Genomic DNA, 127,226 nt, shown 5'->3' on the forward strand with positions numbered 1-127,226 from the left:
TAGTGCTGAGCGATTAACCGTCATAAAAAACGAGTTATTAAACAAATAATTGACTGACCTCGGTTCAATTACTTGAATTCTATTTTGTTTTTTGTTTTTTGTGAGCCCAACACGCCATTTTTCTAGAGAGAAATCAAATGATTCACAAGATAAATCAACGCAAGAACTATGCTGGGCTGAAAGGAGTTTTCACTTAGCAAATATTCAACCTAGTTCAGTGCAGAAACATGGTAATTAACTACAATGGCCATAATCCATTGCTGCTGTTTTTCCGTCTCAGGCAGAGATGGAAACACTTTTACTCCTGCTATGTTAGTTTCGATATATACAGACTGCATAGAACATATGACAGAGGAATGTACACAACACAAAGACCAGAGAGAGGGATAGAGGCAGTTGGTGAAACTATGCCTTATCTTCTTTGAATAACTAATAAAAAGATAACATCAGACAGCTCTGCAGCTAGGCTAGCTAAATAGGATGACTAAAGACAGAACAGTATGGGGAGTACAGAGATAACGTTGTCTGGCTGTTTGGCTGCTACTGCCTGAGCAGAGACGAGATGATGACTTTAAGGAATGAAAAAGAATAAAGACATCAAATAAAAACCTAAGTAATATACACAACTGAAACATTGTATTATTTCATAGTAATTTTCTATTTTTCTATTGATGTCTACCCAATGTGGACCTGACAGAGACAATGGAATGTTTTGGCAATTGAATGTTCATTATTTTTGGCTTCGGCATTTCTATTAAGAAGCTCAAAAATAATTTTTATGTCATTATTTCCTAATGCATTTAACGTTAAAAAAAAAATATATATAATATATATATATATATATATATATATATATATTGAAACCAAAATCGAAAACCGTGATAATTTTTGAATAATCGAACCGAAACTGAACCGACCTAGAAAAGCACTAATGGATATCACTGCTGTAAAAAAATTCACTGTTTGGAAACAAATTAGGGAAACAGTCAAGGATGATAGTTTCTTTAGTATTTAAAAATGGATATTTTAAGAAATGTTAAACAAAAATGGGAATGCATAGACATGGACAAAGAAGTGTTATCAGTTTTTTTGTGTGCTTTTGAATGTTTTTTAGCAGCATTTGCTACCAGTTCTTTCACATTGCATTAATATACAGTGGGGAGAACAAGTATTTGATACACTGCCAATTTTGCAGGTTTTCCTACTTACAAAGCATGTAGAGGTCTGTAATTTCTATCATAGGTACACTTCAACTGTGAGAGACGGAATCTAAAATAAAAATCCAGAAAATCACATTGTATGATTTTTAAGTAATTAATTTGCATTTTATTGCATGACATAAGTATTTGATACATCAGAAAAGCAGAACTTAATATTTGGTACAGAAACCTTTGTTTGCAATTACAGAGATCATACGTTTCATGTAGGTCTTGACCAGGTTTGCACACACTGCAGCAGGGATTTTGGCCCACTCCTCCATACAGACCTTCTCCAGATCCTTCAGGTTTCGGGGCTGTCGCTGGGCAATACGGACTTTCAGCTCCCTCCAAAGATGTTCTATTGGGTTCAGGTCTGGAGACTGGCTAGGCCACTCCAGGACCTTGAGATGCTTCTTACGGAGCCACTCCTTAGTTGCCCTGGCTGTGTGTTTCGGGTCGTTGTCATGCTGGAAGACCCAGCCACGACCCATCTTCAATGCTCTTACTGAGGGAAGGAGGTTGTTGGCCAAGATCTCGCGATACATGGCCCCATCCATCCTCCCCTCAATACGGTGCAGTCGTCCTGTCCCCTTTGCAGAAAAGCATCCCAAAAGAATGATGTTTCCACCTCCATGCTTCACGGTTGAGATGGTGTTCTTGGGGTTGTACTCATCCTTCTTCTTCCTCCAAACACGGCAAGTGGAGTTTAGACCAAAAAGCTATATTTTTGTCTCATCAGACCACATGACCTTCTCCCATTCCTCCTCTGGATCATCCAGATGGTCATTGGCAAACTTCAGACGGGCCTGGACATGCGCTGGCTTGAGCAGGGGGGTGCGCTGCAGGATTTTAATCCATGACGCCGTAGTGTGTTACTAATGGTTTTCTTTGAGGCTGTGGTCCCAGCTCTCTTCAGGTCAATGACCAGGTCCTGACGTGTAGTTCTGGGCTGATCCCTCACCTTCCTCATGATCATTGATGCTCCACGAGGTGAGATCTTGCATGGAGCCCCAGACCGAGGGTGATTGACCGTCATCTTGAACTTCTTCCATTTTCTAATAATTGCGCCAACAGTTGTTGCCTTCTCACCAAGCTGCTTGCCTATTGTCCTGTAGCCCATCCCAGCCTTGTGCAGGTCTACAATTTTATCCCTGATCTCCTTACACAGCTCTCTGGTCTTGGCCATTGTGGAGAGGTTGGAGTCTGTTTGATTGAGTGTGTGGACAGGTGTCTTTTATACAGGTAACGAGTTCAAACAGGTGCAGTTAATACAGGTAATGAGTGGAGAACAGGAGGGCTTCTTAAAGAAAAACGAACAGGTCTGTGAGAGCCGGAATTCTTACTAGTTGGTAGGTGATCAAATACTTATGTCATGCAATAAAATGCAAATTAATTACTTAAGAATCATACAATTTGATTTTCTGGATTTTTGTTTTAGATTCCGTCTCTCACAGTTGAAGTGTACCTATGATAAAAATTACAGACCTCTACATGCTTTGTAAGTAGGAAAACCTGCAAAATCGGCAGTGTATCAAATACTTGTTCTCCCCACTGTATATGGCCTAATTTTATTATTTAACAGTACCATTAGCTAGGCTATAATTGAATTGAATACTTAGGTTTTTAATGTCCATGTTTTGGGATATTTCAACAAGGCACACTTTCGGTTTGGTTAAAATTCTCTGTATTTATTTTTGTGTAAGTGTTGCTCACTATCCTTTACGGCAAATCTATGCAAACAGCACCATATACTTTTATAAGCTTCACAATGCAACATTAGTTGGAATTTATGTAATAAAGTGTGTCCAATTCCTTTGGCGCTGGCCATTCGTTTGTCGGTTTTAAGAACATACCGGTATTTGTTGCTGAGAACATTCATATTTGCAACAACGGCCTGGGGAATGTAGTGGATGGGAGAGGGGTTTGTAGTGAACTGGGGATTATAGGGCCATGATCATGTGAAGAGCCAAGGGTGGGAATTTGGCCAGGACACCGGATGAACCTACACTTGCCACAAGTGCTCTAGTCTAGGATCTAGTGACTGACCACAGAGAAGACCTTGGATAATCACCTCCTCTGAACAACAGCAGCCTTTGCAGGACACTGTTCCCATCATTGCCCTGGCCTTGGGCCAAAGAGATTACTGGTCTAGGGTTTGGAATCTCCTTCATCAGACCAACGAGTGCCCCCTACTGGCCTTCACACAAAGGGGTCTGGAAGCAGCCAGAAGCCTACTGTACTGCCTGGACTCTGGCACGGGCGGACTGGCCATCTGGCATTTTGGGCAAATGCTGGATGGGCCGGTCCATTTTTAGCCCATTTGGCTAATAATGGGGCCTCATGAAAGAAAATGGACCAGTGTGGTAGAAATGCCAGGGCTAATTTCTGGTCCCAGTCTGCCCCTGGACTCTGGACAGATGCATTGACAGGTGTATGCTAATACAAGGTCGACTTGCAGAGCACAATTTGTTGAAGTTTTAGAAAAGCGAAACCCCTCTCGCTACAGGTGTATTCTGGAAATATTATATTAGTCTCACAGACTGTGATTGTGGTGGCTTAGTAAAACTTTGAATCAACATAGCCACCCACCAGTAGCCTGCTTCTTCCCCAATGCAAATCTGTGGTCATGCGCAGCCTATAATAAATTAATCTTTCCAAGCTATCCCAGAGGGGTATATGACAAAGCAGGATAAATGAGTCAGCCAGCTAACTTGCCTAAATATTCTGAAATCACTTTTGATTTTTTAGAAAGATACGCTTAAAATGGGTATGGTCTAATTGACTCAACAACAAAAAAACACATACTGTATCTAAGTTTAGCGTTCAGAAAATTGATACTTAATTCTGTTTGTTTATCAAAGTTAACTGGCTAACTCATTGATCCAGCTTTGTAAAATATCCAGTGGTGGAAAAAGTACTCAATTGTCATATTCATAAAAGTAAAGATACCTTAATAGAAAATGACTCATGTAAAAGTAAAAGTCACCCAGTAAAATACGACTTGAGTAAAAGTCAAAAAGTATTTGGTTTTAAATATACTTAAGTATAAAAAGTAAATGGAATTGCTAAAATATACTTAAGTATTAAAAGTAAAATAATAAACAATTTCAAATTCCTTATATTAAGCAAACCAGACGGCAAATTTTTTCATTTTTTATTTACGGATATCCAGGAGCACACTCCAACACTCACACACAATTTACAAACAAATCATTTGTGTTAAGTTAGTCCGCCAGGTCAGAGGCAGTAGGGTTGACCAGAGACGTTCTCTTGATAAGAGTGTGAATTGGACAATTTCCTGTCAAAATGTAACGAGTACTTTTGAGTGTCAGGGAAAATGTATGGAGTAAAAAGTACATTATTTTCTTTAGGAATGTAGTGAAGTAAAAGTTGGCAAAAATATAAATAGTAAAGTAAAGTACAGATACCCCAAAAAGTCCTGTAGCAACTAGCTAGCTACTCTTCTAATTTCAACCAAATTGTAGCCTAGCTGCTGTGGTGACTGGATAAACAAATCAATGTTACACCTTCAATCAACTGAGTGAGTATACTGCGAAATTTAGTTTTCGTGGTACGTCGGGTGACATTCATTGTTGGTAAGATGGGCTAACTAACTTAGGCTGCGTTTAGACAGGCAGCCCAGTTCTGATCTTTTTTTGATGTGATTTGTCTAAAGACCAATTAGTGGAAAAAATATCAGAATTGGGCTGCCTGTGTGAACAGATTTTTCAAACCAATGGCACGTTCAGAAGGAAGTAACATTTTGGAACGTTCAGATAGAAATGTGCTAGCCATGTAGAACAAACATCCCTCTCTGGCATGTAGAATAAGGAATCACGTCTGCTCTATTCATGCTATTTCTATCTGCAACATTCAAGAACATTTGGAAACTGAACATGGCCAAAGTTTTGACTGCTAGCTAGAGCCAATGAAGACTAATGTTAGCTGTCCCGCTCTGCAAATGCGAAAGTGGTTATATTTTGATACGAAGTAACAGTAAACCAATAAAGTAATGTTAAAGTTAATTTAACATGACATACTCTTTTTGGCAAGGCAGCATCTGACACATTGGCTGCAGATCTGAGACAGAGGGGCGCTGTTTCGCTCGCTCGGATGCTTTTTCCGGTGAGATAGATTCAGCCACTCTTATTAAACATTTTTTCATAGTTTATTTTTCACATTTTGGGGGAAGCATGTTTTCCCTTGGCACCCATGAATACACCCATGAATACACCCACTGTAGTACACCTAATGACAATCGCCGAATGTTGGTAACAGATGTTTCATTCAATTAATCAAATAGTTTGGATGCTGGAATTATTTTGGAGTGGATGAAAGTGCCACAGGTAGCCTACTTTTTGAAGTGATTTGTTTGACAATCAGATGAAAATATCATGACTGGTTGTGTTCATGCCACATTAAAATGTAATACATTGCTACCGTTAAATGACATGTCTTTACTATTAGGCCCATAAAAATATTGGTGCACCCAATAGGGGCTTTCCCGAATGTCACGGAACAATTCGCACTCTGCTAACATCCTTTTATTAAGGGCACATATACACTAATGTACACACATCCCTTTCAGTATCGGACGGATTTGTAAACACGTGGAATCTGTGCACATGTTTTTAGAAAAGCTAACCATCTCTTGCTACAGTGTTTTGGAGGGAAGTGGTGCAGTATTTGCATCCTTCTCACATACTGCACCTTGTTTCACTTGTGCAAGGTTTATGAGACAGGTGTGCAATTCCTAGTGCTAAGCTATTAACCGAAATGTCGGTTATTTTTATTTTTTAAACAACTAATTGACCAACAACAGTTCATTATTTGAATTCCATTTCATCAGGTTTTTTCTGTGAGCTCAATGAGCTGCAGTTTCTTTAGAGATTAATCAGATCATGCCCAAACTGTACGATGTAGTAGGGAATTGTAGTTTCCAACAAGCCAATGTTCTACATAGTTTAGCACAGAAAACATGATAATGAACTACAATAACCGTAATCCATTGTGCGGCTACTTGTCCGGTCTGTGTTTATTTTATGCCTGCTATATAAGAGACAGAAGAATGCGTGATCAAGAGGGGATACATAGAGAGCAGTTGCTTTGCAAGGTATTGGTATTCAGCTGTCATAAAAGTATACCTTATATACTTTGAAGAACTACTAAAATTGTGATTTTGTCAAACAGCATAGGCTGCAGCTCTATAGAAATGAGATGATGACATGGTTGGAATAAAATAATAAAGTCATCAAATAAAACAAATGTAACATACAAAACAACTGAAATATTTTAGTAAAGTAATGTGAATAAACTGATGGTTAATTAGTGATAAGGAGTCATGGGCAGTCACTACCATCATGGGACTTTTATGAATTGTTTTATACAGCATTCAACCCCCATAATGCATAGTGCATTTCATGTTTAAAAAAACATTGAAACTGAATATCGTGATAATTTTTTATAATCGAACCGAAACCGAACTGACCTCAAAAAGCACTAATCGCTCAGCACTAGCAATTCCAAAAGGAGGAAGGATATGGAAGTGTAAATGTTGGGAGAAGGTCACAGGTAGGTCCTCTTTTTATTGCCAAACTGTACTCTTCTCTTGCTCTGACCGGGATACATTCATCAATAGCCATTGGAGGAGGACTCCCAGCTAGCACATTTGGTTCCTTGGAAGTTGTGGGAACATACGTTTTTGGTTTCCCATTGGTTCTGGGAACAAAGCCATACGTTTCCTGACCGGTAAAACTGAAAGTTTTTTAAACGTCCTGAGAACGAAAGTGAACGTTTCGCCTGTTCTGGGACCGTACATTTCTAGGTTGCAGGGAGGTTCTGAGAACGTTTTACTGTGTATGGTTCCCTGAAAGTGTTCCTGGTAGGTTTTACTAACATTCTGAGAACAGAAATTATACTTTATTTTAAGGTAATTAAATAACGTTCTGAGAACAGGTTTCAATAAGACTTTTAATAGCACTTAGTTTGTTTTAACTGCTTTGAACTCAAAGCACAGATAGGACACGTGGAAATTAATTTGCTTAAACCAGTGTTTCCCAACTCGTCGAGTACCCCCAACAGTGCACATTTTGGTTGTTGCCCTGGACAAACTCACCTGATTCAACTCATTGAGGGCTTGATGATTAGTTGACAAGTTGAAAAAAGCTACAACAAAAATGTGTACTGTTGGGGGTACTTGAGGACTGTAGTTGGGAAACACTGGCTTAGGCATTTATCATGCAAACACTTAGAATATTTTATTGTTGTTGTTTATGTTGCTTTGAACGTTACTAATGTTTACTTGTGGTTCTTATGGAAAGTTTTCTTAATGCTCTGAGAACACGACTTTAAATAGAACCATGAGGAAACCTGCAGAAAATATCATAATGAAGTACTGAAATTCCCACAGAAGAACGTTGATTCTTAAAATTCTCTGAACAATTTGACAACATTACTTTAAATAGAACCATGAGGAAACCGGAAGGAGACGTTATGCTGAAGTACTGAAATTCCCACCTAAGATTCTCAGAATGTTGTGGGAAGGTTGTTTGCAAAATAACCATAGGACAACCACACTCTCACCAAGCTCTAAGAAACATATGGTTCTGAATCCCTCCACAGCCTCATAGAGGATCTAGATACATTTTCTAACCTCTCTGGATTACAACCAAATTATGACAAATGTACTATATTACGTATTGGATCACTAAAAAATACAATGTTTACATTACCATGTAGTTTACCAATAAAATGGTCTGATGGTGATGTGGATATACTCGGAATACATATCCCAAAGGAAATAAATGATCTCACTTCAATACATTTTAATAGAAAGTTAGCAAAAATAGATAAGATCTTACTACCATGGAAAGGAAAATACCTGTCAATTTGTGGAAAAATCACCCTGATTAACTCTTTAGTATTATCCCAGTTTACCTATTTGCTTATGGTCTTGCCTACGCCTAGCGAACAGTTTTTTAAATTATATGAGAAAAAAATATTCAATTTTATTTGGAACGGCAAGCCAGACAAAATTAAAAGAGCATATTTATATAATGAATATGAATTCGGAGGACATAAATGATTAAATATTAAAGCATTAGACCTATCACTAAAAGCTTCAGTCATACAAAAGTTATACTTAAATCCGAACTGGTTCTCAAGCAAATTAGTAAGATTGTCTCACCCAATGTTCAAGAAAGGCCTTTTTCCCTTTATTCAGATTACAACCTCTCATTTTCAGTTATTTGAAAAGGAAATAATCTCCTAAATGTCACTATTTCTAAAACAAGCCATAGAAAGTTGGTTGCAATTTCAATTTAATCCTCCAGAAACGACAGAACAAATAATGCAACAAATATTGTGGTTAAATTCAAATATACTAATTGACAAAAAACCTTTATTTTTTGACAGAATGTTTAAAAAAGGTATAATCTTCGTAAATGATATAATCGGTAGGACTGGTGGAGTTATGTCACACATGCAGCTAACAAAAACATATGGAAATGTCTGCTCTACCCAAAATTACAACCAAATAATTGCAGCATTACCGCAAAAGTGGAAGAGGAAAGTGGAAGGGGGAGAAAGTAAGGAACTTGTCTGTCGGCCTTGCATTAAAGAACATCATTGGTTAAGGAAAACTGTGATAAATAAAAAAGTATATCAGTTTCACTTAAGGACCAAAGGATTGACAGCCGTCCCATATAGATTGCAAAATAGTTGGGAAGAGATCTTTGACGTACCGATCCCATGGCATAGTGTTTATGAACTGACACGCAAAACGACACCGGATTCAAAAATTAGAATCTTTCAATTTAAATTATTATATAAAATTCTTGCTACCAATATAATGTTATTTATATGGGGGATACAGTCTTCCCAGCTCTGCAGGTTTTGCTGTGAAGAGACAGAATCGTTAGATCATTTGTTTTGGTTCTGTCCATTTGTAGCTTGTTTTTGGACACAGGTCCAGGAATGGCTAAAGGATTGCAATATTTACCTGGAACTAACCTTGCAGATAGCATTACTGGGTGATCTGAAAAGTCATAGTCAATCAATCAATAATATAATAATACTTTTAGCAAAAATGTTTATTTTTAATTCACAATCTGTAGAAGCAATGAGAATAGAAAGGTTCAGAATTTTTGTAAAACATCACAGTACGGTTGAAATATATATGGCAAATAGAAATCCTATATGGATGGTGTTAAGAGATAGATGGGAGGTATTGAATAGAGTTGAAGGATGGGACTAATAACAAATAACAACAAATAATAACAAAGATAGCTAATAATGTAAGCATACTGTGTCCATAATAAGTATATAGGTTGTATGTTGGGAGCTTTTGAAAAGGAGCACAGTTAGAAAGATATGCCATATAGAAGCAAACCGGATGGACACCATGAAAATGATCGGAGAGGTTGAGAGTAGAAGAAGTTCAGGAGCAAAAAAAAAATACAAAAAAAATAAATATATATATATATATATAATAGAATTATTGTAAAATTAACTCTGTCCATAAGGTGTAGATAGTAAGTATAGACCGGAAGTAGAGGCCTGGGCATTGTTGTTCACTAATTTACTCCAAGTAGGGAAAGGATGGTGGGGTTGAAAAGTAATAAAGGGGAGTATATATATATAAAAAAAAAAACATGGGGGATTGGAAGTGATGCAGACAATTACATTGATAGAAGATACAATCTATCTGCAATATTAAGCTGATCCATTCCCCCCCCCCCAAAAAAAAAAAAAAAAAACATATGGTTCTCAGAACGTTATATAAGCTAGCTGGGCTGTGTATTTTGTTTTGCAGAGGGTTGGTGTAGCAGAAGGAAACAAACACTGATCCAAGAATACATCGAGAGCCTTTCTGGACATCTGAGTAAGTCCCACAGCAGTTCTCCATCAACACATCTTTATTAACCAATGCCAGTCAATTCTTCCTCCTTACCGTGCTTATCTCATGTCACATGGGTAGAGGTGTTTGTAGTGGCTCTGTTCGTGTACAATGAGGTTCATTTCCTTTTCAGATATGGATGGTTTGACACTTTGATACTTTCCGACCAACTCCACCTCCCATATCACCTACAAGCCATCTGCAGCAGGGATGATTCTTTCTTTGTAGCTGCCTAGGTCTTTGTGTGTTGGCTTTTCTCTAGTCAACATTCTGTTCAACTTCAATTTGTCCCGTTGAGATACAGGTGTTGTCATTGTAAACCTGGCTCACGTTCTGCCGTTTACGTTATTTTCAGGAATCCACAATTGCATACTCAATATGTTAGTCAACTAACTGCCATACTTGGTAATACTGGTGCAAAGCCAGAGCTCTTGATTTTGCAAAATAAAAAAGACCAGTGTAAAGGGCAGATCGTTTGGACATCATGTGATGATATAGGAGTACAGATGCTAACACAGACAGTAAGCCCACATGTTCAAATGAGATTACACATGTTTACTACAATGTTGCCTTGTTTGCTACTATGTGATCGTTGCAAAGGAGGTTGGTGGCATCTTAATTGGGGAGGACGGGCTTGTGGTAATGGCTGGAGCAGAATAGGTGGAATGGTATCAAATACATCAAAACATGGTTTGATGCCATTCCATTTGCTCCGTTCCAGCCATTATTATGAGCTGTTCTCCCCTCAGCAGCCTCCACTTGTCGTTGGCTATAACATGATCATGTGTGTTTGCATAGAATGTCAGTATTAAATCTCCCACATCACTCTTATTCCAACCCGTAAAGACCGATAACAACAATAGTGTCTTTCACCCTCTCGCAGGTGATCATGCTTCCAAAAGGAGGGACCCAATGAGAGAATTGAAATACCGGAGTTCACTGCGCTTGGTACTGGATTTGTTCCCCTCAGGAGAGACCAGCAGAAAGTATTTGATCCCCTGCTGATTTTGTACGTTTGCCCACTGACAAAGAAATGATCAGTTTATAATTTTAATGGTAGGTTTATTTGAACAGTGAGAGACAGAATAACAACAAAAAGATCCAGAAAAACGCATGTCAAAAATGTTATAAATTGACTTGCATTTTAATGAGGGAAATAAGTATTTGACTTGGTGGCAAAACCCTTGTTGGCAATCACAGAGGTCAGACGTTTCTTGTAGTTGGCCACCAGGTTTGCACACATCTCAGGAGGGATTTTGTCCCACTCCTCTTTGCAGATCTTCTCCAAGTCATTAAGGTTTAGAGGCTGACATTTGGCAACTCGAACATTCAGCTCCCTCTACAGATTTTCTATGGGATTAAGGTCTGGAGACTGGCTGGGCCACTCCAGGACCTTAATGTGCTTCTTCTTGAGCCACTCCTTTGTTGCCTTGGCCGTGTGTTTTGGGTCATTGTCATGCTGGAATACCCATCCACGACCCATTTTCAATGCCCTGGCTGAGGGAAGGAGGTTCTCACCCAAGATTTGACGGTACATGGCCCCGTCCATCATCCCTTTGATGTGGTGAAGTTGTCCTGTCCCCTTAGCAAACACCCCAAAGCATAATGTTTCCACCTCCATGTTTGACGGTGGGGATGGTGTTCTTGGGGTCATAGGCAGCATTCCTCCTCCTCCAAACACCGCGAGTTGAGTTGATGCCAAAGAGCTCCATTTTGGTCTCATCTGACCACAACACTCACCCAGTTCTCCTCTGAATCATTCAGATGTTCATTAGCAAACTTCAGACAGCCCTGTATATGTACTTTCTTGAGCAGGGGGACCTTGCGGGCGCTGCAGGATTTCAGTCCTTCATGGCGTAGTGTGTTACCAATTGTTTTCTTGGTGATTATGGTCCCAGCTGCCTTGAGATCATTGACAAGATCCTCCCGTGTAGTTCTGGGCTGATTCCTCACCGTTCTCATGATCATTGCAACTCCACTAGGTGAGATCTTTCATGGAGCCCCAGGCCGAGGGAGATTGACAGTTCTTTTGTGTTTCTTCCATTTGCGAATAATCACACCAACTGTTGTCACCTTCTCACCAAGCTGCTTGGCGATGGTCTTGTAGCCCATTCCAGCCTTGAGTAGGTCTACAATCTTGTCCCTGACATCCTTGGAGAGCTCTTTGGTCTTGGCCATGGTGGAGAGTTTGGAATCTGATTGATTGCTTCTGTGGACAGGTGTCTTTTATACAGGTAACAAGCTGAGATTAGGAGCACTCCCTTTAAGAGTGTGCTCCTAATCTCAGCTCGTTACCTGTATAAAAGACACCTGGGAGCCAGAAATCTTTCTGATTGAGAGGGGGTCAAATACTTATTTCCCTCATTAAAACGCAAATCAATTTATAACATTTTTGACATGCGTTTTTCTGGATTATTTTGTTGTTATTCTGTCTCTCACTGTTCAAATAAACCTACCATTAAAATTATAGACTGATCATTTCTTTGTCAGTGGGCAAACGTACAAAATCAGCAGGGGATCAAATACTTTTTTCCCTCACTGTACATTTTATGGACACAGTCAATATTTACAATAGTTCTATTTTGTTTGTTTTTACTCCTGAACTTCCTCTGCCCTCAACCTCTCCGATCATTTTCATGATGTCCATCCGGTTTGCTTCTATCTGCCATATCTTTCAAACTGTGCTCTTTCACAAAAGCTCTCAACCTATAACCTATATACTTATTATGGACACAGTATGTTTTAAATTAGTTATCTTGTTGTTATTAGTCCCAACCTTCAGCTCCATTCAACCCCTCCCATCTACAGTGGGGAAAAAAAGTATTTAGTCAGCCACCAATTGTGCAAGTTCTCCCACTTAAAAAGATGAGAGAGGCCTGTAATTTTCATCATAGGTACACGTCAACTATGACAGACAAAATGAGAATTTTTTTCTCCAGAAAATCACATTGTAGGATTTTTTATAAATGTATTTGCAAATTATGGTGGAAAATAAGTAAGAAACTGGAGCTTGTGAATCCAGAAATTAGACTTTATTATTGCGTAATAAAGCCGAGCTTGCTCCATGGAGCAACTGCTTGCCCTGACTCGGAGCTCTCCTTTTATACAGACACAAATGCATAGTCATGCTTATACAACACACATAGTTACTCCTCTCTATGTGAATGAATAACATATTTCAGTATCACATGTTGGCTACTCACGAGGCTACATGCATTTCTCTAAGTGGAACTTCTGTCTCTTATTAGTGGCGTGACTCAAAAAAGTATATACATACAGTGGGGAAAAAAGTATTTAGTCAGCCACCAATTGTGCAAGTTCTCCAACTTAAAAAGATGAGAGAGGCCTGTAATTTTCATCATAGGTACACGTCAACTATGACAGACAAAATGAGGGAAAAAAATCCAGAAAATCACATTGTAGGATTTTTAATGAATTTATTTGCAAATTATGGTGGAAAATAAGTATTTAGTCAATAACAAAAGTTTCTCAATACTTTGTTATATACCCTTTGTTGGCAATGACACAGGTCAAACGTTTTCTGTAAGTCTTCACAAGGTTTTCACACACTGTTGCTGGTATTTTGGCCCATTCCTCCATGCAGATCTCCTCTAGAGCAGTGATGTTTTGGGGCTGTCGCTGGGCAACACAGACTTTCAACTCCCTCCAAAGATTTTCTATGGGGTTGAGATCTGGAGACTGGCTAGGCCACTCCAGGACCTTGAAATGCTTCTTACGAAGCCACTCCTTCGTTGCCCGGGCGGTGTGTTTGGGATCATTGTCATGCTGAAAGACCCAGCCACGTTTCATCTTCAATGCCCTTGCTGATGGAAGGAGGTTTTCACTCAAAATCTCACGATACATGGCCCCATTCATTCTTTCCTTTACACGGATCAGTCGTCCTGGTCCCTTTGCAGAAAAACAGCCCCAAAGCATGATGTTTCCACCCCCATGCTTCACAGTAGGTATGGTGTTCTTTGAATGCAACTCAGCATTCTTTGTCCTCCAAACACGACGAGTTGAGTTTTTACCAAAAAGTTCTATTTTGGTTTCATCTGACCATATGACATTCTCCCAATCCTCTTCTGGATCATCCAAATGCACTCTAGCAAACTTCAGACGCGCCTGGACATGTACTGGCTTAAGCAGGGGGACACGTCTGGCACTGCAGGATTTGAGACCCTGGCGGCGTAGTGTGTTATTGATGGTAGGCTTTGTTACTTTGGTCCCAGCTCTCTGCAGGTCATTCACTAGGTCCCCCCGTGTGGTTCTTGGATTTTTGTTTACCGTTCTTGTGATCATTTTGACCCCACGGGGTGAGATCTTGCGTGGAGCCCCAGATCGAGGGAGATTATCAGTGGTCTTGTATGTCTTCCATTTCCTAATAATTGCTCCCACCGTTGATTTCTTCAAACCAAGCTGCTTACCTATTGCAGATTCAGGCTTACCAGCCTGGTGCAGGTCTACAATTTTGTTTCTGGTGTCCTTTGACAGCTCTTTGGTCTTGGCCATGGTGGAGTTTGGAGTGTGACTGTTTGAGGTTGTGGACAGGTGTCTTTTATACTGATAACAAGTTCAAACAGGTGCCATTAATACAGGAAACGAGTGGAGGACAGAGGAGACTCTTAAAGAAGAAGTTACAGGTCTGTGAGAGCCAGACATCTTGCTTGTTTGTAGGTGACCAAATACTTATTTTCCACCATAATTTGCAAATAAATTCATAAAAAATCCTACAATGTGATTTTCTGGATTTTTTTTCTCATTTTGTCTGTCATAGTTGATGTGTACCTATGATGAAAATTACAGGCCTTTACAGGCCTCTTTAATGCAGGGCCAACAGACAAGTTCCTTACTTTTTCCCCCTTCCACATTCCTCTTCCATTTCTGCAGTAATGCTGCAATTATTTGGTTGTAATTTTGGGTAGAGCAGACATTTCCATATGTTTTTGTTAGCTGTATGTGCAACATTACTCCACCAGTCCTACCTATGATATAATTTACGAAGATTATACCTTTTTAAAAACTCTCTCCAAAAATAATGGATTTTTATAAATTAGTATATTTGAGTTTAACCACAATATTTGTTGCATTATTTGTTCTGTAGTTTCTGGAGGATTAAATTGAAATTACAGCCAACTTTCTATGTTTGTTTTAGAAATAGTGATATTTGGGAGATGATTTCCTTTTCAAATAACTGAAAGTGAGCGGTTGTAATCTGAATAAATGGAAAAAGGCCATTCTTGAACATGGGGTGAGACAATCTTACTAATTTGCTAGAGAACCAGTTCGGATTTAAGTATAACTTTTGTATGAGTGAAGCTTTTAGTGATAGATCTAATGCTTTAATATTTAATCATTTCTGTCCTACGAATTCATATTAATTACATAAATAGGCCCATTTAATTTTGTCTGGCTTGACATTCCAAATAAAATTGAATATTTTTTTCTCATAGAATTTAAATACTGTTCGCTAGGCGTAGGCAAGACCATAAACAAATAGGTAAGGTATTTACCTTTCCATGGTAGCAAGATCTTATCTATTTTTGACAACTTTCTATGAAAATGTATTGGAGTGAGATCATTTATTTCTTTTGGGATATGTATACCGAGTATATCCACATCACCATCAGACCATTTTATTGGTAAACTACATGGTAATGTACATTTTTATTTTTTTGTGATCCAATACGTAAAATAGTATATTTATCATAATTTCGTTGTAAAATTTATCTAGATCCTCTATGAAGCTGTGGAGGGAGCGTAGGGGTTGTTAATGTTCACTAGTTATGCCGTGATTGGCTCAGTGTTCTGTCACTCATGGAGGCATTATGCCACCGCAAAGTCTATGGGGAGAGCTAGAAAATTCAAGCCCCTTGGGTGTTGCCATAGAGTTACATTAGAAGTGCCTATCCAAGAAGGCTCAAGGTCATTGGCCACAGATAAAAACGTCAAATCACGTTATATCTATCGTAGCTTTGATTGGACTGATCGTATCAACATCATACTTTCAAAATCTTAGCTAGCAAGCTAGACAAGCAGTCATCATCATCAATCAAGTCGACAATCTACAAATCCTTTTCAGTACTTGTTAAATGAAGAGAAATTATATATAAAATGTATCGGTGCTCATCGGCCATTGGACATAAACATTACACAACAAATTGGAAATCGCAAATTCAACAATGAGTGGTTTGGAAGGAATCAGTGGCTAACTGCAAGCGCTGCAAAACAATCACTAGCCTGCTATTCAGTGGAGTGGGTGTGTGGTCCAAGTCTGGGTTTAAGGGTCTCTTTTCCCAGCTTAAAAAGGATAAACATTCAACACCATGGGCCAGAAAAGGTTGAATACATTGGCCATGCTGTCAATCCAGCATGACTTCTGCCGCGTTCAAAACAACTAGAAACTCAGAACTGGGAAATCTCAGACTTCAGTGAGTTCAAGACAACTGTGAACTCGAAAGAAAAGAGCTCCGACTGGGAAAATACGTTTTGAACAGTCATCCCTCGGAATTCTATGTCGGGAACTCGGGCCTCTTTCTAGAGCTCCGACCTGAAGATCACCGATGTCATGATTCGACCCTGTTTTTTTCCCGAGTTACCAGTTGTCTTGAAAGCACCATAAATTCAGAGAATGCCGGACTTTGATGACAAAGTTTGATGACAAGATTTGCCCACAAGAAGGACCGCCGTGCCACCTTCCTGTTCAAGTGAGCACAGCACAACAAGGTGAATTGTATGCTGCTGCATAAATGATATAATATGCCAGGGAGATATGTATACTGTAGCTAAGAAAGTCATACTAAGCGTATGTTGTGTAGTAAGCTGTTAGTAGCACATGTGCCTCACCCTAATAATTTGGTCCCTTTCCCCTTCATAACTTAGCCTACTGTTCTGACTTCATGTTGCACATGTAGCCTATAGCCTGTTTTAGAGAAATGTATTAATCAAATATTGTAAGGGCTTTCATTGTCTGCTTACAGTATATTCGGAAAGTATTCAGTCCCCTTGACTTTTTCCACATTTTGTTAAGTTACAGCCTTATTCTAAAATTGATTAAAATATTTTTTTCCCTCATAAATCTAAATTCCATACCCCATAAAGACAAAGCGGAAACAGGTTTTTAGAAATTATTGCAAATGTATAAAAATATACATATATAAGTATTCATACCCTTTGCTATGAGACTTTGAGCTCAGGTGCATCCTGTTTCCATTGATCATCCTTGAGATGTTTCTACAACTTGATTGGAGTCCACCTGTGGTAAATTCAATTGATTGAACATGATTTGGAAAGGCACACACCTATCTATAGATGTTCCCACAGTAGACAGTGCATGTCAGAGCAAAAGCCAAGCCATGAGGTCGAAGGAATTGTCCGTAGAGCTCCGAGACAGGATTGTGTCGAGGCACAGATCTGGGAAAGGGTACCAAAACATTTCTGCAGCATTGAAGGTCCCCAAGAACACATTGGCTTCCATCATTCTTAAATGGAAGAAGTTTGGAACCACCAAGACTCTTCCTAGAGCTGGCCGCCCGGGCCAAACAGAGCAATCTGGGGAGAAGGGGCTTGGTCAGGGAGGTGACCAAGAACCCGATGGTCCCTCTAAAATAGCTCCAGGGTTCCTCTGTGGAGATGGGAGAACTTTCCAGAAGGACAAACTTCTCTGCAGCACTCCACCAATCAGGCCTTTATGGTAGAGTGGCCAGACGGAAGCCACTCCTCAGTAAAAGGCACATGACAGCCCACTTGGAGTTTACCAAAAGGCACCAAAAGGACTCTCAGACCATGAGAAACAAGATTCTCTGGTCTGATGAAACCAAGATTGAACTCTTCGGACTGAATGCCAAGTGTCACGTCTGGAGGAAACCTGGCACCATCCCTACGGTGAAGCATGGTGGTGGCAGCATCATGCTGTGGGGATGTTTTTCAGTGGCAGGGACTGGGAGACTAGTCAGGGTTGAGGGAAAGGTGAATGGAGCAAAGTACAGAGAGGTCCTTGATGAAAACCTACTCCAGAGCGCTCAGGACCTCAGACTGGGGCGAAGGTTCACCTTCCAACTGGACAACGACCCTAAGCACACAGCCAAGACAATGCAGGAGTGACTTCGTGACAAGTCTCTGAATGTCCTTGAGTGGCCCAGACAGAGCTCGGACTTGAACCCGATCGAACATCTCTGGAGAGACCTGAAAATAGCTGTGCAGCGACGCTCCCCATTCAACCTGACAGAGCTTGAGAGGATCTGCAGAGAAGAATGGGAGAAACTGCCCTAATACATGTGTGCCAAGCTTGTAGCATCATACCCAAGAAGACTCGAGGCTGTAATTCTGCCAAAGGTGCTTCAACGAAGTACTGAGTAAAGGATCTGAATACTTATGTAAATATTATATTATATATTTTTATTTTTTATAAATTAGCAGCAATTTCTAAAAACCTGTTTTTGCTTTGTCATTCTGGGGTATTATGTGTAGATTGATGAGGAAAATATTATTTTTTACATCCATTTTAGAATAAGGCTGTAAAGTAACAAAATGTGGAAAAAGTCAAGGGGTCTGAATACTTTCAGAATGCACTATATATGCCCCCTTTATTTATCCTACGGTTCTGATAGGGAAAATATTGTAAGAACAGCCAAAGGTCTGAAATCTGTCGCTGTACATTTGAAAAGTGCCGAACAAATAATTATATTGACTACATCCATCCTAACTCGCTCAATAATGTCTTAATGGAAATTACGGATTGCCTCTTATCCGCTCGTCGTCCCCTTATGCCGTAGTTTGTACATCTCAATTGTCAGTACAAACCACATTTGTTTAAGGAAGTCAGCCACATCAGCTACACTACCGGTCAAAAGTTTTAGAACACCTACTCATTCAAGGGTTGTTCTTTATTTTTACTATTTTCAACATTGTATAATAATAGTGAAGACATCAAAACTATGAAATAGCACATGTGGAATCATGTAGTAACCAAAACAGTGTTAAACAAATCAAAATATATTTTATATTTGAGATTCTTCAAATAGCCACCCTTTGCCTTGATGACAGCTTTGCACACTCTTGGCATTCTTTCAACCAGCTTCACCTGGAATGCTTTTCCAACAGTCTTGAAGGAGTTCCCATATATGCTGAGCACTTGTTGGCTGCTTTTCCTTCACTCTGCCGCCCGACTCATCCCAAACCATCTCAATTTGGTTGAGGTCGGGGGATTGTGGAGGCCAGGTCATCTGATGCAGCCCTCCATCACTCTCCTTCTTGGTAAAATAGCCCTTATACATCCTGGAGGTGTGTTGGGTCATTGTCCTGCTGAAAAACAAATGATAGTCCCACTAAGCCCAAAACAGATGGGATGGCGTATCGCTGCAGAATGCTGTGGTAGCCATGCTGGTTAAGTGTGCCTTGAATTTGAAATAAATCACAGACAGTGTCACCAGCAAAGCACCCCCACACCATAACACCACCTCCATGCTTTACGGTGGGAACTACACATGCGTAGATCATCCGTTCACCCACACCGCATCTCACAAAGACACGGTGGTTGGAACCATAAATCTCACATTTGGACCCCAGACCAAAGCACAAATTTCCACCGGTCTAATGTCCATTGCTTGTGTCTCTTGGCCCAAGCAAATCTCTTCTTATTTTTGGTGTCCTTTAGTAGTGGTTTCTTTGCAGCAAAATCGACCATGAATGCCTGATTCACACAGTCTCCTCTGAACAGTTGATATTGAGATGTGTCTGTTACTTGAACTCTGTGAAGCATTTATTTGGGCTGCATTTTCTGAGGCCGGTAACTCTAATGAATTTATCCTCTGCAGCAGAGGTAACTCTGGGTCTTCCTTTCCTGTGGCGGTCCTCATGAGAGCCAGTTTCATCATTTAAAATGTTTTGGTTCCATAGGTGTTATTTCATAGTTTTGATGTCTTCACTATTATTCTACAACGTAGAAAATAGTAAAAATAAAGAAAAACCCTTGAATGAGTAGGTGTGTCCAAACTTTTGTCTCGTACTGTAGGTCTAGATTATTTATGGATTGATCATATAGAAATATCAAAATAAATATTTTAACAACTCCAAAGCAATTGCATGTGGTGCAGGATCCACTGACTCGCTGCATTTTTCTATTATCAAGACACCTGCTGGCAACTCTTAACTGTGGTGTAGTGGCTTTGCTGGCATGCATCAAAAAATGTAGGCATCTTTTTAACAACGTGATATTTTGAGGTAGAGTATCTCATGATAAGCTGTAGACCACACTAGTTACGAAGAGAGTTTTCATCTATATTTTTGGTAGCTGTCTTTACCACCACAAACCAATGCTGGCACTAAGACCGCACTCAATGAGCTGTATAAGGCCGTAAGCAAACAGGAAAACGCTCATCCAGAGGCGGCGCTCCTAGAGGCCGGGAAACTTAAATCCATTTTACTTAATTTCTACCAGCATGTTAAATGTGCAACCAGAGGGAAAAAAAACTCTAGACCACCTTTACTCCACACATGCTGTCCCACGCCCTCCATTTGGCAAATCTGACCGTAATTCTATCCTCGTGATTCCTGCTTGCAAGCAAAAACTAAAGCAGGAAGCACCAGTGACTCGGTCAATAAAGAAGTGGTCAGATGACGCAGATGCTAAGCTACAGGACTGTTTTGCTAGCACAGACTGGAATATGTTCCGGGATTCTTCCGATGGCATTGAGGAGTACACAGTCACTGGCTTCATCAATAAGTGCATTGATGACATCGTCCCCACAGTGACTGTACGTACATACCCCAACCAGAAGCCATGGATTACAGGCAACATCCGCACTGAGTTAAAGGGTAGAGCTGCCGCTTTTAAGGAGCGGGTCTCTAACCCGGACGCTTATAAGAAATCCCGCTATGCCCTCCGACGAACCATCAAACAGTCAAAGCGTCAATACAGGACTAAGATTGAATCGTACTACACCGGCTCCGACGCTCATCGGATGTGGCAGGGCTTGCAAACTATTACAGACTACAAAGGGAAGCACTGCTGCGAGCTGCCCAGTGACAAGAGCCTACCAGACGAGCTAAATCACTTCTATGCTCGCTTCGAGGCAAGCAACACTGAAGCATCCATGAGAGTATCAGCTGTTCCGGACGACTGTGTGATCACGCTCTCCGTAGCCGATGTGAGTAAGACCTTTAAACAGGTCAACATTCACAAGGCCGCAGGGCCAGACGGATTACCAGGACATGTACTCCGATCATGCGCTGACCAACTGGCAAGTGTCTTCACTGACATTTTCAACCTGTCCCTGAGTCTGTAATATCAACATGTTTCAAGCAGACCACCATAGTCCCTGTGCCCAATAACACTAAGATAACCTGCCTAAATGTCTACTGACCGTTGCACTCACGTCAGTAGCCATGAAGTGCTTTGAAAGGCTGGTCATGGCTCACATCAACACCATTATCCCAGAAACCCTAGACCCACTCCAATTTGCATACCACCCCAACATATCCACAGATGATGCAATCTCCACACTGCCATTTCCCTCCTGGACAAAAGGAACACCTACATGAGAATGCTATTCTTTGACTGCAGCTCAGCGTTCAACAGCATAGTGCCCTCAAAGCTCATCACTAAGCTAAGGACCCTGGGACTAAACACCTCCCTCTGCAACTGGATCCTGGACTTCCTGACAGGCCGCCCCCAGGTGGTAAGGGTAGGCAACAACACATCTGCCACGCTGATCCTCAACATGGGGGCCCCTCAGGGGTGCGTGCTTAGTCCCCTCCTGTACTCCCTGTTCACCCATGACTGCATGGCCAGGCACGACTCCAACACCATCATTAAGTTTGCCGACGACACAACAGTGGTAGGCCTGATCATCGACAACGATGAGACAGCCTATAGGGAGGAGGTCAGAGACCTGGCCGTGTGGTGCCAGGATAACAACTCTCCCTCAACGTGATCAAGACAATGGAGATGATTGTGGACTACAGGAAAAGAAGGACAGAGCACGCCCCCATTCTCATCGACGGGGCTGTAGTGGAGCAGGTTGAGAGCTTCAAGTTCCTAGGTGTCCACATCACCAACACACTATCATGGTCCACACACACCAAGACAGTCGTGAAGAGGGCACGACAAAGCCTATTCCCCCTCAGGAGACTGAAAAGATTTGACATGGGTCCCCAGATCCTCAAAACATTCTACAGCTGCACCATCGAGAGCATCCTGACTGGTTGCATCACTGCCTGGTATGGCAACTGCTCATTCTCTGACCGCAAGGCACTACAGAGGGTAGTGCGTACGGCCCAGTACCTCTATACCAGGCAGTGTCAGAAGAAGGCCCTAAAAATGGTCAACGATTCCAGCCACCCTAGTCATAGACTGTTCTCTCTGCTACCGCACGGCAAGCTGTATTTTGCAGCTCTTTCAGAACATCAGCTGTCTGAATTTGGGTGAAGGAGAAGGGGGGGGGGGGCATGGGCAAGTTGCAGCGGAGGGTGCAGAGCTGGTGGCCGGGATAGGGGTAGCCAAGGTGAAAGTATGGCCAGCCGTAGCAAAATGCTTGTTGAAATTCTCGATTATCATAGATTTATCGGGGATGACAGTGTTTCCTAGCCTCAGTGCAGTGGGTAGCTGGGAGGAGGTGCTCTTATTCTCCATGGACTTTACAGTGTCCCAAAACTTTTTAGAGCTAGTTCTATAGGATGCAAATTTCTGTTTGAAAAAGCTAGCCTTTGCTTTCCTAACTGATTGTGTATATTGGTCCCTGACTTCTCTGAAAAGTTGCATATCGCAGGGGCTGTTCGATGCTAATGCAGTACACCACAGGATGTTTTTGTGCTGTCAAGTCTGGGCAGTCAAGTCTGGGGTGAACCAGGGGCTATTTCTGTTCTTAGTTCTGCATTTTTTGAATGGGGCATGCTTATTTAAGGCCTGCTCGCTAGTGTTTTAGGGAGCGTTTGACAGTGATGAGGGGTGATCGTATGACCGCGGACCCATTATGGACGAAGGCAATGAGGCAGTGATCGCTTAGTTCCTGGTTGAAGACAGCGGAGGTGTATTTAGAGGGTGATATCTATGAGGGTACCCATGTTTACGGATTTAGGGTTGTACCTGGTAGGTTCCTTGATAATTTGTGTGAGATTGAGGGCATCTAGTTTAGATTGTAGGACGGCTGGGGTGTTAATGTAACAGGTCAAAGAATTACAGATTTTTGCAACCGTTCATTTTCTATTTTTTATTTTATTTTGTGAGTTGATTTCACCAAAATATTGTATTGTTCAGCATTTCGTGTAGTCTACAGATATTGGGAGAGTTAGTTGTGTAAGTGCGCCCTCTAGAGTGTTGGTTTGGTTATATGCGGAGGGGTGTCATGCTTTTCTCAGTCTGCATTGTACTCGACTGAGAGAGGTATGTGTTCACTTCGGCGTGACATAAACTTGATATACCTGTTAAAACTAAAACGTTTCAGTGCACATAGTAACTTGTATGTATATTATATGATGAGTGTACGTACATTTAATCAAGCTGTGTCGTGAATTTAGCCATTTTTGAGAGTTGAGAAATTGCTAATTAGCTAACCTCGTGTTCTGTTTAGCTGTAAGTTAGCAATCGTCATTCTATCCTCTTGTGTTGAAGCCCACGTTGTTCTTTTTATGTTAGGCGGATTCTGGTCGAGGGTAGAGTTTTGAACATTTTCTCTCCTTGATGTTGAACAGGTATGTATTCCCTATATCAGGTTAAAAATATGTGTTCATTTAAAATGTTTTCATGTATTGATTAGTGTTTAATGGCACTGAAAAGCTCAAATGTGAAGGATTACATGTTGCTTCGTGCATATTACTGTATGTATTACCTATTTGAAAGATGGTTTATGTCATGTTGCACAGTATTAATGTAAAGGCTAAAAGCTCAGAGTTTTTGGCAGAGATAACATGCAATATGACACATACATAAGATATACTCCAGATGTGATGTTTATTTTCCAATTATGTTGTATTTTATTCCTTGTATTTTTGAATGTGATTATACTCAGTCTGCATTGTACTCGACTGAGAGAGGCGGATTCTGGTCGAAGGTAGAGTTTTGAACATTTTCTCTCCTTGATGTTGAACAGATTGAGAGAGTTGTACACAATAAAGTGCCTTCAAGTACGCCAGTGTCTTGTCTTCAGTGCACCGGAACACAACGCAGTAGTCGGCAACGAGCAGACCGCGCCGGCTACATTAAGCATTTCCCAGTTTAGGTCACCAAGCAGTACGAACTCTGAGGATAGATGGGGGCAATCAATTCACATATGGTGTCCAGGGCACAGCTTGGGGCTGAGGGGGGTCTGTAGCAAGCGGCAACAGTGAGAGACTTATTTCTGGAAAGGTGGATTTTTAGAAGTAGAAGCTCAAACTGTTTGGGCACAGACCTGGATAGTATGATAGAGCTCTGCATGCTATCTCTACAGTAGATTGCAACTCTGCCCCCTTTGGCAGTTCTATCTAGACGGAAAATGTTGTAATTGGGGATGGACATTTCTGAATTTTTGGTGGCCTTCCTAAGCCAGGATTCAGACACTGCTAGAAAATCAGGGTTGGCGGAATGTGCTAACACAGTAAATAACTCAAACTTAGGGAGGAGGCTTCTGATGTTAACATGCAAGAAACCAAGGCTTTTATCAACTGCAAAGTGCAAACAGAGAGGAAATCTGAGAAAATAAGCACTGTTGTGAGTGTGGCTGAGCGTTTTTTGGGACAGGAATATTACAGCAAAGACATTACAAGGAATCCTGTTGATGAATGCGCCGTCCTCATAGGCACCTGACCCTGTGTAGGGATGTGATTTGAACTGTGATTGAAGGAGTGGGATGGTTTTTAGATTTTATGTATTTTGTATGATGTCGGGTAGGAGCAAATTATGAGCATTTCCAGTCCATAGAGAGGAAAGTTCCAGTCCCTAGAGAGGGAAACTTAGGACAGAGAAATAATAGCAAAATAATATTCAGTGCTGTCTAATTTATAATGAAGCCAGTTTCTTTGTAATGTTTTTTGTCCTCAGATATGTAAAGCTGTGAAAGCCTGTCTGCAGATGAAGAGGTCTCAATGAATGTCCCAAGAGACTAAGGGTATATTCTATATGCCATGGGTTATATGTGTACATATGTTAGCAAATGTCGTATATAGAAATACAGTTCAACATCAAACACAAACAAATGGAGCAGCCAACCCTGCTCCTGGAGGTATGCTGGCTTCTGTTCCAGCCCAGTAATAACACACTTGATTAAATGTATCAAACCTAATGAGTTGATAATCAAGTGTGCTATTGCTGGGCTGGAACAGAAGTTTGCTCACCCAATAGATCAGTGGAGCAAGGTTAGCCACCACTGGTATAGACTTTTTTTGTTCACCTGAAGTGATGCTTTAGTAATAATAGCCTACTTGTTAATAGTCAATTATCAATTGTTGTTTAGACTAAGATGTCTAACCTTTACATACAAGTTAGCTTATTTGTACATATTTGTAAACAATTGATGAAGTGTTGGTTCTTTGAAGTGAAGTGTTTACACTTGTTTTAATTGTTAAACTATTATTCAAAATGAACTAGTGTCAATGTTGATTAATCACAGATCACAATCCTGCAATAACGAGGGGATAGGGTACGGTCTCTGTGTTGTATTCTCAAATGAACATTTCCTTTTGTTTAGTTGTAATATCTCCAATCTGTTTTATTTGATTGTCACTCTCTCAGTATATCAGCCATGTGAACCCATTTTGCAGCTTATCATATGTTATCATATGGCATACATTGGCAATGTAGCCATAGGCCTAGAGCAGGGATGGGAAACTTTGTTGGGAGTGGGGACAACAAAAAATCGGAACTCATCATAAGCAAACCCACATCCATATCCACACATGCAGTCAGAGCCGGTCCTAGCCTTTTTGGGGCTGTAAGCAACCTTTTGTGACTAACAAAATCAATGGGGGCCCCCCGGTCAGTAATTCAACCATGATTACTACAAGATTAGATAGCTGGCCACTAGACTAATTTACCATCTAAAAAAATGTGAAATGCAAAACTGTTATTGCACAACCAAATTTTGAAATTTCACCTTGTGTATTCTACTATTCAAATCAAATCAAATGTTATTTGTCACATGCGCTGAATACAACAGGTGTAGACCTTACCGTGAAATGCTTACTTACAAGCCCTTAACCAACAATGCAGTTCAAGAAATAGAGTTAAGAAAATATTTACTAAATAAACAAAAGTATATATATTTGTTTAAATCAATAAGTAACACAATAAAATTACATAACAGTAACGAGGCTACATACAGGGGGTACCGGTACCGAGTCAATGTGCGGGGGTATAGGTTAGTCGAGGTAATTTGTAAAGTGACTATGCATAGATAATAAACAGTGAGTAGCAGCAGGGGGGGGTGTCAATGTAAATGGTCCGGGTGACCATTTGACTGATTGTTCAGCAGTCTTATGGCTTGGGGGTAGAAGCTGTTAAGGAGCCTTTTGGTCCTAGACTTGGCACTCTGGTACCGCTTGCCGTGCGGTAGCAGAGAGAACAGTTTATGACTTGGGTGACTGGAGTCTTTGACAATTTTTTGGGCCTTCCTGACACCGCCTAGTATATAGGTCCTGGATGTCAGGAAGCTTGGCCCCAGTGATGTACTGGGCCGTACGCACTACCCTCTGTCGCGCCTTACGGTCAAATGCTGAGCAGTTGCCATACCAGGCGATGATGCAACCGGTCAGGATGCTCTCAATGGTGTAGCTGTAGAACTTTTTGAGGATCTGGGAACCCATGCCAAATAATTTCAGTCTCCAGAGGGGGAAAATGGGTTTTCGTGTCCACTTCACAACTGTCTTGGTGTGTTTGGACCATGATAGTTTGTTGATGATGGGGACACCAAGGAACTTGAAACTCTCGACCCGCTCCACTTCAGCCCCGTCGATGTTAATGGGGGCCTGTTCGGCCCTCCTTTTCCTATAGTCCACGATCATCTCCTTTGTATTGCTCACATTGAGGGAGAGGTTGTTGTCCTGGCACCACACTGCCAGGTCTCTGACCTCCTCCCTATAGGCTGTCTCATCATTGTCGGTGGTCAGGCCTACCACTGTTGTGTTGTCAGCAAACTTAATGATGGTGTTGGAGTCGTACTTGGCCACACAGTCGTGGGTGAACAGGGAGTACAGGAGGGGACTAAGCAGGCACCCCTGAGGGGACCCAGTGTTGAGGATCAGCATGGCAGATGTGTTGTTGCCTACCCTTACCAAATCAAATCAAATCAAAATCACATTTTATTTATCACATACACGTGTTTAGCAGATGTTATAGCGGGATTAGCTAAATGCTTTTGCTTCTATCTCTGACAGTGCAGTAATATCTAACAAGTAATATCTAACAATTTCACAACATATACCCAATACACACAAAACTAGTAAGGAATGGAATTTAAGAATATATACATATATGGACAAGCAATGACAGAGCGGCATGGACTAAGTTACAGTAGAATATTATAGAATAGAATACAGTATATACATATGAGATGAGTAGTGCAAGATACGTAAACATTATTAAAGTGACTAGTGTTCCATTTCTTAAAGTGGCCAGTGATTTCAATAGGCAGCAGCAGCCTCTAATGTGCTAGTGATGGCTATTTAACAGTCTGATGGCCTTGAGATAGAAGCTGTTTTTCATTCTCTCTGTCCCAGCTTTGATGCACCTGTACTGACCTCGCCTTCTGGATGATAGCGGGGTGAACAGGCAGTGGCTCGGGTGGTTGATGTCCATGATGATCTTTTTGGCCTTCCTGTGACATCTGGTGCTCTAGGTGTCCTGGAGGGCGGGTAGTTTGCCCCCGGTAATGCGTTTGGCAGACCACACCACCCTCTGGAGAGCCCTGCGGTTGCAGGCGGTGCAGTTGCCGTACCAGGCGGTGATACAGCCCGACAGGATGCTTTCAATTGTGCATCTGTAAAAGTTTGTGAGGGTTTTAGGTGCCAAGCCGAATTTCTTCAGCCTTCTGAGGTTGAAGAGGCTCTGTTGCTCCTTCTTCACCACACTGTCTGCGTGGGTGGACCATTTCAGTTTGTCGGTGATGTGTACGCCATGGAACTTGAAGCTTTCCACCTTCTCCACTGCGGTCCCATCGATGTGGATAGGGGGGTGCACCCTCTGCTGTTTCCTGAAGTCCACGATCATCTCCTTTGTTTTGTTGACGTTGAGTGAGAGGTTATTTTCCTGGCACCACACTCCCAGAGCCCTCACCTCCTCCCTGTAGGCGGTCTCGTCATTGTTGGTAATCAAGCCTGCTACTGTTGTGTCGTCTGCAAACTTGATGATTGAGTTGGAGGCGTGCTTGGCCAAGCAGTCATGGGTGAACAGAGAGTACAGGAGGGGGCTGAGCACGCACCCTTGTGGGGCCCCAGTGTTGAGGATCAGCGAAGTGGAGATGTTGTTTCCTACCTTCACCACCTGGGGGCGGCCCTTCAGGAAGTCCAGGACCCAGTTGCACAGGGCGGTGTTCAGACCCAGGGCCTCGAGCTTAATGATGAGCTTGGAGGGTACAATGGTGCTGAACGCTGAACGCTGAGCTGTAGTCAATGAACAGCATTCTCACATAGGTGTTCCTTTTGTCTAGGTGGGAAAGGGCAGTGTGGAGTGCGATTGAGATTGCGTCATCTGTGGATCTGTTGAGCGGTATGCGAATTGGAGTCAGTCTAGGGTTTCCGGCATGATGGTGTTGATGTGAGCCATGACCAGCCTTTCAAAGCACTTCATGGTTACCGACGTGAGTGCTACGGGACGGTAATAATTTAGGCAGGTTACCTTTGCTTTCTTGGGCACAGGGACTATGGTGGTCTGTTTGAAACATGTAGCTATTACAGACTCGGTCAGGGAGAGGTTGATAATGTCAGTGAAGGCACTTGCCAGTTGGTCCTCGCATGCTTTGAGTACACTTCCTGGTAATCCGTCTGGCCCTGCGGCTTTGTGAATTTTGACCTGTTTAAAGGTCTTGCTCACATCGGCTACGGCGAGCGTGATCACACAGTCGTCCGGAACAGCTGATGCTCTCATGCATGATTCAGTGTTGCTTGCCTCAAAGCGAGCATAAAATACATTTAGCTCGTCTGGTAGGCTCGCGTCACAGGGCAGCTCGCGGCTGGGTTTGCCTTTGTAGTCTGTAATAGTTTTCAAGCCCTGCCACATCTGACGAGCATCAGAGCCGGTGTAGTAGGATTCAATCTTAGTCCTGTATTGACACTTTGCCTGTTTGATGGTTCGTCTGAGGGCATAGCGAGATTTCTAACTCTCACCAGTAAGTTGAGACCCGACTGAGTTCCCCAAAGAATAATTTAGTTGGGGCCTCCCGCGGGTCTACAAAAGGGGGAATGCGGGCCACATTGTGGGCCGCCAATTGTCCATCCCTGGCCTAGAGTATGATGGCATTACTGGCTTATTATGTGCAATGCAAACCTTGTCATCTGAAGCAGAGAATAGCTAAACTCACACATTGTTTACATATTGTTGAGCTAGGCCCAGGGGTTAAATTGGACCGGGTCCCACCGGGTCTGAGAACCCGGCACCAGGCGGAGCTGAGACCCGGTACTTTTGGTTATTTGAATTATCTAATGAAAAATAGTTGTCCACATTTTATTTTCCACAGCCAACAACATAAGTAACAACAAAATTAGACAACCTCATAGTACAATAGTTTACCTATTCAATTGTTCTGCCTGTCGCATTATATGTAAGAAAATAATATTCCTCTCGAGTCGCATTGAAATTGCAAGTGCCTCACAGGAAGAGAAATATGCATGCCCAGTCATTGTACAACATTCTTAATGCAGTTGGAGGAAAACACACCTTTGAAAGCAGTTTTGATGGCCACTGTTAAAAGAGGAGGATCCCGGAGCTTTCTAGTGTTACTAGGCTACACTTATTTCTTAAATCCAAGAAATGAGTCAAATGCACAATTCTAGAACCAGAGTTTTTAGCAGGGGCATAAGTGTTAGGGCTTGCCAATGGCGTTGAATACATAGGGAAGACCGGGGCTACATGTAACACGGGTAGGCCTACATTATATTCCAGTAAATGATCCTTGGTTGCCTGAGTGCCAGTGCAATGTTTTTTCGGGGGACATTCAAGTCATCAATATGTTGCTAACTAGCAATGTTTAGACATGAGTTTGTGATCTAGCTAATGATTAGCCCAATGGGTTAAATGCAGATGGGCAATCCTCAGCCTATTTATTTATAGCCACTTTGTTGCATCAGGTGGGCTGCATCAGCTGATAATGCTTATTGCTAAATAGCACACCTCTCTGATAATATTGTCCAATATGTTATAGGGCTCATTTCTGGAGGGGAAAATTATATTTTAGATGTCAAGCATAATTTTATTTTCATTCATTTTGGAGTAGAATGTCCTTTTAAAAAGTCACCAGAACTGACCTTCTCACAGTCATTTCCCCCCCTAAAATTATAGGTCCCTCCACGACTTGTAGTATGCTGTGATATGTGCTTTTGTCAGTATATATTGTTTAGGTATATTATATCTGGTCTGGTCTGCTTGGTGTGTTTCGCAAGCGTTCCCGGAAGTCTCGCGATGTTGCTCCTCTGGGTTTAGAAACTCTTTGTCTAACTTTACCAACTTTATGGCCTACAATTCCCAGAGTCCATAGCTTCGATCAGGACATTACGTACTGCGCATGCGTCCATTCTCTTCACTTTCAAAACAACACGCGCTCTCTTCCAAGATGTCAGCGCCTATGGAAATAGTTGTATGTGCCGATTCGGCTGGACAACTATGGAACTGTGCCGTTCTCGAACTCCATTCTGGTACAAATCTCTTGGCCTATCGAGGTGGCAATACTTCTTCGAGGTCCCTAACAGTTTTGAATGGAGAGTACATCCTCGGAGCCCAACTCGGGAAAAACTTCATCAACGTGTGGGAAATCCAGAGAAAGGTAGCTAGCTAGCTAACTTGCCAACGTTTAAAAACTGGCTAGCTTGCTCGCGGCGCGTGCGCTGTTCATATCTATCTGGAGATAATGAACTGAAAGGTCTTTGGACATAGCTACGTTAGAACAAGAGATTCACTAAAAACACGCCACTTCGATACAGCTACGACCGAAAGTGACTTTTTCTTAGCAGGTTAGGATATTTAAGTTAAAGTTAGTTAAAGCTACTCCCGAGTGGCGCAGTGGTCTAAGGCACTGCATGGCAGTGCTAGCTGTGCCACTAGAGAATCCAGGCTCTGTCGTAGCCGGCCGCGACCGGGAGACCCATGGGGCGGCGCACAATTGGCCCAGCGTCGTCCAGGGTAGGGGAGGGAATGGCTGGCAGGGATGTAGCTCAGTTGGTAGATGGTGTTTGCAACGCCAGGGTTGTGGGTTCGATTCCCACGGGGGGGCAGTATGAAAATAAATAAATAAAATAATGTATGCACTCACTAACTGTAAGTCGCGCTGGATAAGAGCGTCTGCTAAATGACTAAAATGTAAAGGGGTTAGGGTTAATGAAAATGCTCTCCTAACCTACGAAAAGTCACTTCCGGTTGTAGATGTATCGAAGTGACGTGTTTTTAGGGAGTCACAGTTAAGCAACGCGGCTTCTATGTGTAAATGTCGTTAGTTGGATACTGGATAGAAGAATATCGATTGTTACTGTTACACATGGGATGAATGCCCTAATATAGGGTTTTGATGAAAGATACACATGAAAGATACACAATAACAAATGTTATTGGTCGTGTACACATTTTGCATATGTTGTGTAGCGAAATGCTTATGTTCCTAGCTCCAACAGAATAAATAAAGCAAACTTGTTTTTCTGGCAATAGTCAAAGGTTGCCTGTCTATAGAATTAAAAGCTAATATTAGCTATAAAGTCAATATAACTAGATATCCTATTCTGAATCAGGACAGCAGGAATCAACAATATTCATATTTTTTACAGGATCAGTTGCAGCAGAAAATCGTGTGTCCTGGGATTGTGACATGCCTGACTACTTCCCCCAATGGCCTGTACTTGGTGGCAGGCATTGCTGAGGCCATCTACTTCTGGGAGGTGAGACAGATATAGAACGTCAGCAGAAGGGATGTCATAGCTGTGTGTATGGGATGACTACAGGCCATCGTTCTATAGCTGACATGCATAATAGGGATGTGCGTCTTTCGCTTTCAAGACGATTCCATATGTATCTAGATACATGGGCTCCAATTAGGGGTGTGAACATTTTAAAGGGAAAAACTAAAATTAAACAAATACCTTATGCAACAATGTAACATTACTAGGAGGAGAAATGAATCTTTCAAATGATTTGCCACGGATATAGGTGCTCCACACGTCATCTTCATTAACAGTTGGAAAAAGACCAGAGAGTGAGACAGGGAAGCGACAGCAGCGAAGTCCTGTATGGCAATAGGCTACTTTGAGTGATGAAATGCAAACTTTGCGAGGTGGAATTGAGCTACAATGAAAAATCACAGCGCTGATTACAGAAATGATTATAGTTGATATGCAGCCATTGTCTTTGGTAGAGGATTCAGTACCCTAAGGGCATATCTAGAACAAGACTACAAGATGCCATGTTGAAAAACCGGGACGGCCCTGATTGTTGTCATACATCACTGCAACGAGTCATCACATTGATGAGATGTGGGACATTAAGTACGTATTGACAACATGGAGGAGAGGCACACAACAGAACCTAAAACGGCATTAATACTATTGTTGCTGAGTGGGTGGGGGACAGCAGTAAGGTGAGCCGCCGTCTGGTAGGGTTTCCACTAGTTACTACAGCCACAAAGTCCAAATTTGCTATATCGTAAAAATTCATGAAAACAACATTTATTAATTTAAGATTAGAGTTAGGCATAAGGTTAACTGTTTGGTTAAGGTTAGGTTTAAAATTGCATTAAAAAAACTTTAAATTGTAGAAATAGGCGGGCTTTGTGGCTGTTGTAACTAATAATGGCCGGAAGGTCGGTAGCCAGGGCTGTTGTAGATTGAACTGCATTGCCCCCCAGCGGTCATACGCAGAACCACATCTGAATTGTGAATTCACATCATTTTATAAAATACAAAAATAAGTTTAAAACGATAACAAAATTGCAGTTTAAATGTTTAGATATTTTTAATTTGTTTAAATTATATTGCTTTTCTCCTCATCATTCTACACACAATACCCCATAATGACAAAGAAAAAACAGGTTGTTAGAAATGTTTGCAAATGTATTTAAAAAAAAACGTAAACACATTTACATAAGTATTCAGACCCTTTACTCAGTACTTTGTTGAAGAACCTTTGGCAGCGATTACAGCCTCAAGTCTTCTTGGGTATGACGCTACAAGCTTGGCACACCTGTATTTGGGGAGTTTCTCCCATTCTTCTCTGCAGATCCTCTTAAACTATTTTAATGTTGGATGCACAGCTATTTTTAGGTCTCTCTAGAGATGTTCGATCGGGTTCAAGTCCGGGCTCTGGCTGGGCCACTCAAGGACATTCAGAGACTTGTCCCGAAGCCACTCCTGCGTTGTCTTGGCTGTGTGCTTAGGGTCGTTGTCCTGTTGGAAGGTGAACCTTCGCCCCAGTCTGAGGTCCTGAGCGCTCTAGAGCAGGTTTTCATCAAGGATCTCTCTGTACTTTGCTCCATTCATCTTTCCCTCAATCCTGACTAGTGTCCCAGTCCCTGCCGCTGAAAAACATCCCCACAGCATGATGCTGCCACCACCATGCTTCACCGTAGGGATGGTGCCAGGTTTCCTCCAGACGTGGCGCTTGGCATTCAGGCCAAAGAGTTCAATCTTGGTTTCAACAGACCAGAGAATCTTGTTTCTCATGGTCTGAGAGTCCTTTTGGTGCCTTTTGGCAATCTCCAAAGCAGGCTGTCATGTGCCTTTTATTGAGGAGTGGCTTCCGTCTGGCCACTCTACCATAAAGGCCTGATTGGTGGAGTGCTGCAGAGATGGTTGTCCCATCTCCACAGAGGAACTCTGGAGCTCTGTCAGAGTGACCATCGGGTTCTTGGTCACCTCCCTGACAAAGGCCCTTCTCCCCCGATTGCTTAGTTTGGCCAGGCGGCCAGCTCTAGGAAGAGTCTTGGTGGTTCCAAACTTCTTCCATTTAAGATTGATGGAGGCCACTGTGTTCTTGGGACCTTCAATGCTGCAGACATTTTTTTGGTACCCTTCCCCTGATCTGTGCCTCGACACAATCCTGTCTCAGAACTCTACGGACAATTCCTTCGACCTCTTGGTTTTTGCTTTGACATGCACTGTCAACTGTGGGACCTTATATAGACAGGTGTGTGCCTTTCCAAATCATGTCCAATCAATTGAATTTACCACAGGTGGACTCCAATTAAGTTGTAGAAACATCTCAAGGATGATCAATGGAAACAGGATGCACCTGAGCTCAAATTCGAGTCTCATAGCAAAGGGTCTGAATACTTATGTAAATGGTTTATTTAAAAAATGTCTACAAAACGGTTTTTGCTTTGTGATTATGGAATATTGTGTGTTGATTGATGAGGAAAAAGTTTCATTTAATCCATTTTAGAATAAGGCTGTAACATAACGTGGAAAAAGTCAAGGGGTCTGAATACTTTCTGAATTCACTGATAACAGTTTGACTAGGCTACTGATATTGCCTGGTGTTGTTTGGCATGCAAAATTACTTGTAGATCAATGACTGTCAACACAATTACATGCTTAGTTCGACACTGAAGGAGAGGATTCAGTGGTCATAAAATATGAGAGGTATCTTTAGAAGGTAGAAAGAAAGTAATTTGAGCAAAACATTTTGGTGAACCGGCGATTCGTAACATTTGAATATAATTTCTGACCGATGCATGCTACATTTTGGATCGGTTTGGGGTCCCACAGACGATACCATCAAATGTTTAAGATAGGAGTGTATCGGTAAATGTTACATCCTTAATGCATAATCTTCTCCTAAATGCCTCAGTACTACTTTAAGGATAGCAGTATCGGTCCTAGACTTGAGTTGTCAGGAAGGTACAGTTGGGCCTAACGTTTGATCTTAGAGCAATTCCACGGTAACAGAAAGATGCTGAGACTCAGATTTATTACTTTAAAATGTATGTCAAACTGCAATCATTGGTTTTTGTTTGGCATACATTTTAAAGTGAAAAATCAGAGTCTCAGCATCATTCTATTACCGTGGAATTGCCTTTTAGTAGCTGCTGTTGATGCTGTTAGGCAGCATATCGGCAATCAGGACATCTTTGTCTCACCAGTTTCAAGCAGCTTTTGTTTATGCCCTCATTATGGCCTGATTTAATTTTTTATGATGAGATGTGAGAAGATTACTCTCATGAAATGTAATTTTATTCACATATTTAATGACTGCGAAAATTCTTAATTTTCTGTTTGATTTCCTCGCCATCTCTGTTTTACACATCAATAAACAAACAACACAAGTTATGTTCAGCAAAGTAGCTTTCTTTTCTTCAGATTTCCTAAGTGAATGTGGGGTTTCACTTTTTTTCAAAAAATGATATTGTAACAGCATGACTTTAAGGCGATACTCCATTAGTCAGTGAAATACATGGTCTTACAGTGATAAAATGAACTTGTCATCTACTCTAGACTAAGTGGCAGCGTTTGATGTTAATGTAATTATTGTCATTCTAGGTTTCCACTGGGAATTTGCTAGCCATCTTGAATCGCCATTACCAAGACCTGACCTGCCTTCGCTTTACTGACGACAGCAGCCATTTTATCTCAGGAGGCAAAGACAACCTGGCACTGGTCTGGAGTCTAGCCAGGTACAAACAGCTTTTACACTGGATTCTGCCCACTGTAACACAGAGTATTTGCTAACATTGTACTTCAACCCTCAGTGATAGGGTCTACATAACAGATGTCATAACTTGTCATGGCAGCTGATGTCAGTTTATGGCAACTGAGTTGGCAAGCCATTTAGGTCCGCTAATTAACTAGCTAGTTTATGTAGGTCTTAAGATGGAAAGTTCAACTAAAGTGCTACAGAATATTGTCCTTATTAATCAGAATTTGAGTTAGAAGTTTCAGTTAGACGTTAATGCAAATATGTTACATTTTGTTTCATTTAGACTTTATCAGGATTATTTTAGTTTTTTTACTAGTGGAGGGACTTTGGCATGAAGGTTTAAAATCAGCTGCCAGAAATGCTTTCAAACCTCTGCCAGAATTGGTGTCTTTAGGCATAGTGAACGCTTGTCATCAAGTGGTCCTCTGTAGCTCAGCTGGTAGAGCACGGCGCTTGTAACGCCAAGGTAGTGGGTTCGATCCCTGGGACCACCCATACACACAAAACATTTTTTATGCACGCATGACTGTAAGTCGCTTTTTGATAAAAGCGTCTGCTAAATGGCATATTATTTATATTATAAGTTACTGTGGGCAAATGGAATTGTTCTCTCAATATAGTAATTACATTACTAGTATTTAATCAAGAAGACGTGTAGAGCTATGAAACACTGACATCTACTCCTCTTCCGAGTTAGATTTTTGGAATGGATTGTCATCATCGGAGGAATACAAGGCTTCTTAACTATTCTGAGAGAACAGATTGGATGTGAGTTGAACTGTGCAAAAAATATGACTGATGGTCGGCCTCTTTCAATTGATTATCAACTTATTTCAATTAATTTGGAAGTAAGGATAGCGTTGAATGATGATCATCAAACTGTGGACAGAGAATGGATAGGCCTTTTCCATTAAATTCAAGCTCTGTATCAATGTCCAACCTTTGTTTCTGGCCGTGTTGGATCTACAAATCACATCGCATCCTAAAAAACAACTAATTATGATTTGTTGATCAGTCCGTTTGCCAACTCAGTGATTCACTGTTTTGATTCGATTTCCTCTGGGCTGAATGATAGTGAAGTAACTCTTCTCCAATAGGTGGCAATGTGAGACTTCCATTGCTAGTGCTTGTCAGCACTGAAGGGGAATGGAAATGTACAGATTGTGGTAAGCAAGATAGTTTAGAAAATGTAAACCTGTTCTCATATTTTTTTAATTTCCCTCAGAAATGAGGTTAGCTAATTGAAATGGAATTGGTAAGATTTAGACTGTTGATAGGCAGTCTTCCTCAGTGCTTCTACCTGCCAGTGAAAACGTTATGTTGAGGCTTCGGATTGACTATGAATGTATACGACTGGCTGCTTTCCAAAGTAATCCATTCTTCTATTTTTCTAGTAGAGCATGTTATGTTGCCAATGAACCTGTCATGGTACTACCATCAGCCAGGCTTTCTGCTACATGGTCCATGTCTGCCAGGCCTTGACTTAGATGATGAAATGATGATAAGATTCAGCAACAGATGTTCAATATCCTGAAGGGAGGCAGAAAGGAAGTACTCAATTCTACTAATGAAATGGTGTCAACCGTATGGCCCAGTATACAGTTTGAAATGGGACTTGCCTGTATCAGCAGTCAACATCAGGGAGAGAGCGAGACATCTCTTAACTCCAATATAGCGTTTGATGTATCAAAGTTCTTGCTGTGGGATTATTTAAGATCGTCTTTGAAGAGGTAGGGTTTCAAATGTTTTTGGAAGATGGGCAGGGACTCTGCTGTCCTAGCTTCAGGGGGAAGCTGGTTGCACCATTGGGGTGCCATGACAAAGAAGAGCTTGGACTGGGCTGAGCAGGATCTGCCCTCCCGTAGGGGTGGGAGGCCAAGAGACCAGAGGTGGCAGAACGGAGTGCTCGGGTTGGGGTGTAGGGTTTGAGCATAGCCTGAAGGTAGGGAGGGGCAGTTCCTCTTGCTTCTCCGTAAGCAAGTTCCATGGTCTGGTAGTGGATGCGAGCTTCGACTGGAAGCCAGTGGAGTGTGCAGAGGAGCGGGGTGACATGGGAGAACTTGGGAAGGTTGAACACCAGGCGAGCTGCAGCGTTCTGGATAAGTTGCAGGGGTTTGATGGCACAAGCGGGGATCCCAGCCAACAGCTAGTTGCAGTAGTCCAGACGGGAGATGACAAGTGCCTGGATTAGGACCTGCGCCGCTTCCTGTGTGAGGTAGGGTCGTACTCTATGGATGTTGTACAGAATGAACCTGCAGGAGTGAGTCACTGCTTTGATGTTTGCAGAGAACGAGAGGGTGTTGTCAAGGGTCACGCCAAGGTTATTTGCACTCTGGGAGGGGGACACTGTGGCGTTGTGAACCGAGGTTGAGAGGTCTTGGAGCGGGCAGGCCTTCCCTGGGAGGAAGAGCAGCTCCGTCTTGTAGATGTTGAGCTTGAGGTGGTGGGCTGAGATATCTCCCAGGCACGCAGAGATGCGTGTCACCACCTGGGTGTCAGAAGGGGGATAGGAGAAAAGTAGTTGAGTGTCATCCGCATAGCAATGACAGGAGAGACCATGTGAGGATATGACGGAGACGAGTGACTTGGTGTATAGAGAGAAGAGGAGAGGGCCTAGAACCAAGCCCTGGGGGAAACCAGTAGTGAGAGCACGTGGTGCAGACACCGATCCTCTCCACGTCACCTGGTAGGAGCGGCCTGCAAGGTAGGATGCAATCCAAGAGTGTGGATAGCCTGAGATGCCCAGCCCTGAGAGGGTGGAGAGGAGGACCTTATTGACATGACTGAAGCTATGACTATATATAAGGGCGGCAGGTAGCCTAGTGGTTAGAGCGTTGGGCCAGTAACTGAAAGGTTGCTGGTTCGAATACCCGTGGCGACAAGGTGATAAAATCTATGAACGCTTATTGATGTCACTTGTTAAATCCACTTCAATCATTGAAGATGAAGGGGAGGAGAGAGGTTAAAGAAGGATGGTGTATGTGTGCCATTCAGAGGGTGAATGAGCAAGACAAAATATTTAAGTGCCTTTGAACGGGGTATGGTAGTAGGTGCCAGGCGCACTGGTTTGTGTGTCAAGAACTGCAATGCTGCTGGGTTTTTCACACTCAACAGTTTCCCGTGTGTATCAAGAATGGTCCACCACCCAAAGGACATCCAGCCAACTTGACACAACTGTGGGAAACGTTGGAGTCAACATGGGCCAGCATCCTTGTGGAACGCTTTTGACACCTTGTAGTCCATGCCCTGATGAATTGAGGCTGTTCTGTGGACAAAAGGGGTTCCACACAGTGTATATATCACAAACACATCCACTCTCTTTGTCAGACTCTGACTTTAATTCCCAATTCAAGTTTGAAGAACACCACAGTCCAGTGTTTGCTACTTTCTCTGACCTTCCCCTTTGAAGGGGAAATGTGAAACTCAGTGTAGCATAAAGAGGAGCGGGATTGCTACGGGTCTGAGAGGAATTTTAAATGGCCACCGGCCTGCATCGGGTAATGCATCTTTCACCTGTGAAGAAATGCCTGGGTCGGGCCCACGCACCGACCAATAAGTGGTTTGCATCGACCTCTTCCCAGTGGGATGTAATGAGTGGACGTGTCCCCAGTAATATCTCTGCAATACACCCTGAGCAACTTTGAGGCGAAATTGGCTCCAAAAGGGAATATTGCAACTGGAAGTCTGTTAGGGGTTCGATTTTCCTCAGAATACCCCAGGCTTCTTCTCTCCTCCCTTTTTGCGAGCACATGCCAGAGCAGAAGCCCATGCTGCGGTGTGTTCCTGTATGGGTGATACTTGTCACAGATGTTGCTGCAGACAGGTTGTCCCTGAGATCCTGCCAAGGAGCGCCTCTCGCTGCCGAGCTGACAGAATGGGGCCTGGGTCCTGCTCAGATAATCAGCAGGCTTTCTATCCTCCCCCTATCTTTTCCTCTGTCTCTCTGCTCATCCACCTATATGCCTCCCTCTCTCCTTTTCTCCTGTCCTGCTCTGGCAAGATGTCTCGATTGAGCCAGAAACAGTGAAGCTCAGCGCTATATGTGCTCAGGAAGCTGTAATTGCATTTTGGCCCAAATGCTCTGACTATAAGAATACAGGAAAAAATAATATTTGTTTTTTCCCACAAATTCTTGATAAAATAATAGTGAGATTCTAGTTTTTAAATGGTCAAACCATAGCAAATATGAAGGCAATACGTTTTTGTTTTACCTTCACATGCTTGAGGTAGAAATATTTAATAAGTATTGTAATGGAATTGTATTGGTGTTCTGAGGTTAGTGTGTGATCAATGCTAGTCACCTTCACTACTTAATGTGAAATCCCACCATCATTTTTTATACATCTGAAAATAAATAACCACACCCTCCCTCTGTGTTGCAGTGTAGTGCAGCTGGACCCGTCACACACCCCTGAGCCTCGCCATGTCCTGTGCCGTCACTCTCTCCCCATCACTGACATCCACTGTGGCCTGATGGGACCCCAGGCTCGAATAGCGACTGCATCCTTGGACCAGACAGTCAAGGTGAGCTTTCTCTTAACTTCCTCACTGAGCCCATCTTAAGGGGGAATTGGTGTGAACTGCCTCTGAGGCTGTCTGTATGAAATTTGGACTAGTCTATTTTATGTAGCTTGTAGCGCAAAGAGAATGAAATGAATGAAAAATAGTCTTTCCATGCCTCAAGCTGTTGTTTTGAGGTGGAAGAGGACACTACAATCTGAAGTTTGACTGCGATTGTGAGCTTACAAATGCATATTTATGTTGTCTTCCAACTGTCTTTTTATTATTCACAACATTTTAATTGATAGACCTCTAATCGAACAGAGTTCTGGTATGCGCTCTAGCTTTATGATTTATCTGTATTCTGAAACGATACCTACGGCCTACCAATGTCTGTTTTTATTAGGTTTTCTTCACGAGGACACATTTTATACCAGTGTAATGTTAATTAAAATCCTCAATAATAATAATATTATTATTATTATTATACTGAACAAAAATATAAACATGTAAAGTGTTGGTCCTATGTTTCATGAGCTGAAATAAAAGATCCCAGAAATTTTCCATACGCACAAAAAGCTTATTTCTCTAAAATGTTGTGCATAAATTTGTTTACATCCCTGTTAGTGAGTATTTCTCATTTGCCAAGATAAACCATCCACCTGACTGGTGTGGCATATCAAGAAGCTGATTAAACAGCATGATCATTACACAGGTGCACCTTGTGGTGGGGACAATAAAAGTTTTGTGTCACAACACAATGCCACAGATGTCTCAAGTTTTGAGGGAGCGTGCAATTTGCTTGCTGACTGCAGGAATGTCCAACAGAGATGTTGCCAGAGAATTCAATGTTAATTTCTCTACCATAAGCCACCTCCAATGTAATTTTAGAGAATTTGGCAGTATGTCAAACCGGCCTCACAACCGCAGACCACATGTAACCACGCCATCCCAGGACCTCCACAACCTATGGCTTCTTCACCTGCGGGATCGTCTGAGGAGGGGGGGCCTGTCTCCCCAGTGGGTGGGCCCCTGCCCACCCATGGCTGCGCCCCTGCCCAGTCATGTGAAATCCATCAATTAGTGCCTAATTTATTTCAATTGACTGATTTCCTTCTATGAACTGTAATTCAGTAAAACATTTGAGATTGTTGCATGTTGCCTTTATATTTTAGTTCACTATAGTTTTAGCAAACATCTTTAATACACTCTGTTTCCATTCAAGTAATACTATTAGGCCATTGCCTCAAAGCATAGTATTACTGTCTTGCAATAGTATTTTATGTCCTAAATTAGCCTTAGCGTTGTTGGCATTTGTGTTTACTGGAACTGTGGGAGGAGGTAGCCTAGTTTTCAGGTCATTTGCATGCAGACATATCGACCAGTCAGAATATTGAAGCAAAAGTGTGTTAGTCCACGCAAGCAATGTTCGAAAAACACATGAATATTAATGAAAGGATACGTCGGAGACGTGAAGATGTTGGGTCTTAAGTATAATTTTATTTGTTACTCATTTAATTTGCTAACAAGCCTTAATGTTTTGTGGCTCAAGTCCCAGAATAGGAAAACAGATGTCTCTCTAATCGCATGAAAATACACAAAACAAGATCTGCAGTTTTTGACATGCAGAAGCTTTGCCAACTGTAAATCACTATCCCATTGGTATTAGTTAAAGAGAATTACTATTTACTGTTGCACTTTCACATGGATGGTTTTGTCCATTAATTTAAAACAAAGAAGATTGATCTTGTATTTGGGCCTCAAGTTATTTGATGACATTTCCTCATTTATGTCAAGTATTTTTTAAGGCCCCTGTTGAAACCATTGAACAGACCATGATCATATTTTAAATATGAAATGAGGCAAGGAGTCTCCAAATGGAATCCGTAGGTACAGTACAATCTTATTTGGAGTGTAATTGAAGGTGACCCCAGAACAATCTATGCCTCCCTGCCGAAATTGGATTACAAAAATCAGTCTGTGTGGTTATGCAAAGTAGAGCAGCTGTTTCTCCTGTTGAGTATTCAGGCCACTTTGAATTCATTGAGAGGAGTAGCCCTCGGATCAATACCCAGTCAGTGGGATGAGTGTTCTTGATCGTCGGTGGGCGGTGTGGCTCCTGTTGTGGCCCTCCCCTGTGAGACTAGAGAAAATAAATGATGAATGGTTTAAATATTGTATTGACTATGACATTTAGTTCAGTCTCTTGATGTACCTATGCACAATTTCAGACTTGTGGTAGGCTACCCATAGTGCTGGCTACACAGGTAGGTCCACATCACATTATCTAAACCAGTGGTTCCCAAACTGTGGGCGGGGCGCGAGGGACTCAGTCTGGCTTTCAGCTTACTGTTGAACGTGGTAATAGTAGAATGCACAAGGTGCAATTTCGAAATTAGGTAGTGCATCATCAGTTTTCCTCAGTCAGTCATTGCATACCTTTTTAGAGAGCTTTTTATAACTTTTCAGAAATGCCCAGATCAACTAGCCTATGTTGGCGAAAATGTTTTTGCTAGGTTTTCTAGCCCATAGATTTTGTAATGTTTGCGTCACTCAAATATCACAAGAATAAACATTAGACATGGCAAAATGTATAGAGTTGCAAGAAAAAGAGCTTTAAAACTGCAAATTGTTGTCTGCACCCCATGACAAAATGTGTAGAATTGCAGGAAATAAGCTTTAAACCTGTAAAATGTTCTCTCCGTCAACAAGAGGGGGGTGAACAGTGCTTGTGCCCATAGAAATAGACGTGGCATGCTCGCTCGCGGGGGTGGGAGGGGATGTTATCCAATTTTGGAAGGGGGGCCTGAGTGAAAAAGTAGAACAAAGAAACAAAAGTAGAATGATTTACAGTGTTTGGGTAGAACAGATTCCATGTATTGTATTGTACATTTATCACCTCCATATGGTAAATATACTGAACAGAAATATAAAGGTAACATGGAACAATTTCAACGAATTTGCTGCGTTACAGTTCATATAAGGAAATAAGTCAGTTGAAATAAATAAATTAAGCCCTAATCTATGGATTTCACATGACTGGGCAGGGGAGCAGCCATGGGGGGCTCAGACGATCCCGCAGGTGAAGAAGCCGGATGTGGAGGTCCTGGGCTGGCGTGGTTACACGTGGTCGGGTTGTGAGGCCGGTTGGACGTACAGCCAAATTCTCTAAAATGACATTGGAGGTGGTTTATGGTAAAGAAATTAACATTAAATTCTCTGGCAACAGTTCTGTTAGATATTCTTGCAGTCAGCATGACAATTGCACGCTCCCTCAACTTGAGACATCTGTGGCATTGTGTTGTGTGGCAAAACTACACATTTTAGTGGCCTTTTATTGTCAATAGCATAAGGTGCACCTGTGTAATAATCATGCTGTTTAATCAGCTTCTTGATATGCCACACCTGTCACATGGATGGATTATCTTGGCAAAGGAGAAATGCTCACTAACATGGATGTAAACTAATTTGTTCACAACATTTGAGAGAATTAAGCTTTTTGTGCTTATTGTAAATTTCTGGGATCTTTCATTTCAGCTCATGAAACATGGGACCAACACTTTACATATTGCGTTTATATTTTTGTTCAGTATAATAATAACACATATTACCAGAAGGGAACCTGCATGAGGTTGTAGCCTCCATATCTTCCCTCCTTTATTCCGTTCAACTGAAGAACAAAATCAATTCCATGCTGACAGGTTGTTAAAAGTGTTTAGCTGTGTTTGGAGGCCACAGCACTGTTGCACAAAGATTATCCAAAGATGAATAACACCTGACTGCCTGGATTCAACGTCAATAAACCCCCATATCAGTCATTGATGCTCCTGCCATTGCTTCATTTCCTCCAAACAATTCTGCCAGTCTTGGTCAAACACTGAACATGTAACTTTTTGAACAACACGATTCTAACATCATATTTTTTGGGGTAAGCCTGCGGAAAGACAGGAGCAACACTTCAATGACGCATACCAAAGTGCGTTGGACTTCATGCTCTTTGTCATTGACTTTGCACTGGCAGGATTTGTTTAAAGTAATCAGGCGTGTCAAATGAGAACGGAGGCAAACAAACGCCACAAGCCCTTGGATCTGTCATGCTGGCGAGCTCTTAGGGGACGGGATTGGATTAGCTGACGTGTGACAAGCCAATCAAACAAGGGAGCCATAGGTGTTGGAGGTCTGTGACGTGACGGACCATGTGAGCTCAATGTCACTCCGCTTGGACTCCTCAACCTCTGTGGACCCTGGAGGCCCCACCCCCCGGGGCTCCTCAGCTGACATGTTAGATAGTGCTGGTTGGGGGAGGAAAGCCTGATGGTGCTTTACTGATGAGTTGGGTGAGGGGTTGTTGAGTGCAGTAATTTCAAGGGGGTAGACATGACATGACCAAACGGGATGTCAACCTTATTGTCCTTGTCCAACACGCTGGAATCCACTCAAGTTTTGCACGATTAGTTTGGGGATGTTTTTTGAGGGGTCAAAAGTTTAGGGGTAGTTTAGTTTAGAGCAGGGCTGTTCAATGTCGGTCCTGGAATTCCTAAACACTTCTGGTTTTCATCCTCTCCTTATAAGGGACTAATTCAGACCTGGGATACCAGGTGAGTGCAATTAACTACCAGGTAGAAACAAAAACCAGGACCGTAATTGAACAGCCCTGGTTTAGAGAGTTTCTTTATTAAAGGGGAGTATGCATCACATTTGCATCACAGCTGTCAATAACGTATTCTTTATTACATCACACTCTGGTCCTGTTGAGGAATCCTGCCATTATGTTGTCACAAATCCTAACTCCTCACAGCATGCCTTCATGCTAATCCATATTGTTATCAACTTTATTGAACCCCCATAGGGTTTAATGTATAATCTGTTTTGTTTGGCTTTGGTTGATCGATGACTTCCTGTGACATGTCTGTGGGGAACCCATTCCCACCTCTTTGCACCAGTAAAGCACAGGTCTCTCCTGGCTTCATTGTCACTGGGCAGACTGTGTTGTCACTTGTTTCTCCTCTTTTTCGTCTGTCATTCATGGCTGCCCAGCTTAAAGTAAGTTTGATTATACACAAAGAACATTTATCTTCTATGCAAACAATTATTCCTATAGTTTTTCTCCATATAAATGTGTATTAATATATTTTGAGAGAACCTATGGCACTTTCTGTCACCTCAGTTTTAATTTGTTTTTGACAAATGGGCATCCTTTCCCCAGAAGTTTTTTCCATGCCAACCTTTTCCAGTTTGCCCCTGTAGTAAAGGCATTCCAGTCTGCCTGTAAATATTAATTGATGAACTGAAGCGGTGTGAAGGGAGGGAGGAAGCCCAGGTCCTGGTGCTCCATGTGTTTGATGTCGGTCTCTCTCCCTTCATCCCCCAGCGTGTGGATGAGCTACTGGAGCGTGTGTGTTCTCAACGCAGGGCCTCAACCAGTCTGATTTAGCTTTTTGACTACTGTGCCGAGTGACTGACTGAGAACAACCAGCGGCTAAGAGAGGATCACTCCCAGGCTTTTATTTAGCCAGCCAGCCAGTGTTTCTATTGATTTATAACGGCATGCCATCTTGCTCTGATATGAAAAAATAGAAAATCATAATTTTGTAGAGGTCAAATGGAATGTGCCTAGACAATATATTGCATTGGAGCTTTACTGTAAATAAGTCAACTTCTTGAGGCTTCTGACGTTAAAATGGGTAGGAATGCCATGGAGTACGGTATAGCTGCAGCTGAAATCAAGCTGTTAAAGTGAATAAAAGGATCAGCCAGGTAGAGCCGGAATTCTTACTGGTTGGTAGGTGATCAAATACTTATGTCATGCAATAAAATGCAAATTAATTACTTAAAAATCATACAATGTGATTTTCTGGATTTTTGTTTTTGTTTGTCTCTCACAGTTGAAGTGTACCTATGATAAAAATTACAGACCTCTACATGCTTTGTAAGTAGGAAAACCTGCAAAATCGGCAGTGTATCAAATACTTGTTCTCCCCACTGTATATTGGTGTATTATCAAGCCTTTTTTATCTTTACATAATCAATAGAATGATAACTGATAATCATTTCTAATGCACCTCTCTAGTTACGGGGTTTTGGGGTCTATTTTTTGGCCAAAAGTAAGAACAGTTGAGTTGGCAAATCTCCTCAAAGTTATGTTGAATATAAAACATTTGCATTCTCACCCTGCAGCCTGGAAGAAAGCCAAGAGCTAGTGCTTTGGTTGACCAAAACATTGATTGGCCTTTTGCACCGACTTCACCCGCTATAGGTGTAATAGGGATTCCAGTTATGTTGGTGCTGCACTGTTCCGTTACACTGCCTTGCACTAACAAGTCATATTTTTCAAGGTAAGTAAGTTGCAGTTGTTATTATTGCATGGGGACTTGGTTGTGAATCATGTATTCTCATCTCTGGAATGCAATCCAGTTAATCAGGAAACAACACTCAAAATCCAATTAAGATAATGTACATTCAATACAAAAGAGAAATGTATACAATAGAGGACCTCATTATTTTAAGCCACACACAACACTGTCAAATCGTAATCTGGGGTGCTTTGAGTCACTACAGAATGGATATTGAGTTTATTACTATTATTTTCAGACACAGTGTGTCAACTAACTAATATTTACCTGCTTGTAAGCTATTTCTTCTGACTGAACCCCCCTCATTCATGCAAAAAGTAGTGGTATCCAAATATACCTATGAGATCCTAATATACTGATAGGTGTACAGAGTTCACATAGTCCAGGCTGTTCTACAATGTCGTGACGTGACTTTCATTAATATGATGACTGTTATTTATCGAACGAACTAATACCCGATTTTAAATTAATCTTGTAACAATTAACTCATTACGATTTGGGGCACCACGGAAGAAGTTGTTTATAAAGTTACCATCTCCCGAATTAAACTCTTAAGGTCTTTACCTATCAATACGTATAAAACAGTCAACGTATTAATCATTACCTCTTATCAGTCTCATTCTGAACGGTCGTAGCCTTCTTGGATCTGCAAGAACCCCAGCTTCATTTATGATTCTGCACTACACAATTTGGTTGAATTATTTATTTACTAGCTAACTAAATAATAACACAGAATAACATACACACTTAATACATGAGAAAAAGTCCCTAGCGGACTAACAACAGCATGACTGCTTGGTTACCAAAAGAGGGAGGGGTAGAGAGGGAGAGAGAGAAAGAGAGACACTTATTAATCATAATACTTTGCTCACGAACCACCGCCCGTTTGGAGTAAGAAATCATGAATGTATTTACTTGTCTTTGTTCGTCGTCTAACTCTGGTGAAACCAAGCCTTCTTCTTAGTGGGTTTTGGTAGTGTCCTGTGTCAGTGTAAGGCTCTGGTTGTCAACCAGAGGTCACAATGTCCTTCTTCTTAGTTGTCTTGGTTTGGAGTGGAGTCTTTCTTCAGAGCAGATACTCAGCTGTAGAAGTGATTGTCTGAGAGGGGATTTTGTCCTTCCCACCTTGTGTGGTTAGTCAGAGTTTGAACCAATTTACACGCACAGCTGCATCCTGGCAATGTTCGTGTCTAGTCTGGGAGGTGATCTTCTTCACCTCGTGTTGAGGTTCAACGTTCCAACAATTTTCACGTCTTTCTGGTCTGATGTTAATTTGTCTTTCAAGCCTCTGAGCTCACTCGGCACGTGGCTACTTAATGGTGCAAAGCATCATCAAAAACTATAATCTCGGTAGGAATGTGATTTTAGTTTTCTATCTTAACAAAACTACTCTTATAATTTTCCATATTATATACACAAAGTATTGGATGAAAACTTGTATACTTTTTAAGTTACAACATTTTCTTGATACAATTCTTAATGACGTCACAAAATAATAAACAACATGACATGATTATTCTTTAGGTCCCCACTGACCATTCCCCATATTCTTATCTTAGAAATATTGTTCCAGTGTTTACTTTTTGGACGTTAGAGTTTTGGCAGCAAAAGTCTTCTGGAGACAAAGGGACATTCCAATCACCAATACTGGAGGCGTAGCAAGAGATTCCCCTCCTGCCTAATTTACGACCGGGTGTGAGGTGTCAAAACCAGCCCAGTCCCCCTTCCCCTCTTCAGTGGGTGAGAGAGGATCTGGTTATTGCCAGCCATTGCCAAGCTGATCTGAGGCCTTAGATCCTCACACAGGACAGTCATGACAACAATTTAACACAAATATAAACGCAGTATGCAACAATTTCATAGATTTTACTGAGTTACAGTTCATATAAGGAAATCAGTTAATTGAAATAAATTCATTAGGCCCTAATCAATGGATGTCACATGACTGGGAATACAGATATCATCTGTTTGTCACAGATACAGTGAGGGGAAAAAAGTATTTGATCCCCTGCTGATTTTGTACGTTTGCCCACTGACAAAGAAATGATCAGTCTATAATTTTAATGGTAGGTTTATTTGAACAGTGATAGACAGAATAACAACAACAAAATCCAGAAAAACGCATGTCAAAAATGTTTTAAATTGATTTGCATTTTAATGAAGGAAATAAGTATTTGACCCCTCTGCAAAACATGACTTAGTACTTGGTGGCAAAACCCTTGTTGGCAATCACAGAGGTCAGACGTTTCTTGTAGTTGGCCACCAGGTTTGCACACATCTCAGGAGGGATTTTGTTCCACTCCTCTTTGCAGATCTTCTCCAAGTCATTAAGGTTTTGAGGCTGACGTTTGGCAACTCGAACCTTCAGCTCCCTCCACAGATTTTCTATGGGATTAAGGTCTGGAGACTGGCTAGGCCACTCCAGGACCTTAATGTGCTTCTTCTTGAGCCACTCCTTTGTTGCCTTGGCCGTGTGTTTTGGGTCATTGTCATGCTGGAATACCCATCCACGACCCATTTTCAATGCCCTGAATGAGGAAAGGAGGTTCTCACCCAAGATTTGACGGTACATGGCCCCGTCCATCATCCCTTTGATGCGGTGAAGTTGTCCTGTCCCCTTAGCAGAAAAACACCCCCAAAGCATAATGTTTCCACCTCCATGTTTGACGGTGGGGATGGTGTTCTTGGGGTCATAGGCAGCATTCCTCCTCCTCCAAACACGGCGAGTTGAGTTGATGCCAAAGAGCTCAATTTTTGGTCTCATCTGACCACAACACTTTCACGCAGTTCTCCTCTGAATCATTCAGATGTTCATTGGCAAACTTCAGACGGGCATGTACAGTGGGGAGAACTAGTATTTGATACACTGCCGATTTTGCAGGTTTTCCTACTTACAAAGCATGTAGAGGTCTGTAATTTTTATCATAGGTACACTTCAACTGTGTCCAGAAAATCACATTGTATGATTTTTAAGTAATTAATTTGCATTTTATTGAAGTTTTAGAAAAGCGAAACCCCTCTCGCTACAGGTGTATTCTGGAAATGTTATATTAGTCTCACAGACTGTGATTGTGGTGGCTTAGTAAAACTTTGAATCAACATAGCCACCCACCAGTAGCCTGCTTCTTCCCCAATGCAAATCTGTGGTCATGCGCAGCCTATAATAAATTAATCTTTCCAAGCTATCCCAGAGGGGTATATGACAAAGCAGGATAAATGAGTCAGCCAGCTAACTTGCCTAAATATTCTGAAATCACTTTAGATTTTTTAGAAAGATACGCTTAAAATGGGTATGGTCTAATTTCAACTGTGAGAGACGGAATCTAAAATAAAAATCCAGAAAATCACATTGTATGATTTTTAAGTAATTCATTTGCATTTTATTGCATGACATAAGTATTTGATACATCAGAAAAGCAGAACTTAATATTTGGTACAGAAACCTTTGTTTGCAATTACAGAGATCATACGTTTCCTGTAGGTCTTGACCCGGTTTGCACACACTGCAGCAGGGATTTTGGCCCACTCTTCCATACAGACCTTCTCCAGATCCTTCAGGTTTCGGGGCTGTCGCTGGGCAATACGGACTTTCAGCTCCCTCCAAAGATTTTCTATTGGGTTCAGGTCTGGAGACTGGCTAGGCCACTCCAGGACCTTGAGATGCTTCTTACGGAGCCACTCCTTAGTTGCCCTGGCTGTGTTTTTCGGGTCGTTGTCATGCTGGAAGACCCAGCTACTTACTGAGGGAAGGAGGTTGTTGGTGTTGTGGTGTTCTTGGGGTTGTACTCATCCTTCTTCCTCCAAACACGGCGAGTGGAATTTAGACCAAAAAGCTCTATTTTTGTCTCATCAGACCACATGACCTTCTCCCATTCCTCCTCTGGATCATCCAGATGGTCATTGGCAAACTTCAGACGGGCCTGGACATGCGCTGGCTTGAGCAGGGGGACCTTGCGTGCGCTGCAGGATTTTAATCCATGACTTTAATCCATGACGGCATAGTGTGTTACTAATGGTTTTCTTTGAGACTGTGGTCCCAGCTCTCTTCAGGTCATTGACCAGGTCCTGCCGTGTAGTTCTGGGCTGATCCCTCACCTTCCTCATGATCATTGATGCCCCACGAGGTGAGATCTTGCATGGAGCCCCAGACCGAGGGTGATTGACCATCATCTTGAATTAATAATAATAATAATTGCGCCAACAGTTGTTGCCTTCTCACCAAGCTGCTTGCCTATTGTCCTGTAGCCCATCCCAGCCTTGTGCAGGTCTACAATTTTATCCCTGATGTCCTTACACAGCTCTCTGGTCTTGGCCATTGTGGAGAGGTTGGAGTCTGTTTGATTGAGTGTGTGGACAGGTGTCTTTTATACAGGTAGCGAGTTCAAACAGGTGCAGTTAATATAGGTAATGAGTGGAGAACAGGAGGGCTTCTTAAAGAAAAACTAACAGGTCTGTGAGAGCCGGAATTCTTACTGGTTGGTAGGTGATCAAATACTTATGTCATGCAATAAAATGCAAATTAATTACAAAAAAATTATACAATGTGAATGGGATTTTTGTTTTAGATTCCGTCTCTCACAGTTGAAGTGTACCTAATATAAAAATTACAGACCTCTACATGCTTTGTAATTAGGCAAACCTCGGCAGTGTATCAAATACTTGTTCTCCCCACTGTATATGTGCTTTCTTGAGCAGGGGGACCTTGCGGGCGCTGCAGGATTTCAGTCCTTCACGGCATAGTGTGTTACCAATTGTTTTCTTGGTGACTATGGTCCCAGCTGCCTTGAGATCATTGACAAGATCCTCCCGTGTAGTTCTGGGCTGATTCCTCGCCGTTCTCATGATCATTGCAATTCCACTAGGTGAGATCTTTCATGGAGCCCCAGGCCGAGGGAGATTGACAGTTCTTTTGTGTTTCTTCCATTTGCGAATAATAGAACCAACTGTTGTCACCTTCTCACCAAGCTGCTTGGCGATGGTTTTGTAGCCCATTCCAGCCTTGTGTAGGTCTACAATCTTGTCCCTGACATCCTTGGAGAGCTCTTTGGTCTTGGCCATGGTGGAGAGTTTGGAATCTGATTGATTGATTGCTTCTGTGGACAGGTGTCTTTTATACAGGTAACAAGCTGAGATTAGGAGCACTCCCTTTAAGAGTGTGCTCCTAATCTCAGCTCGTTACCTGTATAAAAGACACCTGGGAGTCAGAAATGTTTCTGATTGAGAGGGGGTCAAATACTTATTTCCTTCAATATAATGCAAATCAATTTTTAAAAAAAATTGACATGCGTTTTTCTGGATTTTGTTGTTGTTATTCTGTCTCTCACTGTTCAAATAAATCTACCATTAAAATTATAGACTGATCATTTCTTTGTCAGTGGGCAAACGTACAAAATCAGCAGGGGATCAAATACTTTTTTCCCTCACCGTACCTTAAAAAAGTGGATCGTAAAACCAGTCAGTATCTGGTGTGACCACCATTGCCTCATGCAGTGCGACACATACCCTTCACATAGAGTTGATCGGGCTGTCGATTGTGGAATGTTGTCCCACTCTTCAATGGCTGTGCGAAGTTGCTGGATATTGGCAGGAACTGGAGCACGATCCAGAGCATCTCAAACCTGCTCAATGGTTGACATGTCTGGTGATTATGCAGGCCATGGAAGAACTGGGACATTTTCAGCATCCAGGAATTTTGTACAGATCCTTGCGACATGGAGCCGTTTGTTGTCATGCTGAAACATGAGGTGATGGCGGCAGATGAATGGCACGACAATGGGCCTCAGGATCTCGTCATGGTAGCTCTTTGCATTCAAATTGCCATCGATAAAATGCAATTGTGTTCATTGTCCGAAGCTTATGCCTGCCCGTACCATAACCCCACTGCCACCATGGGGCACTCTTTTCACAACATTGACAACAGCAAACTTCTCGCCCACACGATGCCATAGATGCGGTCTGCCATCTGCCCGGTACAGTTGAAACCGGGATTAATCCGTGAAGAGCACACTTCTCCAGCGTGACAGTGGCCATCGAAGGTGAGCATTTGCCCACTGAAGTCGGTTACAACGCCCAGCACAAGATGCACCTGTGTAATGATCATGCTGTTTAATCAGCTTCTTGATATGCCACCATCCAGGTGGATGGATTATCTTGGCAAAGGATAAATGCTCACTAACAGGGATGTAAACACATTTATTTATAACATTTTGAAAGAAATAAGCTTTTTGTGCATATGCACCATTTCTGGGATCTTTATTTCAGATCATGAAACATGGGACCAACACTTAACATGTTGCGTTTATATTTTTGTTCAGCGTATCTCCAAGACGAAGAGTCTAATTACAAATGATCTGTGAACAACATCGGGCGCCTGCTCTGAGCTGGAAATTACTTTTGAACAGTGTCCCTGTCCATGAATTGTTCATGGAGTAGTTTTACAGGATGTATTTTATTCAGCAGTTCGGTCACATGTAATCTAAGTACAGTGGGGGGAAAAAAGTATTTAGTCAGCCACCAATTGTGCAAGTTCTCCCACTTAAAAAGATGAGAGAGGCCTGTAACTTTCATCATAGGTACACGTCAACTATGACAGACAAATTTGAGATTTTTTTCTCCAGAAAATCACATTGTAGGATTTTTTTATGAATTTATTTGCAAATTATGGTGGAAAATAAGTATTTGGTTACCTAGAAACAAGCAAGATTTCTGGCTCTCACAGACCTGTAACTTCTTCTTTAAGAGGCTCCTCTGTCCTCCACTCGTTACCTGTATTAATGGAACCTGTTTGAACTTGTTATCAGTGTAAAAGACACCTGTCCACAACCTCAAACAGTCACACTCCAAACTCCACTATGGCCAAGACCAAAGAGCTGTCAAAGGACACCAGAAACAAAATTGTAGACCAGCACCAGGCTGGGAAGGCTGAATCTGCAATAGGTAAGCAGCTTGGTTTGAAGAAATCAACTGTGGGAGCAATTATTAGGAAATGGAAGACATACAAGACCACTGATAATCTCCCTCGATCTGGGAGAGATCTCACCCCGTGGGGTCAAAATGATCACAAGAACGGTGAGCAAAAATCCCAGAACCACACGGGGGGACCTAGTGAATGACCTGCAGAGAGCTGGGACCAAAGTAACAAAGCCTATCATCAGTAACACACTACGTCGCCAGGGACTCAAATCCTGCAGTGCCAGACGTGTCCCCCTGCTTAAGCCAGTACATGTCCAGGCCCATCTGAGTGCATTTGGATGATCCAGAAGAGGATTGGGAGAATGTCATATGGTCAGATGAAACCAAAATAGAACTTTTTGGTAAAAACTCAACTCGTCGTGTTTGGAGGACAAAGAATGCTGAGTTGCATCCAAAGAACACCATACCTACTGTGAAGCATGGGGGTGGAAACATCATGCTTTGGGGCTGTTTTTCTGCAAAGGGACCAGGACGACTGATCCGTGTAAAGGAAAGAATGAATGGGGCCATGTATCGTGAGATTTTGAGTGAAAACCTCCTTCCATCAGCAAGGGCATTGAAGATGAATCGTGGCTGGGTCTTTCTGCATGACAATGATCCCAAACACACCGCCCGGGCAACGAAGAAGTGGCTTTGTAAGAAGCATTTCAAGGTCCTGGAGTGGCCTAGCCAGTCTCCAGATCTCAACCCCATAGAAAATCTTTGGAGGGAGTTGAAAGTCTGTTGCCCAGCGACAGCCCCAAAACATCACTGCTCTAGAGGAGATCTGCATGGAGGAATGGGCCAAAATACCAGCAACAGTGTGTGAAAACCTGACTTACAGAAAACGTTTGACCTGTGTCATTGCCAACAAAGGGTATATAACAAAGTATTGAGAAACTTTTGTTATTGACCAAATACTTATTTTCCACCATAATTTGCAAATAAATTCATTAAAAATCCTACAATGTGATTTTGTGGATTTTTTTTCCTCATTTTGTCTGTCATAGTTGACGTGTACCTATGATGAAAATTACAGGCCTCTCTCATCTTTTTAAGTGGGAGAACTTGCACAATTGGTGGCTGACTAAAAACTTTTTTCCCCCACTGTAAATGCTTGTGGCACATATCCGATAGCCACACCAGGAAAAAAAATAAAATGGAAACACTACCTCCTTCAGATGTTTTTTAGGGGGACCAATTGCAACTGTTTTTTAACAAAGCATCATGGTAGTTAAAAATAAATACATGCGTATAGACTACTGATTAGGCAAATAATGTATTATCTTTGAAATGAATTACATTCTCCAATGAAGTCTCTCTCTTTTTTTATTATGATCAATCCATTATATTCCATATTTTGAAAGGGATTGGTGTGAAGTGATTCAGCCCATATTGTATAGATATTGCCATAGTTGGATATTATTGCAGAGTGGAACTCTGATAATTCTGACTCACCCTTTCCCCCAGGGGTTGGTATTTAATTGACAGTCGCGGGTTGTCTTTTCCATCTCACTCTGCCTCTCTCATCTTGAAAATCGCATCTCATCTCCCCTGTGGCAGGAGGAGTAGCCCACCAACTTCAAAACATTTTTAAGATGTAGGCTAACATATTTTTTTGTTAGGCTAATATATTAGACTTTACATTTAGGTTCACCAAACATCTGTATAACATCCTCAATAATTCTATAACGTTTTATTTTATTGTAGCATGTTTTGTCTCAATCAATAGCGTGCCTTTATGATGAATAGTTGGCAAGCTATTTCCATTTATAACAAATGCAAAAGTAAACTGTAAATGCAGAACATATTAAGGACATTCAACTTTTGTCTCCACTTACTCATGTGCTAAGCTTTACAGTTCTTCCTACACCATCCATTGGGTTATTTAATTCCAATGATGGACTGCTTTTCATAAAATCGTCACCATTTGCAGTAAATTCATTTAGCACAAGAAACAACTTATAAAAACCTCAAGGTTTTAAGCCTCACTACAGATGAGAATATCCGTCATTAAAATATATAACTCAATTTTAGTCTCATCTGACTTGAGTACCTTCTTCCATATGTTTGGGGATTCTCCCACATGCCTTTTGGCGAACACCAAACATGTTTGCTTATTTCTTTCTTTAAGCAATGGCTTTTTTCTGCCCACTCTTCTGTAAAGCCCAGATCTGTGGAGTGTACGGCTTAAAGTGGTCCTATGGACAGATACTCCAATCTCCGCTGTGGAGCTTTGCAGCTCCTTCAGGGTTATCTTTGGTCTCTTTGTTGCCTCTCTGATTAATGCCATCCTTGCCTGGTCCGTGAGTTTTGGTAGGCGGCCCTCTCTTGTCAGATTTGTTGTGGTGCCATATTCTTTCAATTTTTTTATAATGGATTTAATGGTGCTCCATGGGATGTTCAAAGTTTCTAATATTTTTTTATAACCCTGCCCCTGACCTGTTTGGAGAGCTCCTAGGTCTTCATGGTGCCGCTTGCTTGGTGGTGCCCCTTGCTTAGTGGTGTTGCAGACTCTGGGGCCTTTCAGAAAAGGTGTGTATATATACTGAGATCATGTGACAGATCATGTGACACTTAGATTGCACACAGGTGGACTTTATCTAACTAATTATGTGGCTTCTAAAGTTAATTGGTTGCACCAGATCTTATTTAGGGGCTTCATAGCAAAAGGGGTGAATACATATGCACACACCACTTTTCCTTTATTTAATTTGTAGAATTTTTTAAAACAAGTTAATTTTTTTATTTCACTTCACCAATTTGGACTATTTTGTGTATGTCCATTACATGAAATCCAAATAAAAATCAATTTAAATTACAGGTTGTAATGCAACAAAATAGGAAAATCGCCAAGGGGGATGAATACTTGTGCAAGGCACTGTATTCATATGGGTAAAAATAAAAGCTATGCATAAATAGGGCTGTGGTGATCATGAAATGTTGTCAGCCGGTAACTGTCATGCAAATAACTGCTGGTCTCATGGTAACTGACCGTTAATGAACATAGCCTACAAGCGACTCATGCGGACCTTTTGGAACATCTACATTTTAAAAAGTTGAATAAATCCATTAATATAGCCTACACCATCACAATAAATCAATGTATTTAGTTTAGGCAGATCTAAAGAAATAGGCTACATTTTCTTCATATCATATTTCAGAAAAGCAGAATAGCATTTTCTGAGTCGTCTGTAGAGCAGCTGTCTATGCCATATGGCTGTGGGCTACACTAGTACATTTAGCAGACACGATTCTTATAATTCCTGTGGCATTATTTTATGTTATTTATAGTAAGAAGAATACAATTGAACATAGCTGAATATAATAGAAAGGATATTTTTCTGAAACAATTTCTGAGGGAGTGAGCGGTTAACAAAGTGATAATTTGAAACAGGTCCTCCTATATGCTTAATTTAGAATTATTTATGCAACTTTAGTTGCGATACAAACCGGAGGCTATATGTTTTGATTTCTAATACATTACATGGCTGCATGATGCGACTAATGATGATTTGAAAAAAGTAGCATGAATGCTATGTTTCTTGCGCAGGCTGCACAATCTTCATCAGTCTCTCATTCACAATTTGACAAGCACTTGATAATATTCTCACTCATCAGACTATTCTCAATATAATCGGGTCTTTACATATAGCCTACTAATATACAGTACCAGTCAAAAGTTTGGACACACCTACTCATTCAAGGGTTTTTATTTTTATTTTTACTATTATCTACATTGTAGAATAATAGTGAAGACATCAAAACTATGAAATAACACATGGAATCATTTAGTAACCAAAAAAGTGTTAAACAAATCAAAATATATTTGTGATTCTTCAAAGTAGGCACCCTTTGCCTTGATGACAGCTTTGCACACTCTTGGCATTCTCTCAACCAGCTTCACCTGGAATGCTTTTCCAACAGTCTTGAAGGAGTTCCCACATATACTGAGCACCTGTTAGCTGCTTTTCCTTCTCTCTGCGGTCCAACTCATCCCAAACCATCTCAATTGGGTTGAGGTCGGGGGATTGTGGAGGCCAGGTCATCTGATGCAGCACTCCATCACTCTCCTTCTTGGTCAAATAGCCCTTAAACAGTCTGGAGGTGTGTTTTGGGTCATTGTCCTGTTGAAAAACAAATGATAGTCCCACTAAGCGCAAACCAGATGGGATGGTGTATCGCTGCAGAAAGCTGTGGTAGCCATGCTGGTTAAGTGTGCCTTGAATTGTAAATAAATTACAGACGGTGTCACCAGCAAAGCACCATCACACCACCTCCTCCATGCTTCACGGTGGGAACCACACATGCGGAGATCATCCGTTCACCTACTCTGCGTCTCACAAAGACACGGCGGTTGCAACCAAAAATCTCAAATTTGGACTCAGACCAAAGGACAGATTTCCACTGGTCTAATGTCCATTGCTCATGTTTCTTGGCCCAAGCAAGTCTCCTTTGGTACTGGTTTCTTTGCAGCAATTCGACCATGAAGGCCTTAGTCACGTGGTCTCCTCTGGACAGTTGTTGTTGAGATGTTTCTGTTACTTGAACTCTGTGAAGCATTTATTTGGGCTGCAATCTGAGGTGCAGTTAACTCTAATGAACTTATCCTCTGCAGCAAAGGTAACTCTGGGTCTTCCTTTCCTGTGGCGGTCCTCATGAGAGCCAGTTTCATCATAGCGCTTGATGGTTTTTGCGACTGCACTTGAAGAAACGTGCAAAGTTCTTGAAATGCTCTGGATTGACCGACGCTTTTCCCGCGGTTCATTTTCATGCCAGCCAGGTAAGCTACTCTTATAGAAAGCTGATGAGTTCCTCCTCTTTTTAATAGAGGCCATCAAAACTCTGTTTTCTCACGCTGTTGAATAGCATAGCCTGTATAAATGTTGCGCAACATGGGCTTATAGGAACGTTGTTAAAAAATATGCCAAATTTTGCCATGCCTATATACGTTGGGCAATTGACAGTATCAAGGGCCTATGTGTTCGGTGATTAATTACATTTCAAACGTTTTATGCGACATTATTGGCAAGTAACTTTATGCCTACTGTGTCAAAAGCGATTTATAGTTGTTGAACAGGAGTGAAGACAAGTGTATAACGGTAATATTATAAAAAAATGACCCTTTTAACAACCATTATACTGTATTATTCAGTGCATTAGCGGTATGCCTACCACATTTTTAAAGAAAATGTCAGGCAACAATTATATCAAACGTTTTACCATTGCAACAGTTTATGTACAGTCACATTCACCATGGTTGTCTGAAGCAGCTGGAGATGCCTCATCACGATTGGTTATTCCCCATAATTTACAACAATGTCAATGAGCGTCATCACCATCTTTCCTTTGCGGTACCTCAAACTGTCATGATTACCAGCTGAGAAACTTTTATGAGTTGATTTTACTCCTGGCTCGGAGTTTGTCTGAGCAGTGTCCTAACATCACCCTAAAACCTACTCTGAGCTGGGAGTCATATTTTAGTCTTAAGGTTTTAACAGGATTCCTAGGACCTTTTCTGAGATGCTTTGTAGATAGGGGCCCATGGTTGTTAGCACGAGGCAGGTTGGGCTATAGTCACCTTTCAGTAGCCTCCCCACCCCTATGACAGACTCTAAATGGATGAGCCCCTCCATTCCCTCTAATAAACACTCAGACTCGGCAGTGTAGTGTCTTGGAGCAGAGGTGGACGGATGGGAGGGGGTGTTCTGAATGATTTCATATCAAATTACATTTTATTGGTCACATATCAGTACATTTTGCATAATCCAAAACCCCAGAATTGTTTTATCTTTATATTTTCACTCTTATCATTTGGTGTTTTTATGTTTGGTGTAGTCATTTTTTTGTCATTCCGTGACTGGGTTGTGTAGTTGGCTTTGTTCAGACCTTCTGGCTCTCAAGTTGTTTTTCTCGCCCAAGACCACCAGGGTTTTGCTTCAAGCCGTTAACAATGTTTTCTTTTGATAAATGGTGCGATGAAAATCAATTTGATTAGAGTTCTACCAAACTGAGCGCATATATTTTTTATGTCATCATTAATCTGGCTTTTTCATCACTTTATTTTACTGGGCTTTAATTGAGTCTGCTAGAGTTCTCTTTTCTTTGGGGGGGGGGGGGACAAGAAAAATTGGCTATATGGTCACATATGTTGTGATCATGCATCCATCCATCCACATCAGAACTAAATTATATTCTTCTGTGATGTACAATAACACTTAGTACACACTTGTGATTCAAACATTGGGAATTTATGACAATGATGGCTTTATTTTGAATTTTTATCTGTTTAAATTACCATTCGCCTTCACCAAATGTTTGCAGGATCCCATTGCGATAATGTTTCAGTGCTGTGACCCTGATGTTCAAAAACTCAAACACTTATATTGTCTCACGCTTTCATCCGGTTTCTGAGATGTTTTCTACGAGTTTGACTTCCGTTGCAACAGTTGCAGTCCCTGATGTCATGGTTCTCAATTTTCAAATCAGAGACAAACTGTTTAAGTACAGTTGCCAAAAGGAACATTCTGTCATAAATGAACTGTGTTTGTACACTGGAACAGACCAAGGAATAAATATAAACAATAATGCTATCTTAACGGTTGTTCAAGAATGCACAAGGTCTTAGTGTTTACACTTGAATAAAAGGATCAGGTGGGAAGTAATGGACTTAAGAGCCTGGAACATTGTACACCATATATAGATAGTATGCTTCCATAAAGCCAATTGTAGACTATTTCCATATCCCTTGACTTCAGCATTTTTGTTTTATGATAGGGTTGTGGACATTGATCGAGTTCAATTATGGGCGGAATTCCAACGTTATTTTATGGTCAGCTTGTTTTATATCCTAAAGGAACATCAATCAGGTGGGATTTAACTAGGAAGGGGACAATGCAGAGGTGATGCTGAAGCTGTCCATCAGGCCAGTTTTACTGCTTTCTGAAGGATGCTCAACTCGCATAAGCCAAATGGCCACACATGGGTATAGTCGTCCATCTTATACAGAACTTGTCGAGGTTATGTAGCCCACTTCCACCATGAGATTTTTAAACAATTTTTTTGTAAACTGCCAGTTGGTTGGCATGGTCATATAGCACCAGCTGTGTCCAACACTGGACGAATATTGAGGTATTATGCCTAAACTTTTTGCACACACTGAGAAGACAGCCCTTTGGGCCATCCTATTAGAGAAGTAATTAGTGCAATATAAAGTAGCTGATCACAAGTCACCAAACCTACACCCCTTTACGTAACATACTTTCCACTTCCAAAATGTGTTCCTCAGCAGTTTTTTCCCCTCCTTACTCAATGAATTGCCTTCAGGATCTTGGCTAAAAATGTTAAGTGTCATAGCCACTAAATGATTTGATCTATCCAAGTCATTAAGTCGAGGTTGGAACAGAAATGTGCAGACGTTCTGCAGACTAAGATGTATTTTAGTGCTCTGCACTCTGAAACGGCCCACTCCTCTCAGACAGACAGACAGGGTCAGGCAAACAGCCCTGCAGTGTGAGCTCACAAACCATTATCTTTGTTCTCTCGCTCTTGCTCTCTCTCTTTCTTGGTCTCCCTCACTCTTTTTGTCATAGAGAGCATGAGCTAGGGTTGGGCGGTATCCAGATTTCCATACAGTTTCTGTACCATACCGGGGTATATCGTATTACCGAATGTGCACTGTGCTATTTAAAAACAAAAAACTATGTAGGCACCAGGGATCTTGATCCAGGAGGGGATTGAATGTCTACTGTAACCAATAAGCTTGATCTTGACATCTAGCCACTTAGCTAGCAAGTTATCAAACCAAATCATAGCTGTAGCCCTGAGCTGGATATAATTTATTTGACACATCTTACATTTCTTATAGTTATACTTAACTTATAGTTATTTATAAGCAGTGGTGTAGCACGCACCCCCGCTGCCCTTGCGATGCGGGGGTGGGGCCCTTATACATACATACAGTATCTCACAAAAGTGAGTACACCCCTCACATTTTTGTAAATATTTGAGTATATCTTTTCATGTGACAACACTGAAGAAATGACACTTTGCTACAATGTAAAGTAGTGAGTGTACAGCTTGTATAACAGCGTAAATTTGCTGTCCCCTCAAAATAACTCAACACACAGCCATTAATGTCTAAACCGCTGGCAACAAAAGTGAGTACACCCCTAAGTGAAAATGTCCAAATTGGGCCCAATTAGCCATTTTCCTTCCCCGGTGTCATGTGACTTGTTAGTGTTACAAGGTCTCAGGTGTGAATGGGGAGCAGGTGTGTTAAATTTGGTGTCATCGCTCTCACACTCCCTCATACTGGTCACTGGAAGTTCAACATGGCACATCATGGCAAAGAACTCTCTGAGGATCTGAAAAAAATAATTGTTGCTCTACATAAAGATGGCCTGAGCTATAAGAAGATTGCCAAGATCCTGAAACTGAGCTGCAGCACGGTGGCCAAGACCATACAGCGGTTTAACAGGATACGTTCCACTCAGAACATGCCTTGCCATGGTCGACCAAAGAAGTTGAGTGCACATGCTCAGTGTCATATCCAGAGGTTGTCTTTGGGAAATAGACGTATGAGTGCTGCCAGCATTGCTGCAGAGGTTGAAGGGGTGGGGGGGTCAGCCTGTTGGTGCTCAGACTATACGCCGCACACTGCATCAAATTGGTCTGCATGGCTGTCGTCCCAGAAGGAAGCCTCTTCTAAAGATGATGCACAAGAAAGCCCGCAAACAGTTTGCTGAAGACAAGCAGACTAAGGACATGGATTACTGGAACCATGTCCTGTGGTCTGATGAGACCAAGATGAACTTATTTGGTTCAGATGGTGTCAAGCGTGTGTGGCGGCAACCAGGTGAGGAGTACAAAGACAAGTGTGTCTTGCCTACAGTCAAGCATGGTGGTGGGAGTGTCATGGTCTGGGGCTGCTTTAGTGCTGCCGGCACTGGGGAGCTACAGTTCATTGAGGGAACCATGAATGCCAACATGTACTGTGACATACTGAAGCAGAGCATGATTCCCTCCCTTCCGAGACTGGGCCGCAGGGCAGTATTCCAACATGATACGACCCCAAACACACCTCCAAGACGACCACTGCCTTGCTAAAGAAGCTGAGGGTAAAGGTGATGGACTGGCCAAGCATGTCTCCAGACCTAAACCCTATTGAGCGTCTGTGGGGCATCCTCAAACGGAAGGTGGAGGAGTGCAAGGTCTCTAATATCCACCAGCTCCGTGATGTCATCATGGAGGAGTGGAAGAGGACTCCAGTGGCAACCTATGAAGCTCTGGTGAACTCCATACCCAAGAGGGTTAAGGCAGTGCTGGAAAATGATGGTGGCCACACAAAATATTGACACTTTGGGCCCAATTTGGACATTTTCACTTAGAGGTGTACTCACTTTTTTGTTGCCAGCGGTTTAGACATTAATGGCTGTGTGTTGTGTTATTTTGAGGGGACAGCAAATTTACACTGTTATACAAGCTGTACACTCACTACTTTACATTGTAGCAAAGTGTCATTTCTTCAGTGTTGCCACATGAAATGAAATACTCAAATATTTACAAAAATGTGAGGGGTGTACTCACTTTTGTGAGATACTGTACATACAGTACCAGTCAAAAGTTTGGACACCTACTAATTCCAGGGTTTTTCTTTATTTTTTACTATTTTCTACATTGTAGAATAATAGTGAAGACACCAAAACTATGAAATAACACATATGGGATCATGTAGTAACCAAAAAAGTGTTAAACAAATCAAAATATATTTTGAATTTGAGATTCTTCAAAGTAGCCACCCTTTGCCTTGATTACAGCTTTGCACACTCTTGGCATTCTCTCAACCAGCTTCATGAGATAGTCACCTGGAATACATTTAAATTAACAGGTGTGCCTTGTTAAAAGTTAATTTGTGGAATTTCTTTCCTTCTTAATGCGTTTGAGCCAATCAGTTGTGTTGTGACAGGTAGGGGTGGTATACAGTAGATGCCGTATTTGGTAAAAGACCCAAGTCCATATTATGGCAAGAACAGCTCAAATAAACAACAGTCCATCATTACTTTAAGACATAAAGGTCAGTCAATATGGAAAATGTCAAGAACTTTGTACGTTTCTTCAAGTGCAGTCACAAAAACCATCAATCGCAGTGATGAAGCTGGCTCTCATGAGGACCGCCAAAGGAAAGGATGACCCAGAGTTACCTCTGCTGCAGAGAATAAGTTCATTTGAGTTACCACCATCAGAAATTGCAGCCCAAATAAATGCTTCACAGAGTTCAAGTAACAGACACATGTCAACATCAACTGTTCAGAGGAGACTGCGTGAATCAGGCCTTCATGGTCGAATTGCTGCAAAGAAAACACTACTAAAGGACACCAATAAAAAGAAGAGACTTGCTTGGGCCAGGAAACACGAGCAATGGACATTAGACCGGTGGAAATCTGTCCTTTGGTCTGATGAGTACAAATTTGAGATTTTTGGTTCCAACCACCGTGTCTTTGTGAGACGCAGAGTAGGTGAACGGATGATCTCCGCATGTGTGGTTCCCACTGTGAAGCATGGAGGAGGAGGTGTGATGGTGTGTGGGTGCTTTGCTAGTGACACTGTCTGTGATTTATTTAGAATTCAAGGCACACTTAACCAGCATGGCTACCACAGCATTCTGCAGCGATATGCCATCCCATCTGGTTTGCCCTTTGTCCCACTATCATTTGTTTTTCAACAGGACAATGACCCAAAACACACCCCAGGCTGTGTAAGGGCTATTTGACCAAGGAGAGTGATGGAGTGCTGCATCAGATGACCTGGCCTCCACAATCACCCGACCTCAACCAAATTGAGATGGTTTGGGATTAGTTGGACCGCAGAGTGAAGGAAAAGCAGCCAACAAGTGCTCAGCATATGTACTCCTTCAAGACTGTTGGAAAAGCATTCCTCATGAAGCTGGTTGAGAGAATGCCAAGAGTGTGCAAAGCTGTCATCAATGCAAAGGGTGACTACTTTGAAGAATCTAAAATCTAAATATATTCTGATTTGTTTAACACTTTTGGTTACTACATGATTCCATGTGTGTTATTTCATAGTTTTGATGTCTTCACTATTGTTCTACAATGTAGATAATAGTAAAAATAAACCTTTGAATGAATAGGTGTTTCCAAACTATTGACTGGTACTGTACAAACATGCAAACATACATACACATTTGTATCTTTTTTTTTTTAGATATTGAAAGTTATACCGTCAGTATTTTGAAATGCAACGGTAAAGGATATACAGTTGAAGTCGGAAGTTTACATACACTTTAGCCAAATACATTTAAACTCAGTTTTTCACAATTCTTGACATTTAATCCTAGTAAAAAATCAGCTTTAGGTCAGTTAGGATCACCACTTTATTTTAAGAATGTCAAATGTCAGAATAATAGTAGAGATAATTATTTATTTCAGCTTTTAGTTCATTCATCACATTCCTAGTGGGTCAGAAGTTTACATACACTCAATTAGTATTTGGTAGCATTGCCTTTAAATTGTTTAACTTGGGTCATATGTTTCGGCTAGCATTCCACAAGCTTCCCAAAATAAATTGGGTGAATTTTGGCCCATTCCTCCTGACAGAGCTGGTGTAACTGAGTCAGGTTTGTAGGCCTCCTTGCTCGCACACACTTTTTCAGTTCTGCCAACACATTTACTATAGGATTGAGGTCAGGGCTTTGTGATGGCCACTCTTTGTTGTCCTTAAGCCATTTTGCCACAACTTTGGAAGTATGCTTGGGGTCATTGTCCATTTGGAAGACCCATTTGCGAACAAGCTTTAACTTCCTGACTTATGTCTTGAGATGTTGCTTCAAGATATCCTCATAATTTTCCTTCCTCATGATGCCATCTATTTTGTGAAGTGCACCAGTCCCTCCTGCAGCAAAGCACCCCCACAGCATGATGCTGCCACCCCCGTGCTTCACGGTTGGGATGGTGTTCTTCGGCTTGCAAGCGACCCCCTTTTTCCTCCAAACATAACGATGGTCATTATGGCCAAACAGTTATATTTTTGTTTCATTAGACCAGAGGACATTTCTCCAAAAAGTATGATCTTTGTCTCCATGTGCAGTTGCAAACATTTTACATTTTTTTTTACATTTTAGTCATTTAGCAGACGCTCTTATCCAGAGCGACTTACAGGAGCATTTAGGGTTAAGTGCCTTGCTTAAGGGCACATCGACAGATTTTTCACCTAGTCGGCTCGGGGATTAGAACCAGCGACCTTTCGGTTACTGGCACAACGCTCTTACCCACTAAGCTACCTGCCGCCCAAACTGGAGTCTGGCTTTTTTATGGCGGTTTTGGAGCAGTGGCTTCTTCCTTGCTGAGTGGCCTTTCAGGTTATGTCGATATAGGACTTGTTTTACTGTGGATATAGATACTTGTGTACCTGTTTCCTCCAGCATCTTCACAAGGTCCTTTGCTGTTGTTCTGGGATTGATTTGCACTTTTGGCACCAAAGTACGTTCATCTCTAGGAGACAGAACGCGTGTCCTTCCTGAGCGGTATGACGGCTGCGTGATCCCATGGTGTTTATACTTGCGTACTATTGTTTGTACAGATGAACGTGGTACCTTCAGGCGTTTGGAAATTGCTCCCAAGGATGAACCAGACTTGTGGAGGTCTACTATTTTCTTTTCTGAGGTCTTGGCTGATTTCTTTTGATTTTCCCATGATGTCATGCAAAGAGGCACTGAGTTTGAAGGTAGGCCTTGAAATACATCCACAGGTACTCCTCCAATTGACTCATGATGTCAATTAGCCTATCAGAAGCTTCTAAAGCCATGACATCATTTTCTGGAATTTTCCAAGCTGTTTAAAGGCACAGTCAACTTAGTGTATGTAAACTTCTGACCCACTGGAATTGTGATACAGTGAATTGTAAGTGAAATAATCTGTCTGTAAACAATTGTTGGAAAAATTAATTGTGTCATGCACAAAGTAGATGTCCTAACCAACTTGCCAAAACTATAGTTTGTTAACAGACATTTGTGGTGTGGTTGTAAAAAGAGTTTTAATGACTCCAACCTAAGTGTATGTAAACTTCCAACTTCAACTGTATCGCCCAAGCCTAACGTGAGCCCTTAAAATGTTAGCAGTGTATTATGTTAGCAGCCCTTAAAATGTATTTCCTGAAGCTGAAATTAACCAATGTCCTCAATTTAACCATGCGTTCCTCTCCCTCTTTATCTCTCTCACTCTCTGTCTCTCCCTCTCTCCTCTCTTCTCTCAACATCTCTCTAGCTATGGGAGCTATCCTCAGGTGAGATCCTCCTGTCTGTTCTCTTTGACGTGGGCATCATGTCAGTGACCCTTGACCCCTGCGAGTACTACCTCTTCTGTGGCGGCAGCGACGGCGGTATATTCCAGGTGTCCCTCTGCAGCCAGGTTAGATTTTTTTCTGTCTTCACCACTTTAGCCTTTCACCGTTTACCCCTGAGTGTTCCTCGATTAACATCTCAATGGCTTTGATTCACAAACTGTGGGTCTACGTTAATCGAGCATCCATCAAGCGCAACCTTGCCCACTCTGACATGTTTTTTTTTGTTTCATAACATCCAAGGTTTCATCAATGGCCTCCCTGTACATTATAAACAGGTTGCCCAACCATAAATAACCAACCCGTTGTGGATATTGCCCACGGAGAGAAGTGTCTGGACAGGGGTGAGCTCAGACAGATGACAGCAAATTGGAAAGCAGATATACAGCGGGTACTTTAGGCCACAGTCTGGCGATACACCAAGGGAAAGTGACATAACTAGGAGAGACTTTGAACTGGCGAATCCATCTCTAAAATGGAGTTTGCATGTCATATAACTTTGTATTCAGTACGTATTGTGCGCTGAGATGTTTTATTTTATTTCAGAGTCGGACGGGACAACTAGGGCTAGGCGATATGAGCAAAATATAATGTCACAGTATTTTTTTAAATAAAATGACTGTTTGACTGTGTTTATTTTTTTTTATAATAAAAGTTTGCTTTATGAGTATTGCGTGACCCTAGGGTGGCAACACATACAGTGTATTAAGAAAGTATTCAGACCCTTCACTTTTTGTTAAGTTACAGCCTTATTCTAAAATTGATTTATTTTTAAATCCCCTCATTAATCTACACCCAATACCCCATAATGACAAAGCAAAAACAGATTTTTATAAATGTTTGCAAATGTATAATAAAAAAGAACTGAAATATCACATAAGTATATCATAAGTATTCAGACCCTTTGCTCAGTACTTTGTTGAAGCACCTTTGGCAGCGATTACAGTCTTGAGTCTTCTTGGGTATGACTACAAGCTTGGCACACCTGTGTTTGGGGAGTTTCTCCCATTCTTTTCTGCAGATCCTCTGAAGCTCTGTCAATTGTAGCTCAATTGGTAGAGCATGGCACTTGTAACGCCAGGGTAGTGGGTTCGATCCCCGGGACCACCCATACGTAAAAATATATGCACACATGACTTTAAGTCGCTTTGGATAAAAGTGTCTGCTAAATGGCATATTTTTATATTATTATAGGTTGGATGGGGAGCATCGCTGCACAGCTATTTTCAGGTCTCTCCAGAGATGTTCAATCTGGTTCAAATCCGGGCTCTCGCTGGGCCACTCGAGGACATTGAGAGACTTGTCCCGAAGCTACTCCTGCGTTGTCTTGGCTGTGTGCTTAGGGTCGTTGTCCTGTTGGAAGGTGAACCTTCGCCCCAGTCTGAGGTCCTGAGCGCTCTGGAGCAGGTTTTCATCAAGGATCTCTCTGTACTTTGCTCTGTTCATCTTTCCCTCGATCCTGACTAGTCTCCCAGTCCCTGCTGCTGAAAAACATCCCCACAGCATGATGCTGCCACCACCATGCTTCACCGTAGGGATGGTGCCAGGTTTCTTCTAGACGTGACGCCAAAGAGTTCAATCTTTGTTTCATCAGACCAGAGGATCTTGTTTCTCATGGTCTGAGAGTCCTTTAGGTGCCTTTTGGCAAACTCCAAGCGGGCTGTCATGTGCCTTTTACTGAGGAGTGGCTTCCGTCTGGCCACTATACCATAAAGGCCTGATTGGTGGAGTGCTGCAGAGATGGTTGTCCTTCTGGAAGGTTCTCCGATCTCCACAGAGGAACTCTGAAGCTCTGTCAGAGTGACCATCGGGTTCATTGCTCAGTTTGGCCGGGCGGCCAGCTCTAGGAAGAGTCTTGGTGGTTCCAAACTTCTTCCATTTATGATGGAGTCCACTGCGTTCTTGGGGAACTTCAATGGTGCAGAATTTTTTTGGTACCCTTCCCCAGATCTGTGCCTCGACACAATCCTGTCTTGGAGCTCTACTGACAATTCCGTCGACCTCATGGCTTGGTTTTTGCTCTGACATGCACTGTCAACTGTGGGACCTTAGACAGGTGTGTACCTTTCTAAATCATATCCAATCAATTGAATTTACCACAGGTGGACTCCTATCAAGTTGTAGAAACCTCTCAAGGGTGATCAATGGAAACAGGATGCACCTGAGCTCAATTTCGAGTCTCATAACAAAGGGTCTGAATACTTATGTAAATAAGGTATTTCTGTTTTTTATACATTTGCACATTTTAAATGATTTCAATGTCTTTATCCATTCTTATTGTTTTATACTCTTCAACTTCAACCAAAAATCTTTTTCTGGATTTTCATGAGTTTCTGCATTTCCTGCACTAATTTGAGATCATTTCCACACTGCCACATAGGGCTGCACGATATGGGCAAACAATCTAGGCCTTAATTTTAATCAAATGTTACAATTGCGATTTGACTGCGATTTAGAGCAAAACACTTGAGTGAACTGTTGGAATCATGGAAAGTTGGAAGACATGGAAGAGTTATTGTGACAGGATAGGAACCAAAGTGTTTATAAGTGTTTCCTAGGGGACCCTATAATCTTTGGCTACATTGAATGCTTTCTCTTAGCAACTTCATGTAGCTAACATATTCTTGCTTTGTGCATTCCTCTTTGATTTAGAAGATACTGTTGCACAAAACACATGCAGATTTAGGTCTACACCATCACTGGTATTATCAGGCTGTATAGCTAATTAAGTTTGCTCTGACTCAGTATATTTATTAGCTAGCTAGCGATTAGCGATAATCAAATCAAATCAAATCAAATTTTATTGGCCGCATGCGCCGAATACAACAGGTGCAGACATTACAGTGAAATGCTTACTTACAGCCCTTAACCAACAGTGCATTTATTTTTTAGTAAAAATTTAGAATAAAACAACAAAAAAGTGTTGAGAAAAAAGAGCAGAAGTAAAATAAAATAACAGTAGGGAGGCTATATATACAGGGGGGTACCGGTGCAGAGTCAATGTGCGGGGGCACCGGCTAGTTGAGGTAGTTGAAGGAATATGTACATGTGGGTAGAGTTAAAGTGACTATGCATAAATAATGAACAGAGTAGCAGCAGCGTAAAAAGATGGGGTGGGGGGGGCAGTGCAAATAGGCCGGGTAGCCATGATTAGCTGTTCAGGAGTCTTATGGCTTGGGGGTAGAAGCTGTTGAGAAGTCTTTTGGACCTAGACTTGGCACTCCGGTACCGCTTGCCATGCGGTAGCAGAGAGAACAGTCTATGACTAGGGTGGCTGGAGTCTTTGACAATTTTGAGGGCCTTCCTCTGACACCGCCTGGTATAGAGGTCCTGGATGGCAGGAAGCTTGGCCCCAGGGATGTACTGGGCCGTACGCACTACCCTCTGTATTGCCTTGCGGTCGGAGGCCAAGCAGTTGCCATACCAGGCGGTGATGCAACCAGTCAGGATGCTCTCGATGGTGCAGCTGTAGAATTCTTTGAGGATCTGAGGACCCATGCCAAATCTTTTCAGTCTCCTTAGGGGGAATAGGCTTTGTCGTGCCCTCTTCACGACTGTCTTGGTGTGTTTGGACCATGATAGTTTGTTGGTGATGTGGAAACCAAGGAACTTGAAGCTCTCAACCTGTTCCACTACAGCCCCGTTGATGAGAATGGGGGCGTGCTCAGTCCTCTTTTTTTTCCTGTAGTCCACAATCATCTCCTTTGTCTTGGTCACGTTGAGGGAGAGGTTGTTATGCTGGCACCACACAGCCAGGTCTCTGACCTCCTCCCTATAGGCTGTCTCATCATTGTCGGTGATCAGGCCTACAACTGTTGTGTCGTCTGCAAACTTAATGATGGTGTTGGAGTCGTGCCTGGCCATGCAGTCATGGAAGTACAGGAGGGGACTGAGCATGCACCCCTGAGGGGCCCCCGTGTTGAGTATCAGTGTGACAGATGTGTTGTTACCTACCCTTACCACCTGGGGGCATGAAGTCCAGGATCCAGTTGCAGAGGGAGGTGTTTAGTCCCAGGATCCTTAGCTTAGTGATGAGCTTTGAGGGCACTATGGTGTTGAATGCTGAGCTGTAGTAAATGAATACCATTCTCACGTAGGTGTTCCTCTTGTCCAGGTGGAAAAGGGCCATGTGGAGCGCAATAGAGATTGCATCATCTGTGGATCTGTTGAGGCGGTATGCAAATTGGAGTGGGTCTAGGGTTTCTGGGATAATGGTGTTGATGTGAGCCATGACCAGCCTTTCAAAGCACTTCATGGCTACAGACGTCAGTGCTACGGGTCGGTAGTCATTTAGGCAGGTTATCTTAGAGTCCTTGGGCACGGGGACTATGGTGGTCTGCTTGAAACATGTTGGTATTACAGACTCCGTCAGGGACATGTTGAAAATGTCAGTTAAGACACTTGCCAGTTGGTCAGCACATGCTCGGAGTACACGTCCTGGTAATCCGTCCGACCATGCGGCCTTGTGAATGTTGACCTGCTTAAAAGTCTTACTCACATCGGCTACGGAGAGCGTGATCACATAGTCATCCGGAACATCTGGTGCTCTCATGCATGCTTCAGTGTTGCTTGCCTCGAAGCGAGCATAGAAGTGGTTTAGCTCGTCTGGAAGTCTTGTGTCACTGGGCAGCTCGCAGTTGTGCTTCCCTTTGTAGTCTGTAATCGTTTTCAAGCCCTGCCACATCCGACGAGCGTCAGAGCCGGTGTAGTACGATTCAATCTTAGTCCTGTATTGACACTTTGCCTGTTTGATGGTTCGTCGGAGGGCATAGCGGGATTTCTTATAAGCGTCCGGGTTAGAGTCCCGCTCCTTGAAAGCGGCAGCTCTACCCTTTAGCTCAGTGCGGATGTTTCCTGTAATCCATGGCTTCTGGTTGGGGTATGTACGTACGGTCACTGTGGGGACGACATCATCGATGCACTTATTGATGAAGCCAGTGACTGATGTGGTGTACTCCTCAATGCTATCTGAAGAATCCCGGAACATGTTCCAGTCTGTGCTAGCAAAACAGTCCTGTAGCTTAGCATCTGCGTCATCTGACCACTTTTTTATTAACCGAGTTACTGGTGCTTCCTGCTTTAGTTTTTGCTTATAAGCAGGAATCAGGAGGATAGAGTTATGGTCAGATTTGCCATAACCAAATGGAGGTTGAGGGAGAGCTTTGTATGCGTCTCTGTGTGTGGAGTAAAGGTGGTCTAGAGTTGTTTTTCCTCTGGTTGCACATTTAACATGCTGGTAGAAATTAGGTAGAACGGATTTAAGTTTCCCTGCATTAAAGTCCCCGGCCACTAGGAGCGCTGCCTCTGGATGAGCGTTTTCCTGTTGACTTATAACCTTATACAGTTCATTCAGTGCAATCTTAATGCCAGCATTGGTTTGTGGTGGTAAATAGACAGCTATGAAAAATATAGATGAAAACTCTCTTGGTAAATAGTGTTGTCTACAGCTTATCATAAGATACTCTACCTCAGGCGAGCAAAACCTAGAGACTTCCTTAGTATTTGATTTTGTGCACCAGCTGTTGTTTACAAATATACACAGACCGCCACCCCTTGTCTTACCGGAGTCAGCCGTTCTATCCTGCCGATGTAGCGTATAGCCCGCTAGCTGTATGTTGTCCATGTCGTCGTTCAACCACGACTCTGTGAAACATAAGATATTACAGTTTTTAATGTCCCGTTGGTAGGATAACCGTAATCTTAGGTCATCCAATTTATTCTCAAATGATTGAAGATTGGCTAATAGGATTGATGGGAGTGGCAGTTTACTCGCTCGCCGTCGGATCCTTACAAGGCACCCCGACCTACGTCCACGATATCTTCGTCTCTTCCTCATGCGAATGGCAGGGATTTGGGCCTTGTCGGGTGTCTGTAGGATATCCTTCGCGGCCGCCTCGTTGAAGAAAAAATCTTCGTCCAATACGTGGTGAGTAATCGCTGTCCTGATATCCAGAAGCTATTTTTGGTTATAAGAGACGATGGCAGAAACATTATGTACAAAATAAATTACAAATAACGCAGAAAAACACACATAATAGTACAATTGGTTAGAGGGCTGTAAAACGGCAGCCATCTTCTCCGGCGCCATGTAATTTATTACATGCAACAATGTTGAGCTAACAAGATTTTAGCAGCTAACAAGATTTAGGCCCAACTTGCTAGTAAAGGACAAACTAGCTGTTTGCAGATGTAAGAAACACAAACCAATAGTGTAGTTATAGAACGCTAGTGGATTTATATTAAGCAGCAAAGTGAAAACCGCATCGTTGTCATCAACATTGTTGCATGTGCTGCATTGACCATGCAGAGACTGAACGCAAGTGTCTTGTGGTAGAGGAACAACAAATGTACTCCTTGAGTGACAGGGGGTGGGGCTAAATCTGTGTGGAAAGCGGCATGGAGAGAGAGAGAACTCAAGTAGCGAAGTAAACTATAAATCGTAAAATACGTTATACCGCCCAGCCCTGGTCACAACTAGTATCTTTGAAGACAACATATTAATAGAGTAAAATAAGCACATTTATTTCCAGCACTTGAAAAGAACCTTAGAACTCCATATACTGTCATCAAACCCGTTACCTGATTTAATAATTATTTTAATGAAATAACTTTATTTTATTTCCACAAGTGAAGGCACACAGCAGGACTCTTTTCTCCAAGTACACACAACTGACGAACAAAATTAAATACATTCAGAACATTACTAATAAAACAATCCCCCTCCACCTGTCAATTGCCTTATAATACAACTTTGACTGAGTTCCCTTTGAGTTAGTCCTGTACATTTCTAGTGATGCACAAAAATACAGTAAACTTCGTAAAAGGGTCCCTCTGATCGGCTGACAGCGCCTTGATGTGTCTCCTCAGTGCTGGTATGGAACAGAGCTGCTAAAGTTTGTTAGTGAAGAGGGGAATGGGAGTGATGTTTGGACCAGTCCACATCTCTCTGGTGCACAGGGAAGGTCAAGGCAGGTTATACTTACACAAAGCTTAGTCTGGGAACACTACTCTGGAGCATCCCTACAGTATCTTCGCTTGGGCTCACCCTGGGTTTTCCAACTTACAGTAAGCCACTGAGAAAGACTTCTTCAGTTGAAAGGGAAAATATAAATAAAAAGTAAATCTACCATCTGCCACTATTTGTTATTCTGCACATGTATTGGGGATTCTCTAAAGGCACTCGACTGTTGATTTTCCATGAACTTTCTAAGCATTGCACCATCCTTGTACGGGTGAATCCCCACTGTTGGCCTGAAAGGTGGAGAGATTGTAGAAAATGAGAAAGGGGGGCACTGGCATGGCCAGTGTGTTTGGGTTGTAAATCACCTGGGGTCTTTCACAGTGACTATTGTCTGATCCCATGCCTCTTGAGGGACTTCTTTGCGCCCTGTGCTGCTCCTGGTTGCTGTACATTCCCATGAGAGTTGTCAAGTGCAGTGGAGGCTCCTCAGAGGAGGAAGGGGAGGACCATCCTCCTCAGAGAATTTCAGAAAAATGTAAATAGTGAAACATTAAAAGTTATGCTTTTAGATAAAAATATACTAAATATATTCACGTCATCAAATATCTGATCAAAACACACTGTTTTGCAATGAAGGTCTACAGTAGCGTCAACAGCACTCTCTCGGGTAGCACCATGGTGTAGCCGGAGGACAGCTATTTTCCGTCCTCCTCTGGGTACATTGACTTCAATACAAAACCTAGGAGGCTTATGCTTATCATCCCCTTCCATAGACTTGCAAAGAAATTATGACAACTTCTGGAGGACGTCCTCCAACCTATCAGAGCTCTTGCAATATGAACTGACATCTTGTCCAGCCAATCAAAGGATCAGAGAATGAATCTAGTATTGAAAGCATAAGCTACAGCTATCTAGGATCAGAGAATGAATCTAGTATTGAAAGCATAAGCTACAGCTATCTAGCCCTGCAGTGCATAAAGTGTGGTGAGTAGTCGACTCAGAGAAAGACAATAGTTGAACAGTTTTGGGGGGGAAAAAAAGTGGTGGGTTTACTAACGCGTAAGTTCTAGTTTGTTGACTATGACGTTAATATGGTGACAACTATGAAGGCTGTGTAGCTGTTAGCAGTTATGGTATGAAGGTTGGGCTAGAGGAGGTTTTTGCGCCTGGTCACAGACAGCTGTTGAGTTGTTCACTGAAGTCCACAAGCGAAGGGAAAAGGTGAGAGGAGGAGAATGCGTAAATGCGAAAGAAATTATACAACGAGCAAAGTCATGATGCTGTATGTGGCTACTATGGAAGTGAACTGTGTGTGCGGGTGATTGTTTCCGACGATTCTGTTGCGAAACATTTCTTAAACGAAAGCAAACTAAATGAAAAAGGGAGGGACCTACCTGAATTTGTCCAATAGAAATTCTTGTTGTTTCTGTGATTACACCACAGATCAGCTAGATGCAGGCAAGGGTGTGCAAGGCGGTATTGAATGTGTTACTGTCTGTTACCTTGATTGTGTTACTGTCTGTTACCTTGATTACGTCAATTTCTCTCTCGACCTGTGCACCTATGTAATAAACGCTAATTTGTAGGCTAGGTTGTAGCAACCTCATGATGGGTATAGGGCAAATTCGAGTATCATATAGTAACCTAAACCTGTCGATGTTACATTGTAAATGGAATATGAATGGAATACAAATAAGGCCATGCTCATTCAAAACAATTGTCCTCCCTAATCTTGAACGGCACCAACTGCCACTGGTCAAGTCAGATCCTTTCTGATAGCTTCTCTTCAAGGAGAAAGGAGACCTGTCATGGTTCAGAGTAATGCCCCCCCAGGTTTAGTGAATCTAGACTTACTGTAACATGCTAACAAGGATCTTTCTTCCTCAGCTTTGACAGAACATTTAACACAGGATGGACTTTTGTGTTAGGCATGATTTATTTGCAGGATGGGCTTCTTTTGTGCTCTAGAAAGTCACATTTCCGTGCAGAAAAATGTGTCTGTCAAGCTGCACCCAATTAATCCAAATGTAGTATGTAACCGACGCAAACCAACGGGATCAGAGAAGACATCAATGGATTTGGTTCAGTTTGAGGTTCAAGCTTTGTCCTCACGTCAGGTAAAGAAACTTGTAGAAAAGAGTCAATTAAACATGACAGAAATTAATGGGCAAATGTTTACACAATAAAGGATCCCCCTCCCCTCGTTAGAACACCCCACTTCTATTTAAAACCTAATTTTCCCTCAACCTGGCTCTTGCAGTCGTACGAAACTGGGTGTGAGTCACTCACTGTGCAGGCGGGTTGCTCATAGGCATCACCCCCCATGATAGACACATCCTGCCTCTTTCTCTTTCTCTCACAGTCCTGCAGGAAGTTCAGACCGAGTGCCTCCAAATGTGCTTGAATGGCTTTGGAATCACTGTCTGAGTGAAGGCCGATTCTCACCGGTCCATTTATTCTTCATGTATCCATAATTAAACTCAAACATTTCAGTTTTTCCATCTCCTTACTCATCATCTCATTTAGTTTGTAATTGTGACCGCCCCCCTAAATCTATCCGCGACGCTGGAAATGTTGTGGGTGGCACTTGGATGTATGGCCAAACAAACAATATCCCAGAGGCATCAGGTTTGAGTGGAGAAAAGCCCTCTTCTGTGAAAGAGTGATACAGATACCCCCTTTTCACTGACGCATGGTTATTGTTCCAGTCCTCTCACAGGTTATTAATACAACCAACAAGTTAATGTTAGTCAGTCAGTGACAGGGAGCATGATTACATGAGAATATTCACAGAAACGGTCATATAGATCTAGACTGCTCCTTTAGTTTTTGTTAGGGGTTTTCGTCTACGGTGCAGATTACTCCGTCTAATATTCTACTATTGGTCAGGGGACTCTTCACCTCTTTTTTATGTATTTTTTAAAAAACATAAATATAGCAATAATTGCTTTGAATGTTGTAGTGGAATGACTTGACCTCGGGAAGAATGGCTTAAAGTCATGAAATAGTCATTGATATGACAAGATTTCTGAGACAGCATATCATTTCATTTATTCATATTGAAGTATATTTCATGTGTCCTTAAAAGACCTGTTGCAAGCTGTAATTATTGAGATAGAAAATTCCCCAGGTCAAGATCCTGTTTGGATACACGAGTTGCTCGACTTCTCTTATTAATGCCTACCGACCCCTTTCACTTTGGTCCTGTATCTCTAATCATATCTTATTAGTGTGCTAACGTTCCTCAGATCTTTAATGCTTGCCTTTAAAGGCCCAGTGCAGTCAAAGTTTTTCCTGTGTTTTGTATCATATTGTACGACAGCTAATGAAACTAACACTGTGAAAGTGTGAAACAAATGTATCAGTGTTATTTCCTGATAGTTGCTGGTTGAAAATACAATGTACACAGGACCTTCTAATCAGTGTGTTTGCATGGGCGGGAGTTTCGGCTTGCCTGGTAACCAATTCACTGCCTGGTGATGTTAATAGACCAATAACAAAGACTTCCAAACCTCTCTGCCAATAACAGCTAGTTTTAAGTTCTCCCTTCGCCACGCAGACCACTCCCAGACAGTCTTAGCAAAATTCTTCCTTGAGAAACAATTATTTACTAAAAAGCTATTTTTGTCAATTTTAATGGAAAACTATTACAATAAGGTACTTAATTGTTACCCGGAAATTATTTGATATTAATATAAAAATGGCTGCATTGGGGCTTTAAAGAATTTGAAAGCTTAAGCCGCTGCCCCATTGACTCGCACGCCTTGGTCTTCCAACCACATTCTTTAGAAGCTTAATTATTTAGGAATAGAGCATCTTAAAGATCAATTGGATAATTAAGGTAATTGGAGAGAGAAGAAAGCTTTTATAGCCCTGCTCTGTATTAAATCAATTACATTAACTCTGCATTGTTGCTTTCTGTGGTTAAAGTTAAGTCTATAGATGCTGGTGAGTGAAATCACAGCTTTTCAAAGCTCCATCATTTCCTCTTCCCTCTGGCTTCCCCGTAGCGCTTAAATTATAATGATCTTCCTCATTATGCCGCATTCTGTGTCATTCATTCTAAAGAGATTGCAGATAATCTGTAACACATTCTTTCATTGTTTTGATTGAGAATGGATATTGTGGTGTTTGCATTCTTTCCAGTTTAATCCTCTAAACTTATGAGTTTGTACATCTTTGATAAAGACATCTCTTCCCTCTTTCTGGTTTATATTGCTTGACAGTATTCATGGCTGCTTGTCTTGAAAGTGAGCGTAATTGCTTTGGGCCAACTGGCTTCCATCACAAATGTTTGATATTTTTCATTTTTATGTATTCATTTTTACATAATAATTTGTCCGACTCCAATATGGTTGCTGCATATCTGAATATATTGCTTTTTATTTTTAACAAAGAGTGGGATCACTTTGTATTAAAACTACCTGTATACTGTATTTGGACCTTGCACCAACCCCAGAAATTAACCATAATTTCCCTATAGCAACAACCACATCTCATAATACAGCTGCTCCCCTAATTGTGCTGTTTACCCGATTGGAGAGGGTTAGTCATTTCCTAGACAGCTTAACTGTGAATATGCCTGTGGATCATTGTTTAATAAAGGGGATTTCATACCCTTGCTGGGCAGAAGTTCTTATGCATTATGATAGAGAGCTGCATTCGTTGTGCTGTTTGGTTCCCCCTTTGTTGTTGAAATTGTTCAGCAGGAGATGAGACAGTGAGCCCAGAATTGTCACATTTGGATAAATAGTCCTAGTGACAGTCAGACAGGCTGAGAATTCTCTTCCCCACTGCGAGCCAGCAGCAACCAGCCGTTTCCTTTTCACTGCGAGCCAGCAGCAACCAGCCGTTTCCTTTTCACTGCGAGCCAGCAGCAACCAGCCGTTTCCTTTTCACTGCGAGCCAGCAGCAACCAGCCGTTTCCTTTTCCTGCAGTGTGAAGGTTTTGAAATGTAATCCTGCCAAGACTTTTTTGCCATAGAAAATAAATAATTTTCTTGCTAAATGGTTCCGGACATCCCTCACGGATTTAAGCACTTGATTTTAACAGTTTAACATACAATTTTGTATTCATTTCATCCTTCATCGATGGTGGATTAGACTAATTACTGTTTTTTTCATTCCACTTCCAACATTTTAGTTAATGACAGGTGTGAAATGATACATGATGCTTCCCTCCCCCTCAAACCTTCGCTTAATGATTTGAATTTCAGTCGTCTGGCCAGAGTATCAAGCCCTTTACACAAACAGACAAAATTATTAACTATTAACCAAATCCCTTTCAAGTCCACTTGTCATGTTCAAAACAGGCAGTATAGACGTGATGTAATGATTAGAGTTGGTCATAGTCAAATCCAGTGGTGTCCAGTCCTCCCTTCCTTGCTGCATGTCTGATGCAACCCCATCCCTAGTTAAAGCAATTAAGTCAATCGATCAAACCATTAAGAGGCTGGACAGGGCCAAAACTTCCCTGCCAACTTAATAGAGAGGGAGGAACATGTTAGTGAGTGTACCTGAGATGCAAGCTAATTAGCTCTGGGAATGAAAAACATCTATCAGAAGTCTGTTAGGTTTGCTTACTCTGATTAACTTCTGTTTACTTTTTTATTCGGATCTGCAGAGCCTAAATCGAGATCAGACGTTCCAGTCGGACAACGAGGGCAACCAGGTTTTCAAAGGACACAGGTGGGCTGCCTTCAAGGACTCCTCTATATAATATATGCCATTTAGCAGACACTTTTATCCAAAGCAACTTAGTCATGCGGCATACATTTTACTTATGGGTGGTCCCGGGAATCGAAGCCACTGTCCTGGCATTGTAATATTTTATATGTGTATATGTTTGATATACAGTATAGTGTATATATACATAACGTGCGTAATAAGACGAAGCAATTAGCCTATTAAAATGTTTATCTGACTCCATAAAGATAATTAAAATATACAAGCAAGGATTAGGCAATGAGTTGATGTTGACTAGCAAGAATTGGTCTGAGAATTGTCTATATCAAAGGCAGATATTTCATTAACATTGTACAATTCATGGATTCACACACAAGGTATGGAGCTTAAGTTAGAAACCAATTCAAAGCATACTTCCAGGCATATACAGTGCATTCGGAAAGTATTCAGACCCCTTGACTTTGTACACATTTTGTTACATTACAGCCTTATCACATTTTACATAAGTATTCAGACCCTTTACTCAGTACTTTGTTGAAGTACCTTTGGCAGCGATTATAGCCTTGATTCTTCTTGGGTATGACGCTACAAGATTGGCACACCTGTATTTGGGGAACTTTGTCAGTTGGATGGGAAGAGTCGCTGCACAGCTATTTTCAGGTCTCTCCAGAGATGTTAGATCGGGTTCAAGTCCAGGCTCTGGCTGGGCCACTCAAGGACATTGACTCCTGCGTTGTCTTGGCTGTGTGCTTAGGGTCGTTGTCCTGTTGGAAGGTGAACCTTCGCCCCAGTCTGAGGTCCTGAGTGCTCTGGAGCAGGTTTTCATCAACGAACTCTCTGTACTTTGCTCTGTTCATCTTTCCCTCGATCCTGACTAGTCTCCCAGTCCCTGCCGCTGAAAAACATCCCCACAGCATGATGCTGCCACCACCGTGCTTCACCGTAGGATTGGTATTGGCCACGTGATGAGCAGTGTCTGGTTTACTCCAGACTTGTCGTTTGGCATTCAGGCCAAAGAGTTCAAGCATGGTTTCATCAGACCAGAGAATCTTGTTTCTCAGGGTATGTATACAGTGGGGAGAACAAGTATTTGATACACTGCCGATTTTGCAGGTTTTCCTACTTAAAAAGCATGTAGAGGTCTGTAATTTTTATCATAGGTACACTTCAACTGTGAGAGACGGAATCTAAAACAAAAATCCAGAAAATCACATTGTATGATTTTTAAGTAATTAATTTGCATTTTATTGCATGACATAAGTATTTGATCACCTACCAACCAGTAAGAATTCCGGCTCTCACAGACCTGTTCGTTTTTCTTTAAGAAGCCCTCGTGTTCTCCACTCATTACCTGTATTAACTGCACCTGTTTGAACTCGTTACCTGTATAAAAGACACCTGTCCACACACTCAATCAAACAGACTCCAACCTCTCCACAATGGCCAAGACCAGAGAGCTGTGTAAGGACATCAGGGATAAAATTGTAGACCTGCACAAGGCCTGGATGGGCTGCAGGACAATAGGCAAGCAGCTTGGTGAGAAGGCAACAACTGTTGGCACAATTATTAGAAAAAGGAAGAAGTTCTAGATGATGGTCAATCACCCTCGGTCTGGGGCTCCATGCAAGATCTCACCTCGTGGGGCATCAATGATCATGAGGAAGGTGAGGGATCAGCCCAGAACTACACGGCAGGACCTGGTCAATGACCTGAAGAGAGCTGGGACCACAGTCTCAAAGAAAACCATTAGTAACACACTACGCCGTCATGGATTAAAATCCTGCAGCGCACGTAAGGTCCCCCTGCTCAAGCCAGCGCATGTCCAGGCCCGTCTGAAGTTTGCCAATGACCATCTGGATGATCCAGAGGAGGAATGGGAGAAGGTCATGTGCTCTGATGAGACAAAAATAGAGCTTTTTGGTCTAAACTCCACTCGCCGTGTTTAAAGGAAGAAAAAGGATGAGTACAACCCCAAGAACACCATCCCAACCGTGAAGCATGGAGGTGGAAACATCATTCTTTGGGGAAGCTTTTCTGCAAAGGGGACAGGACGACTGCATCGTATTGAGGGGAGGATGGATGGGGCCATGTATCACGAGATCTTGGCCAACAACCTCCTTCCCTCAGTAAGAGCATTGAAGATGGGTCGTGGCCGGGTCTTCCAGCATGACAACGACCCGAAACACACAGCCAGGGCAACTAAGGAGTGGCTCCGTAAGAAGCATCTCAAGGTCCTGGAGTGGCCTAGCCAGTCTCCAGACCTGAACCCAATAGAAAATCTTTGGAGGGAGCTGAAAGTCCGTATTGCCCAGCGACAGCCCCGAAACCTGAAGGATCTGGAGAAGGTCTGTATGAAGGAGTGGGCCAAAATCCCTGCTGCAGTGTGTGCAAACCTGGTCAAGACCTACAGGAAACGTATGATCTATTGCAAACAAAGGTTTCTGTACCAAATATTAAGTTCTGCTGTTCTGATGTATCAAATACTTATGTCATGCAATAAAATGCAAATGAATTACTTAAAAATCATACAATGTGATTTTCTGGATTTTTGTTTTAGATTCCGTCTCTCACAGTTGAAGTGTAACTATGATAAAAATTACAGACCTGAGAGAGGCCTGTAACTTTCATCATAGGTACACGTCAACTATGACAGACAAATAGAGAATTTTCTTTCCAGAAAATCACATTGTAGGATTTTTATTTAATTTATTTGCATATTATGGTTGAAAATAAGTATTTGGTCACCTACAAACAAGCAAGATTTCTGGCTCTCAGAGACCTGTAACTTCTTCTTTAAGAGGCTCCTCTGTCCTCCACTCGTTACCTATATTAATGGCACCTGTTTGAACTTGTTATCAGTATAAAAGACACCTGTCCACAACCTCAAACAGTCACACTCCAAACTCCACTATGGCCAAGACCCAAGGAGCTGTCAAAGGACACCAGAAACAAAATTGTAGACCTGCACCAGGCTGGGAAGACTGAATCTGCAATAGGTAAGCAGCTTGGTTTGAAGAAATCAGAAGAAAGACTGATCCGTGTAAAGGAAAGAATGAATGGGGCCATGTATCGTGAGATTTTGAGTGAAAACCTCCTTCCATCAGCAAGGGCATTGAAGATGAAACGTGGCTGGGTCTTTCAGCATGACAATGATCCCAAACACACCGCCCGGGCAACGAAGGAGTGGCTTCGTAAGAAGCATTTCAAGGTCCTGGAGTGGCCTAGCCAGTCTCCAGATCTCAACCCCATAGAAAATCTTTGGAGGGAGTTGAAAGTCCGTGTTGCCCAGCGACAGCCCCAAAACATCACTGCTCTAGAGGAGATCTGCATGGAGGAATGGGCCAAAATACCAGCAACAGTGTGTGAAAACCTTGTGAAGACTTACAGAAAACGTTTGACCTGTGTCATTGCCAACAAAGGGTATATAACAAAGTATTGAGAAACTTTTGTTATTGACCAAATACTTATTTTCCACCATAATTTGCAAATAAATTCATTAAAAATCCTACAATGTGATTTTCTGGATTTTTTTTCCTCATTTTGTCTGTCATAGTTGACGTGTACCTATGATGAAAATTACAGGCCTCTCTCATCTTTTTAAGTGGGAGAACTTGCACAATTGGTGGCTGACTAAATACTTTTCCCCCCCACTGTGTGTGTGTATATATATATATATATATATATATATATATATATATATATATATATATATATATATATTTGCAAATATTTCTAAAAACCTAATTTCGCTTTGTCATTATGGGGTATTGTGTGTGGATTGATGAGGACATGTTTTTATTTATTCCATTTTAGAATAAGGCTGTAACGTAACAAAGTGTGGAAAAAGTGAAGGGGTCTGAATACTTTCCGAATGCACTAAATAGTGTATGTCACTGTTTTGGTACCATACCTGGAAGGCACATACATGGTAATTAGGTTGCCTGTAATGTGTGAACAGAAACAAGCAAGATAACAATGTTGAAACTCTGCTGTAAGAAAACGGCCTTAGCAATGGCTTTTGTCCTCCCTTGTGATGTGACTGGAGTAAAGCCTAAAGAGATACATTAATATGTCATTTTTAAGGAAATCAGGAGAAAATAATCCCATCAGAACTGGAAAGATAATAAATAATAATCTGATATAATGCACTTGCTGAAATTGAGATTTTGTTTGACTGTAGATTTACTTCCATTATTTACTTGGTTAATAACGGAAAAGCTGAGACACAAATGTTGATCCCCAAACATCCCTTTCCACTCAACCCTCCACAGGAACCTAGTGACCTGTCTGTCTGTGTCTATGGACGGCACTCTCCTCCTCTCGGGCTCCCACGACGAGACCATACGACTGTGGGACATCCAAAGCAAGCAGAGCGTCCGCGTAATCAACCACAAAGGTAAGCTTGAATGACTCCTCGTCTCAACAAACCCAAGTCTCACCTCAGTGGTCCAAACCCATCTCATCAGTTCAGCCGTTGAGACATTGATTTCTCCCCGAGTCATACATCACCTAATCTGCCGGGACTGAATGGGATGCATGAGATAACGAGCTGCAGTAGTTCCAGTTTGGGGGTTTTCGTCACTGGTTATTTAGACTTACCAGGATTGAGCGAAGGCGGTGCTTAAATGTCTTTGCTTCGAGTGCTTCGTGCTTGTGCCCACACAGATCGGAAGGGGAGGGGGATTTGGCTCAGTTTTCTTTTGCGAGGGTGGAGACTTTGCAAACCGCTGGAACTCTCTATTTGTAACACGTATAGACCCAGAAGTTAAGCACGCATCTGACCAAATTACGCAAGATTTTACTTCTGGGTTGACCAAGATTATACATCACCCTGCCCCCGGCTCGTGTTAGAAAACCCTTCCACTGTTGCCCTTCTTTGAGGTCATGGAGTGTACGGTTTGACATGCATGCCCTTTGACCTGTAGTATGCTCCAGGTGCCGGCTTTGTCTGCTCGCGCTCTCCGTCTCTCTTACTGGGCGCCAACGGCAGACGCCAAACTCAATGCCCTTTATTTATGTTTGCTCTTAATGTTACTTTGTGAAGCAGATATAGAGGGCTTGCAGTTGTGTCATAAATCACCTAGCAACCGCACCAGGCGCCAAGTTGGAAGACCAAAGTCAGTCTTTTGGAAGCGGATCTACTAAGCTAATAGTTAGAAGGATGAAGGTAATGTTTTCAAAGATACTATGAGGGAGCTGAGCTTTTTCCCCGTGGAGTTCCTATCACATTGAGGCGTCTGTGGTCTTTCTATGGGCCACAGCACCCACTCAGTACGACGGTAGAGTCCCTTTCTGTTCATTAAGTGCTTTTACAGAACTGGGATTTGGTTGCATCACTGGGCAGGTTGCGAACTCATTTTGTTTTAATAGGATGTTTCTGTTTATTCAGCCACTGAGACTGGTTGGCTGTCTATCAGTTTTGGCCGGATGGAGGAAGTAACGATGTTCAACAGCACTTTTATTGAAATGTCTTCTGGCTGTAGGAGAAGTAAATAGCACCAAGACCTTGATCTTTTGTTTTTTAGGGTTGGAGCTTGGTGTTATTTATCCCTGTTGAGTTTGTAGGTTTGGGTCTTTATAAGGCAGTCATCTGACTTTCTAAAGAGAAGGCTGAGAGGGTCATGCTGGGTGTTGATCAACGGTTTACTTTACAGGGTTTATTTATTACACACACAAAAACAAACAGTTCGCTCACGCAGCTGGAAAGGCACACTCCCCACTGCTGACCACCATCTGCAAAGCCTCACAGCGGATCAACATTGCTCTACCATTTAAATTATTGGGCTGTCAGAAAACACCCTTAGCCCAGAGGGCTGTTTTCAGGTAATAAATTATTCCTTGAAAATAATAATCTTCGAGCAATATATCAAGTCAAGAAGCAGCAGGCGAGTATCGGAATGTGAGAATTAATGTAATGAATTGGGTTTTAGCCTGCCATTGTTGTGAGGATGTTCAACGCAGGCCTCACTAAAGAAGTCAGGAATTTATTTGTTAAGCGATAATGCACTGCTTATGTGCATGCCACTCCTGTCATGCTAAACATCTTTGGCACATGACACAGAGTACAAGGACTGGAATGTTAGAGCTAAACAGAGACTGGCAACCACGCTTGTAATTAGGCAAGATGACAAAGTTCAACATCAACAACCTATTTTGCCATTTGTTATGTGGTTTTTCATTCATCAACTCCATGATTTAAATATTACAATGTCAACTTAATTGAAAATAATCTTTAATGACATCATCAGATTTGGACTATTCAACAACCCCAGTAGCAAAACAAGAGAAAACCACAAACTTTAGACGGCGGTCTATTTTCATGCAGTAAATAAACAACCCGTAGCACCAGTCAACTATGAACAACTGTGAACACAACCGCCAGGCCCACATTTATAAATGGATGTCAACTCTGTCTCCCCTGACGGTGTTTTGGATGTCAACTCTGTCTCCCCTGATGGTGTCTTGGATGTCAACTCTGTCTCCCCTGACGTTGTCTATGCTCCGTGGGCTGCATTATGTTTCAGAGGCTCTCAACCTCTCTCCAGACATCCTCTCAGCCCCAGCCCCCACCTTGTCTTCCACAAGGAGCAGCGGAGAGGGCGAGTTCAGCCTGTAATTGAGTCGTCAGAAGGTCCCGGCCACCCCTCCGCATCCACAGTAAATCTCCCAAGCTTCCCAGTTTCCCCAGCTCTGTTCTGGGAGAGCAAATGCAGTTATTGGCCCTCTCTGAAGGCCTGCCTGATCATGGAGGCAATTAAAAAAAACTTTGAAAGCCCTGTTGCTCTAAGCTCCACAGCTTGACCAGCACACATCGGAAGAGCAGTGGCGGAAAATCAGAGCCACTCACAAGCGACTGGAAGTTTATGGAATGGTGGCTTTGAAAAGCAAGGCTGTTTAGGTGTATGGTCAATGTGCCTTAAACTAACTTAAGTTCAAATTATTTAGCATTTGGCTTATTTAAGAGATCCTACCAGTCCCCCATAAAAGTGTTTGTCTATTATGATGGCACCATTGGTGTGAGTGGTCAGAGGACAGAACAGAGGCCTCAACCTATATCGTACTTCTTTTTTATTTAGTATTATTATTTATATTATTATCTATAGTATTATTACTATCACTGCAATGTTGGGAAAGAGCTCTTAAGAGAAGAATTTCACGGTGCTTTTTTACACCTGTTGTGTCCTGTGCACATGGCGAATAAACGTTGAAACTTGTTCTTCGTAATCCCCTGACCTGTACAGTACAGTGTGGTATCTTTGAACTGACTTGCACAGTGCCTAGCATGGGGGAAAAGGAAAGGTCCTGTGTGTAAGCGAGGAGATGATAATGGTTAATCTACTTGTGAGAGATAATGACTTACTTCATAGGTCCTTTACCCTGTTCATAAATGTTCAATCAGAACGGAAGCTTGAGGCGAAGGGTCTCTCCATGTAGGACTTGGCCCGTAACTCTGACTCTTAAGTTTGAATAATGAATAATAAGGTAACCTACATATAGCGCCCACACACACAGATACACATACACACACACCGCCATTGCCACCATCACCACCACAGATAGATAGGTGATTGTGACTGGCATTCTGAGAGTCTTTGCGTCGTAATTAACAAAATCCAATGTCTGTTTCTATGCGTCCGAGGCGAACCTCTGATTGAGACAGTATTTAAACATCCAACGACCCCCCCTCCCACTGCTGTCTGCACTGCTCCTCCTGCGTGGATGAAACTGCCAACTAATAGATATGTTTTTGACATATCTATTATTCACTCTGCAACCGCCATTGATCAGGGAAGGAGTGGGCTGGAAAGTCGGACCGACTTAGAGACGGCAAAGGGATTGACAAGAATAGCCTACCAATGTTACGATTTGCGTTGTATTAAAATATTATCACTGAATAATGGTATGATTTTCCAGTTCTTAAACACTACTGCTGCTAAAAGGTGTTAACAAAGGCAAGAGTGTGAGATCCTTTTACATTTACATTTACGTCATTTAGCAGACGCTCTTATCCAGAGCGACTTACAGGAGCAATTAGGGTTAAGTGCCTTGCTCAAGGGCACATCGACAGATTTTTCACCTAGTCGGCTCGGGGATTAGAACCAGCGACCTTTCGGTTACTGGCACAACGCTCTTAACCACTAAGCTACCTGCCGCCCCCTTTTCTCATGGAAGTAAAACAAATGGCCACAAGTAATGGGCTTTTTACTTAAATACTTGGGAGAAAGTATTCTGCAGCTGCAGATTAGATGCCAAAGACATTAAGGTCGGCCTCAACTTCCAGCATCGGCTCTAGGGTAGAAAACTAGAGTGACTGCTAGTGTGCATTAACACGGTCATTTGGCCAAGGACTGGTCGGTAGAGCACATCAGTGTTGTAGTCCTCTCACATCCCCCTGCCACTTTGCCACAAACTGCTTTGGCATAAACTGCTACACTTTCCTTCTCAGCCCTTGTTACATGCCGCTTAAAGAGTGATTGAGGCTGGCACCTCAGTGGGCCATCCCGTATAGAAGTGGACAAGAGCCTTGTGTCAAAGTCATTGTGTGGCAGTAGCCTGCCATATACCATTACTGCTTAGTACATTTACATTTTAGTCATTTAACAGATGCTCTTATCCAGAGCGACTTACAGTTAGTGAGTGCATACATTATTTTAAAATGTTTCATACTGGCCCCCCATGGGAATCGAACCCACAACCCTGGCGTTGCAAACGCCATGCTCTACCAACTGAGCTACATCCCTGCCGGCCAACTGTGCGCCGCCCCATGGGTCTCCCGGCCGCAGCCTGCTACGACAGAGCCTGGATTCGCCACTCAGGAGTAAGCACTAGCTCTGCCACCATTAGACACTGGCCTGGCATTACAATGAGGACTCATCCAAAAGTTCATTGGCAGAAGTTTAGATGGTTATGAAAGGAATTATTCTCTTACTGCATGGTTTGTATCTGGAAACACAATATGTCTCCTTTTAAAGCTAGAATTCTTAATTGGTGAAACAGCCACTTCGTTTGGGATATTACAACAACAAATAAGTTACTGCAAACAACAAGCAAAGTTTTTTTCCCCAAGGACATCATTGCACACGCGATAGAACAGCAGAATATGTACTGCAATTATTTTATACCACACTGTTGGGTGCTCCTCGTTTTATCAAGAAAACTGCTGCTACCTCAGTCTCCAACCAAGTTGCACGAATAAAGGAGCAAACTGTAGAAAGAGGATATTATTCAACCTCTCTTGTGGACAGTCAAAACAGGGTTTTGTAGAAGGCAGTGCTCCAAAATGTGTTGGTTTTAATAATAAAGGAGCATTTCTTCAATCAACTTCCATTGTCCTCAAGAGTGGCTGAATATCCTCTCTTAACCTCAAAAGGCAGGAGAAAATGGTTTATGAAAATCATCCCATCAGGATTTTCTCTGTTCAGTTTGGTGGTTGCAGTCTTGACAGGCTATTGTATGTAGTTAGTGCATGGCTAAAATGTTGTATTTGTAATAATGTCAATGTGTTAGACGTTCATACAGTGGGGGAAAAAAGTATTTAGTCAGCCACCAATTGTGCAAGTTCTCCCACTTAAAAAGATGAGAGAGGCCTGTAATTTTCATCATAGGTACACGTCAACTATGACAGACAAAATGAGAATTTTTTTTCCAGAAAATCACATTGTAGGATTTTTAATGAATTTATTTGCAAATTATGGTGGAAAATAAGTATTTGGTCAATAACAAAAGTTTCTCAATACTTTGTTATATACCGTTTGTTGGCAATGACACAGGTCAAACGTTTTCTGTAAGTCTTCACAAGGTTTTCACACACTGTTGCTGGTATTTTGGCCCATTCTTCCATGCAGATCTCCTCTAGAGCAGTGACGTTTTGGGGCTGTCGCTGGGCAACACGGACTTTCAACTCCCTCCAAAGATTTTCTATGGGGTTGAGATCTGGAGACTGGCTAGGCCACTCCAGGACCTTGAAATGCTTCTTCATTGCCCGGGCGGTGTGTTTGGGATCATTGTCATGCTGAAAGACCCAGCCACGTTTCATCTTCAATGCCCTTGCTGATGGAAGGAGGTTTTCACTCAAAATCTCACGATACATGGCCCCATTCATTCTTTCCTTTACACGGATCAGTCGTCCTGGTCCCTTTGCAGAAAAACAGCCCCAAAGCATGATGTTTCCACCCCCATGCTTCACAGTAGGTATGGTGTTCTTTGGATGCAACTCAGCATTCTTTGTCCTCCAAACACGATGAGTTGAGTTTTTACCAAAAAGTTCTATTTTGGTTTCATCTGACCATATGACATTCTCCCAATCCTCTTCTGGATCATCCAAATGCACTCTAGCAAACTTCAGACGGGCCTGGACATGTACTGGCTTAAGCAGGGGGACACGTCTGGCACAGCAGGATTTGAGTCCCTGGCGGCGTAGTGTGTTACTGATGGTAGGCTTTGTTACTTTGGTCCCAGCTCTTTGCAGGTCATTCACTAGGTCCCCCCGTGTGGTTCTGGGATTTTTGCTCACCGTTCTTGTGATCATTTTGACCCCACGGGGTGAGATCTTGCGTGGAGCCCCAGATCGAGGGAGATTATCAGTGGTCTTGTATGTCTTCCATTTCCTAATAATTGCTCCCACAGTTGATTTCTTCAAACCAAGCTGCTTACCTATTGCAGATTCAATCTTCCCAGCCTGGTGCAGGTCTACAATTTTGTTTCTGGTGTCCTTTGACAGCTCTTTGGTCTTGGCCATATTGGAGTTTGGAGTGTGACTGTTTGAGGTTGTGGACAGGTGTCTTTTATACTGATAACATGTTCAAACAGGTGCCATTAATACAGGTAACGAGTGGAGGACAGAGGAGCCTCTTAAAGAAGAAGTTACAGGTCTGTGAGAGCCAGAAATCTTGCTTGTTTGTAGGTGACCAAATACTTATTTTCCACCATAATTTGCAAATAAATTCATTAAAAATCCTATAATGTGATTTTCTGGATTATTTTTTCTCAATTTGTCTGTCATCGTTGACGTGTACCTATGATGAAAATTACAGGCCTCTCTCATCTTTTTAAGTGGGAGAACTTGCACAATTGGTGGCTGACTAAATACTTTTTTCCCCCACTGTATTGTGTTAGACGTTCATATCATTGAATATTTACTCTACTCATACACAATCCGAAACACCGCTCTCAGGTGACTAATCTTTCAACCCGCATCACATTTCATAGTACTCTCAACGTGAGCAAACGTTGTCAAGCAGAGGCGCTACCACAGGAATTTGACCAAAAGCAAGTGCAACATTTATCTTCCTCAAATCTCCATATCATTATCCTGATAATGGTTTAGATTATCTCCTTAAGCGCCTGGCCCTAATTGTATGGTTTCCGCCGAGGGCATCGATAGATATTATGCAGGCTGGAGGAGGGCTTGAGTCTAGCGCTCCCCTCCCCCTCATCTCTGCACCCCTGGCTACCGTGATCCTGCTTGGCAGCTGGCAGAATTGATGAGTGTGTGTTGGAGGGGCCCGGACCATTAGTGTAATTCCAAGAGTGGGAGCCAAGTCCCATGGATCGATATCTGTAATTGAGTGGGAGATAATCAGCCAGCACTTATTACTACAACAAGGAATAAATATACTCTCCTCAGTTACCCGTTACACAAACTACATTTTACACAGGGCCCAATGCTTGGATGTCCTGAAATACAGGTATGTCTCTTATAGCTAACTCGCCTCCTTTTCCCCTTTCTTCCTCCTTGGATTGTTGCAATGGCTACTTCACGCTTAAAGAGCAAATTGCACAAAGTCTCCCTGGAACCACATTGAAAACCATTTGATTGGGAATACACTGATATCCTCTGGATACCACGAGTGCTGCGGTGGCTGTGGATAAATAACTAACAGTCCTCTGGTTGTCTATTAATATAATACCGATGGACAGGGATTAAGGCAGGAGGAGAGCAGATCTGCCTTCTGTTTACCCAGGTTTATCGCCATACTTATTAGGCACCACATTGCCCTAGTCTTCCCCTCCCTCCACTTCTCCGCATTATTCATGATCTAGTTTGTTAAACTTTTGGGATTATATTTATGTGCTGATAAATACATTAACAGCAACATGTTGCTTTTATTGGCACATTCCCATATTAATGTACAGGTGGGTATGTTCTTCCACACTCTCTCTCTCTCCCCCTTTATTTCAACTCTCTCTCTCTCGCTCTATCTCTCTCTCTCTCCCCCTTTATTTCAACTCTCTCTCTTTCTCTCTCTCGCTCCCCCTCTCTCTCCTCTCTCTCTCTCGATCCCCCTCTCTCCCCTCTCTCTCTTTCCCTCTACCCCCTCTCTCTCTCCACACCTCTTCCTCTCCCCCTCTCTCTCCTCTCACCCCCTCTTTCTCTTTCCCCCTCTTTCTCTCTCTCCCCGTCTCTCCTCTCCCCTCTCTCTCTTGCCCCCTCTCTCCTCTCTCCCCCTCTCTCTACCACACTCTCCTCTCTCTCTCGCCCCCTCTTTCTCTCGCTCCCTCTCTCTCTCTCTCGCTCTCTCACATCTGCCCCAATTGAGATTTCCCATGATGGAAATGCGTTATTCAATTCCCTTGTTGGCTGAAAGACAAACAAAAATGGGACATAAAACTGTGATCCTTCCAAACATAAAAGTAAAACCGCAGTTTAAAAAATACGGGTTGGATCTGTGATTTCATGCTCAATAAGCATGGCAATTTAGCGCACCACATCAAATGTTAAAGCTTGTACAGCAGAAGGCTGAGCCTGTCCAGTGACTTCTTATAATACAATATTCATTCTCTCGTAGCTTGTAGATTAATCTTATTTTCTGCTGAACATGTTGACAAGGTAAATAATGATCCAGCTGAAATATTGACTGCTGAATCTCACAAGACAGGACAAGGAGACCCACCAGAAATTTAGTTTAGAAAGCAGTTTTGTTTCCTGTATCATGCAGGTGTTTTTACCTTTTTTAGAGACATTTATAAAGTGTGTGTTAAAATATTTTAAAATAATTAAGTATGTCAGAGAAAGGGTGGTTCTGGCTACGGTCAAGAGAATTGAGTCAACCATGTCACAATTCCTTATGATGGATATAGACTCCGGCCATTTTACCTCACCCCCCTCTCGCTCAATCTTATGTTCAATCAAACAGAAGTTGTTCAACAAACGAAACAGACTACCAAGAGGATATCCTTCCAAGCTTTGTATGAAAATGTATATATTCACTAACTGTAAGTCGCTCTGGATAAGAGCGTCTGCTAAATGACTAAAATGTAAAATGTGTAGGCCTAGTCATGATTGTTAAAGATGCACTAGGCAGAAATCGCTCCGCCATTTCCTGGTTGCTAAAATTCTAATATTTTGCCTAATCTCAGTTTATGTGACAAAACAAGCAAGTATAGTGTAGACAATCATTGTACCACCTAAACCGCTGTGAAATATATTTTCCGTAACCAAAAATATTGTATTTTCAGCTGTTTGAAGCTGGTGTACAAAACTGAAAGTAAAAGATGCAAAAACTAAACTTAAGCACGGGAAGCATAGAAATAGTGCACATTGAACAGATCTACCACTTCTTAGACTTGCTTTCAATGAGAATGATAGATATATAACTAAAATATATATGTGAATTTGGATGGTTAGCCCAAACAGTTACATATTGCAGCTTTAAACCATTGATGTCGTATCCCGTGCCCTTGACTTTACAGTTCAGTCCCAGTACCTTATGAGTTATGCTCAGTAAAGTTGTTTAGCTACACTATGCAAATGAGGACACTGCTTTTAATTACATTTACTTTTTGTAAATATCGCTGTCGATATCAGTGACTCGATGCCTCTTCAATCATTAATAGAAGCAAAGTCTTATGTATTCCAAGTGGTTTGTCAATCAGCAAATTGGTAATGCAGTCTCTGAGATTGACCTTTGAGGTTAGCCAATGGAATTAAATCTCAGGGCCCCAGGGAGAGGTGTCTGAATGCAGCTCCTCAAAGTGACAGGCCAAAGATGAGGGGAGCGGGCTGAGTCAAACAAACGCGCTCAACTGAATAGTTTTGAGTCTCCGCTTTCAGAGTGAAATGCCAGGCGGAGTTGTGGAGTGTAGATAGCTGTGCACTTCCTAAGCAAAACTCTCCTTTGAGAGGGGATTTGGTATGCCAAGCGTTTTAACGGTTAAAGGGTGCCTGCTCTGTGCCAACGTCAGGAGAGCGATAAATCAACACCCACCATGTTCTTTTTCGTTTTAACCTCCCTCCCCTGGTGTGAAATGGCTCTGGCAGCAATCTGGGTGCGCTGATGAGGAATTACAGCTCCCCTCCCTCCCTTAGTCAATTTAGCTGCTGATGTAAAGATTTAAAGTGGGAGCAAAGATGAATGCTTTGACAAACTGGTGACTCTTTTCACCTTTCGTCTTCCTGTATCCACCCTGATAAGCTGAGACGACAGAGAGGTTGCCAAGGCCTGCTTTCACTACTGTAAGCATGTTATATTTTATGGTTGAAGAAAATGTAAGTATTATAATGAATAAGAACTGCTATGAATGACAGTCTACTGTAAGTTTTCAGTGTTATGACAATGTGGTAGGGGTGTGAACGTTAAAAACGAAATTAGGATTGTTAACGTTAAGGAAAAATTCAAAAAAATTCAGTTTATTTTCCACAAAATTAAAATACCATTGCAGTTATCACAAAACATATTATTTGCCGTATTATTAACTTGACGATAACTTTACCCAGGCATTTATAGGCTATGTAATTTAAATAAAACCAGAGGGGAAAAGGCTAACTTTAGGCTACTTTGGTGAATTTGCAAGACAAGACATTGCGAGATACAGATTACCAAGACCTATGTGCACGTTTTTTTCCTTGTACTGGCTCGCCTGCTCTTTCTGTTCGCTAATGATGCGAGTGTGTGTTCAGCTTTCGGTCTGTTGCGTGTAGAATATCCCCCCAAATTCTATAAAAAATATGTTTTATTGGTAGGACTGCAGCTGACAAAAACATATGGAAATGTCTGCTCTACCCAAAATTACAACCAAATAATTGCAGCATTACCGCAAAAATGGAAGAGGAAAGTGGAAGGGAGAAAAAGTAAGGAACTTGTCTGTCAGCCTTGCATTAAAGAACATAATTGGTTAAAGAAAATTGTGATAAATAAAAAAGTATACCAGTTTCATTTAAGGACCAAAGGATTGAGAGCTGTCCCATATAGATTGCAAAATAGTTGGGAAGAGATTTTTGACGTACCGATTCCATGGCATACATTTTTCAATTTAAATTATTATACAAAATGCTTGCTACCAATATAATGTTATTTATATGGGGGATACAATCTTCCCAGCTCTGCAGATTTTGCTGCGAGGAGAGTCCGAATCATTAGATCACTTGTTTTGGTACTGTCCATTTGTAGCTTGTTTTTGGACACAGGTCCAAGAATGGCTAAAGGATTGCAATATTTACCTGGAACTAACCCTGCAGATAGCACTACTGGGTGATCTGAAAAGTTAGATCAATAATCAATAATATAAAAATACTTTTGAGTTAAAGAAAATATATTCAATTTACAATCTGTAGAAACAATGAGAATAGAAGGGTTCAGAACTTTTGTAAAACATCACAGTACAGTTGAAAAATATATGGCAAATAGAAATCCAATATGGATGGTGTGAAGAGATAGATGGGTGGTGTTGAATGGAGTTGAAGGATGGGACTAATAACAACTAACAACAACTAATAACAACAAGATAACTAATGTAAAGCATACTGTGTCCATAATAAGTATATACAGTGGGGAGAACAAGTATTTGATACACTGCCGATTTTGCAGGTTTTCCTACTTACAAAGCATGTAGAGGTCTGTAATTTGTATCATAGGTACACTTCAACTGTGAGAGACGGAGTCTAAAACAAAAATCCAGAAAATCACATTGTATGATTTTTAAGTAATTCATTTGCTTTTATTGCATGACATAAGTATTTGATAAATCAGAAAAGCAGAACTTAATATTTGGTACAGAAACCTTTGTTTGCAATTACAGAGATCATACGTTTCCTGTAGGTCTTGACCAGGTTTGCACACACTGCAGCAGGGATTTTGGCCCACTCCTCCATACAGACCTTCTCCAGATCCTTCAGGTTTCGGGGCTGTCGCTGGGCAATACAGACTTTCAGCTCCCTCCAAAGATTTTCTATTGGGTTCAGGTCTGGAGACTGGCTAGGCCACTCCAGGACCTTGAGATGCTTCTTACGGAGCCACTCCTTAGTTGCCCTGGCTGTGTGTTTCGGGTCGTTGTCATGCTGGAAGACCCAGCCACGACCCATCTTCAATGCTCTTACTGAGGGAAGGAGGTTGTTGGCCAAGATCTCGCGATACATGGCCCCATCTATCCTCCCCTCAATACGGTGCAGTCGTCCTGTCCCCTTTGCAGAAAAGCAGGGGGACCTTGCGTGCGCTGCAGGATTTTAATCCATGACGGCATAGTGTGTTACTAATGGTTTTCTTTGAGACTGTGGTCCCAGCTCTCTTCAGGTCATTGACCAGGTCCTGCTGTGTAGTTCTGGGCTGATCCCTCACCTTCCTCATGATCATTGATGCCCCACGAGGTGAGATCTTGCATGAAGCCCCAGACCGAGGGTGATTGACCGTCATCTTGAACTTCTTCCATTTTCTAAATATTGCGCCAACAGTTGTTGCCTTCTCACCAAGCTGCTTGCCTATTTTCCTGTAGCCCATCCCAGCCTTGTGCAGGTCTACAATTTTATCCCTGATGTCCTTACACAGCTCTCTGGTCTTGGCCATTGTGGAGAGGTTGGAGTCTGTTTGATTGAGTGTGTGGACAGGTGTCTTTTATACAGGTAACGAGTTCAAGCAGGTGCAGTTAATACAGGTAATGTGGTCCTCTGTAGCTCAATTGGTAGAGCACGGCGCTTGTAACGCCAGGGTAGTGGGTTCGATCCCCGGGACCACCCATACGTAAAAATGTATGCGCACATGACTGTAAGTCGCTTTGGATAAAAGCGTCTGCTAAATGGTATATTATTTATTATTATTTATAATGAGTGGAGAACAGGAGGGCTTCTTAAAGAAAAACTAACAGGTCTGTGAGAGCCGGAATTCTTACTGGTTGGTAGGTGATCAAATACTTATGTCATGCAATAAAATGCAAATGAATTACTTAAAAATCATACAATGTGATTTTCTGGGTTTTTGTTTTAGATTCCGTCTCTCACAGTTGAAGTGTACCTATGATAAAAATTACAGACCTCTACATGCTTTGTAAGTAGGAAAACCTGCAAAATCGGCAGTGTATCAAATACTTGTTCTCCCCACTGTAGGTTATAGGTTGAGAGCTTTTGTGAAAGAGCACAGTTTGAAAGATATGGCAGATAGAAGCAAACCGGATGGACATCATGAAAATGATCGGAGCAGTTGAGGGTAGAGGAACTTCAGGAGTAAAAACAAACAGACTAGAAATATTGTAAAATTGACTGTGTCCATAAAATTGTATGTATAAGCTGGAAGTAGAGGCCTAAGCATTGTTGTTCACTAGTTTACTCAAATTAGGGAAGGGGTGGTGGGGTTGGAAAGTGATAAAGGGAAATATATATTTTTTTAAAGGTTATGTATTTATATGTACAGTGGGGGAAAAAAGTATTTAGTCAGCCACCAATTGTGCAAGTTCTCCCACTTAAAAAGATGAGAGAGGCCTGTAATTTTCATCATAGGTACACGTCAACTATGACAGACAAATTGAGAAAAAAATTCCAGAAAATCACATTGTAGGATTTTTTATGAATTTATTTGCAAATTATGGTGGAAAATAAGTATTTGGTCACCTACAAAGAAGCAAGATTTCTGGCTCTCACAGACCTGTAACTTCTTCTTGAAGAGGCTCCTCTGTCCTCCACTCGTTACCTGTATCAATGGCGCCTGTTTGAACTTATCAGTATAAAAGACACCTGTCCACAACCTCAAACAGTCACACTCCAAACTCCACTATGGCCAAGACCAAAGAGCTGTCAAAGGACACCAGAAACAAAATTGTAGACCTGCACCAGGCTGGGAAGACTGAATCTGCAATAGGTAAGCAGCTTGGTTTGAAGAAATCAACTGTGGGAGCAATTATTAGGAAATGGAAGACATACAAGACCACTGATAATCTTCCTCGATCTGGGGCTCCACGCAAGATCTCACCCCGTGGGGTCAAAATGATCACAAGAACGGTGAGCAAAAATCCCAGAACCACACGGGGGGACCTAGTGAATGACCTGCAGAGAGCTGGGACGAAAGTAACAAAGCCTACCATCAGTAACACACTACTCCGCCAGGGACTCAAATCCTGCAGTGCCAGACGTGTCCCCCTGCTTAAGCCAGTACATGTCCAGGCCCGTCTGAAGTTTGCTAGAGTGCATTTGGATGATCCAGAAGAGGATTGGGAGAATGTCATATGGTCAGATGAAACCAAAATAGAACTTTTTGGTAAAAACTCAACTCATCGTGTTTGGAGGACAAAGAATGCTGAGTTGCATCCAAAGAACACCATTCCTACTGTGAAGCATGGGGGTGGAAACATCATGCTTTGGGGCTGTTTTTCTGCAAAGGGACCAGGACGACTGATCTGTGTAAAGGAAAGAATGAATGGGGCCATGTATCGTGAGATTTTGAGTGAAAACCTTCTTCCATCAGCAAGGGCATTGAAGATGAAACGTGGCTGGGTCTTTCAGCATGACAATGATCCCAAACACACCGCCCGGGCAACGAAGGAGTGGCTTCGTAAGAAGCATTTCAAGGTCCTGGAGTGGCCTAGCCAGTCTCCAGATCTCAACCCCATAGAAAATCTTTGGAGGGAGTTGAAAGTCCGTGTTGCCCAGCGACAGCCCCAAAACATCACTGCTCTAGAGGAGATCTGCATGGAGGAATGGGCCAAAATACCAGCAACAGTGTGTAAAAACCTTGTGAAGACTTACAGAAAACGTTTGACCTGTGTCATTGCCAACAAAGGGTATATAACAAAGTATTGAGAAACTTTTGTTATTGACCAAATACTTATTTTCCACCATCATTTGCAAATGAATTCATTAACAATCCTACAATGTGATTTTCTGGATTTCTTTTTCTCATTTTGTCTGTCATAGTTGACGTGTACCTATGATGAAAATTACAGGCCTCTCTCATCTTTTTAAGTGGGAGAACTTGCACAATTGGTGGCTGACTAAATACTTTTTCCCCCACTGTATGTATGTATGTATGTATATGTGCATATATAGTTGCGAGAAGAAAAAAACATATGGGGGATTGGAAGTGATGCAGACAATTACATTGATGGAAGTTACAATCTATCTGCATAATTAAAGCTGATCTACCCCCTAAAAAATAATAATAATAATTTGGGACTGGTCGAAACACTTGAAACATTCATGGCCATTTAGCTAGCTAGCTTGCTGTTGCTAGCTAATTTGTCCTGGGATATAAACATTTTGTTGTTATTGTACCTGAAATGCACAAGGTCCTTTTTTTCTGGATCTTTGTAGAATTTTCACCCATTTTGAGTCACACAAAATCATGTGTTCTCTACTCCGACAATTAATCCACAGATAAAAGGGGAAACCTAGTTAGTTTCTAGTAACTTTTCTTCCACTTATCTTCATACTTTATATGGCGGCTGGTAACCAACTTTACCACCGCCACCAGCTGGACTGGAGTGTGGACCTTAGTTAATCTTTCAATCACCCATGTGGGTATATGCTCCTAAAAACCAATGAGGAGATGGGAGAGGCAGGACTTGCTGTGCGTCAAGTGTCAAAAATAGTTCTATTTTAGCGCCTGGCTACGCAGACGCGCAAACAGTTTGGATGAAATGATTGAATAACATGTATGTGTACATTTATTTTGCAACGCAAGTAGTGTGGTCAGCATGTAACGCTCTAACTGCTAGGCTACCTGCTGCCCCTAGCCTCCTAGCCATTTCATTGATGACAGGCCCTGCTTTACTAAAGTTGTGAGACATTTCAAGCCGAGATACTGCATTCCATTGCGAAATACAGCATTTGATTACCAATTGATAGGCTTAGTGCACGGTTCTGATTCTGTCTGCCTGGTGGCCGACTTGCCTATACTGTGCCCCTCCCCTCTCTCTCCATCCCTCACTAGCTCGCTATGAAAGATGTGAGTGTTTGTGTTCTCGGAAGTACGGCAACTAATCAGTTTCCAAAAATACTGAATCTTTGGAGTTGATTCCTAGCAGAATCGAATCTTGATACTCAGAAATGGGAGTCGACACCGGCAGTCAACGTGCAAGGAGTCGAAGAATACATTATTTTGGAGTCTACTCTCCACCACTATGCCATCGTCGTTAGCAGTTTGTAAATGGCAGAGAAAGGCAAGCGACAGCATTGAAGTCCTGTATGGCAATACTTTGAGAAGTTAAATAAGAAGGTGGTGAAATGCAAACTTTGCGAGGTGGAATTCCGATATAGTAAATGTGGAACAGGTGTAATGCTTAACCACCTTGAGACCCAAAGCCTTGCTGGGAGCAGCACAGTCCATTTTCTTTCTTGTTTTAACAAACTTTTTTCTTTTTTTTAAATTGCTGTTGAATGGAAAAGCATTGGGCATACTGGAATTAACACCAGCCAAGCCCTGTAGCACAATATAGCTGTGCCAATGTTTGACTCACATTGTCATAAGCGTGTGCCTGTGTGCGTGCACATTACTGCAGTCAAACGGCAGTGTGGGAGGGAGCGCACACCCACCTTGTAACCCCCCCCCTCCTCGGGTTCTGGAGATTTATTGTCACATACGTAGAATTCCCTAAGCTGTTTCTTTTAGGCCTCCTCCTACTGTTCCTCAGCTAACTGATCATGATTATGACTCATGGATATTGGTCTTGAGATATGTTGGGGGTTAGCACACAGGAAACGGCAGAAGAGTCGAGGGAAAATAAATAAATAATCTTCTCTGAGGAGACTCAGCGATCTGAATCAATGAGGGGAAATATCTGTCTGGCCCAAGTCGATGGCGGCAGTACCCTGATGATAAGCATCAGTACAGGAGGAGTAGCTTGATCGAAGCCTCCGAGTTGGACGAGTTGTCAGTGGGAAGTTTAATTACTGTATAAAGGTGAGGACAAGACCCCAGCCTGATCCACTACTGACAGTCTGACTCGGATGCTCCTAGCAGTCGCCGAATACAATCAACCGAGCGGGTTGACATTTATTGTCATGAGTCATGTCCTGGAGGCAGAACTGAGCGATTTCCCCTTAGATAGGCCAACTGCAAAGTAAAAATTGGCTATTGTAAAAATGACGACAACAATTAGCTTTTTTGTCTTAACTTAAGGTTTAGGGTTAGGCATTAGGGTTAGCAGTATGGTTAGGTTTAAAATCCGATTTTATGACTTTGTGGCTGTGCCAGCTAGTGACCACTTGAGGAAAAAAGGCTAACCTGCATCAACCGAATATACTCTTTATTTTCTGCCGTCCCTCGATGTATCTGATAAATACAGGGTACAGACAGCCATCAGTCTAGTTGTCTCCTAGTCCGTTTCCTCTGAAAAGTGTTACATCTACTAGATTTTTAATTGATATTGATTCCCTCTAGTACTGGTGCTGAGCAAGTGCCCTACCTTTGTGTGTTAAATGTAGATAAAGTGTGATTACCATAGAGAGAAAACAATAGTGGCTGTTATCTCAACAGTGATTACGGTTTTGTTACCATATCAGTATCGTGTAACAGCTCTAATTACATAATATGCCTCAAAATGCCATTTTTTCACCCAATTCAGTTGAATTTGAGCACATTTATGTGTGTTTGGACCTCAAAGATTTGTTTGCTTCTCCACACACACTCATAATTGCTGTTTCAACCAGGAGACGGTCAGGGTTGTCATAAATTGTGCCGTTGTTTTGACAGGCCTTTAGAAGTTGAGATTCAGAAACTACAGTTATGAAAGGGCTTAAGGAATAGCATAAATCCTGGAGCGCTTTCCATTCAGTGTTTTATCTGCCCTCCAAAGATTAGAATTATGAGCGTCAGCTTGTGTACAGTATATGCTCCCTCAACAAGATCTCCATATTCTACTCATAAATACTTTCTCTTCTCTACTGGTGTTTATTTTTCCGTCTATGATGCTAACTATGGGGGGCCAATTAATTAGTCCGCATGGACACACTGAGGGAACCTTCGTTTTTATTGAGTTAGGCTATTCGGTCATCAATGCTTTGTCTGCTTGACTGCGACAATTTTTAAAAGTGAAGCTCAGCCAACTACGCCAACACATGGCTGGCAATTTGTTCCAATAGGCACTTTTTGGGCAGTTAATTAGAGTTTTCATACGCACTGACGTTTCATGCAACATGCTGCGTTCATACATCCCAGTTTAATGATTCTATTTGTTTATTTTCTATATCTGACTCACTCTCTCTTATTTCTTCTCTCTAACCTTGGGGAATGAAATGATGATATTATGTAGGAAGGATTTAATGCTGCCAAAAAGTTTTTAAAGTTAGAATGGCTGACAATGTTTCAACCATTTTCATTCAAGTATGATTACTCCTGGCCTACAACACCCCAAGACTTATTCACATAACTTTGTAAAGTTTTTCATGTGGAATATTTCAACCATTGCCCATCTTGACAGACCTTTTAGATAAGTCTTCTCTTACCCTCAACCGGAGAAAAACTAGATGTGTGTACAGCGTAGAGAGTACTCCACTGTGAGATACAGAGCTGATTAATGTCAACCAAATAGTGAGAAAAGGGATGTTCAAAATTGATTTTAATGACCTAATGAAAAACCGACGTAGGTGAAATATCAAATCTTGGCAACCCAGAACCACATTTTGCGTGAGGGCTGGCCTCCATCCAGCTAGAACGGACAAATTATAAGAAAGACATCTATGCCTTCAAGGACCAGTCAAGTAGATTGCTCATCTATAGTTTTGAGTGATATAGCCTACCGTACTACTCCCTGTAGTGTATATACCGAAGCTCAGAAACTCAGAGCAAACTTTAAGTTTGCTCAGAGTTGTGTTTTTCCTTTAACCTGGGATTTTAAAGTTTTCCTTAATATCAAATTCACATGTATTTTACAGTATTATAAAATATTTGTTAAGGTTACAACAAGAGAGCAAGTCTGTCTGCCATATAATCTTTCCTAGATGAGTATACCTGAATACCAATGTGTACATGATGCTTTGCATTTTAGGAGAGCACAATCATTTTAGGGAGATTACTAAGTGTTCTATGATAATAATTAATGATTGACTGATTGATTGGATTAATTCTGCCATTGTCATAAATAAACCCAGCCTAGGTATATCATGCATACTACATCTGATCCATTCTGGTGTATTGCAACTCTGTTTGATCCTTTTTTCTCTTTTGGTATTGTGAAAAAGCCATCACCATGTGGCTAAGGCCATCAGTAGGAAGAAGTCTGTCAGACCCTCCATCAGATGTTGATTCCCTCCATTAGTTTCTTGTGTAATAGCGCTCAATTCGGGGCATGCAGAAAATGCCTATATGCCCCCTGCTGAAACCCCCCTTTTCAGCCGCCAATACCCTGGGTAAGATGTTTTTATCCTGGAGGACAGATGGGCAATTCGGATGATTTGAAGGCAGCTTGTGGAAGACTGACAGTAATGGGTAAATAAAAAATTGTCCATCGAGTTGAAGAGCACTAAAGCTCATGTATGTTGGCATCGTTAAAAAAATATTCAAGAGCAATGGGCTTAGTCAGAACGTTATTCTTTCCGTTTTAAAAAGCAATTATCTTTGTTGCGCATTAATTAATAAGCAAGGAAGGCCAGTCAAAGGGTTAGGGGCTGAGTAGAGATTGCTAGTTCAAGTCCTCAATTCCCCTGTCTCCACTTGCGTCTTTCCTCACTCTCTTCAGGCAGGTGAGGTGTGCAGGTCGGCGGAGTGCCGCTGACGTTCCTTAGAAACACTTCAACTTTCATGTCTTAGTTCATGATGTAGGAGGATTGCTGTTTGTATGGACGTAAAATATAACTATAGCTCCAGCTTGCTTTCCAAAGCGCGTGACAGCACAAACCCATCAAAAGGAAGTACAGAAGGTCGGATCTCTATCATCCCATTCTCTACCTTTTAGTATTTTTTTGCGAAGACAGGGAGAGTGTTCTCTCCCATGTTTTCCAGGTACCTCCTCAATGACAATGTTCAAAGTCTCTTGTAAAACTCGGACCATGCCCCAGTTACGGGCGAATGTGAACACGGTGGGGGGGAATGATGAAGAACATAAAGAACTTCTCCCCCACTTAGATGATTACTGTGGCCCTGAGGATGTTCACGTTCATCTTATCTCTTTCTTTCCCACTCTCCCTCCTTTCTTCTGTTCTTTCTGTGCCCCTCTCACTTCTCCTACCCCTCTCTTGGGGGTGGGTGGTGCTTATATTTTTCCTGTTTCACTGTCTGTACAACTGGGTAACCTGTACGAGTATGAGGTGTGAAATGGCACACTTGGAGAGCGGGGTCACGGCCAGGGATCAGCCATTATTGACGGCGACCCTGTAGCAATTAGGGTTAGGTGCCTTGCTCAACTAGTAACCTTTTGTGATTAGTAACCTTTTGGTTACTGGCCCAACGCTCTAACCCCTAGGCTACCTTGCTCCCTCACTCTCCTTCTCTCCCTCCTCACCTACCTTGCTCCCTCACTCTCCTTCTCTCCCTCCTCACCTCACTCTTTCCTCCTCTCTCTCTCTTTCCCACTCTCCGTCCCCTCCCTCTTTCTAACTACTCTCACACCACTGACAGGTCCGGTCACCAATGCCCTCATCATCCCTGCCCCTGCCAACATGTTCCTGCCTGACAGCCGCCCGGGCATCCCCCTGCCCCGCTTCAGCCGCCACCTCAACCCCCTAGAGCAGGGCGAGGGCACAGAGACTGGAGGAGTGTGCCTGCGTCTGGCCCCCCCCACACAGGTTAGTCACAGCCCTGTAGGTACCCATGTACAACACCCAGGTTATTCACAGCCCCGTAGGTACCCATGTACAACACCCAGGTTATTCACAGCCCCGTAGGTACCCATGTACAACACCCAGGTTATTCACAGCCCCGTAGGTACCCATGTACACAACCCAGATTAGTCACAGCCCCATTGGTACCCATGTACACCACCCAAGGCTCGTCCTTGTCTCAGGTTTGAGTAGCATCATGGTAGGCTTTTGCTCTCTTAACATATAAGATGGCATTGAAAGGTACAGGAATGAGAAGGTAAGGTATCTAATCTGATTTTGTTGGTTGTTTGTTATTAAGCAGCTGTCCCATCACTGATATCACAGGACGATGATAAGCAGTTTATCTACATACCTGGTGTCAATGACTCTTGCAATGAATCCATGCCTTAAGGGGATTAGAATAGTAAGCATCTGTATTTGCTTACTGTAGGTAACTTTCCTTCTCCCCGTAACCACCCACTCTAAATGAACGGCTGCAGTATGGTGACGAGACAGCTGTTTGTGCTGCACGTAATCCTAGCAGTGTCAAAATCAATTATACAGGGCTAAATGAAATGGTAATGGAGCGGTCTCTGAATTACCTACCACCTGCTCACTCAGAGTTTCTACCCTTCGCGTACCACTGTGCTGGCATAGTTTTTTCCCTCCTATCGCTCTCTCGCTCTCCCCTTCCCTCGCTCTCTCTCTCTGAGGTCGCTTATTTCCATAATGGCTAATCTCGGAGCTGCTGGGAATATAACTGTCGCTGTCGAGAAATGAGCTTTTCCCCTGTGCTCTGAAAGCCAAAGAAACACAGAGAATGATTAGAAAAAATATATTAATACTAATAGGAATTCCAAAAAACAATAATTCCGTCGTGCCCCCGGGGCATGGCCGACATCACAAAAATACTATTTCTGATCGTGCGCTGTGCTGTGTGCAAATTACGAAGAGAATTAAAACTTTTACATTTTTGTTATTTGCTTTCTTCTGGAAAATGTGTGCATGGGTCTGTCGATGTGTAAGTGCCTACACTTGAATGTATGTGAATTAATGTGCTGCTACACTGCAGAGTGGAGAAGTCATTCCACTGTGTTTGGCGGCGGTGGCTTGCCCTCAGATGAACCAGGGCCGGTTTGGCCCAGGCCCAGGGAAGAGACAAAGAAAGCCCATTAGCGAGTTGGCTGCCTGGGGTGAAGGGTCAGGGGGAGGCAGGGGAGATGGAGAGCCAGAGGGGCTGGGGTGGTTCCCTGGGGCTCCTCGCGAAGGGTTGGGGTATCTCCATGTAAGGCTAATTGGACAGTTCCTCTGGGGTGGGGGCACGGTACTGGGTTCATGGGTAGATTAAGGAAACGGATAGATAAAGAAAACCCTTCCTATCGCTATTTGCGTTATCTCATTGAGGAGCAGCTGATGGAAGGTGTCAGACGGTGTGTGTGTGTGTGTGTGTGTGTGTGGCGCTTTGTCAGAGAGCATGGGATTGACCTGCGTGTCATCACACATTGACTGACTACAGCCTCATTCTGTGCACACAGTGTTGATAAGGGTGAGCATCGGGGATAGGTTTTTTCCCCCAAATGGTTCATTTTGAAACAGAAAAGCCATTGTTTTGTTCCTGTGTTCCGACCAACATAAATATTTTTTCCCCTTGGTGTCTGACACCTAGGTAAAGAATGGACCTACTGTGTGGAATGTAGAAACATTAACTTGCACCAGTTAAATTAGGTGCAATGAAATTACTCTAAATTGTTATACGGAACCCCTTCGTAATTAGAGCTCTGGTCAGTGTTTCCTTGAAATAAACAATTTATTGCGCTCAACTTCCTGCAGACAGCAGCAGAATGGAAATGGAGAATGGAAACAAAGTAGTGAAGCATCAAGGGTGAAACAAATCTTAATTTGATGGGTGGGCCACTCCACTGTTATAATAGCTGCTCCGTTGTAAACGAAGACAGCTCTGTCATCTTTAACCGGTTGACATACAAACTATTGAGGAAAAACAACAATGAAGACTTTCTTGTTAGACAATAGTAAACAAAAAGGTAAGTATTTTTGCTATACCCTTTTGTAGGGCTGCACGATATGGGCAAAACATTTAATTGCATAAAAAAAAAAATCTAATATTGCAATTTGTGATTTGACGTGATATACAGTGGGGAGAACAAGTATTTGATACACTGCCGATTTTGCAGGTTTTCCTACTTAAAAAGCATGTAGAGGTCTGTAGAGGTCTTCAACTGTGAGAGACGGAATCTAAAACAAAAATCCAGAAAATCACATTGTATGATTTTTAAGTAATTAATTTGCATTTTATTGCATGACAAAAGTATTTGATCACCTACCAACCAGTAAGAATTCCGGCTCTCACAGACCTGTTAGTTTTTCTTTAAGCCCTCCTGTTCTCCACTCATTACCTGTATTAACTGCACCTGTTTGAACTCGTTACCTGTATAAAAGACACCTGTCCACACACTCAATCAAACAGACTCCAACCTCTCCACAATGGCCAAGACCAGAGAGCTGTGTAAGGACATCAGGGATAAAATTGTAGACCTGCACAAGGCTGGGATGGGCTACAGGACAATAGGCAAGCAGCTTGGTGAGAAGGCAACAACTGTTGGCGCAATTATTAGAAAATGGAAGAAGTTCAAGATGACGGTCAATCACCCTCGGTCTGGGGCTCCATGCAAGAGCTCACCTCGTGGGGCATCAATGATCATGAGGAAGGTGAGGGATCAGCCCAGAACTACACGGCAGGACCTGGTCAATGACCTGAAGAGAGCTGGGACCACAGTCTCAAAGAAAACCATTAGTAACACACTACGCCGTCATGGATTAAAATCCTGCAGCGCACGCAAGGTCCCCCTGCTCAAGCCAGCGCATGTCCAGGCCCGTCTGAAGTTTGCCAATGACCATCTGGATGATCCAAAGGAGGAATGGGAGAAGGTCATGTGGTCTGATGAGACAAAAATATAGCTTTTTGGTGGCTGGGTCTTCCAGCATGACAACGACCCGAAACACACAGCCAGGGCAACTAAGGAGTGGCTCCGTAAGAAGCATCTCAAGGTCCTGGAGTGGCCTAGCCAGTCTCCAGACCTGAACCCAGGTTTGGAGACTGTACCAAATATTAAGTTCTGCTTTTCTGATGTATCAAATACTTATGTCATGCAATAAAATGCAAATGAATTACTTAAAAATCATACAATGTGATTTTCTGATTTTTTAGATTCTGTCTCTCACAGTTGAAGTGTACCTATGATAAAAATTACAGACCTCTACATGCTTTGTAAGTAGGAAAACCTGCAAAATCGGCAGTGTATCAAATACTTGTTCTCCCCACTGTAGATGAAAACACTTGAGTGAACGGTTGGAATCATAGAAATATAATTACTTATATTAAGAAGCAATGTGGAAAGCAGAGTAAAATATAATAAATACGGATGTTACACCCGGCTGAGATGTGTTCAAAATAATGCATACAATATGGATCTCTTGCGATATGGATATTGCACATGTCAATATTGTGATTTCGTTGTAAATTTGATTAATTGTGCAGCCCTACCCTTTTGAAAGATTTTGCGCTAGCAATCATACCTAAATATCAAGTAGGGCTGCACAATTAATAGTTTATAGTTATTACAATGATGTGAAATAAATTGAATTCCATAATGACAGGGCACTGATTTAGTTGTGATATTGTAAGGGCCGTCAAATAAATGTTTAGTGTAATACATTTTTAGGTAATACAATCTCTATCATGGATTTCATCATCACATCGTTGAATGGTCAAAACCACTCCCTGAGCATGCATACAGGAACCACCGTGGCGGCTCTCAAAAGCCTCATAAAGCAACATTTTGAAGTGCCGACTGCCAGACATAAGCTGAAAAGTAACAATGGGCAGGATATCAGCGATAAATACAAAACTTTACGCTACTTTGGCCTGCATTCAGGATCCAAGTTCCAGATTTTCTTTAGAAATGTAACAGGCCAGGATATAATCTATGATTTCATGCCGGTTGAAACTGTGTCCCAGTTCAAAATCAAGGTCTACCATGTGAAGCAGAGGGGTATACTACAAAGCAGCATCAAGGAGTTAGCCAGCTAACTTGTCTAAATATTCTAAAATCACTTGTTATTTTTTTTGAAAGATGAGCTTGAAATGGGCATGGTCGAATTTACCCAACAACAAAAGACACATCTAAGTGGAGCTTTCATAATGAACCAGAATATCGACAGTTATTTCTGGCTATTTATCAAAGTTAGCTGGCTAACTCCTTGATGCTGCTTTGTAGTATACCCCTCAGGTCCCTTAGGACCAACAAAGGCTGATCTACAGGGGTAGGCAGCTTGAAGATGGCAAGACACTGGATCACTGACATCAAAAAGGGTAACACTATCTACCTTACACTCTGCTCTGTATTAGAGGTGGCTGAAGACAACTGAGCATCATTGACTTGAGACATGAAACTCTTAACTTATTTACATTTACATCATTTAACAGACGCTCTTATCCAGCGCTTATAACGCATGAAAAGCAATCAATATAGTTAAAACATTACGACAGTATCACGAAAAGTTTTGTATTAAATGTTAAAGCTTTAAAAGGCATGGCCTATATGAAAATGTCAGTTAATTAATAAACATTCATGAAACATCTCAACATAAAAATAAAGTTTTAATGCCCCCAATTTAAAAGACAAGATTTATGAAATGGTTGAATCTAAAACAGCCTGTAATTACAAATGTAAAAAATTGCTCCCTTGACCTAATAGAGAAAAAACTAACATTTACCCAGTTGAGACTGACAAAAACAGAGCACTGCACATGAAGAAACGGTATTTCATGTTTGATGAAAATCTTGCATTGTTTATCCAGATTCTGTATAAATGAGTTCAATTCAAGGCTGAGACTGTTTCTGTTGTTAATTTTATATGGCTAATTTGCTTTGACTTCACTTAAATTATACAAATTAGACATCTGAATCGATCAAGAATGGTTAACATCCTGTGTACTTTCGATTGTTCCAACCAAAATTCATCCTGTCGCAAGGGAGCAATACTTCTGTGAACTCATTGAAAGTGTTAGGATTTCATCAGTGTGGTGTACACTGAGTATACAAAACATTAAGAACATCTGCTCTTTCCATGACATAGACTGACGAGGTGAATCCAGGTGAAAACTATGATCCCTTATTGATATCACTTGTTAAATCCACTTAAATCAGTGTAGCTGAAGGGAGGAGACAGGTTAAAGAATGATTTTTAAGCCTTGAGACAACTGAGACATGGATTGTGAATGTGTGCCATTCAGAGGGTGAATGGGCAAGACAAAATATTTAAGTACCTTTAAATGGGGTATGTTAGTAGGTGCCAGGCGCACCGGTTTGTGTGAAGAACTGCAACGCTGCTGGGGTTTTCACGCTCAACAGTTTCCCGTGTGTATCAAGAATGGTCCATCACCCAAAGGACATCCATCCAACTTGACACAACTGTGGGAAGCGTTGGAGTCCACATGGGCCAGCGTCCCTGTGGAACGCTTTCGACACCTTGTAGACTCCAGGCAACTCAATACTAGTAAGGTGTTCCTAATGTTTGGTGTACTCGGTGTATGTCAACTGCAGTCCTGCACCACAGTTAATTTGTCTGATTTGCTGCAGTGGCATTCACAGTCCTGCCCTTGTAACATGCTCCAGCTCCTATGGCACGTCTGGGACTTATACAGGACAGGTTACTCTACATTTCATAAAGGACTGTAGGTAATAGAACCTAGAGAACAGGGTATGTCTGGTCTAAATTCATGTCACATCACTATTTGGGTTATTGGAGTTCAATAGAAGCTCATTTGGCCTGTGTAACACCCCCAGCACTTTTTAAAGACTAATGCAGAGAATATTCGGTGACTATAGCTTTCAGTTTGTGTGTCTCTTTTAAAATAACGTGATTATTTTCTATGATAGTTTTTAATTTTTGTATTCTGGCCTGTTTATTCCCATTCTCCCACCGTGATGTCTATGGTAATTAGCTAGCTACCTCTGAAGTCCTCCCCTGGAGATAGCCTGCACTCGCTGTAGTTCTGTCTTAGGATTTAGGATTTTATTAGGATCCCGGTTAGCTGTTGCAAGACTTGGAGACTACTGCTCTACCCCACCGTACATAACTTGTGGGCGTCCCACCTCCGTTTCACGATATTGTCCATCCGTATCAGCTTTATCGACCCGCGCTGTAAAATAAAGGCAGAACTCCTACACAGTTAGGTGTCAGCGGACAGGGCAGTAAATTACAGAGGGATCTGCTCCGGCGCTCTCTGTAAATCAGGGGAGCCCGATCACGCCCCCTTTATAGGACAGGCCCAATAATGACAGATTGAACTTGTCGTTATTGTCTGGTATTGGCATTGCCAAAGCTACATTACAGCCGTCACGGCTCTGGCTGTCTTCATTGCTAATCAGTGTATGGTTTAGGGGGAGAGACATGAGCAGGCCATTATCAACATTGACCTCCGTGTAGAAATGGATACTTGAGGAGCATAAAAGCATATACCCGTCTGGGGGTGTGCACATACACATGCTTCAATATCATGATATTGATAATCAATATCAGACTGTGTGTATGATGATGAGGATTAAATAGCAGGTGTAAGCAAGCAAACACACAGACAAGTATGGGCCCAGGGTTACTTAGATTACTGTCAGAATCATGGCACATACACACACACACACACACACACACACACACACACACACACACACACACACACACACACACACACACACACACACACACACACACACACACACACACACACACACAGAGAGGCTTGTCATTCAACCACTTCTGGACATGGTCTGTGCACCTTGTTTGACTGTATGTTTTCTCTTCTTAGGCCCAAAAGGAGACCTATTTGGAGAAAGCAGACAAACTCTACTCCCTGATGAGTGCCGTAACAGACAAGGTAAGTGGGCAGGTCGATGCAGAACGTACGTCATTAAACAATAAAGTGCCCCTTAGATGTTATTTCAAATGCTATCTGTGCATTGGTCAACATTTGAATGAGTTTCCTGTTAAGGTTAGTGAGCAAGTCAACATCACCGCAGGGGGCCATGTGACTCAGGATTATACACCACGTCATGTTCTAAGGGTGTTAAAGATGTAATGTAACTGCTGTGTAAATGTTACGTATGCGTAGTCACCGTAGGTTAACATTCTTACAAGCACCTTGCCACGGGCTGAGCGGCAGGCTCTTCATTTTGACCCTTGAACTCCTCACAGCATTGCTTGCACTTTACTCTCCGACCTCTCCAAAGGCCACAAGAAGAAAATACAGTTGCGACTAGCCTAGCTGTTAAAGAAGCGAGCCAGCAACCGGAGGTTGCCAGTTCAAATCCCAGGTCTGATGGGAAAAAATCTGTCAGGAAGTGAGGAGGGCTTGCGGTTATCGAATTCAAGATGCCATTGCCTGCCGTTGTCCCCTTGAGCAAGGCACTTAACCCTCCATAACAACTGCTCCACCAGTGTGACAGCCCTCTGCTCCAACCTCTCCAACCTGTATGTGTCTTTCAGAAGGGTTGGGATAAAAAATAAGTCACATTTATTTGTCCAATTGACAAATAAAGTGATCATAAACGTACTTATACGGTGAACCGATGCCAGCGCATGCATGCATGCATACATACATACATACATACCGGTACATACACCACTGTGCGTCAACGAACTGACTATAAGAGAAGAAACCCCCTACCAGCTATTAGGGCCAGGACGATACCAGTATTGTGATACTCGTTATCGGGGCAAGGAAACAAAACACAAAGCGGATTTAGCTTCTTTATGAAAACAGTCCTGTTGGAAACAAACATTGTTATGTTGTCACCCAGAGTCACATTTATTTATTTTCCAAGCTATAGAACACAATATTTTACATACAGCAGGTTTTTAAAGGAACAATGACTTGGATCTGCTTCGTGTTTTCATTTTTGCCATGGGAAAAAAATATTGCAATACTGGTATCGTCACAGCCATACCGGCTATGGCGTCAGCAAAGGACAATATCACAGTATTGTGTCCTGTCTGGGGACTTGGCGTATCCATCCCTCTCATATCCTTTCTTAGGAAATCATCCTCTCCCTAGCTATCTGGAGATCAATGTTAAAATGAACGGGCTTGTCGATATGGTGTACAACTAAGTGCAGGAGCAGCACTTTTGAGTGGAAATTAAAATGACAGATTGTGCTTTTAAAGCCAGGGTCTGCTCTACTGGGACTGTATCTTAGTACATCCCTGTCCTGGTGGCAGCAGCAACAGCAGCTATCCCTGTCCAATCATGGGCACTATCCAGCTGCTCCCTTCTGGATCCCCTGCTCCACCTTGGGCTCTCTAGCATTCCTCGCTGACCCTCGCCCACACGGCCCTTCACTTCACGGGTCTGTGGCTGGTGATGGTGGATTGCTTGCTTGATTTTCCTCTGGGATTGATATTCTGACCCCATAAGCCTCCATACCAGATCCAGCACTGGGAGGTCCAATGCCGTTCTAAAGCTTTAAAAAAACTGTGGATGACCCCAAATGTATAGGATTCAAAACTCCCCCTCACTATTATGGCCATGTAATTTTTGCCAATGTTTGGAGAGCATTCTGGCACAAAATGGCTGCTATGCATCACCCAGGTGGGTGTGCTACACATTGGCAGTGGATAGGGAGATTTACCCCTAAACAATGTAATGCACTTTGGAACCTATTGAAAGGCGCTATATTACTGCAACCCATCATTATTACTCTTAATAAATCTATTGTTGAATTGGCACCGCACATCTGTCGGGAGAGGTCTCTTGCAGTGTGCGGTAATGTGTTTGCCTAATTGTGTGTGCCAGTTAGGAGCATGTTGGTGTTTTTCGTGGAGGGATTTGTCAGCTAACTAGACGAGGTCACCACCAGAGGCACCTTATCCCTGGGCTCAGTAAGCTGCTGACAACTCGGCCTCCCCGAGTCCCAAGTGCCCTTAAGTAGATTAGTCTCACTCCTTCCAAAAAGGGAGAGCAGCCCTCGCTCGCTCCCACAGGCGAGCCCAAAGCCCCAAGCCCAGCACGTCTTCAACCAAGAAGGCATTCCAACAAATAAATAAAATGAAGACAGGCAATAGAGTTCTCCGCTCCCCTCCTCTCTTTAATCTGGGGAGGAAATGTGCACCGCTGTCATCCAACGGCTGCCTGCGCTGCGGAATCGGACACAATGGTAAATGTCAATATTTGCCTCGGCGACATTAGGAACGTTTTTCTAACGTCCCTCAACCTAAGCCTTCCACTCACTGCCACGGCTTCGGACTCCCAACACCAGCAGTGGGCTTTCTGTGGGGAGTGGGTTTATTCTTTGCCAGATTGTACTCCCACTGGAAATTAATTCCCCCGCTCATTTGCACACAATCGAGCCTTTGACTCCAAACACATTACATTACCATAGATATTGGAGAGGATTCATCCTTTTGTCGATTTGGAGACAGTTGATCTATCAAAGAGCCTCTGTTTTAGAATCCAATTTGCCTGATACCTGATGTGGTAGATTGAAATGTTCTGTGTCTACAAATATGTATTTGCTTAACCTCCATGTGTATCTCTCCCTCTTTACACTCCCTCTCTCTCCCTCCCCTCCTCTCTATTGTTCTTTCTCTCCGTCTACTGTTACACCCACAGAGTGTGTTTGGCGATGGCGAAAACACCAAGGTGCGTGTGTCGGAGCTGGAGGAGGAAGTCAGGACGCTGAAGAAGGTCAACAGGGACCTGTATGACTTCTCCACACAGCTCCTCACTAAGCCCAGCTAGAAAAGAGCCAACACTCCTGGCCATGGTTCCCCCGTCCCACCAGCAGGGACTCTACTAGGGGGGAGGGGATGACACCACAGACCGGTAGGCTAGGGAAAGATAAGTTAGTATGTGTCATTCATATAGTTTGTTTTGTAAGGGAGAGGGCACATTCAGCAGGACCTGGGGTGCAAAAGTTGTACCATGGACCGTATTGCCTTGATCATGGTCCCTCACCATATTTTGGAAAAAGGATTTAATTAAAATTGACATGAAGAAAACATGCTCACCTTTTTTTGTGCTACACATGTTCAGTGTTAGCCACAGGATAATTAACGTAGTATAGTGGAGCCAGACTCAGCAGCATAATTGATCTTAGCCCTATATCGACTTAACAGAAGCTCCAGTCCCTCGACAACCTCAATTTACAGCCCTGTTCCTTCACACTCATCACTACTGCCTATAAGCCCAAAAATCCCATCAGCCAAAAATTGTTGTAACAGGATCCAGTTATTGCCCTCTGACCTTTCGTCCTCTTTGTCATCCGGCTAACCCCCTAAGAATCCCCCAAACTCTTAGTTTTCTATTACCCACTCCTTCTCGGCTAGGACACATTCTCCCAGCACTTAAGCATTCAACAAGAACAGGGCTCTACAGTGCGACCATTTTACTCGCATATGCGCCTAAATATTTTGCTGTGCAACCTGGAATTTCTATTTATGAGCACCAGTGCGCCTATAAAAATTAAGGATTCTATCTTTAATATATCAAATATTTTTCATTGTGCTCCTAAATCTCTATGTGCACCAACATTTTTCTACTGCAGCTAATAGATTGGATGGATTTGTGTGACAAGGACCTGTTGTGCCCCTAGGTCTTTGGCTTAGCATCGACGAGATTGGTGTTCATTTCTGTCACAAAATGGATACGGTATGATCGCCATGGTTGGTAGGTACCCTTCACGCTATCTCTCAAGCAGAACTTTAAACCTCTCATTAAAACAGAAAGAAAATGGTGGTGTAAAAAAAAAACAAAAAAAGGGAATAGTGGAGGAATATGTTTGATTATAGCCAGAAGCCTGTGAGTTCCGTTTTTCATCTTACACTATCTGTAGCAAACATGGATTTGGTTCTGCACTGCCCAGCAGCTCTACACGTTTACATTACATTTTAGTCATTTAGTAGACGCTCTTATCCAGAGCGACTTACAGTTAGTGAGTGCATACATTTTTCATACTGGCCCATGGTTTGTTTTCAGAATCCTTCAGAAAAAAAAACGCAATTAACCGCTGTCAAAAAGGAAAGAGTTTGAGCTCTGAAATCGCCCTTCCTCTCATCACTGCTAATTTTCCACCGAGGGCACTACGTTATAGGCAGCGACATACAAACAGCTGTTGATTTTATCGTCTTTTTCTAATTTGCCTTGCTCTGATGAGATCAAAAAAGGGTATTGTATTTCTGTGTGCCTCTTCAGTAGAGAAGAGGGAACTGATGAGAACAGCGACCCTCCTGTGTAGAGAAAGACATGGCTTTAGAACTCCCGTTCACCAAGGAGAGAGATGACTTACACGCACCCCAACGTTGACTCCAATTAACTCACTGTTGGGGGGGTCAGGCCAGTGACATGGCGCTTCTGAGGACCTTGATCACAGATGAATCGGAGAGTCCAAGGGTTGAGAGTAAAGAATGTTCAGTGGGGGGGATTACGTGTTGTTCCAGTAAGAAAGACAAAAAGACCAACTGGATTTGTACTTTTTTCATGTATGTGTTGTGTACTCTCCACAATAAGTGTTTTTGTACCTTTCTGAGACCACAGGAAATAAAAACCAAAACTAAATCTGCACATTGTTGCTTCTTGGCCCACTTTTTGCGATTTACCCGCTGTGAAAGATTAGAAAAGTGTACCTCCTGGATGCTTAATACAAAGACACAAGTATTGAAATAGCATTGAGCAAGAATGAAAGCATTGAATTTTCTTTATTTTCATCAACATTGAATATATCTAAATTTTTGTCCAAATGCATAGAAAAATCATATTTGAAATTGTCTTACTGAAGAAAGAAGCACATTTCAAGAAAGAAACAAGTATTTTATCCTTCTTGCAAATGAAGGTTCCCCCCCCCCCCCCTGATTCTATCAGCGACCTTTAGAGTGTTAGGAGTACATGGACCCTTAACGCACCAGTGAAGAAAGCCAGTTAGACTGCTAAACGAATGACCTCAAGATTAGGGATGAGACTTAGTTCCTTATATATGTGCACATCAATTGAGTAACAAGGGAAGCCATTTACCCTCACCTCGTGGCACTCTTTCCATATTAGTCCACGACCTGAATTGGTGGTCCGGTATGGCTCAATTGGTAGAGCATGGCGCTTGTAATGCCAAGGGTTGTGCGTTCGATTCCTGCTGGGGCCACCCATATGTTAAAATGTATGCATGCATAACTAAGTCACTTTGGATAAAAGTGCTAAATGGCATATATTATTATTATTAATTCACAGAGATCGAACCACTTGAGGCAAGTCTGGACAATTGTTGAAAATGTGCAACATTGAGGGTGACTTCCCCCACTGAGTATGTAGATGAGCATTGTATTTGTATTTTGTATTTATTATGAATCCCCATGCCTTGGCAGCAGCTACTCTTCCTGGGGTCCAGCAGAATTAAGGCAGTTCATACAATTTTAAAAACATTACAATACATTCAAAGATTTCACAACACACTGTGTGCCCTCAGGCCCCTACTCCACAACTACCACATATCTACAATACAAAAATACATGTGTGTGTGTATAGTGCGTATGTTATCGTGTGTGTATGCATGTGTCTGCGCCTATGTTTGTGTTGCTTCACAGTCCCCGCTGTTCCATAAGGTGTTTTTTTAATCTGTTTTTTAAATCTAATTTTACTACTTGCATCAGTTACTTGATGTGGAATAGAGTTCCATGTAGTCATGGCTCTATGTAGTACTGTGCGCCTCCCATAGTCTGCTCTGGACTTGGGGACTGTGAAGAGCTGTGTGAGCTGCCTTTTCTGCGTGATTTATGTGTGACACTTCCATTTGAATCAATGAGGGGCTTTGGGGATGTGAAATGAGGCTGATTGCTGTGACCTCCCAGCTGGATGCTGCTCGCACTGGTGATAATCACAGTGGTTGGTGCTACACTGGAATTTGATGAGCTAGTGCACAGCTTCCTTTGCCTGGTACTTTTCTGATTTAATTGGAATGTCCCACTCTGCCACGACTACATTTTTCCTTGGATTTTGACCGGTATCACTTTTCCCGTAACTGTTAATTCAGGGAGATTCCAATTCTGCAGGTACACAACAATAAATAAGCCAGGCATAAGATCAAACCTTTTCATTAGTGCCGTGGTGTATGGAAACAGCTGCCTTCATGTTGCACATGGGACAGGAATTCCAATCTACTGCTGTAACTCTGTCCCCACCTGCAAATGTCTAATTTCCTATCTTCTCCCTCTCGACTGTCTGCTTTGTTGCCTCCTCATTGATTCATTTTGTAGGAGGAATAAGACTTTCTCCAGGTATTTCCATTTTTGTCTTTTATTAGTAGAACCATGAGTAATTTTTAATTTGTTTAACCTTTTTTGATTCATCACATACGCTGGTGCTACTGTTAGGGTCATATAGCCTTTTGCCTAGTCACTTTATTCTTAGTTATATACTACATGGCCAAATTATGTATTTGGACACCCCTTCAAATTAGTGGATTCGGCTATTTCAGCCACACCCATTGCTGACAGGTGTATAAAATCGAGCACACAGCCATGCAATCTCCATAGACAAAAATTGGCAGTAGAGTGGCCCATACTGAAGAGCTCAGTGACTTTGAACGTGGCACCGTCATAGGATGCCACCTTTCCAACAAGTCAGTTCGTCAAAGTTCTGCCCTGCTAGAGCTGCCCTGGTCAACTGTAAGTGCTGTTATTGTGAAGTGGAAATGTCTAGGAGCAACAACGGCTCAGCCGCAAAGTGTTCGGCCACACAAGCAGAATGGGACCGCTGAATCGCGTAGAGCGTAAAAATTGTCTGTCCTCAGTTGCAACACTCACTACCGAGTTCCAAACTGCCTCTGGAAGCAATGTCAGCACAATAACTGTTCTTCGGGAGCGTCATTAAATGGGTTTCCATGGTCGAGTAGCTGCACACAAGCCTAAGACCACCATGCGCAATGCCATGCGTCGGCTGGAGTGGTGTAAAGCTTGCCGCCATTGGACTCTGGAGCAGTGGAAACGCGTTCTCTGGAGTGATGAATCACGCTTCACCATCTGGCAGTCTGACGGCTGAATATGGGTTTGGCGGATGCCAGGAGAACGCTACCTTCCCCAATGCATAGTGCCAACTGTAACGTTTGGTGGAGGAGGAATAATGGTCTGGGGCTGTTTTTCATGGTTCGGGCTAAGCCCCTTAGTTCCAGTGAAGGGGTATCTTTAACGCTACAGCATACAATGACATTCTAGATGATTCTGTGCTTCTAACTTTGTGGCAACAGTTTGGGGAAGGCCCTTTCCTGTTTCAGCATGACAATGCCCCGTGCACAAAGCGAGGTCCATACAGAAATGGTTTGTCGAGATCGGTGTGGAAGAACTTTAATGGCCTGCACAGAGCCCTGACCTCAACCCCATCAAACACCTTTGGGATGAATTGGAACGCCGACTGCAAGTCAGGCCTAATCGCCCAAAATCACTGCTGAACCTCACTAATGCTGATGTGGCTGAATGGAAGCAAGCCCCCGCAACAATGTTCCAACATCTAGTGGAAAGCCTTCCCAGAAGAGTGGAGGCTGTTATAGCTGCAAAGGGGGGATCAACTCCATATTAATGCCCGTGATTTTGGATTGAGTTGTTCGACGAGCAGGTGTCCACATACTTTTGTGTATGTACATATCTACCTCAATTACCTTGTACCCCTAAACATCGACTCAGTACTGGTACCCTGTGTATATAGCCAAGTTATCATTACTCATTGTGTATTTATTATTATACTAAACAAAAATATAAACGCAACATGTAAAGTGTTTCATGAGCTGTAATAAAATATCCCAGAAATGTTCCATATGCACGCAAAGCTTATTTCTCTAAAATGTTGTGCACTAATTTGTTTACGTCACATTTAGTGAGCATTTCTCCTTTGCCAAGATAGTCCATCCACCTGACAGGTGTGGCATATAAAGAAGCTTATTAAACAGCATGATTATTACACAGGTGCACTTTGTGCTGGGGACAATAAAAGGCCACTCTAAAATGTGCAGTTTTGTCACACAACACAATGCCACAGATGTCTCAAGTTTTGAGGGAGCGCACAATTGGCATGCTGACTGCAGGACTGTCCACCAGAGCTGTTGCCAGATAATTTAATGTTCATTTCTCTACAAAAAGCCGCCACATCTGCTGATGTCGGCCTTCCGCATCTGCGGTGGAAGGTGGCCGAGCTACAGTGGTGTTTGTCAGACTAGGAGACATCCCGAAAAGTGGTCTTCTCACGACAACGTCTGTAGCGTCCGAACGGTTTGGGCTACACACTAATATGACCCCTCTATGGAAAGATGAGATTCTCACGAACACGATGGTGTTCTCCCCAACGGTCACGGGACTCGGAAGGTAACCCGGTACCGGGTCGTAAAATGTATGGAAGTGAATAGGGCATTTCCACGTAAAAAGGTAAATGGGGTTAAAAAAAAAAAACGTTTTCTGAGCTTTCTTATATCTCTCAGATATGGACAGACACTTCAAAACATACTCACTTTTTATAAAAAAATGTAACTATCTGTTTTTCCTTGTATGAATCTGTTATTCAATGCATTTATATGGGCTAATAGCATTAAGGCCATGTTTCATCCTCAAAATATTTTGTATACCTACAGTGGTCTTAAAATTCAAAATCAAATACCTAAATGATCCTTGGTATGACCATCTTAAAGCAATTCCAAATGTTAGCATAGTAGAACCCAGCCCTGGGCCCTTAGACTAGGGGGATAAAATACACAATTCTGTAATAAAAAAACAGGTGCTGCTGAAAGTACTGCCATCGTCATTGAGGCAGAGGACATGTATGTGTTCCTCATGTATCTGATGCCTGTCTGACCAAAGATATTATGGCATGTCATACTATTTTTGGCCAGACCTCATCAGATACATGGACTACATATAGTAAGACAGAAGGGCGCTGTTTCAGCCACTTGCAAATTGAAGGAAAGTTTGCGGGTGCACAGTGCACTATTCAGATGCTGGAATTATTTTGGATGAACATGAGAAAGTAACCTACTTTTTGAAGGGATTTGTTTGACAATCATATGAACACATCATTACTGGTTGTGTTGATGGCACATTAAAAGGTAATACATTTTTACAGTTTAATTACATGTTTTTACTATAAATCCCATTGAAAAAAAAATAAAAAATGGTTCGGGGGGAGGGGGTCTTAGACTGGCCTCTGCCTGGGGCCTCCAAATCAATAAGTCCGCCCCTGAGCAACCCTGATCCTTGTCGGCAACAGCTGGTGCACGATCTCTAATATTAAGGAAGTCTCGAGGTTCTGCTCGCCTGAGTTAGAATACCTAATGATAAGCTGTAGACCATACTATTTACCAAGAGTTTTCATCTATATTTTTCGTAGCTGTCTATTTCCCACCCCAAACCGATGCTGGCACTAAGACCACACTCAACAAGCTGTATAGGGCCATAAGCAAACAAGAAAATGCTCATCCAGAGGCGGCGCTCCTAGTGGCCGGTGATTTGAATGCAGGAAAACTTAAATCTGTTTTACTAAATTTGTACCAGCATGTCACCTGTTCAACTAGAGGCGAAAAACCCCTAGATTACTCCCCACACAGAGATGCATACAAAGCTCTCCCTCACCCTCCATTTGGCAAATCTGACCATAACTCTATCCTCCTGATTCCTGCTTACAAGCGAAAACTCAAACAGCAAGTACCAGTGACGCGCTCCATACGGAAGTGGTCCAATGAAGTGGATGCTAAGCTACAGGACTGTTTCACTAGCACAGACTGTAATATGTTCCGGGGTTCATCCGATGGCTTTGAGGAGTTTACCACATCAGTCATCGGCTTCATTAATAAGTGCATCGATGACGTCCCCCCCACAATGACCGTAAGTACATATCCCAACCAGAAGCCATGAATTACATGCAACAGCCACACTGAGCTAAAGGCTAGAGCTCCCGCTTTATAATAATAATTCCCTCTATGCCCTCCGATGAACCATCAAACAGGCAAAGTGTCAATACATGACTAAGATCTAATCCTACTACACCTGCTCTGACGCTCATCGGATGTGGCAGGGTTTACAAACTATCACGGATTACAAAGGGAAACCCAGCCGCGAGCTTCCCAGTGACGCGAGCCTACCAGACAAGCTATACTGAGCAGAAATATAAACGCAACATGTAAAGTGTTGGTCCCATGTTTCATGAGCTGAAATAAAAGATCCCGGAAATGTTCCATACACACAAAAAGCTTATTTCTCTCAAATTGTGTGTACAAATTTGTTTACATCCCTGTTAGTGAGCATTTCTCCTTTGCCAAGATAATCCATCCACCTGACAGGCGTGGCATATCAAGAAGCTGATTAAAAAGCATGATCATTACACAGGTGCACCTTGTGGTGGGGACAATAAAAGGCAGTTTTGTCACAACACAAGTTTTGAGGGAGCGTGCAATTGGCATGCAGACTGAAGGAATGTCCAACAGAGCTGTTGCCAGAGATCTGAATGTTGATTTCTCCACCATTTTAGAGAATTTGGCAGTACATCCAACCGGTCTCACCGCAGGACACGTGTAACCACGCCAGCCCAGGACCGCCACATCTGGCTTCTTCACCTGCGGGATTGTCTGAGGAGGGGGAGGGGGGGGGTGCTGAGGAGTATTTCTGTCTGTAATGAAGCCCTTTTGTGGGGAAAAACTCCTTCTGATTGGATGGACCTGGCTCCCAAGTGGGTGGGCCTATGCCGTCCCAGGCCCACCCATGGCTGCACCCATGGCTGCACCCCTGCCAATCATGTGAAATCCATAGATTAGGGCCTAATGAATTTATTTCAATTAACTAATTTCCTTCTATGAACTGTAACTCAGTAAAATCATAGAAATTTGTGCATGTTGCGTTTACACAGTGAATTCGGAAAGTATTCAGACCCATTCACCTTTTCCACATTTTGTTACTTTAATAAAATTGTTTTTTTGTCCTCCTCAATCTACACACAATACCCCATAATGATGAAGCAAAAACAGTTTTTTTGACATTTTTGCAAATGTATTAAAAATAAAAAACGGAAAAACATTTACATAAGTATTCAGACCCTTTAGTCAGTACTTTATTGAAGCACCTTTGGTAGCGATTACAGCATTGAGTCTTCTTGGGTATGACGCTACAAGCTTGGCACACCTGTATTTGGTAGCTTAGTGGTTAAGAGCGTTGTGCCAGTAACCGAAAGGTCGCTGGTTCTAAACCCCGAGCCAAATAGGTGAGAAATCTGTCTGTGCCCTTGAGCAAGGCACTTAACCCTAATTGCTCCTGTAAGTCGCTCTGGATAAGAGCGTCTGCTAAATGACTAAAATGTAAATGTATTTGGGGAGATTCTCCCATTCTTCTCTGCAGATCCTCTCAAGCTCTGTCAGGTTGGATGGGGAGCGTCACTGCACAGCTATTTTCAGGTCTCTCCAGAGATGTTCGATCGGGTTCAAGTCTGGGCTCTGGCTGGGCCACTCAAGGACATTTAGAGACTTGTCCTGAAGCCACTTCTGCGTTGTCTTGGCTGTGTGCTTAGAGCCGTTGTCCTGTTGGAAGGTGAAACTTCGCCCCAGTCTGAGGTCCTGAGCGCTCTGGAGCAGGTTTTTATCAAGGATCTCTCTGTACTTTGCTTCGCTCATCATTCCCTCGATCCTGAATAGTCTCCCAGTCCTTTCCGCTGAAAAACATCCCCACAGCATGATGCTGCCACCACGATGCTTCACCGTAGAGATGGTATGGGCCAGATGATGAGCGGTGCCTAGTTTCCTCTAGACGTGACGCTTGGCATTCAGGCCAAAGAGTTCAATCTTGGTTTCATCAGACCAGAGAATCTTGTTTCTCATGGTCTGAGAGTTCGTTAGGTGCCTTTTGGCAAATTCCAAGCGGACTGTCATGTGCCTTTTATTGAGGAGTGGCTTCCATCTGGCCACTCTACCATAAAGGCCTGATTGTTGGAATGCTGCACAGATGTCTGTCCTTCTGGAAGGTTCTCCCATCTCCCCAGAGGAACTCTGGAGCTCTGTCAGAGTGATCATCGCGATTTCTTTATTTATTTATAATTTTTTTGTTGTTGTTTTTTTTTTTTTTTTTGGGGGGGGGGAATGGATCAGCTTAATATTGCAGATAGATTGTATCTTCTATCAATGTAATTGTCTGCATCACTTCCAATCCCCCATATTTTTTTATTTTTTTTATATATATATATATTCCCCTTTATTACTTTTCAACCCCACCGTCCTTAGTGAACAACAACGCCCAGGCCTCTACTTCCGGTCTATACTTACTATCTACACCTTATGGACAAGGTTAATTTTACAATAATTCTATATATATATATATATATATTTTTTTTTATTTATTTTTTTTGCTCCTGAACTTCTTCTACTCTCATCGAGTTCTTGGTCACCTCCCTGACCAAGGCCCTTCTCCCCCGATTGCTCAGTTTGGCCGGGCGGCCAGCTCTAGGAAGAGTCTTGGTGGTTCCAAACTTTTTCCATTTAAGAATGATGGAGGCCACTGTGTTCTTGGGGACCTACAATGCTGCAGACATTTTTTTGTACCCTTCCCCAAATCTGTGCCTCGACACAATCCTGTCTCTGAGCTCTACGGACAATTCCTTCGACCTCATGGCTTGGTTTTTGCTCTGACATGCACTGTCAACTGTGGGACCTTATATAGACAGGTGTGTGCCTTTCCAAATCATGTCCAATCAATTGTATTTACCACAGGTGGACTCCAATCAAGTTGTAGAAACATCTCAAGGATGATCATAGGAAACAGGATGCACCTGAGCTCAATGTCGAGTCTCATAGCAAAGGGTCTGAATACTTATGTAAATAAGACATTTGATAAAAATTCTAAAAACCTGTTTCTCTTTGTCATTATGTGGTATTTTATGTAGATTGGTGAGGAAATTAATTTAATTAATTTAATCCATTTTAGAATAAGGCTGTAACTTAACACAATGTGGAAAAAGTGAATGGGTCTGAATACTTTCCGAATGCACTGTATTTTTGTTCAGTATAAATACCTTCTATGCTCGCTTCGAGCAAGCAACACTTAACCATGCATGAGAGCACCAGCTGTTCTGGACGCGTACTCAGAGCATGCGCTGACCAGCTGGCAAGTGTCTTCACATTTTCAACCTCTCCCTGACCCAGTCTGTAATACCTACATGTTTCAAACAAACTACCATAGTCCCTGTGCCCAAGAACGCCAAGGTAACCTGTCTAAATTACTATCACCCAGTAGCACTCACATCTGTAGCCAACACCATCATCCCAGACATCCTGGACCCACTCCAATTTGCATACCGCCCCAACAGATCCACAGATTACGCAAACTCCGATGATGATGAGACAGCCTATAGGGAGGAGGTCAGAGACCTGGCAGTGGTGCCAAAACAACAACCTCTCCTTCAACATCAGCAAGACAAAGGAGCTGATCGTGAACTACAGGAAACGGAGGGCCGAGCACGCCGCCATTCACATTGACGGGGCTGTAGTGGAGCGGGTCGATAGCTTCAAGTTTCTCTGTGTCCACTTCACTAAGGATCTATCATGGTCCAAACACACCAACACAGTCGTAAAGAGGGTACGACAACACCTCTTCCCACTCAGAAGGCTGAAAGGATTTGTCATGGGCCCTCAGATCCTCAAAGTTCTACAGCTGCACCATTGAGAGCATTTTGACTGGATGCATCATGGCTTGGTATGGCAACTGCTTGGCATCCGACCGCAATGCGCTACAGATGGTAGTGCATACGGCCCATTACATCACTCGGGCCAAGCTCCCTGCCATCCAAGACCTCTATACCAGGCGGTGTCAGAGGAAGGCCCTAACAGACTCCAGCCACCCAAGTCATAGACTGTTGTCTCTGTTACCGCACGGCAAGCGGTACCGATGCACCAAGTCTGGAACCAACAGGACCCTGAACAGCTTCTACCCCAAGCCAGAAGCCTGCTAAATAGATAGTTAAATACTCTGAGTATCAGCACTGACCCTTTTTGCACAAACCTTTTCGACTCATCACATATGCTGCTGCTACTGTTTCCTATCTGTCACTTTATTCCTGGTTATAGGTACATATCTACCTCAATTACCTCGTACCCCTGCACATCGACTCGGTACTGGTACCCGTTGTATATAACCAAAGTATCAATGCGTGTTTTAATTTTCTATTGTTTCTCTATTTTCTTTCTCTCTGGGCCCGTAAGTAAGCATTTCACTGTTGTCCACACCTGTTTATGAAGCATGTGACAAAGAAAATGTGATTTGATTTGTCTAGGTCAGGCTGGTAGAACATGATTGCCTAGTCAATTTTACCCTTACCTACATGTACACATTACCTCAACTACCTCGTAACCCTGCACATTGACTCGGTTCCGGTACTCCTTGTATATTGTTATTTATTGTGTAACTATCTTACTTTTTCAAATAAAAAATCTAATCAATTTTAATTGTCACATGCGCCGAATACAACAGTCTTGGTCACTCCTCAGGAAAAGGCACATGACAGCCCGCTTGGAGTTGCCTTACCGTGAAATGCTTACTTACAAGCCCTTAACCAACAATGCAGTTCAATAAATATATTTACTAAATTAACTAAAGTAAATAATTAAATAAAAAGTAACACAATAAAATAACAATAACGATGCTATATACAGGGGGTACCAGTACCGAGTAAATGTTCGGGGGTACAGGTTAGTCAAGGTAATTTGTACATGTAGGTAGGGGTAAAGTGACTATGCATAGATAATAAACAGCGAGTAGCAGCAGGTGTAGAAATGTAAATAGTCCGGGTGGCCATTTGTTTAATTGTTCAGCAGTCTTATGGCTTGGGGGTAGAAGCTGTTAAGGAGCCTTTTGGACCTAGACTTGGCGCTCCGGTACCGCTTGCCTTGCAGTAGCAGAGAAAACAGTCTATGACTTGGGTGACTGGAGTCTGACAATTTTTTGGGAAGCTTGGCCCCAGTGATGAACTGGGCTGTACGTACTACCCTCTGTAGCTATTAATGCATTGCGGTCGGATGCCAAGCAGTGGGTCTAGGGTTTCCGGGATGATGGTGTTGATGTGAGCCAGCCTTTCAGAGCACTTCATGGCTACCGACGATAACTGCATTGTTGGGAAATGGCTTGTAGTAAGCATTTCACGGTAAAGTCTACACCTGTTGTATTTGGCGCATGTGCCAAATACAATTTGATTTGATGGGAAATGCCTTCTTGATTGTTGTTTATATCCATCACAAAAAAAGGGGTATTCGAGAAGATGACCTAATCTGTGGGTTTTCTCTAATTGATTCCGACATTGGAGTAAGGACAATAAAACAATGTTTCATTACAATTCTGTTCTGTGCAAATTACCATTTGTGGGAAAATCAATAAGGAATTATTATTTTTAATCCTCAGGAGAGGTGAGAGGTGGGTGAGAATGAGGGAGCGGGGGTGGAATGTAAAGCTTGGGTCGATGGTCGTTGGCTGTAATAGATGCATTCAATGTCATCTGAACTAACAGAGAAGGAGTGAACTTCATTATCTTGTT

General features: G+C 42.3%; 2 protein-coding genes across 2 annotated transcripts in view; both read left to right on the forward strand.

Moving 5' to 3' along the window:
* The window catches only part of LOC311137096 (uncharacterized protein), a 14,084-nt gene extending 14,004 nt beyond the window's left edge, over positions 1-80 (forward strand). Inside the window, exon 5 of the mRNA XM_084171428.1 lies at positions 1-80. This exon is cut by the window's left edge and continues 100 nt beyond it. The gene's annotated coding sequence lies outside the window, so the exon portion shown is untranslated.
* A 30,746-nt stretch (positions 81-30,826) lies between these two features.
* LOC311137769 (WD repeat-containing protein 18-like) lies at positions 30,827-116,263 on the forward strand. The gene is made up of 10 exons (XM_084172354.1): positions 30,827-31,040; positions 32,032-32,142; positions 35,734-35,867; positions 40,273-40,414; positions 66,975-67,118; positions 79,635-79,699; positions 83,968-84,092; positions 104,449-104,615; positions 111,516-111,584; positions 114,315-116,263. Exons 1-10 carry the CDS (start codon positions 30,831-30,833, stop codon positions 114,441-114,443), a joined length of 1,296 nt encoding a protein of 431 aa, XP_084028480.1. The 5' UTR covers positions 30,827-30,830; the 3' UTR covers positions 114,444-116,263.
* The last annotated feature ends 10,963 nt before the right edge of the window (positions 116,264-127,226 follow it).

Source organism: Coregonus lavaretus (assembly GCF_964263955.1).
Source record: "Coregonus lavaretus genome assembly, chromosome: 11".
Lineage (NCBI taxonomy): Eukaryota > Metazoa > Chordata > Actinopteri > Salmoniformes > Salmonidae > Coregonus > Coregonus lavaretus.

What these genes read in the sequence shown, in the direction of transcription:
- LOC311137769 (XM_084172354.1), top strand. Translation starts at nt 30,831, where the DNA reads ATGTCAGCGCCTATGGAAATAGTTGTATGTGCCGATTCGGCTGGACAA. An exon ending in AGGCCATCTACTTCTGGGAG is followed by an intron (nt 32,143 to 35,733) that starts GTGAGACAGATA and finishes TTGTCATTCTAG; the next exon opens with GTTTCCACTGGGAATTTGCT. An exon ending in GTCTGGCCCCCCCCACACAG is followed by an intron (nt 104,616 to 111,515) that starts GTTAGTCACAGC and finishes TTCTCTTCTTAG; the next exon opens with GCCCAAAAGGAGACCTATTT.